This window comes from Entelurus aequoreus, linkage group LG12 (assembly GCF_033978785.1).
Source record: "Entelurus aequoreus isolate RoL-2023_Sb linkage group LG12, RoL_Eaeq_v1.1, whole genome shotgun sequence".
NCBI lineage: Eukaryota > Metazoa > Chordata > Actinopteri > Syngnathiformes > Syngnathidae > Entelurus > Entelurus aequoreus.
The window spans coordinates 35,823,696-35,959,572 of NC_084742.1; the positions used below are offsets into that span (position 1 = coordinate 35,823,696).

Here is a 135,877-nt window from a genome sequence, read left to right on the forward strand (position 1 = left end):
CAATTTTAATTTTAATTTTGTCATTTTTTTTATTTTATAAACCTCTATTTATAATATGAAGATTTACATAAAATCAAGAAATAGACAAAACAAGTACAAAAACAGTAAACAGCGCCAGGGGGTTGTAAACTGAATAAAGTAACTAAAATAGAATGCAATATATATATATATATATGTAACAAAGTGCTTAAAGCCATAGGCTCATACAAGTTCCATAAATAATCCACATTTGGCACGCAGCATCATAGTTTTCACAGCTTTTTGGTTGTTAGAGGTAGAGAGTGTTTTAACGTAGAGTTCTAATTCTTTTTTTTAATAAAGGCACAAAAAACAGGTCGGGTATTGAGAAACGTACATTTCTGAATATAAAACTTTGCCAATAGTATAATGAGGCTGCAAAGGTAAAATTCATTTTCAATTATTTTTTCATACAGTGTAAAACCAAATAGTACATCTTTAAAACAAAGCACCAATTGTTTAAGACACAATTTACATCCCAACTATAACAACATTATGACTTGAATACATGCTATACTATACTACAACCACAACTCAACTGGGCGGTGTTTGTTTTAAAACTCCCTAATCTTTGCATTTACTCACCAATATAATACGTTATTGAGCTATAGTATGATATATGTTTCTTTCTGTACAATAAACATGGAAATTATAAAGAAATTGACCATAAAATAATTTAGGCACCGCCCTTTATTCCAATCCCTATATGATGAATCAAACCAGAGGGTTGACAACTTCATATGCTCGTCACCCACACAGGACCAGTAGTAAGTATAAAGTTAGGCGGAAACATCACAAACGGTAAATACATCTTGTGATGTTACCTACAAAATAAAATGTTACCCATTTTGAACCAATGCATATTTAGGTGTGTGAAAGCCACTTATATATTGTGGATTGGAGTGGAAGATAATATAAATATACAAAAAAAAAGTCTAGCTGTACATCTGGGATTTATTAAAACAACAAAACATAATGTCGTAACCGGAAATGAAGCGCGCCCTCTTTGTGCTTGACAACAGTAGTAAACAGGGTGAGTTAAGGAAGGCTCTGCCGGAACTCTGCAGCAGCCGCATCGGCTCTGACAATTTCAACATTGGGGTTTGGTCCAACATGGCGGCGCACGGATGGAAATACTGATGACAGTCCGAAAGATCGCCTCGATTTGTACGATGGTGAGCCTGCATCTTCGCTAATTCCTCGCTGCTGGTCGTACGTGAGCTAACACGAATGAGCTAACTGCTGTGCTAGCTAGCTATCTCGCTAACCACACAAATACATGGTTATAACACCCAGTGAAAGGTTGTACAAAGTTGCGTGTTTTCAAAAGATTGATACATTGTATTGTGTAACAACAGGTGGAGTCGTTTACTTAAGCTCACTTTGTTTGACACTTTATTCATTGTGTACTGGTAGTTTGTTGATGCGAGAGCCTCAGTTAGCTACACTTGCTAACTGCTATATTGGGCTAAAGTTCTCTGATCAGAAAAGGAATGTTCTAGGCTTTGCTACTGACTGCATTGTTCACCACTAGCGAAATACACTTCTACACTAGCCTGGTGACATCATTAGCACTTCCTGTCAGTGTCATGGGATGTTGTCCTCCTGATGGAAGCCACTGTTTACACATGAAGGCTGGGATAGATGATTCCGAATATAGGTGATCAACATGTGTTTTTATGGAGATGTCAAGGTTCATGTGGCTCACATGCTTCTCTTCCTTCACGCAGGCTTGAAGATGAACTTTTTACACCCAATCATCACGTTGGAAATACTATGCAGCTACCACCGTTTTTATGTTGCTTCCACTTGGAATCACAATTTAGCTTGTGGAGATAATTGTCTTGTGAGTTAGTAGCCATTCACATTACACCAATAGACCATTTTAGAGCAGGTGTGTCCAAGCTTTTCCCACTGAGGGCCATCCATCCATCCATCCATCCATTTTCTACCGCTTGTCCCTTACGGGGTCACGGAGAGTGCTGGAGCCTATTGCAGCTGCATTCGGGCGGAGGGCCATTTTGATATTATTCATTTTCAAAACCAATAATATGTATTTAGACTTTTGTGTGTGTGTGTACGTGCATGCGTGCGTGTATATATACAGGTATATGTATACATATATATGTATGTATATATATATATATATATATATATATATATATATATATATATATATATATATATATATATATATATTAGGGCTACAACTAATATGATAATCGATTAATCTGTCGATTATTACTTCGATTAATCGATTATTAATCAGATAAAAGAGACAAACTACATTTCTATCCTTTCCAGTATTTTATTGGAAAAAAACAGCATACTGGCACCATACTTATTTTGATTATTGTTTCTCAGCTGTTTGTAAATGTTGCAGTTAAAGGTTTATAAAAAAATAAAAAAAATTACTAAAAAAATAATTTAAAAAATAGCCTCTGCGCATGCGCATAGCATAGATCCAACAAATCGATGACTAAATTAATCACCAACTATTTTTATAATCGATTTTAATCGATTAGTTGTTGCAGCCCTAATATATATATATATATATATATATATATATATATATATATATATATATATATATATATATATATATATATATACATACATACATACATACATACATACATACATACATACATACATACATACATGTGTGTGTGTATATATATATATATATATGTATATACGAATGTGTATATATGTGTGTGTATGTGTCTGTATATACATATGTGTATGTGTATATATGGGTATGTATATATATATATATATATATATATATATATATATATATATATATATATATATATATATATATATATATATATATATATATATATACACACACACACACACACACACACACACACACACACACACACACACACACACACACACACACACACACACAGTACAGGCCAAAAGTTTGGACACACCTTCTCATTTCAATGCGGTTTCTTTATTTTCATGACTATTTACATTGTAGATTGTCACTGAAGGCATCAAAACTATGACACCTGTGAAGTGAAAACCATTTCAGGTGACAAGCTCTTGAAGCTCATCTAGAGAATGCCAAGAGTGTGCAACACAGTAATCAGAGCAAAGGGTGGCTATTTTGAAAAAGCTAGAATATAAAGCATGTTTTCAGTTAGTTCACCTTTTTTGTGTTCATTCATAGTTTTCATGCCTTCAGTGACAATCTACACTGTAAATAGTCATGAAAATAAAGAACACGTATTGAATGAGAAGATGTGTCCAACATTTTGGCCTGTACTGTATACGTATATGCATGTGTCATGCCCTTTATCAACGAAAACCCTGTTTATTGGCAATAAAACAAAATGCAATTGTGGAATATTTTATGGGAAATTAGTGGAGCCTTAAATAGGTCAATAACACAATTGACTTTAATTCAATATTATTACACTTAAAAAAAATCCCATTTAAATTATTGAAATCCAAAAGGGCCCCCACTCAAAAAAGTGTTAAAAATAGGTAATACATTTTTTTTTAAACTTTCAACGCATTAGTCTCCAGATCAACCTCAGATCTATCCGTTGATTTTAAGTTTTTATTATTTGTTATGGTTTTTTGTTTTGTTGTATGCCCTTTTTATCAAAGAGAACTTTGTTTGTTATATGGCAAACACACAAAAAATATGCAATATTATCCCCCAAATGTTTCAAAGTAGAATATTTGATGTGACATCATTGGAGTCTTAAATTGGTCAATAATTCATACCGCCATTGATTTTGATTTATTATTATTTTTTGAGCAGTGACAGTTTTAAGGAAACGAACAGCATGCATGGCAGCTTTGTTATATCAGCGTCAACATAATAACTTTTTCTCATTACATTTGAATCGATCTGTTTTCTCTTTTATTTCACCTTTTTATGTTTTTTTGATAGGATTTTTTAGAATGTTACTACATAGGCCGTTAAAATTAGCTGTGGGTCGCACTTTGGACATCCCTGATTCAGTGCTATCTCGATTAGCACTAATATGCGATCTAATTTTTAAATAAGACCAAAGTCTAAATGCTTATGTAGTGGATTGTCCGAAGCTTAAACAGGCAACAAAAGTAGTTTAGTACAACAAATTTATTTACCCATTATCAGAAGTGCAGGTTGAATTAAGTTGTCCGTGCAAGCAGACACAATGTACTCCAGAGCACACAAGACACACACAAGCCAAAATCACCCCCGAGTTCCGGTCTTCTGCCATTCATTTATATGTCTGTTGTGCGTCATCGTTCCTTATCAAATGCGTCAATGTCTTGTTTTGCTTTTCCTATCTGTTCCATAACAACTCGAATTCTGTAGACAGGTTGGCACGACTCAATATTCACTTTTGTCCCACAACTGGTCCATTCAATGGCACAAAATACAAGAGTATTGAAAATGAGCGGACATTCTTAAAAGACAAGAAATATAGGTCAAAAGGTCAGAAATTCTACTACATACCCGCCTTCCAGGGTCTTAAGACCCTGGACCAAAACAATTTCTGATATAGACCACTAACTTAAATCTCTACCGCAGATAGAGGCAAAAACCTCAATGTTTTTATACGAGGCAAAAATTCCGTCTATGACCCTCCTTCAGAGCGATCGCTGTTACCAGCCTGCAGTAAAACCATCTCACAGAACACAATTAGTGGCCTACCCTTTGATTTAGTAAAGGAAAAACAAATACTTTGATCATGAACATCATTGAACATAAATAGATGAATGTATATAGACTTATGACTGTAAGACATTTTCAAAAATATTTTTCCCGGCATTTGCAATGAATGTAGTTACCAATATTGTTAATTATCAATTGATTTTGAACACACAACTGAATTTCGTATGAGTCCATGTTCGATTAGTGCTCGTATGGATGGCTCGGTGGTGCCTCAGGCTGGTGGCCTGCCGACACTTTTGGCTGCCCTGGTGAAGAAAGAGATCCACTCAAACAGTCTGTCTCTGTCTCTTCTTGGGGTGTGGTTCAGTCCATTGGGCAGACTGTTCAATGGCATGTGCGTGCTGGCCGAAATTGGGGAAAACTCAGGTAGAGTTGGAGCTGTGGGGGCTTTGGGGAAGGCTGGGGCAGAGTATGGGGCGTGGGGCTTTGGTCCAGGCCCTCGGCTTGCTTCAGGCCTCCTCGCTGCTTCGGCACTCCCGACACTTCTTTCCACAGCTGCTGGAGTCCCGGTGGACACATTGGCTGGCAACCTTAGTTGTTCTCGTCATCGCTGGCAAGGTGTTGTCTCTCCTCTCGGTTCCTTCCAGTCAGGTATCGGGTGTTGGTCCTGGATCGGCTTTGACCGTGCCCCTCTTAGCGAGTGTAAGGGAATCTGGAGTGGCTGCTTTCATCCTCAAATCTGCACAGAGGAACTGGCACACAAATTCTACATTTTGCAAACTTACCATTTTGGTCTCATGGTCTTTCCACCTTCCTAGGAAGCTGCTGGTCCTGAGAAGTGCTGATCTTGTGACTGAAGAAGATTAACCTGTTTTCTTAAAATAGGTGCCGTTGTTTGACCTAATCTTTTTAGGGAAACCATGTCGGGATATTAGATCATTCACAAAACATTTAATTACTGAATTGGCACCCTCCTTTGAGGTTGGGGTTGCTTTCGCCAACCACTGCAATTGTCAATCTAAATCATTACGTTCCTTTATCCTTGTACCGGATTGATCATATCGATTTAATAAAACCTCAACACGCTCAAACTTGACCCAATCCAAACTCACCTCCCCCCTCTGTCCCTCTCACAGGGACAGTGTTAGTCGTAGTAATAGTAATAGTAGTAGTAGTATTAGTAGTTTCAGAAACATCCAAGAAAAAGAAAAGACAGCTGATAGTCAAGTGCAGCAAGAACAGAGGCGGAGGACAGGTCATGTTTGAGGTCACTGTTCGCTTTTGCAATAGTACTTTGATATTTTACAACACCTAGTGAATTATTGTGGCCACAATAATTCACTAAATAGTTGTATTTAATTTAGTCTATCTATGATGGGACAATGCACAGAAACATTAAGTTCAGAAACAGATATGTTCTGTACCAGATTATATCTAAATAGCTACTTTCCATCTGTAGTCCCTGGCTACCTAAATTAAAGGGATCCACAAATCAAGCAATAAAATTATGACACTAATTAATCATAATAAATATATACATTCATAATAATCAATAATTAATCAAAAATAATCATACTGTAGCATGTAATCAGATTAAGAGAAATCCTAAAATGCCCCTTCATGGACACATACTTACCATACAATACAACCACACCTTATTGACATCATCACACAAAGACAATACATGCTCTTGTTCACATCTGTCATCATTCGTAAAAACAACCAAGATTTTAACAGCCATACCTCACAATTTACAACAAAAATGCTCTCATGGATAAATATAATACTCATTAAATTGATGTGTCAACATAATGCCCATCTTAGTGACCGTCTGAGCAGCCTTGATTGCTCCAAAGCCACTTTTTTTTTTTTTCAAATTTTCTATTCCTTTTGTTATAACGTGGAGAAGGCTAATTGGTCTGTACATGTTCTGGTCTTCTTTATTTCCTGCTTTATGGATTTAATTATAGTAGCAGTTTCTCGACGTGGTAGGGAAAGTGTTTTCCGTTATTGATTTATTTATCAATCGTTGTTATACGAGCAATAATACAATCCTTATATGTTTTTAGGAAGATAGTGTCCAACCCGTATATATATCTCTAGATCGTGAGTCTGATAATGCAGTGAAGATTTTGTTTAACTTTGTTTCATTTGTTACTTCTAAAATGAGTCCATCCTGAATAAATGACAATTATTTGCACTGATTTTGAGGGATTTTTATTCAGGGTTTGTACAGACTGGATGAAATGTTCATTAAAATTATTACTTATGTCCAGACTGTCTGCGATAGTAGCGCCATTGATATTTAATGTTATAGTGTTGTTTCTTGTTTGCTCTCTTCCCGTAAGTTTGTATCTGGTTTTCCATAACTTTCTAATGTTCCCTTTTGCAGCTTTGATTAATTCTAAATGAAAGTCAGCCTTAGACTTCCGCATAAACATTGTTACCTTGTTCTTCCAAACTTTTAAAACATACGATCTGTATTTAGACCTGTTTTAATTGCTCTTTTGAGAGCTGAGTCCCAATGTCTTTATTAGAATCCAAATTGTTTTATTAATCCAATGGTATTTTTATTTTAGCACTCTTCTTTCTGATTTTGTATTCGTGTATTTACAGATGTTCTCTTTAATTTTTGTCATCCAATTGTAATTCTAGTAGGGCTGCTTATCATTTGTATCATATAGAAGCCGTTTATAATATCCTTAAGTTTCTTTCTACGTGTTTTATTTAACCAGTCCAGATTAACGTCCCCCATGACGTTACTTCTTTCATACTATGCTGTTTGAGGATGTCTGAAAGTGAATCAAGAAAAATGTCTTTAGCTGTGGTCGGTCGGTATACTACAATTACCTTGAAATACATTTCTGAGGAACATGTGATTTTAATTTCAACATATTCAAATTGATCTACTTTTAATGTTTTCCCTTTCATAAATCATAATTCCTCCCCCCTTTGTCACTCGATCTGTCTTTTCTGTAATCTTGTCCCCCGGGACATTAATTAGAACGAAAGTTGTTGTGGGTTTTAACCATGTCTCTGATAGACTAGGTAATCCGGATTAGAGTCTGACAGTAACTGCTGTATTTGTTCAGTATGTTTCCTGTGGTAGAAAGTTTAATAATGCGGACACGTTTGTTACTGAATACTTTCTACAGACTTCTGTCTCTCTGCGACTTTGTGTATGTAATAAGCAACTATAATTTTTTGATATGCTTAAATTTTATTTTAGCTCAGCTGTTGTGTAGCTGCTAGCTCCTTGTAGCCTACAGCAGGAGTGTCCAAATTGCAACCAATAGCTATGTTTTTAACAGACAACCGAAATAATTGAAAATGTGGTATTAGCGTATCGGTTCAATCAGCGGCAGCTACGCCCTGTTTTATCATTTGACCTACATTTTTGGTTTCGTAGGCAGGACAGAGGGAACAATGTGGGTCATTATTTGTCCATCTTATACCATTCTAATTTTTGTAAGGATAGTTCACATGAGCGGCCATACCTTGAGTCCCACCATATATAAGAGTCAAAAGGCTCCTATTATGAGTCGTCCAATTGGTGATCATACACTTTGGCGGTTTGGGTGGCAGGACACACGGACGCACCTCAGTCAGCCAGTGCTAGGACAGTTGGAGCAGTCCCCGTCTTCCATTCGTTCCTGGGAGGCGTCCCTATTAGTTGTCCGCTGATGTCGTGCTGTCAGGCAACATCAGGAAGTTCCTTCTGTGCAGTATTGAATTGTCAGGGCACAGTTCGTAAGCAGGTCATTACAAGGTGTGTGCAGGTTGACCACAAAGGAATGCTTCAAAGATTGTGTTGAACATTGTCCGTTGACATTTATTTCCAGCAGGGGTCTGTTTGTATCCTGCTGTTCGTCCTGCTGTCACACCTGTATTTTTTGTGAGCATGTTCTGGCTACAACTTTGGAGCTTGTCTTGTTCAGAGAAGTTGGCAGTCCCCCGGCTGCACATCCTTTCCACCCTCGCTTGACCTAGCACAACCGTGGCTACCACCCAAGTCCGTCTGAATGGTTTTACGTTTTGTTGAGGTTTTTTCCTCCAGAATTTGGAACTCAAAACATGTACACCCATCGTTTTCATATCCTCTCGGTTAGTTCAATTTGCATATCACGTTTTAAAATTACAGTCTTAACTATCCCATTAATTGCTAATCAATAACCTTAATTCAAAGATTATACGTACTACTTCATGTGTATTTAAGTACCCTTTTAATTCACTTAAAGATTATGTATAAGTTAATTTAAACTATCATTTGTCTATCAGTAGGCGCGAGCAAGCTGTCATGCTTGCACTCTGACCTCCCACTGTGCGTGATACTCTCCAAAACAAAGGAATGTTTTTATTCACGTTTCTCCTTATCTTTCAGCTAAATCTTTTAATCTTTTAACTTTTAACGTCCGCACTGTGTTTATTTGTATTGTCTGCATTTTAATTTTGCTTTTATTTTCTTTCTTTTCTCTTTGTTGCATGAAAAACGCCGCACAAACATATCCTTGCCTTGCCCGTCTCCGACTGGTTATCCAACTTGGTCATAACAAACACACAAGGCCATGCTCTAAGCGCCATGCCTAATCACACTTCTCCTCTTTTTTATTTTTTATTTTTAACTTTACATATCGGCTCTTATTCTAATTATTAATGTAGGCTGTTTTTTGTAATTATTATTCAACACTATTCACAGCAAAACAGTTGTAAAGTTATAGTTATTCGCATTATACTCTCAAAATCTGTAGCTAACTGAAAGCTGTTGAGATTTGGTTTGCCTCCTTTATCTCAGTGGCCTAGTGGTTAGAGTGTCCGCCCTGAGATCGGCAGGTCGCAAGTTCAAAACCCCGGTCGAGTCACACCAAGGACTACAAAAAATTTGGGAGCCAAATCACCAAACATGATTCCCCCACCTCCCAGGGGCAATCACGGGGGATGGGCCAAATGCAGATGACAAATTCCACCACACCCAGTGTGTGTGTGACAATCACTGGCACCCCAACTTTAATTCTAACTTTATTCTGTCATGCCATTATCCTCTTCTAGCTCAACATCCAGAAGTATGGTGTACTGAAATGTGTAAATAAAAATATAAATTACTCCAAACTAAAATGTCAGACTGCACTTTAAAGTTACTTTTATTAAATTAATTTCCAAACTAACCACCACCACAACAGACATCTTCCTCAATCCTATCCCAATACTCCCATATATTAGAAAGGTGTTTCACAACAGTGGTTAAGTAGTTATTTTAAGTATTAGATCTCAATATGTAGAAATTAATAAGACTAAATTTGCCCTAGTGTGTGAATGTTATCTGTCTATCTATCTTTTTTTGTCGGCCCTGTGATGAGGTGGCGACCTGTCCAGGGTGCAAAGTCAAATTGTGAAACAAAAATTAAAGTTGAATCAAGTGGAAATTGACAGAGTATATGAACTACATTCTTGAGAATAATAATTGATCATTAATATGTTGGAAGCCACATATTGAACATATTAAAGAAAAATATCCAAATCCATTGCTATTCGGTATAAAGTAAAACACATGCTGAATAAGCAATGTCTGCACATGTTTTATTATTCATTTATTTTTCCATATGTAATATTGTTTTGAAGTTTGGGGAAATGTTTATAGAATAAATATAGACCCAATACTTAAACTTAAAAGGCTCATTTCAATATTACACAAAGCATTATTGTTATGATCATATCAATCCATTTTTTAAGTCATAATGTGTTAAATGTTCAGATAATTTAATTTTAAAACAATTGCAATTATGTTTCCGAGTAAAGAACAACAGCCTTCCAGTTTGTATTCTTAGCTTGTTTACATTATGAGGAGAAAACTATCATTTACGGGGGGTATCGATTTTTGAAATAGGTCAAGTAAAATAAAATAAAAACACAAATGTATTTCAGTTTTAGGAGTTAAATGATGTACCATCCTCAGTGATGAGCTGAACACATGTAGTTTTTTGTTATGGTTTAAGAGACCCTTGAAAAGTAAAGTTTTTTAACATTATAAAATATAGTAACAATTACTTTCATCTTTTAACGTTGATGTTCCAGGTAATTTAATGTTCAGTAATTGTATATCATAGGCCAATATAAGCTTTGGCTTCCGCCTATTCTTTTTTCGGTCATTCTTTTTTCTTTTCTTTTCTGTGTGTAAATGTGTATGATTGGTAATATGTATAATTTACTGTTAAACTGCTCACACAAATTGGTTGATGGTTGATTACATGACCAAAATAAACTTATTTCATCTATTCATTCATTATCTATCGCACTCATAGTTTTATTCCATTTTGCATGTAATTATTCCTATTGATTTCTTCCCCTTTCACTCAAACAACTAAACAAACAACTAAACAAACTTGCAGCTAACCACAATCAACAGCATACTATTTACGAATCCAAAATAATCAGTCTTATAAAATAATTTTAGCTTTAGATATGATTTAGGGCAGTGGTTTTTAACCTTTTTTTTTCCAGTAAATTAAAGAAATAAAATACAGCATAATGTCATTATTTTCTGATTTATTAAATTGTATAACAGTGCACCATATTGCTCATTTGTTGTGGTCTTACTTGACTTATTTGGACAAACAAAAAATAAGAATAACTAAAACGTTTTAAAAATTAAATAGTGATTAAATTATAATAAAGATTTCTATACATATAATCAATCATCAACCTTCTTTGGATATTGCAATAGAGATCCACCTGGGCTCGTGAACTTAATTCTAAATATTTATTTTGTTGAAGAATTATTCTTCTATAATTATATTTATAAAGGATTTTGAATTGTCGCTATTTTAAAATATTTAAAATCTCAGGTACCCCTTGGCATACCTTCAAGTACCTCCCTTTTTTGTCCGAGCGGAAACACCATACCCTCCTTTGAGAACTACTGGTTTAGCCTATAAAAAATCCTTTGTCTCATACATCATTACACTGTACAACTCCTCTTTGGGGGGCTAGGATGACAGGGAATGCAAAACAATAACAGTGCAATACTTTTTTATATCATGGTCGTTAATGCCTAGTTTCTCTTTTAATAGAATCTATTTTGTTTCCATTTATACCCTTATTAGTTACTGTTTACTTTTTAGTTCTTCTTCCAAAGGGAACTCTCCTGAAGGAATCAATAACGTTTTATCTGTCTATCTATCTATCTATTACTAACCTGAGCACAATTCATGACGTCATGCTCATCTTGCAGACAGTTATTTCCATTTAGTTTTATTCTCTATTTGTAATTCTACATGCACCAATGTCACATAAAAATTTGCTTTCTTTGTTATTTATTTACATTATTATTTCTGGTTTACTTGCTGTCTGTTTACTTAAGTTCTCATATTTTGGTCTGTCTTCCTCCTGATTAGAATTTGTTTAACGCTTCTCTACGTTTTGTTTTGACAATGGCGCTGAGTGGCTCTTATCTGTACTTCTTCAGACTCTATGTTTCACAGATGCCCTTAGATGTATTAGAATATAAATTTAACTTTTATTTTATTGTGTGTTTATTCCTAAAAAAAATTTAAAATGTCAATGTATAATCAATTTATCTTTCTCAAATTTAAATTCAATATTATTAATTTATTTGTTGTATAACTATTAATTCAAAGTTACAATGTGTCCTAATCTATGATGTTTGTGCGTGTGTGTTTGTCTCAACTTCCACACAGAAACTGGATGGATCAGATAAGCAACAAGGCTGTACCAAAAAAAAAGTATACTAGACATATAAATGAATGATGAATTAAACAATGTTTCAATGTCCCACAATCCGTATTTATTGATTGATATTTAAACGTGTAATTTTCCATATATCTATTATTTTACTGGACTTAGCAAGCACCTACTACTAGCACACTCTACAGACCGAGAATAACTGTTCAATCACACTTAGTAATGCCAAGCTAGATGCTAACTTAGCCTTACTATGCCTCAGTAAGCAAACTTTTGCTAACACAATGCTAACCTAGCTCAATGCTATCCTAGCTCAATGCTATGCTAACACAATGCTAACCTAGCTCAATGCTATCAGTGTCACTCCTCTTCGAACCAATGCCTCACGCAGCTGTCACTCACACAGCCTCGTCACACGCACACACTCTTATCTCAAAATGTCTACCAGCTGAGACTATATGCGTCACACAGTCACTCACACACAGAGAATTTACCAGCACAGTTAAAAGTAAATGCAATAGACAACTAATTTTCTCATCCAGAAGCACAGCTGTATCATATCAGAACCTTAATAATAAGAACAACATTTATCATTCACTCTTAGATGGACAAATAGTCAAGTTTAAGGAGGGTAATCTGGGCTTCCCTGCTTAGGCTGCTGCCCCCGCGATCCAACCTCCGAGAGCGGAATAAGATAATTAAATGGATAAATCATTCACTCATATGTTTTCTGTACATAAACTTTGTCTACTTTCTCACACGCACACACATTTTAGACAATTTCCAGACTTTTACAGATAGCGGGGCTGTGAAAAAAGCGTGAGGGGAGGTTGCAAGAGGGGGGGGAAAGGAAGGGGGGGATTAAACCAGACAAGAAACCAGGTGCTACACAAAAGTTATTAAAATACACAGATATATATATATATTAATTTAAAAAAAAAACAAACAACACACACATTTTTATCCCACAAACCACTCCCCCCTGGTCCGGACCAATATAAACAACTAATGCACGCGTGCTTTTGTGGAATCGGCCGTCTCATATCACAAACACAGGTCCCATCATTACTCATACAACGGCGATTAACCCGTTCCAGCGGAGCAGCTCCTGCTTTTACTCCCTGACCAATACACGGCAACAGCATAAAAGCACCATAGAGTCACTGATAATCACCCAATGCTCTACAGTCATCATGTTTTGGTCAGTTCCATACAGTTTCACCAAAGCTTCACCAAAGCTCCACCAAAGCTCTACCATATGCAGCCCGATCAATATCCATCTATACTGCAGCCAATTAAACAGAACGTCGTGACAAATACAGCTCAGTTGATCTCCTTTACCGGAGTCACCAAACGGTCACCCAAAATGAGGCTTTTCCAACGCTGCAGTTTCCACATAGAGAGATATGTCGCACATTCATAGACTTCATAAATTTGTATGGGCCAAATATGCCACCAGTTAGCAAAACCCTGCCTTAAATTTAGCTGTATCCAACTCTGGCTAATTCTGATGCACTTGCAGAAAGAAGCATCCTCTGCCAGCAACGACAGAGGATGAAGAGGTTAAGAGAAATTTTTCGTCTCACATAGTCTATGCTTCTACACTCCAAACCACCAAAATTCTATCAACAATCCCCTGATGTTAAAAACAAGAAATCACAAGTTTTCAACAAACACACAGACAAATGATCACATATAAAACAACTCAATCCAACCATAATTTACCCCAGTCCAGGTTGTTTTTGGAGAACCTGACTAAACCTATCTTTGATCAAAAATAGATTCAGCAATTAGTCTTATCGATCTGGCTCTCTCCAGGCAGAAAATGTTTACACTTTAAGCAAAACGCTTACCTTGTATTAGATGCGCGCGTGCAGCACACTGTCTGCCTGACAGAGAGAGCGAGAGCGGCTGTCGACCTGTAGCTTCTAAACCATCCTGTTCGTGACGCCAATTTGTGTAGTGGATTGTCCGAAGCTTAAACAGGCAACAAAAGTAGTTTAGTACAACAAATTTATTTACCCATTATCAGAAGTGCAGGTTGAATTAAGTTGTCCGTGCAAGCAGACACAATGTACTCCAGAGCACACAAGACACACACAAGCCAAAATCACCCCCGAGTTCCGGTCTTCTGCCATTCATTTATATGTCTGTTGTGCGTCATCGTTCCTTATCAAATGCGTCAATGTCTTGTTTTGCTTTTCCTATCTGTTCCATAACAACTCGAATTCTGTAGACAGGTTGGCACGACTCAATATTCACTTTTGTCCCACAACTGGTCCATTCAATGGCACAAAATACAAGAGTATTGAAAATGAGCGGACATTCTTAAAAGACAAGAAATATAGGTCAAAAGGTCAGAAATTCTACTACACTTATGTTGCTCAAGTACTCATGTTGCGCTGTGCTGGTCAGAGTCAGTTGGTTCTTGGGTATCTTTCAGCAACTTCTGGAAGAAGCGATCACAATAATTGTCTTTTTTTTTACTTCTCTTTGTTATGTGCATGCTTGTATTGTGGAATGAGCAAGTTAGCTTTTTTTAAAAAAAAGTATGGATATTATGTCTTTGTGTAAATTCCGATGAAATAAAAAGGCCGGTCAACTAACCATTTGGGACTTCCCATGAAGAACGTCAGACATCCCGACGGAAGTTTTTCTTTTATGCAGAACAAGTGAAGTGAATTATATTTATGTAAAGCTTTTCTCTAGTGACTCAAAGCGCTTTACATTGTGAAACCCAATATCTAAGTTACATTTTTAAACCAGTGTGGGTGGCACTGGGAGCAGGTGGGTAAAGTGTCTTGCCCAAGGACACAACGGCAGTGACTAGGATGGCAGAAGCGGGGATCAAACCTGGAACTCTCAAGTTGCTGGCACGGCCACTCTACCAACCGAGCAATACCGCCCCAAGACAATGAAGAGTCTAATAATAAAAATGATACCAGTATTACAAAAACTGTGCCAAACTATATCACATAATGACTTTGCAGGGTGTGTGTGTCCGTGTGTGTGAAAAAAAATCTCCCAGAGAATTGTCAACTCAATTCTTAGCAAGAAAGTCATTTACATTTTTTGCAGAATCATGCAGCACGACCACACACAAAAATGTTTCAACAGAGATTCGAATATCGGATTGTGCTAACCACTATTCTTTTGTGCAGCCAAGTGTAATTGTTTCTTAATCAAAATAATAAGTCTGGTGTTCCTGAGTGCTACTAGATGGAGGCCTCGTTCCACCAGTTTGAGAATAAGTGAAAGGGTTCGTTAAGAGACCACACAGGACGCATTCAGCGCTGGTTTGACAAAGCTAAATATTAGCTTGGCAAGTTTGTTCCCTTTGTTTGCCAGCCATTGCTCAGAATGACGACGTTTATGACGTGCAAATGTAAGCATGGCAGCACTTGTGTGTGACTCGGTAACAGCTGCTGACTTCAATCCACTATAATGAGCCATTTTAATGTGAACATTGGAATGCCATCCGTTTTCTACCGCTTGTCCATCTCGGATGCTTCTAAATAAATCGCACATCTCTTTCCATAGGGCGCCAATGCCTCTGCTTTGGAAAAGGAGATTGGACCGGAACAGTTTCCAGTTAACGAGCACTACTTTGGATTAGTCAATGTTAGTATCACTGGTGTTTTTTTATGAAGTGCCATGTCCTTTTTCTCCAAACATAACCACTTCTCTGTTTGTTTTGCAGTTTGGCAACACCTGCTACTGTAACTCGGTGCTGCAGGCGCTCTACTTTTGTCGCCCGTTCAGGGAGAAAGTGTTGGCCTACAAGGTAAGGGAAGAAAGTGGCGTACAGTAAGGCCGTCTTCTCTGACTCTTGCTACGTTTGCCGCAGGTGCAGCCCCGCCGCAAGGAGTCGCTCCTCACCTGCCTGGCCGACTTGTTCAACAGCATCGCCACGCAGAAGAAGAAAGTCGGAGTCATTCCTCCCAAGAAATTCATTTCACGACTGAGAAAGGAAAATGGTCGGCACCACACAGACAATTCGCTTACGCAGGCCAGGGGTGTCCTCTCAACATTTCTCACCTTCTCCATACAGAGCTGTTTGACAACTACATGCAGCAGGATGCCCACGAGTTCCTCAACTACCTCCTCAACACCATCGCCGACCTGCTCCAGGAGGAGAAGAGCCAGGAGCGACAGCAGAACGGAAAGCTGGTGCAGAACGGTGGAGGTGGTGGAAGCACCGGAGGGAGTGAGGTCGGAGGAGGCGAAGGCGAAGGCGGGAAGGAAACGCAGCAGACGTGGGTCCACGAGATCTTCCAGGGAACGCTGACCAATGAGACGCGCTGCCTCAATTGTGAAGCTGTGAGTTACCTAATTACTGATTTGTGCTTCTCCGGTAAGGTATTTAAAGGGGCAGAGCTAAACATACATTAGTGCGGTGGTTCTCAAGCTTTTTCCACCAAGTACCACCTCAGAAAACACTTGACTCTCCAAGTTCCACCACAATTACCAACATTAACATACAGTAGTGTAGTAGGCCCAAGTGTTCTTTAAAAACAAGGCAGAGGTTTTATTTCAATCAATCAATCAATCAATGTTTATTTATATAGCCCTAAATCACAAGTGTCTCAAAGGGCTGCACAAGCCACAACGACATCCTCGGTACAGAGCCCACATACGGGCAAGGAAAAACTCACCCCAGTGGGACGTCGGTGTGAATGACTATGACAAACCTTGGAGAGGACCGCATATGTGGGTAAACCCCCCCCCCCTCTAGTTTTTTTAGTTTTTTTATTTATTGTTCGATTAATTGACCATGCCGAGTCTCACATTCATTACTATCTGTTATTTGGACTTGGTAAGTCCCTCTTCTTCCGCTATATAGCGGGTACACACATTGTGAATGCACTCAAAATGCTGAATATAAGGAAATATGAAGGTGCGCAAATTAAAACTATAGTCTTCAAGCTGGGATGTGACGCCAACTGATGCATTGCAGGTGAGCAGTAAGGACGAGGACTTCCTGGACTTGTCGGTGGACGTGGAGCAGAACACCTCCATCACACACTGCCTCAGGTAGAGCCCGGGCGACGGCAAGTGTGCGCCGTCAGAACTGCCATCTTGTAACATGAGCGTTCTCTCTTGGACGTGGCAGGGGTTTCAGCAACACGGAGACTCTGTGCAGCGAGTACAAATACTACTGCGAGCAGTGTCGCAGCAAGCAGGAAGCCCAGAAAAGGTAAGCCACGTCTTTCTGTGCTTGAGGTTATTAGTTGGTAAATGTTGTCATGGGTCAGGATGAGGGTGAAGAAGTTGCCCATGATCCTGGCGCTTCACCTCAAGCGCTTCAAGTACATGGACCAGCTGCACCGCTACACCAAACTATCCTACCGCGTGGTCTTCCCGCTGGAGCTCCGCCTCTTCAACACGTCGGGCGACGCCACCAACCCGGACCGCATGTACGACCTGGTGGCCGTGGTCGTGCACTGTGGCAGGTAAGGCCTTCCTTCGTCACCGTGGTCTCTTCTGAGAGTCTCATGTTCTGCCGTGTTCCTGCAGCGGACCCAACCGGGGCCACTACATCACCATCGTCAAGAGCCACGGCTTCTGGCTGCTGTTCGACGACGACATTGTGGAGGTGTGTTGACCGAGACCTTCTGGATCATTCTGCTGAACGTGCAGAAACACTGCTTCATCACAGCCTCGCCCTCTCTGACAGTTCCCGTACAAGTCGTTAGTCTTTCAGCGCCGCAACAAAACACGTTCGTTTCACTCCAGCAGCAAATTAGAAGCAGTTGTCCAAATGCGTCATCATGGCCTCTCTGGTGGTCCGGGAGTTACAGCTCAGCAGGGCCCTCGTGGATAAAGCTGGATCTGAACTGTGGCCGGCGAAATTTCTCAATATTTTAGTCAAGTAAAATGAGTCAATTTAGTGGACCAGTGGATAAGGCATCTTTAAAGTTCAATGGAAAGCAACAAGGACTCAATTCATATAAAAAATAGACCTGCTTTGAACTAATAAGTTAATCAAATCACAGTAAACTTAGTGCTATATTATTTCACCTGAAATGTGTCAAATAATGTTGTATAAATAATATGGCACAGTACAACAATCAACAACGCATAACACAATAGTTGTCTTTAGTGCAACACTGCTCTTTCCTAGCAATAACACAGTAGTGAATGAAAACATTGATCACATTGTCACTTGCTCAGTGGCCTAGTGTTTAGATGTCCGCCCTGAGATTGGTATGTCGTGAGTTCAAACCCCGGCCGAGTCATACCAAAGACTATAAAAATGGGACCCATTGCCTCCCTGCTTGGCACTCAGCATCAAGGGTTGGAATTGGGGGTTAAATCACCAAAAATGATTCCCGAGCATGGCCACCGCTGCTGCTCACTGCTCCCCTCACCTCCCAGGGGGTGGAACAAGGGGATGGGTCAAATGCAGAGGATAATTTCACCACACCTAGTGTGTGTGTGACTATCGTTGGGACTTTAACTTTAACTTAAGTTGCCCTCTCACACGCAGCTAAATGAGCTGTGATTGGATATCTTCCTCACTTCTTCCACGTGTCTACAAAACCAAATGACTTCATTTCCGTCAGCATTTTCGTCACTTTCTTTAGCTGAGGAAACTGTGTTAGTTTGTGTCAATGTGCATTTATTTTAGGTCCCATCTCCGAGTTCAGTTATTAGCAGGCAAGGGAAAGAACGCTGGGTCACAACATGTGGATCTGCATTAAAAGGGTGAACTTTTTTTTGGTGTTTTTCTGCAGAAAATCGACGCGCAGGCCATCGAAGAGTTCTACGGTCTGACGTCGGACATTTCCAAGAACTCTGAGTCGGGATACATCCTCTTCTACCAGTCCAGAGACTGAAGTGGCCTAGTGTTCGATCCCCAACCGGGTCCACTGGACAGAGCAGTGGGGCCAGCATCCCAGCCTTCGTTTCCTTTTGACGGAGCTTTGCACTGGATCTCCACCCGTCACCGCGGCATCGAGAAAGACTAAGTCAACGCCGATTTGCGAGGTCGCCCTCAGCCACGTCTGCCGTGGTGCGCTTTTGAGGCCAACCGAACGCCTGATAAGACTTTTTTTGTGTGTGTGTGTGCTTATGAAATTGTTTTGACATTTGCTTGCAGGGTTCTATTTAGCAACACGCTAAACAAGTTAGCGGTCCAAAGTGTGTCCCGTGTAGTTGCCTTAGTTCACAGGTTTATTTCAACCCACATGCAGTCGCTCTGAATGTTTTCCTTGCTCAGCTTCTCATTTCTCGATGACACGTCCAAGCGCCGAGTGGCTGCAGCTGCAGCTCGTCGATGCTCAGCCTCCTCCTCCCGCTGGAGTCGTTATCTCCGCCTCTGCTTGATTTGTTTGTACCAAATTATGTTTACACGCGAAGCTAAGTATTCCAACTGAACAAAAAAAAAGCAGGCACAGTCTTGCATCATTCAAAAGCGCACATTCAATCAAGTTGCATCCATTGGTTGTAATTACAGTGTTTAAAAAAAAAAATTATATTATTTAAATATTGATATTGTTATGAATGTTTCACTTTTTTACTTAGATGTCACTTGTTTTGGACATTCTACTAATGCTACTACTTGCAATATTGTTGTGTAGGCAACTCTGAAATATGTGAGCCTATTTTTCATTTTTCTTTCATTTGGGGGAAGAGTGCGATGGGAGATGTTTGTGTGTACATAAATACAGATATTATTGGAATATAAAATAAATGCTTGCTTGAACTAATTAGCAGGATAGGATTGAGGGGATTAATTCATTTATGGTACAAATTGAATGACTAAGTTCACTGATAAGTTCTGCTCCCCACAAATTAGGAGGCTTATGCTCGCTAACGTGGTGAATGCTGCCCTCTGGTGGTAAAAAGTAGTACATAACACCAGCAGTTTGGGTTCCATTTGGCTGCTTTAAAGTCTTCCTCACAGTGGACACTTTATTGCAAATTCATTTTTCAACCGCTTGTCCCTCTCGGGGTGGCTGGAGCCTATCGCAGTTACACAAAAGCGGAAGGCGGGGTACACCCTGGACAAGTGGCCGCCTCATCGCAGATAGACAACATTCACACTCAAACCAAAAGTGAAACAAAATATCAAGGCTGCTACAATCAAGCTCTAAAATGTGTAAAAAGACATTATGTACACAGGATGCCTATGTAGTACATGGCCAATGCAATTTTACAGGTCAAACTTAAAAGCAGATTTTGAGCATAATTTGACCAATAACCTCTGACCCTTCCCCCCCTTCCATCCATCATACCACTGTCTCTGAACTCGACCCTTTCCCCGTGAAGAAGTCCCAGAAGCTGGCAGAGGGTGAGGCCTTGCCCTCCTCAGCAGGCGTCTGTCTCACCCAAATGTTGCTCTCCGTAGACCCACCGCTTCCTCCGCCGCCCAGCATGGATCCCCTGTGCTCGCCGCCTGTGAACGAGTCGTGCAGACTGGCGGCGGAGCAGAAGGAGGGATTCTGGACCAGGCTCAGCAGGTTGTGGTGGGAATGGAATTGACGCATGTGGCGGATGGATTTACCCGGCCGGATATCACCTGGAGTGGAAAGGAAGACGGGCGGAGTTTGGATCAGGTTTGGAAAACAATACATTTTCAGTGGACCAACGTTTTAAAGCACATAAAGAGGGAGATAAAGCTGCACGTATAGCACTTTAAATGCAGCTATTGCCATCCAGGAATCGGGGTGGGGGGGGGGGGGGCTGTATCAGGAGGTTGCCTACAGCCACATATGTTATTGGCTATATTGTTATAATCCGGTGACTATTATAACTAACAGTAGTAATAAACATTTTACTGCCCTGCTGGATGCTGACCACACAGAGTCATGATAGGGTACTTCAAACGTGTGGAGTTAAACTACAAAACCAGTAAAGTTGGCACGGTGTGTAAGTCGTAAACAGTGTTGGGTTAGTTACTGAAAACCAGTAACTAGTTACAGTTACTAGTTACTTTATTTCAAAAGTAACTCAGTTACTAACTCAGTTACTTACACCAAGAAGTAATGCGTTACTGTGAAAAGTAACTATTTAGTTACTTATTTCCCCCCCCCCTTTTTTTTAAGGCTCCCATTAATGCCCTTTAGCCTTCATGTCAGTACTGTTATTGCACTGGAGAATAATACAATGTGTTGATCAACTTGAAATGCATTTGCATCACTGACCTCTGCTAAGCAATGTGGTCTACATACAACACACAAAGACAAAGATATGTTTCAAAGGGCCAATTTATTTCAGCCCAGAACAAATTAAAACAACTATTTTAAATAGCTGCAAAATAATGGCACTTTAACTTTAACTTTAAGTACATAGGATCTTTGATCCAAGACACAACTTACATTTAACCAAAATGTTATTTTCTTTGTGCTCGACAAAAGAAAAGTATTGAGAATGTCTCCATGTTAAGAAACTCGACTTCTGGCTTCACCATGATGTCTTGTTAGTAGTTAGTTGTTATGAGAGTAGCGTATGTGTGTGTGTGTGGCCCTTTAAGATATGACCGCATGTGAGGTGAGTGACGTCAGTGAGTGAGTGGGCGAGAGAGGTGAGGGACCGGCGACAGTGAGTGCGTACAGGTGCTATAGCTTGGTGGATGCTGCGTCCAATAAAGTCACAAAGTTGCAACAAACCGCCGGCCTCGTCATTCACCCTCAGCTGTAAAGACCCACTTCCGGGTAAAGTGAAGGTTGTTAGCCCCGAAGTACATAAGCCCTGGAGGAACGTCTCCCTGCGCCCCTCAACTACGGTCTGGGAGCCCCCCCACCCACACAAAGCACGCCTCTTCTTTTCCTTGTGACACAGAAGGAAGACACCGCAGCGCTGCAATAAAACACACTCAGATCTTCTGTTTGTAGCCGATACTACATAAAAAATAACGTAAAATAACGCAGTAACGCATCATGTAGTAACGGTAACTGAGTTACTGAATATAAAAAATAACGTGTTAGATTACTAGTTACCGCCGAAACTAACGGCGTTACAGTAACTTGTAACGCGTTAGTCCCAACACTGATCGTAAATAAAAACAGAATACGATGATTTTCAAATCCTTTTCAACATATATTCAAGGACAAGATATTTAATGTTCGAACTGAGAAACGTAATTTTTTTTTGCAAGTAATCATTAACTTAGAATTTAATGGCTGCAACACATTGCAAAAAAGTTGGCACAGAGGCATTTTTACCACTGTGTTACATGGCCTTTCCTTTTAACAACACTCACCTGTTCCCAATGAGCCTAGCCTGTTCACCAGTGGGATGTTCCAAATAAGTGTTTTGTGAGCATTCCTCAACTTTCTCAATCTTTTTTGTCACGTGTGCCAGCTTTTTGAAACATGTTGCAGGCATCAAATTCCAAATGAGGTAATATTTGCAAAAAAATAACGTTTTCCAGTTCGAACGTTAAGTATCTTGTCTTTGCAGTCTATTCAATTGAATATAGATTGAAAAAGATTTGAATACAATGATATAAGGGAATAAGCGGTAGAAAATGGATGGATGGATGGATGGATGGATATAAATCATTGTATTCTGTTTTTATTTACGATTTACACAATGTGCCAACTTCACTGGTTTTGGGTTTTGTACATCAGGCAGTTTTCTACAGCCACAGATGTCCAAGTGCTAATTGAAAACCACCATAGGAGACATAGCCGTTTATTGGAGCATTTATGGTGTGTATTATTTTATATTGTATGAGATGTGCATTTGTATGCAAGTTAAATCCTGTTGAATCTGAATCTAAACCAGATTAAAAATATTTATTGAAAAGTCTAATCAACAAAAAACACCAAGTTATTTACTTAACATCACCACTTGGCTATGTTGTGAAATGCCGTGTTTATAAAACCATTAAAAAAGAAACATGGTTTGCTTCCTGATGTTTGGACTTTGTTTCTCTCTCAAAAAGAAAAAAAAAAGAAGAGGTGAAAGGTCAGAGTACCGTATCTGGCGTCATGTCGCTTCCTGCTTTGGTTCAGCTTGAGCACGTTGAGGAAGACCTCGCTGGTCAGGCTGCCCTCGCCGCCACTCCCGTCAGGGGGGAAGAGGGGCGAAGGGATCTCCAGCGGTGACAGACTCCCGCTGGAGGCGCCCACTGAGTCCAGAGAGGCTCCCGTGTCCCGGCGGCCCCCCGACTCGCTGCTAGTCTCCGTCACGTGACTGCCGCTGGAAGCACAGGAGTAGTGCAGCGGGGGCGTGCACAAGCAGCAAGATTTGTTTTATTTTTATTGGCTACCTGAGTTTGCGGCGAAGAAGATAGTCGATGATGTCGGGGTCGGTCTGGATAAGACTCATCAGGACTTCCTGTTGCAGCTCAGCCGAAACCTAAACGACACAAGCAGCAGCTCTTATTTTGAAAATCCTCAGAGCTGATCTGGATTGTGGTCACCAGTGAAGCGTGAGACGCACCATGAAGAGCCTCCTGTAGTTCTGGACCAGCACCAGCGTGACGTTGATGATGGCCGTGCTGTCCTCGATGTCCATGGCGTGCAGGCCCGCGTCTCCTCCTCTTTCCTTCTGCAGCAAGTTGGGCCCGAAGATGACGGCAAGGTTGGCGGCGGTCATCTTGTTGCCGGGGATCTGGGCGGGGGTAAGCGTAAGAGATGGAAGGATGGTGGAATCCCAAGCGATGGCCTACCTCCTCGTTGTTGGTGTCCACGCTGTCCTGCGCGAAGCTCTGCACGGTGTGCAGCAAGGTGAGGAGGCGCAGGAGCGTGTCGCAGTTGCATGGAGGCAGCAGGTAGAGGAGGTGCTGCAAGAACTGCAGCTGCTCTGCTCCTCGGAGAACTGAACCAAGACAAGCAGAACTTAAGTTCTGGTGCTGGGCTCCTTTTTAAAGGTTCTCTATCATGCAACTTTTTATTGATGTTCTAACTCTACAGTAAAACCTCAATTCACGAACCCTTCATTGTACAAACTTTTCGGCCATTGTGTGCCTGCAGCGCAGCCATTTTGTGCCTGGCAACACAAATCCCTTGTGGCCGGGCTAATCGCTCTATAGAGCAGTTATCAATTCTTATCAATCTTATCTTATCAATTCCAATTACTAACAGTAAGTGATTGTTTTATTATGTTCATAGTTTGTATATCTTGTTTAGCACTTAGCAATACTGCTACTCGCGGGGTCTAAAACTTGTAGATCATCCTCTGTATATTCAGGCTCAAAAATATAAGGTTCTGTATCTATCATTTGTCCCAAAGTAATTATTGTTGGCTCTCATGAAGTCTACCATAATTAGTAATATTTGTTTTTGTTGAAGAAAAAAGCAAACGTTTTGAAGCGTTTGTGAAATTAATGCGCCAACATATACTTAGAATGATCAACATATGTAAATATTAAATGTTATTATGAATGTGCCTGTTACTACATTACATTTATACTCACAGATTGTATACAAAACGCTGATGGAGGTTTTATTGGCGGAATAGATCCTCATTATCTCCATTGTTAGCTGACCTTTGTTTGCATTTCATTACGAGTTAGGATGCATAAAAAAAGAAAAACATGTGTGCTTGTCTCACATAAGAATTATGAATGAGAGGTAAAAAATCATTTAAAAAAGTGCAGCTCCTCTTGAAAGGAGTTCTGTGAATTAAAAAAGTGAGTGCACCGCAGGGCTAGTGACTGTGTGTGTGCATGTCGGCAGGGTGGCTAGATACAAGGGCAGCTCAGCTAGTTGGTGTTTTGACTTTATCTCATAAATTGAAACATAATCCATCACCCTTTATGTTTTTTGATATACAGCACTGGAAAATGCCTTATATTGTGTTGAAAGTGTACAAATGTTTACTAAAATATGGACTTTGATCAGCCTTTATCGAGGTTGCAACCCATTATTCATGTTTACATTGTTTCTTAGGGAGACATTTTCTTCAATGTACTGTTTTTTCCGGACTGTAAGCCGCTACTTTTTCCCCATGCTTTAAGCCCTGCGGCTTATACAAAGGTGCGGCTAATATATGGCATTTTCTTTGCAAACGCTTAAATTCTGGAAGGGATTAGGCAAAGAAATCAAACAATGTACTGAAATGATCCACTTTAAGAAACTGTTCAAACTAAAATTTTTTTTATAAAGTACAAATAAGAAGAATCCTTATTAAAAAGGAGAAAATTTCATTCAAGACATCAATGACTTTTCCGTTTTGTCTGATCAGCCGTTTTACTACCTTTTGGAAACAATTTAAGTATGTAAATAAACATTTACAAAATATTTCTGTATAAATATCTAATTTCTCAACATATATATATCTGCGGTTAATAGTCCGATGCGGCTAATATATGACAAAATATTTTTTTTTCCTGAATTTAGATGGTGCGGTTTATAGTCCAAAAAAATACGGTACACATTTTTATTTATTTACGAACCCTGTCCAAGAACAAATTAAGTTCGCAAATGGAGGTTCCACTGTAATATGAGTCCCCAGAGCCTGTTTATGAGACGTATTTTAAATGGTTGAAATAATTAATATAGGACCTTTAATGCACCCAAACCCAAAAAGGAGCCCTGTTATTATCGTGTGTGCATACGGTTAGCGTGCAGGAAGGCGGGGTACAGCTCTCTGCTGAGCAGAGGGTCCGGCATGTCCCTCAAGAATTCTTTGAGCAAGGCTGCCACGTCGTGCACGCTTTGCTCCTCCTCCAGCTGCACGTCCACGCCAACGTCAAAGTCCTCCCTCAACTGCAAAACAGGATCTCTCACATCATCGGGCGGAAGCTCTGCCAGGAAGCAGCTCTTGTAATACAACAGGAAGTGAGCTCACCTGCCGCACTCTTTTCTTGGAGCTGCCCACTCGGAAGATGCCCACCGTCTGGAGACCTGAGTGGACATTTGGAGTGTGGGTCAAGTGTGGGGTCAAGAGACTCTTAAGACGTACTCCCATCATGCTTGGCTTGTGCTCACATTCAGCATTTATCTCATGACTTTTACTGCAAACTCACTGACTTTTGCTCCTATTTTGAGCAAGGTTACTAATTTTTGTGCTGTCATTAATGACGTAAAAAGGACACAAACTAATTATTGGGTGAGCATAATGTAGTTTATGACTTTTTTAATTATTTGGAGTTTTAGTACAGTGGAACCTCGACTTACTAACACCTCCATTTGCGTCCAATATCCCTCTGTGTGAGAACCATGTCTCGGCGTATGAACGCTACATTCATTCATTCATTCATTTTGCATCTTACTTGAAGTCAAGCGGCACTTCTAATGTGTTTATTTCCTTCGATGTGTTTATTTCCACCATTGTTGTAGAAACACTTTAAATCAGGGGTCTCAAACTCAATTTACCTGGGGGCCACTGGATGCAGAAACTGGGTGAGGCTGGGCCGCAAGAAAATATTTCTTAAAAAAAATCTTAACATGCACTTTTTAATGAATTCACCTTCTTTGAATGGCTTTCCCGCCCTAGCATCCATCTCACTCACCATGTAGCTAGCTTTGACTGCTGCATCGCTCTTTTCGCTTGCTTTCTTGACGAAATCTTGTTGCGTCAGTAGAGTGGTTTTAAAATTTGCAACATGGTTCACTCTCTCATCTCCCTGGTATTTTGCATACTACTCAGCATGTCTAGTTGTATAATGACGTTTCAAATCGTATTCCTTATGCACCACAACTTTCTCTGTATCAACTACAGAAAAGAGCTATAAGGATTATTCATAAAGTAGATTACTTAGAACACACTAACATATTATTTATTCATTCTGGTTTATTGAAATTACAGGAGCTAGTAAAGTTACAGACATTATGTGTCATGTTTAAGGCTAAAAGTAAAACATTACCAGCAAATTTACAAAAAATGTTTGTCATCACTTCTGAGAACGAAGAGCATAGAAGAAAAGGTCATTTCCAACATCAGTATTCAAGGACAACTTTAAAACAAATGTGCATATCAGTGGTGGGGGTTAAACTATGGAATTCTCTTTACAATGAGATAAAAGATTGTAAAAATATATTCCAATTGAAAAAACTATATAAAGACAGAACAATAAGATCATATGGACAGCCATAAGTGTTTACATTTTGCTTTATATTTATTATTTTACTTATTTTTTGCCTGGTTTTGTATTTGTTTTGTATCATCCCGTAAGGTGTATATTACTTCTTTTGTTTTTTTTGTTCGGTTTGTACATCATGAAGTTTTGCACTTCTTGTGTTTTTTTGTTTGTTTTCGTTATATATTATATATGACATGTATGGCTGTTCCTCAAGTATGTCTTGCAATAACTTACATGTGACTGCAGGAGCCTCATACAACATGTGTCTGGGCAGGCACGCTGTTAGCATGGAGAAAAAGATGATGCGGTGACAGTTTCTAGAGGACACCATAGGCAGTGTCATAACGGCACGCCCTCGATATTGTCGAGACCATTTACCACACCGTGATTGGTAGATTCCCTCAGCTCCGCACACAACGCTGTCAAGCGCCATTCATTTAAAACTCGCGGGCCGCACTAACATTAAACTTTCATATTAAGGTGGGGGCCGCAAAATAACGTCTCGCGGGCCGCAATTGGCCCGCGGGCCGCGTGTTTGAGACCCCTGCTTTAAATGCTTCCAAACTCTCACAGTCTTGCTGGATAGCTTCGGGTTGCCAGACAACCACCAACTCAGATAGCAAAATATAACTGGACCGAATGTGCTTCAAAATCCAGTGTGGATCCGTTTTTTACCCATCTAGTGTCTTTTTGCACCTCGGCATTGATCTGATACGGACTCATTTGCCAGATCTGAAACAGCTTTGGGCCAAAATCTGGTCCAAAGCAGCAGGAAAAAAGGTCACATACGGCCCAAATACGTTACCCAAATATTACATTGGGACCAGCTTTGGACCAAATGTGGTCCAAAGTTATGACCAAAACTTTTTTTTAGCATTGATTTGCATCATATTTTAATGTGTCTACAAAGAAAATAAAGTTTTTCTAGTTAAAGTAATTACGACAATACTTTTAAAAAGAAAAAAGCTATTTATTGATGGTAACAAAATGCAGCATTACATTGCAAACAATTAGCAGCACATTGTTGTACAAAACATGTACCGTATTTTTCGGAGTATAAGTCGCTCCGGAGTATAAGGTGCTCCGGAGTATAAATCGCACCGGCCGAAAATGCATAATAAAGAAGGAAAAAAACATATATACGTCGCACTGGAGTATAAGTCGCATTTTTGGGGGAAATTTATTTGATAAAACCCAACACCAAGAATAGACATTTGAAAGGCAATTTAAAACAAATAAAGAATAGTGAACAACAGGCTGAATAAGTGTACGTTATATGAGGCATAAATAACCAACTGAGAACGTGCCTGGTATGTTAACGTAACATATTATGGTAAGAGTCATTCAAATAACTATAACATATAGAACATGCTATACGTTTACCAAACAATCTGTCACTCCTAATCGCTAAATCCCATAAAATCTTATACGTCTAGTCTCTTACGTGAATGAGCTAAATAATATTATTTGATATTCTACGGTAATGTGTTAATAATTTCACAAATAAGTCGCTCCTGAGTATAAGTCGCACCCCTGGCCAAACTATGAAAAAAACTGCGACTTATAGTCCGAAAAATACGGTAAACATCATATCTAACATGTAAACATCATATCTAATACAACACAAGACATCCATTAGAATTATTCAAGTTTAAACAGTAAACATCACTATTCAAGTAGTGTTTGTTTATATTTCTTTATATATTCAGTATAATTATGTTCTTCTGAACATGGTTTGGGAAATAGATTGCAAAAATAAACAGTCATCGAACAAAATCAAAATAAATAAATATGATAAATAAAAATCTACATAAAAAAATGACCTTCAACAATAAAATCACAGAACAATACACATGTCCCTTTGGAGCGTTTATTTAAGTATTTCATGAATTTATATTATCTGTAAAACTCAGCCTCAAAGTGAGTGGGCGGGTCCTAACACCTGATTGGTTACACTTGTCTGTGGAACTTTGACCAGAGAAGCGGAGGAGTACTGGTCCATGTCTTGGTCTGAAAATGCAGGAATTGACTCAACTCTTCAATAAATTCCTCTCCTCTCGATCAGCAGGTCTTTTTTCCTACATTTTGAACCCTGCGGCTTATAAAACGGAGCGGCCAATTCATGGATCCTTTTGTTTTGCTAATGTCCATAATGTTTTGTGTTCAATAGTTTGCATTAAACCCAAGCAGAGGCCTGAAATATTGTGTTATTAGTTTGTGCTACGACGCCATTTATTGTATGAGTTTGCTCCCTGCAGGTATCGCGGGTTGAAAATGTACTTCCTGTTTTGATGCCGTAAACTGGAAATAAGCGTCCATAGTTTTTGCTCAAAAGGATTCTTCATCTATCATTCTAAGCAACGTTTGTAAGTTTCACAGTTTAACTAAAACAATTCTTATTTTTTAAACAGTCCCATGCGTGATGTCTGTAAGAGTGTTTTCATACGCGCAGGTTAAAAATGTACTTTCGGTTTTCATGCTGTAAACTGGAAACAATTGTCCATATCATTTTTGCTCAAAAAGAATATCCTGCATTTATCAATCCAAGCCACGTTTGTAAGTTTCACAGTTTAACTAAAACAATTCATACTTAATAAACCGTCCCATGTGTGAAGTCTGTATGAGTGCTTTCATGCATATTTGTACATGGTATCGTAATGTAATGAAGCTTGCGTCGTTAGCATTAGCTAATGTGCTAACATGTTTACGAGTGTCTGTGTTAGTACTATTAACTTACAATGGCATTCTTTTTTTTCTTTTTTCAGTTTCACAAATTCGCCAAAATGTCACCGTGGCATTATTGAGTCTGATTAGCTGATTGGAAAACTAGCTTCCACAGCTAGTGGGTCCATCAGGATGACTTCTGTTTTGTTAGGCCAGCTGTTTTGCTGCCGTGATGTAAGGGGTTTACGATTAGATATGTCATTGGGGCCCGAAATCATGCTTCTGGCAGACCCAGGATAGCTGAGTGGTTAAAGCAGCTGGCTCCCAATGAAAGGGGACTGGGTTCAAATCCCAGTCAGATCAAGTTGTAACTAGGAGAACTCCAGCCAGAGGAGTTAGTGTTTCATATCATAGTTTAGTGTGACAGGTTCTCAATTAAATTTGTCATTGGGGCCCGAAATCTGGGCTCAAGAAGACCCAAGATGGCTGAGTGGTAAACACCAATGACTGTTAACCAAGGGGTACTGGGTACGAATCCTGGTCAGGTTACAACGCTCCTGTCAAAAGAGTCAGTGTTTTGTTTCACCTCCATTTTAGTTTACCGAGACAGGGCCACGATTAAATATGTCATTGGGGCCCGAAAACTAAATTCAGACAGACCAAGGATAGCTGAGTGGTTAAACAACTAGCTCCCAATCAAAGAGTACAGGGTTCAAATCCCAGTCAGGTCCATTGGTAACTATGAAATCTCCATCGGCAAGAGTAAATGTTTTATATCATAGTTTACTGAGACAGGTTCGCAATTAAATATGTCATTGGGGCCCGAAATCTGACCCCTAAGAAGACTAAGGATAGCTGAGTGGGTAAAGCATCTAGCGCCCAATCAAAGGGGACTGGGTTCAAATCCCAGTCAGGTTGTTCTGTAACTAGGAAAGCTCCAGCAGGAGGAGTTAAAGTTTTATATCATAGTTTACTGAGCCTCGTTCTCAATTAAATATGTCATTGGGGCCCGAAATCTTGTCTCAAGAAGACCTGAGAATAGCTGAATGGTTAAACAGCTAGTTCCCGATCAAAGGGTACTGGGTTCAATCCCAGTCAGGGTTGGTGGGCTTGCCAAGCCAAAGTATGCAGGAGTGGGCAGGCCGGACGATGGGGGTGTTTCACCTCCCCCACAAAGAGTAAAGCTAAGTGGTAGCTGTTAATTAACTTATAGTTAAAAAGGTAAGTATGGGTAATAATAACGAATAGTCTATAGTCCAAAAGTCAAGGGTAACCTCGGGGGTTAGCTCCTCCTGTGTGCCGAGGCTAAAGTTGGTAAGTGTACCATCAGTAATTCCTAGGCTGGGATGGGTGAGAATAGGAACATGAATATTAATCATTGTGAGTGTTGACCAATCAGCTCTCCTCGGTGTAGACTAATTGCAATTGGATAATTAAAAAAAAAAAGAAGATTTGAATTGGAAATAAAACCGAAAAAAATAATTGGTAAACATACACTCACGCAACATTGGAATTGTGAGATAATAAAAAAACATTTTTTTATTAACCTTTTTATTATCCTCTCGGGCCGTGCCGTAGCGGGGGAACTTGGCTGCAGTTCACTTGCTACTGACGAGCCACAAGCGAGCAGAAATGGACAAAGAAAGTCTAACTTATTGAAATATCAGGTTCAAAGCCATGGTTAGTTGTTCCCTCGACAAAAAAGGACTATTTTTCGCCGTGAGAAGAGGCGACATCCCTGCAGTAAACGCCTGCTGCGCATGTCGTTCAGAGGTGGGTGGTGCTTCCCTTCAGTGTTCAGATTACGGTTAAGGTGCAGTGATAACATAACATTTAGATTGTTAGTGTGACAGATTTTGTAAGTAAGATGACATAACAGCTCAACAGAAATGAAAGACAGTCGGCAGGATGTCGAAAGGAAATGTTGTTATTGCACAGTCGATCAGACATTAAAACATGTCAAGACACTTTCTCAAACCAATCACACACTTGCCTGGCTTGAAAATAAAAGCACTACACTATACTTCTGGTTTAACTACATTTAGGGTTTCTCCTTAATGTACAGCTTCATATTAGCCACCACACCTAGAAAAATAAAGTAATATAATGTATTGTAGCGTCCAGGAGAATACAAACAAAGACTGACGCTTTTTTTTTTTTTTTTTTTTAGCTTTTATGGTTAATCTTATGCTAACAACGGGCCCAATTCCAACAAGTATTTCCTCCGTGCACACACATCTGCCTCCGTGTGACGTCAAGCTCTTTGCAACTCGATTTTCGTCACGGACATGGCGCAACAGAATCTAAACAGAGTCTCTAAACACGAGTACAGTCTCCAATAACACCAAAAATAAATTGCCAATCGTTTTTAATACAGAAAAAGTGACTGAAAGGATTGCAGAAATCTCTTCAAATAAAAACAATTCTCAACAAAAGTACATTGTACAATAAGCAGCAACAATTTAAAAATAGAACTAAACAATATTATGTAAGAAAAATATCTATGTTAATAGTATACTTAACAGATTTGTTTTAAATGTATATTCATATTTGTTTTGCCTTTTTAAAGAATAATTGCATGATAGCAAATCATACGATAATGTATTGACCACGCCCCTAACCACCGCCACAGGTATTTGGGAAATTTAGGAGAAACCCTGACATTAACAAAATAAAAATGTCTTACATTACGATCGTGCTTTGTCAGCAATGTTTTGTCATGTTATTCTGTGATATTTGCACCTAAAGAATATGGTGGCGGGTGGATTTTTCTGCTTGGCTGAAATATTGTGTAAATTCTTTTATAACATGTTCTGGTCGAAACCTCAATTACAGAATGAATAGCAGGCTCAATATTAGAGGTGGGGGAAAATACATTTTTAGACATGGACATGGACGATTATAAAATCGATTAGTAAACCTCAACCTCAACAATCGATAATCGATTTATTTATTGTAAATAAAGTAATGCAGACAGTTCTAAAATTTGGTTGACTCCACTTCACCGAGAGATCCGACCAGCTCCTTTATTCTAGGGCACTTATGTTCCAGTTCTGCGGACATTTCTATTACTTTAATAAATTTAATGGGGGTTAATTTAACTGTTTCTTAATACAAATGCGCTGTTTTGAAAGTTTCATGCGATAAACTCTCATCTAGTGAAACGAAAAGAAATGTAAAACTGCATCAACATACATACAATAATCGATTTTTTATCGAATCGTAGCTCCTGATTCGCAATCGTAATCGAATCGTGAGTTGGCCAAAGATTCCCACCTCTACTCAATATTAAATTTTATTAATCAATAAAGAAGTTTGGGCTTCCCTACTTAGGCTGCTGCCCCCGAGAACCGACCTCGGATAAGCGGAAGAAGATGGATGGATGGATGGATGAATAGAGAAGGTTAAAATATTGTCATGCAGCAATATGAAGACAACTAACTTGTACAACATGTAATGTACAGAATATCAGAAGCATTTATTCAGGTAGAAATATCACAGATTACAGCTGGGATAGCGCCCCCCGAAAATGATCTGTCTACAGCAGCGGTCCCCAACCACAGGGCCGTGGCCCGGTACTGGTCTGTGGACCGATTGGTACCGGGCCGCACAAGAAAAAAAAAAAGAAAAAGAAAAAATAATGTTTTTACATTTTTTATTTATTTTATTAAATCAACATAAAAAACACAATATATACATTATATATCAATATAGATCAATACAGTCTGCAGGGATACAGTCCGTAAGCACACGATTGTATTTCTTTATGACAAAAAAAAACAAGAAAAAAACAGCTAAGCGGTCCGTGAGACAAATTTTCAAGCGTTGACCGGTCCGCAGCCACAAAAAGGTTGGGGACCACTGGTCTAGGGTACACTTATTAATGATGAAAAATTATACCTATCCTCGATCAATTTTGAGTTAACTATGAACAAAATGCAATTAATTGCGATTAAATATTTTAATTGTTTGACAGCCCTAATATACATACACACACACATATATATATATAGCTGAGGTTATAGTGGTTTATCCGTTCAACAGTGCTCAATACCGGAGTAGAGCGGAATATTCCTTAGGTCAGGGATGAATGGGGAACCCTGCTGCACTATACAAACCTTTTGGTTTGCGAACCACGTTCAAGAACCAATTGAGCTCGTAAATCGAGGTTTCACTGTAATCATTACAGTTGTTCTATGACTCTGCTTTTTTTCAACTATGCCGTGCCCTGACCAGTCAAACCAAAGGAGGGCACATGCACCAAACTTACTGGTCAGAATGTGGCGAGCTGCATGCCTTACCGTGGGCTTCGATGTGGCGACAACAGCGCTCCAGAACCCGCGGAACTTGCCGGTAGATGGGGTTGAGGCTCAGCTTGCTTTGGCTTCTCCCCTCGGATGAGCTGCCGCTCTTCTTCAGCTCCAGCTCGGCCGGATGGGAAAGCTGCAGTGCCTCCAGCAGGCGAGACTGACTGTCCACAAGGTCTGAGATGGAGTCCACAGACAGGCCGCCCTGCGTGGGAACAGAATGGTGGATATATTGTTCAGTGTTGCATTCTGGGATGCATCCCGTTGCAGGTTTTACCCGTCTCTGTCCTCGCCCGCTATTGTCCAAAAGTGGCTTATTCTGCTTTTCCTCAAATGGTGGCGCCGGGGCCACAGAGTTGGCAGGCGCAGGACCACCCGAAAGCGAGGACGAGCCGCCCAGCGTCTTGTTGCTGTTAAAGAACAGCCTCTTTTCGGCCCTGAAGCGCAGAATGCTAGATTCTAGCTCCAAGCAGTCCCGCCGGCTCTCCTTTAGGGCGTCCTGATGCCGCTTGAAGGCACGGTCGTTGGCGATGGCCTGCGAGAGGGGGATGCCAAACGCCTTGGGGGCGGACTCTGGTGGAAAAGAGGACAAAACAAGATTTACAGTTGTGAATGGTGACAAATTGCAAATAATGGAGGCACCTATTAAAAAAATCCCTACAATTATATTCCTGATACAATAAACTAGAGGTGTAAAACTCGAGTCCATGGGGCCAGATCTGGCACGCCACATAATTCTATTTGCAAAAGCCTGGAAATAATGTGCGTCAATAAAGTACTTAATCTTTCTTACAAAATGTATGTTTATTCAATTTTGACAGAAAAAAAACAGACTTCTCCCTTCACTATAATTCCTATTTTATATAATCCTGAGAACTAGCATTTTCTGCATTTGATTTTTGTCTACTTTGTCTGAGTTACTCAATTCAGAAAAAAATGACCATGTCCATACAACAAAAGCGCTCTTCTGTTTCTAAGGACCTATATCTAAGATCCTCTATACTGGTGGTTCTCCAACTTTTTTTCACCAAGCACCACCTCAGAAAACACTTGGCTCTCTGAGTACCGCCATAATGACCAACATTAAAATACAGTAGCGAAGTAGGCTTAAGTATTCATTAAAACCAAGGCAAAGGTTTTATTTAATATTTTTGGCCACTGTAACATTAAACAGTAACACTGTGTTTGAATAAATGAAAATAAAACACTTTACTTAATGATGAAATAAAATGAATTGCACATAATTAAGTGATTATTTGGTGTACCACTAGATGGAGTCTGTGTACCACATTTTGAGAATCACTGCTCTATATGACAAAGCTCTATTTTTTTTTTTTAAGAATCCACAGCAAATATGTTAGTCTTTTCCAAGTTTTTTTTAAACTGAACTTGGGGGCTGGTCTGGTGTCATTCCAGATTTGGCTCTTGGGCCACGAGTTGGAGCCTTTTTCAGCCACCAGAGTGCACTGACAGGCTTTGTTGTCATGCCACATAGAAAGATGTCATCCACTAATGTACTCGGCGGCCTCGTTATAAAGATCGCTAAGCTCCTCGCTGACGCACGCTGCCTGACTTTTGGACATGTTTTCTGGCATCTGATGACGGCGCTTTAGCATTTTAGCAGCTCATGTTCTTGGTGAGCCGCTTGTTTACATTGGTCTTTAACAACAGTGTTAAAAGCAATTCCTTTGTGGGGGACAACATGGTCCAACATGAAGATCAATGATATTGTGATGAGGCGAAGTAATAAAAAGACCTGTGGTGGAGACAAGTTGAAATTTGCAAGCGGCAAACTTTATCCTTTGTTAGCCTTTTTTTTTTTACTGGCTTTTTATTCATATTTTACTTAATTCTATATTATCTGTTATTTTGGTTTCTATTGTAAAAGACAAAGCAGGCAAGATAGATAGCAAAGATGAATATCGCCCTATAGTTCTGGCAAGTATTCAAGCTAAGGTGCTGCAAAAAGCATTTTTAATAGACTGGAGAAATTCAGTTTGGCTTCATATCTAAACTTGCCACAGATATGTGCATTTTGGCATTGCATGAGACATAATAAGGCAAAATACCACAGTTTCTATGAGTTTAATTGATGCCTCAAAAGCGTTCGCAATCATGTTAAAGTTATTTAATAAGTTGCACAATAGAGGAACTCCAAAATATAATAATTTTAATGTTCATATTAGCTGATAATATTTTTATTTTCTTGTCTATTTTTTATTTTTAGCTTGATTTCTATTTAATTTGTGTAGGCCACGTTGTTTGCAATCTATGCCCTTTGCTGCTGTAAGTTTCCCCATTGTGGGATGAATAAAGAATTATCTTATCTTATATGGATGATTTATCTAAGTTGTTAAAAAAAATGTAGGCAATAAAGTACTATCATAAACCACCTGATTTAGTTATCTTCTGCCTATACAGTGCTGGTCTGCAGAAGATGTTAAGGTTGTGCTCTCACTCTTAGTATTGATTTGACTTTTACATGAATTAACATGCAAAACAAGAGGAATGTCATGATTGCCAAGAGTACACAGGATACCCAACTAACCTTCCGTGACTTCATACTGTCAGGCAACATCCTCAATGTCTGTAATGAAATCAAATACCTGAGACACTACAAAACTGCGGAACTAGCAGATGATAGAAACATTTACAGGCAGGTGATACAGTATGGAATATGCACACACCAATATGCTTGCTCGTAAGTTATACATGTGCTTAGTATGTGTCAAACGGCACTTTTTAAAGCCTTTTGTACCCCTATGTACTCCGCCTACTTGTGGCAGAAATTTTAAAAAGCAGTATGCGTAAACGCCAGGTGGCATTCAATGATGGCATGAGGATGCTGTCTAAACTGTCCCGCTGGATTAGTGCCAGTCAGATGTTTGTCAACACTGCTGTCCTCCGTAAGTGTAACCTCTTGTACTCCTGTATAGGTGTAGGCCAGGGGTGTCAAACTTGTTTTTATTGAGGGCCACATCGCAATTATGGCTGCACACTTTAAATGATGTGGCAGACCACGTGGCGGACAGACCACATTAACCCTCGAGTTGACTTAATTCAAAACTATGTTAAGTAAGCGACGAAAAATGGCCGCGCTCAAAAAAGTGTTATAAGTAAGTCAAATATTATTTTTTTAAACTTTCAACGCTATAAATTCTTGACTAGCTTCAGACCTTTCCATAGATATTAAGTTTGTATATACAGTGCAGGCCAAAAGTTTGGACACACCTTCTCATTCAATGCGTTTTCTTTATTTTCATGACTATTTACATTGTAGATTGTCACTGAAGGCATCAAAACTATGAATGAACACTTCACAGGTGTGCTTGAAGCTCATCGGGAGAATGCCAAGAGGGTGCAAAAAAGTAATCAGTGCAAAGGGTGGCGATTTTGAAGAAACTAAAATACAAAACATGTTTTTAGTTATTTCACCTTTTTTTACATAACTCCACATGTGTTCATTGATAGTTTTGATGCATTCAGTGACAATCTACAATGTTAATAGTTATGAAAATAAAGAAAACGAATTGCATGAGAAGGTGTGTCCAAACTTTTGGCCTGAACTGTATTTGTAGTGTTTTTTTATGTTTTATGCTCTTTTCGTAAAAAACCCCAACATTTTTTATGATGGGGAAAAACACAAAATATGCATAATTTCCAAAAACAAGGTGCAAAATGGAATACTTTAGATGAGGTAGTTACAGCCTTTAATAAGTCAATAACTTACAACAAGATTTATTTTGATGCATTATTATTTTTGGAACTATGATATATATCAAAGGCTCCTATCTATGAAAAATGGTCACGCTCAAAAAAGTGTTATAAGTAAATCATATATTATTATTTTTTAAACTTTCAACACTTTAAATTCTTCAACAGCTTTAGACATATCCATATATTTAAAGTTTGTATATATTTGTAATTTTGTTTTATGTTTTATGCTCTTTTTGTAAAATAACCCCAACATTTTTTACGATGGGAAAAACACAAAACATGCATAATTTACAAAAACGAGGTGCAAAGTGGAATACTTTAGATGAGGTAGTTACAGCCTTGAATAAGTCAATAACTTACAACAAGATTTATTTTGATGCATTATTATTTTTGGAACTATGATATATATCAAAGGCTCCTATCTACGAAAAATGGTCACGCTCCAAAAAGTGTTATAAGTAAGTCATATATTATTATTTTTTAAACTTTCAACACTTTAAATTCTTCAACAGCTTTAGACATATCCATATATTTAAAGTTTGTATATATTTGTAAATTTGTTTTATGTTTTATGCTCTTTTTGTAAAATAACCCCAACATTTTTTACGATGGGAAAAACACAAAACATGCATAATTTACAAAAACGAGGTGCAAAGTGGAATACTTTAGATGAGGTAGTTACAGCCTTTAATAAGTCAATAATTTACAAAAAAGACTGATTTTGATGCATTATTATTTTTGGAACTATGACAGTTTATTTCCAAAAACTCACAGTATCCCTCCTTAGCCGAAAAACGGTCAAGCTCTAAAGTCATATATTATTTTTCTTAAACTTTCAATGCTTTAAATCTTTCAGCAGCCTTAGACTCATCCATAAATATCAATTTTTTTAAAATTAGTTTTGCATGTTTTTTAATGTTTTAGGACATTCTTGCCCTTGTTTGGGACATAAGACACCACTGTCTTGTTGCAGCCTCTTGTGTTGTGTAGCTTCTCTGCATGACGCCGACGACAATGAGCGGGCGGAAATTTTGGTAAATTTATCCCGCAAACTTCAAACATTCCCTTCCGATCCGGGGACCGATACCGGACCGTAAAGAAACATTAGACTACCGCATTTTGTTAATAAATGTATATTACATCTCCTATGTTATGGTACATGAGACGATGCACATTAATGGACATATAAAATGCTAATGTGCCAGAATGTAGCCAAAGGCTAATTTTTCATTTTTTTGCTGTTTTTATCTGCCACACGTAGAGAGCCGATCTGTGAAAATAATGCATACATTAAACCGGTCCCTGGTGGAAAAAAGAATGGGGAACCCTGGGCTAGATAATCTGTGTGAGGAAACATGCTTTTTTCACCTGCAGGGTCGTCCCTTTTGATGTATAAGATAAAAATGAGCTTGCAGACTTGCAAAACTTTAGTGAATTTTACCCTGACACACACAAAATACCTTTTTTCACTGAGGGGAAATAAATAATAGTGTCAGTATTTTTGGTGGTTTGTTTTAATGTAAATAACGTTCATTACCTGATGGTGTAGTGGTGCCATTGCACTCTTACACACTGACAATCGACGCAAATAGTTTTCTAAAACCACATTTACACACCTCTCTATAGCAATAACAACCCACCACGATCATTATTTATTGTATTTAGGTCGTTTATTGACAGGTGTTTCAATTTGAATGAACAAGTGCAAAAACAGGCTATATGAAATTAATTATCGCATCAACTAGTGGTTGAGATGTGTAATTACACCCCAAACCATTTTTCCTTGTATTTCCAAGGACAAGCTTAGATCCATTCAGTATTCATGGTAAAGGCATTGTAACATATCAGGTTTTCAGTATACTGAAAAATATGTGTTACAATGGGAGTCAATTAGCGACCAAAATGGGGAAAAAATTTCCATACGTAGTCTCACACCACACACCCTTTGGATTCGTCACACTCCATTTCCCTTGGTTTATATATATTACTTTCTATTATTTATATATTGTGTGTATATATATATACATATATAAATAAATACATAGAGCTATATTTCCCCCTTGTGGTCTGTGCCGTCTCTACTCCCTCCTGCAAACGTAACAAAAACTTTGGAAAAAGTGCCATTATTATGCCATTTTAAAGAATAACTTGTTCAAAACTATGTAGCCAAATTTCAGCCCTCTAACCTTTGAATTTAACTTATTTGTGGAAGATGGGGAAAAAAATGCAGAAAATGACCGTTTTCGGTTAAAAGGTAATTCAAGGGTTAAATGATGTGGCGGACTAATTTATATGTCGTGGTGGACCATTGTAAATGATGTGGCAGACCACATTAAATGAAGTGGCTTGATGACCTCTTTGTTTTTAACCTTGGGCCATGTTTGGGGTGCCCCAATCCAATATTGATATCGGTCTGATATCAGCAAAAAAAATTATATTGGCTTGCATCTGCAATCTCCATAAAAGGTCTGATACAAGAAGTCCTGCAGCGCATTTACTACATCTAAATAAATATTTTCTAATAAGTGAAGTCATTTACAAAAGGTATAACATGGTAGGCTACTTAGAGATAATTTGGTACAAAACAGCTAAGCACATAAGCTAGACATATGTATCCTTAAAGGCCTACTGAAATGATTTTTTTTTATTTAAACGGGCATAGCAGATCCATTCTATGTGTCATACTTGATCATTTCGCGATATTGCCATATTTTTGCTGAAAGGATTTAGTATAGAACAACGACGATAAAGTTTGCAACTTTTGGTCTCTGATAAAAAAAAGCCTTGCCCCTACCGGAAGTAGCGTGACGTCACAGGAGGAAGGACTGCTCACATTTTCCTATTGATTTCAATTCAGCGAGAGAGATTCGGACCGAGAAAGCGACGATCACCCCATTAATTTGAGCGAGGATGAAAAATTTGTGGATGAGGAACGTGAAAGTGAAGGACTAGCGTGCAGTGCAGGACGTATCTTTTTTCGCTCTGACTGTAACTTAGGTACAAGGGTTCATTGGATTCCACACTCTCTCCTTTTTCTATTGTGGATCACGGATTTGTATTTTAAACCACCTCGGATACTATATCCTCTTGAAAATGAGAGTCAAGAACGCTAAATGGACATTTAAAGTGACTTTTATCTCCACGACAATACATCGGTGAAGCTCTTTAGCTACGGAGCTAACGTGATAGCATCGTGCTTAAATGCAGATAGAAACAAAATAAATAGACCCCTGACTGGAAGGATAGACAGAAAATCAACAATACTATTAAACCATGGACATGTAAATACACGGTTAATGCTTTCCAGGCTGGCGAAGCTTAACAATGCTGTTGCTAACGACGCCATTGAAGCTAACTTAGCTACGGGACCTCACAGAGCTATGCTAAAAACATTAGCGCTCCACCTACGCCAGCCAGCCCTCATCTGCTCATCAACACCCGTGCTCACCTGTGTTCCAGCGATCGATGGAGCGACGAAAGACTTCACCCGATCATAGATGCGGTCGGCGGCCCGGAGACGGAGGAAGTCAAGGTGAGGTCGGCGGCTAGCGCATCTGCTATCCATCTCAAAGTCCTCCTGGTTGTGTTGCTGTAGTCCGCCGCTAATACACCGATCCCACCTACAACTTTCTTCTTTGCAGTCTTCATTGTTCATTAAACAAATTGCAAAAGATTCACCAACACAGATGTCCAGAATACTGTGGAATTTTGAGATGAAAACAGAGCTTTTTGCATTGGATTCAATGGGGCCGAATACTTCCGTTTCAACGATTGACGTCACGCGCATACGTCATCATACATAAACGTTTTCAACCGGAAGTTTAGCGGGAAATTTAAAATTGCACTTTATAAGTTAACCCGGCCGAATTGGCATGTGTTGCAATGTTAAGATTTCATCATTGATATATAAACTATCAGACTGCATGGTCGGTAGTAGTGGGTTTCAGTAGGCCTTTAATTAAACAATATTGCGGTCTAAAACAGCACAATAATTGTCAATATAAACAATTATTGAACAGTTATAGTTACATAATACTCAAACATACAAAATGTCAAAGGCAGAAGCGTATTAGAAAGTATGCGGCGACAAACGTGTCCACATCATGTCCTTAATGTAATGAAATAATGAGGCCACTAGGTGTCGCCAAAACACAAATTTACACTCCACTTGTTCTCTGAGTAATTTCACTTCCACCTGACAATTTGTGAAGACGCATAATAAAAATGTCTGTGTTTCTCGCAGCTATTTGTCATTTAAGGAGGTTAGACCTGCACTCTACTCGGCATCACTCTAGTTTTATATATATTGCTTTTTTTCAATCATGTCGAGATGTCCCGTTTGCTGACATGTTGTCTGACACTTGATTGGACATCCTGAGGCAGGTAAGGTGGGAAAACAGTTCCTTTTTACTCCTGCTAAACGTAGATAATTAGCTTCAACTGGGCAATCACGGTGGTCCCTGTCTAGCGCAGGATGTCATCACTTTGTAACACCAAAATTAGACATTTTCATTTTTACTTTGGTGTGACCTCTCTTGGATCGCCGATGGATCCATACCAAGCTAATTCACAAGTCGCCATGGCGTCTGCTGGAGGCCAGCGGGAGCGTGGCCAGGTCCCGATGTTCTGTGTTTTTGATTATCTGTCTGCTAAGTCTGCGTGGCCTGGATTTAAAGACCTGCACCGACACACTGTGCTAATCAGCTGAGCGTCTGAGGGAAGACTATGAAGAAAATAAGACTGTAACGGAGGGGGGAAACATGCTGCTGCTGTTGTTATTTATATACCTTATCACACAGCTCTCCCCGTGTTGCAGCTGTATGAAAATAACAACAAATAAGGCACATTTAGAAGAGAAAGCAGGCAATAGACTATAAAATCCAATAAAAAGCGAGCCAACAGAACAACTAAAGACTGAGACACTCAGCAAAACAAAAGCTGCGTTTCAAATTTCACAGGACCGTACACCATGCACACTTTAATAAGTATACTATGTGTTCACACTGTGTTCTACTTCCTGAGGGCACACATTTTGACAAAAAAATGCTATCCCAAATCCATACCGGACGATCACAAAATTTACCCGCTTGTTCTTGTAAATGTGTATTACAACCAACCGAGTTAATCCTTCCTTTTAAACTTCATACGGTGATGATCGAGGGGAGTTAGGATCCATGACTCACCATCTGGTATGTGTTCAGTGCAACACACTGCATGTTGCCGCTGAGACACGGCCATGAAGCTAAATAGAGCGGCGGCATTGCCAGATCTACGATAATTATCCTACATTTGCGCGATAATTTCACCCCCTGCAAGATGACTAGTTAAAAAAATGCCACATCGTACGATATTTTGACCCTTTTAATACATGGATAAGGTATACAGGGTACATCCTGCATTGTATGTTGTACCATGTCTCGCGCAATGAGACATACAGTCGAGGTCAAAAGTTTACATACACTTGTGAAGAACATAATGTCATGGCTGTCTTGAGTTTCCAATCATTTCTACAACTCTTATTTTTTTGTGATAGAGTGATTGGAGCACATACAGGTACTTGTTTGTCACAAAAAACATTCATGAAGCTTGGTTCTTTTATGAATTTATTATGGGTCAACTGAAAATGTGACCAAGTCAATGAATCGTTTTTTCAGATCTGAGCTCAGTTCTTTTGACTTTCCCATTGTCGCGTTTGTAACCGAGTCTAATGACTGCATCACATGAGTCCTATTTAAATGGGCTCAGCGAAGTCAACAGGTGTCGTCAATCATAATCACTCACATGAAGTTAAGAGGCCATGCCATGAAGCTAATTTTGGAACCAAAATTGATCATGTACGTATGTCGCTGAACTTTTGACCCAGCATATTTGGTCACATTTTCAGTAGACCCATAATAAATTCATAAAATAATCACACTTTATAAATGTTTTTTGTGACAAACAAGTATGTGCTCCAATCACTCTATAACAAAAAAATAAGAGTTGTAGAAATTATTGGAAACTCAACACAGCCATGACATTATGTTCTTTACAAGTGTATGTAAACTTTTGACCCCGACTGTGGGTGATGTCTGCATACACGCACTTTACGAACGTACACAGTAGACAATGGTACCTCAGCTTTTGAGTGCCACAGCTCACAAGTTGTTTGGGATAAGAGCTGTCTCTCGACTAATTGTTATGCTTTCAAATTCAGGTTGTGAGCCTCCCCATCGTTGCGGTGAATCCCCTAAGATCCTCTCATGACATCCAGTGTCTTACTCGCTAGCATTAGCTAATTGCTTGTATTACGACATGTGACTTCTTCCCAGAAGGGAAAAACTGTGGTGGTCAACAAAGCCAAGATGGCTGTGTGAACTACATGAGTATGCAATGGGTCTAGATCTTCCTGCAAAAAGAAGATGTGAGCAAAAAATCTAACAATGCAATGGAATAGATCATACTTGATCAAAAAAGATTTATTGAGTGATATCAAGGATTTTCCGTCGGTCGCGTTCCCAGACATATCGAACTATTGTGCTCCGTACGTCATTCTACACAACAAAACAGATGAAAACTTGGAAAAGCATGGAGGTCTACAACTTCTTTGTGTGTGGATGGGTCAGGGACATTTGTATCAAGACTCTCCCGGATAAATATGCATCGTTTTTGCTCGGGTAAGGTTGCATTTCATGATTTAACTTTGCGTCTACTGATGTTTGTTGTTGTTGCACACGCTGTTTCCGAGTTGCGTGTTTTAACAAAATATAACTATAGATGTCAACATTGTGATGTGCTGAAAGCTTCATTTATGATTAAGGTTGACAATGCCAACAAAGGGGAATTAAAATATATAAACCAGGCATGTCCAACTCATATTAGCTCAAAGGGCCGCATGGAGGAAAATCTATTCCCACGTGGGCCGGATGAGTAAAATCATGGCATAATAGCTTAAAAATACAACTATGACAACTTCAGATTGTTTTCTTTGTTTTACTATGGTCTAAATTGGAGTCAACATGTGCATAGTCATGTACATAGTGTATATACCCCCCCATTTTTTGTATATATTGTTTTTCAAATCAACAGACATGTATACTGTGTATATGTACATAATTTATAAAATAATTGTTATATACATGTTACAGGTTATATATCTTTTATTATTGAATGTATCAAATCTGATGAATATTTAATGGACCACAATGGAAACAAGCCTTTTGGCTTTTTGTGCCATCCATTTGCCTTTTTAAAGCATTACATGGATTCAGATCTTTAAGATGTCAAACTTCTCAATCAATCAATCAATCTCTCAAATAGAACAAGCACATTCTGAAAATGTCCATATCCCAAATAATCCTCTTAACACAACACTTCGAGTTAGTTGAAAATTCTGAGGAAAAAATTTGGTGAAGTTTCAAAAACACCATGAAGAACACAATGAATTTAGACTTAATCTCAGTGTGTCTACATAGCAATTCAACTTTAAGTCACAGCCCATCTTGGATTCAACAAAAAATGAATTAAAGCATAAATAAAAACTATATGTATCAACTACCTCATGTGTCAATTCCACTGTTCACTTTCTTTAAATTTGCACAGAAGACCATCATTTTCACAGAACTACGTTTGTATATCAATGTCTCATGCAGTACTTTAAGTGGGGTTACCAATTGTTTATTTTACTTCTGTTTGTTTTACGTTGGGTCGAGGGGGAGCAGTCGCATCCCGGCTGTATCGCGTACTTTTTGTTTGGTATAAACTGATTGCTTGCTTAACAGAATTGCTATTCCGACATCTAGTGGACATATTTAGAACAGCAGTTTCTTTAATTTAAAAATGCAGATACATTTTACACTTAGCAAATTAATCTCGCAGGCCGGATTGAACCTGTTTGCGGGCCTGAGTCGGCTAGCGGGCTGCATGTTTAACATTCCTGATATAAACGATCATCCATGAAAATATAAAGAAGCTGCTGATGCTGTGTTCGACGGAGAAGCAGCATGAAGGAGATATAGTCGAAGTCCACTCTAAGTTAAATAGTACTGCACATTATTATTACAGTACTTCATAAAACTACTGTAGTCGTTTGTAGTACATTCTATTGTGTTGTTTTTGTACAATATTTCTTATCGAGAAGTTTTTTCTTACTTAAAAGCATGTTAGGTGTTAAAATGGTGGTGTTTTGAGGGGGAACGTGGGCACAGAATGTATTATTGGATTTCATTTCATTTTAATGGGTAACAATGATTTGAGATAAAGTAGTATTTATAGTACTTAAGCCATTAAATAAAAAATAAAAAAGATGATTTATTTTTATTTTTTTAATTCAAGGAACCCCATTCCCACACAATTTCTAAAACCATCAGAATCTTAATCTTTACAACATTTATACTGATTGTTTTGTACTCCATGTCAACTCACCACGCTCCTTTTTTTCTTTGGAAAAAGAGTCAAACTTCCTCCGCAGGGATTTTCTCTGTTTGCGTACTTCTGTGGTTAAAAAGACAAGAAAACAAAACAAAAACAGTTGTTATCAAAGTCCGCATTGGTCCCACTTTCTTTGATCTCACATCATCACCCGTCTGTGTGTGTGTGTGTGTGTGTGTGTGTGTGTGTGTGTGTGTGTGTGTGTGTGTGTGTGTGTGTGTGCACAAAAACAACAACAAAAACAACATGCAAGAAGCACAAGTTTATGGATCGATTACAGCATTTTAAAATGTGTGGCTTTCTATTTCTTACTGATTTTGAATTTTTTTTTTCCATTCAACTGATGTTTGGAGTGTGTGTGCAATAATATTCCTTTTTTAGTTTAATATGTGTGACGTACAGGCAGCTATCTAGAACATTATACTCAAATTTGTAAGTAGACAATGCATAGTATTTTATTCACATATTTTAAAAGTTATTGTCATCATTATTGTAATTATAAATATAAATATATTTTTTTATTTGAATCTATTTTATTTTTAATTTACCATGATAACATCCTTCATCTACCAAACCAAACAAATAATTTTGTTTCTTGAACTTAAATCAGGGGTGTCTAAAGTGTTTCCACGGTGGGCCCATAGAAAAAAAATCCAGGATATGAGGGGGGATTATAATACATTTTGCACATTAAAGATGCTCACACCAACGTAAAGTAGGTCAATGTACTGTATTAAAGCGATATACAGTATGCTTGTATCGGTGACAAGGCGAACCAGTGCAATATCAGATAATATATCTCATTGATAATTATTTAAAACATGTTTTAGAATATACTGCGGGCCAAAAAAACAATAACTGCAGGTTTAAAATGGCCCCCTTGGATGCACTTAAACCAACAAAACCATTTTTAATAAAGCTTCACATGCAGGCAATAAAACATAACAAAGAGTGACAATCGGGTTAGTTGAACAAGGATTCATGTTTTCAATAATAAATATGTTATTACTTTTAACCCACTTGAAAGAAGATGATTTTTTTGTTATGTTCATTTTTAACAAGAATGGAAAGGGGTTGTTTTATCTGATTAAGTGAATGTTGTCATTCATCAACATAGTCCTAGTTATTATTACTTTTGGGCAGACTCAAGGCTAAAGAGGAAGGGATTATTCTTATCAAGCAGGGGGGGAAAAAACCCAGGGAAAAGGAAAAATGGTCAAGACGGGAGCATGAGAACTCTTGCTAGCGAAGCAAATACGAGCAAACGTGTCCCTGGAGTGGTGTGACACGTTTCACAAAGAATCCCAGGGATGCTCGCCAGCGTGAAGGTGGGCGTGCTCATAAAAACGTCTGCACAAACACACTCCACTAGGGTTATGGATGAAAGACGTGCACTTTATAAACAGAAAAGTGTCAACCATATTTGGTGTTTTAGGTGGGTGTTCATCATGTACCTCAACAGTAGGTGGAACCATGGGACTTTTCCCGGCACAAGAAAAACAAAGGAAATTATGACATGAATCAAAACTTTCGTAATCTATCTCTCACTGAGCGAAAAATCGGTACAGTATATGCAATTATGATGTCATATCACTGTAGAAAAATACAATAAAATTTTCATTATTAAGAAAATAATACAAATTAAAATAAAAATCAGCTTATTGGCTGAATAGAGTGTGAGCTGATGGTTTGCAATATTTAACTTTTTGACAGTTGAAGAATGATATACTGAAGTTGTTTTTTTATTAGCCATAGGTTATAGATAGATAGATAGGTGGATCATCAAATGTGTGAAGGAATTAATAAATATTCATCCATCCATCTATTATAGGTTATGAAGTTTCACTTTTTGAAGGGAACTGCTGAAATTAACAACTTTTTTTTTCTTCTCATTTATTGAAAATATAATACCTACTCCAACCTAATGTCGCATCCTACAGTATAAAGGTTTTCAACATTTATTTTAAAACTTTGCAAAATCGAGCTGTTTAATGGAATATAATTTGTCACAATAAGCCACATCCATGTGGTAGAAATTCCCCATAAAGACTGACACCATAATAAACTCTCATTGGGGCGGTATAGCTCGGTTGGTAGAGTGGCCGTGCCAGCAACTTGAGGGTTCCAGGTTCGATCCCCGCTTCCGTCATCCTAGTCACTGCCGTTGTGTCCTTGGGCAAGACACTTTACCCACCTGCTCCCAGTGCCACCCATACTGGTTTAAATGTAACTTAGATATTGGGTTTCACTATGTAAAGCGCTTTGAGTCACTGGAGAAAAAGCGCTATATAAATGTAATTCACTTCACTTCACTTCATTTAGTCCCAATGCAAATGAAAACTGAAATCTGGAATAATAACAAAAGAAGAAAAAAATGTTTTGCTTTACCTGAGTCATCCTATTTGAGGTTAAAAAAAAGTTGTGAGCTTTCAACGTTAAAGACGACAACGCAAGACCAGGTCAAAGTTGAACCGGTCAGAGGTTAATTGTCCTGAGAAAACCAGCAAGGCCGAGGCTGAGAAAAGCAGCTTAGATGTAGCCTCTGGTAGTCTTGTAGGACACACACACACACACACACACACACACACACACACACACACACACACACACACACACACACACACACACACACACACACACAGACATGCACACGCACACACAAACTCCAATGGACAGTGTTGGTCTCTCCCTTGACATTTTGAAATGACACCGAGGACGTCAGCAGAGGCGAGTCATCCGGGAATTTACTCTCAACTTCCTAACGCCCCCTTCCCATTGGATGTCCTAAAGTGTTTGCTTCTACTCAGGAACTGCAGCACACGAAAAGGTAATAAATTAAAAAAATTGTAAAACATTCCTCTACTGTTTTAACTACAAGTGTACTACATAAAATAATTTAAATCTATGAATAATACAATTTTTGACAGCCATGTAAAGGAGTGATTTCTCCATAAAACACACCATTGTCACATTGATTTGTACTGGTTGACAGGGCGGTCTTGACTGCCGTAAGATGGCGGCCACACTGACGTAGCGATGTCTATGGTCTTAGCAAACTTGCGCATAATTGTGCCTAAGCCTCATGATGACAACAGTTTGAGTACGTCTGCACTAGTGTTGTCCCGATACCAACATTTTGGTACCGGTACCAAAATGTATTTCGATACTTTGATACTTTTCTAAATAAAGGGCACCACAAAAAAATAGCATTATTGGCTTTATTTTAACAAAAAATCTTAGGCTACATTAAACATATGTTTCTTATTGCAATTGTGTCCTTAAATAAAATAGTGAACATACAAGACAACTTGTTTTTTACTAGTAAGTAAGCAAACAAAGGCTTCTAATTTAGCTGCTGATGTATGCAGCTATATTGTGTCATTTTCCATTCTATTATTTTGTCAAAATTATTAAGGACAAGTGGTAGGAAATTAATTATTAATCTAGTTGTTCATTTACTGTTAATATCTGCTTACTTTCTCTTTTAACATGTTCTACCTACACTTCTGTTAAAATGTAATAATCACTTATTCTTCTGTTGTTTGATACTTTACATTAGTTTTGGATGATACCACAAATTTGGGTATCAATCCGATACCAAGTAGTTACAGGATCATACATTGGTCATATTCAAAGTCCTCATGTGTCCAGAGACATTTCCTGAGTTTATATATCTACTATGAATTTGAAAAACACGAAAAAAGATTTTGTGATGCTAAAAAATATCGATAGTAGTATAGACTACATACGCTCTTGTACTTGGTATCTGTCACATTCTTGTCTTGGGTTTTGTCTTGTGAATTTCATGTTTTAGTTTGAAAAATAACTCTCCTCTCGTTTCAGGTCACTTGCCCTTCCTCTTGTCTGACGTCATCCCTGATCCCTGATTGTTTCCACCTGCTCCCCATTAACCCCATGTGTCTTATAGTCCGTGTCTCCCTTTGTTCTGTGCCAGAATGTCTCGTTGTTTCGTGCATCTCCAGCATCATGCCCAAGCCTTGTCTCGTCTTGCTTTGAGTATCCTGCTTCTGAATTTCCTTGTTTGTATTTTTAGTTTCCTTTTCTTCTCTTAAACAGAGTGATTTTTGTTTTTTTAAGTTTTCAAGTCGAAGTGGTGAGTTCAGTTTATTCTTACAGTTCCTTCTCTTTCTCTTTTTGAGTGAATTTTTGTTAACTATTTTTCTAGACCAGAAACAGTGTAGAAGTTCTATAGCCCATTGTTTCTCCCTCCTTTTGGAGCGTTTTTTTGTGGTTAAATGTCATAGTTATATTCCTCGCTAAGTATTGTTAGAGATTGACATTTTTTGTTTCCTTATTTCGGAGTGATTTTCGGTTTGTTCACCTTTTGTTCACCTTTTCGCCTAGTTGTCAGTTTATAGCCATTGTTATATTGCCCTGACTCAGGAGGTGAAAGGTAAACATTCAAAATAAAAGCCTGTCGGATTGTTCTCCACTCTGCATCTGAGTTCGATTTTTGATCAAGTCCTGACAGTATCATTACAGTGGATGTCAGGTGTAGATCCACCAATGGCGTTTGTTTACATTCAGGTACGGCGTCATGAGCTGTGACGCCGGTGAACTACGGTGTGTAGTGAAACATGTTCAGCTATTCCTCGTCCTGCAGGGAATATATTTGTAAGAAACATACTTTATTTGTCGCCATGGAGGCGAGGATTAGTGATTTAGAAGTAGCTAAAACACTGCAGACTGGGGCTGGATGTTAGCCGCAAGCTACCTAGCCATGTCTTAAAGCAGTGGTCCGCAACTACCGGTCCAGGGACCGGTACCGGTCCAGGGACCGGTACCGGTCCAGGGACCGGTACCGGTCTGTGACGCATTTGCTACCGGGCCGCAGGGAAACATTAAATCATTTATAAACGACTGCATTTTCCCCAACTTAACGTCCGCCTGTCCCACTAGACACACCAATAAGCTTGTTTATAGATGTACAATATAAGTTCTGATAAGAAGTTGCCATTTGTTATATTTGTTATAACTTTGTGACATGATACAATGCACATCAATGAATATATAAAATATACGTGACGAATTGTAGCCAAAGGCTGATTTCCATCTGCATTCCATTGCAAAGAAACAAGCCCAGGGCTCCCACTAATTCAGCGTTATAGTGAGTTGTATTTTTCATGTACATATTTTTGCTGTATTTATCTGGCACACGTGGAAAGCCGGTCCCTGAAAATAATGCCTACACTAAACCGGTCCCTGGTGCAAAAAAGGTTGGGGACCACTGTCTTAAAGCACCTCTTCCTGAGGGTGTTTCAGTGTTATAACTTCACCTGTATCGTTAGTTTTCAAGCCAACATGCGTCCGTTCTCCCTTTTCTGTCTCCACACTGTGTCTGCTTGTAAGTATTCCGTGATTGTGCGCTACCGAACATGCCGCTCTGCTCGTAAACCAGCAATGTCACGACGTGACGACGACGGGGGGGTTCCTTGTTCAAACCCCACCTTCTACCAACCTCGTCACGTCCGTTGTGTCCTTGAGCAAGACACTTCACCCTTGCTCCTGATGGGTCGTGGATAGGGTCTTGCATGGCAGCTCCCGCCATCAGTGTGTGAATGTGTGTGTGAATGGATGAATGTGGAAATAGTGTCAACGCGCTTTGAGTACCTTGAAGGTAGAAAATAAAAAATATTCTTATATCTCACAGCAATTAACTGGTATTTTGCAGTAAATTACTGTAAATGTTAAATGTAATTATTAGCCAGCAATTTGCTGCGTTTGACACTACATTTTCCAGTGTGTATTGCATGCATGCTAGTGAGGCATTTTGACTACAACCTACAAGGGCACTACACATGTCTTGTAAAAAGATAGTGACACCCTAAACCTGTTGTCGGTCACTTGTTTTTGGGAACAATAACATCTTCATCTCTTTTCAGAACTTTGACTCTCTTGGGATGAAAAAAAAAAAGTCACCGAGATGAACCACAGAGTCCCATGAGCAAGAAACAAATCACAGGACGCCCTTTGACCTTCTGATTGTCTGCACATGATGGGAATGTTTGCTTTGGCTTCTTCAACTTCATGCTGTAGAACAGCTGGAACAGTTCCTCATCAGTGACCATCCTGTCTGTCTCGATGCCTGCAAAAGTGAGCTGCTACCTCATCCCTCAGTTTCAGCCGCAAAGCAAGGAATCAAGTGTGCTTAGGCCGCTCTGCTACCTCCGTCCCTCCGGCCATGCGAGCACTCGTAAATCACATGGCGTGCGCGTTCAACAACCACAAGCCGTTCTCCGCCACACATGTAAACCATTTCCAGGCTTGTAGAACTGTAACAGGACCCCAACAAAAGAGTCAACAATGAGTCCTACCTCTGGGAATGCTGATCTTAAAGTCCAGGCCCTTCTGGTCCAGGTGGTACAAGGCCACTTGCTGGAGTCTGGCTCGTTCCACTTCAGACAGGTTCTGGATGGCCACTGGCTGCAGACGCACGCTTTGACCCAACATGGTCGCCCACGTTGTACCCTCCTGACCACAGCAGAAAAAATAAAATAAAAAGGTCACACTTTTATTGACTTCGGGGTGTCTAAAGCAGGGGTCTCAAACTCAATTTACCTCGGGGCCACTGGATGCAGAAACCGGGTGAGGCTGGGCCGCAAGAAAAGATTTCCTAAAAAAAATCTAACATGCACTTTTTAATGAATTCACCTTCTTTGAATGGCTTTCCCGCCCTAGCAACCATCTCACTCACCATGTAGCTAGCTTTGACTGCTGCATCGCTCTTTTCGCTTGCATTCTTGACGAAATCTTGTTGCCTCAGTAGACTGGTTTTAAAATTTGCAACCCGGTTCACTCTCTCATCTCCCTGGTATTTTGCATATTACTCAGCATGTCTAGTTGTATAATGACGTTTCAAATTGTATTCATTCTGCACCACAACTTTCTCTGTATCAACTACAGAAAAGAGCTATAAGGATTATTCATAAAGTAGATTACTTAGAACACACTAGCATATTATTTATTCATTCGGGTTTATTGAAATTACAGGAGCTAGTAAAGTTACAGACATTGTCAAGTCAAAGTACAGAGCAGCACAAACACCACTTAGTTGTAGAGCACACTCCAGGCCTGAAGGGGCAACAGTGAGAGCTGAGGGCTGAACATCTCCACCTGCTCAGAGCACATGGTCAAAATGTTTGCTCTTCAGTCAGTCACCCCTTTGACATGCTGCTGAGAGGAAGGAAGACAGCTCCTGTTTGGACTGAGAAGACGCAACTGGTGAGGAAACCAAGGGAAATAAGTGCTTGTTTGCTTGTTTTGTACTGAGGAGAAAGTTTAAAAAAGATAATTTCACTGAGGTTTACAAAATTGTTTAAGTTGACTGAAAGTAAATTTAAAAAGTATCAGTTATGTTTAAGTTTATTCGTATAATTAGGATGGATTGTTTAAATCTAATTTAATTCATATTGTTGGAAATGTTTAAGTTTATTCTTAAACCTAGGCCCTGTCAGTGGAAATGAATTTGGTTGGATTCATTTAAAAGAAAAGCAAAGCATGTATTATGTTGTATGTTTATGAAACACTAATGTGTTTTTTTTTTTTTTCTGTTTGATTAAGGTTATCAACCTATCTACTATTCAACCCCAACTATTCCCCTATCTACTATTCAACCCCAACTATTCTCCTATCTACTATTCAGCTATCTACTATCCACTATTCAACTATTCTACTATTCTACTAATAAATCACAAGGAAAAAGGATCGAGTTGTCCCTTTGAGTCCTTCTTGAGTCCAACTGGCCCTTTCAAGTTTGGGCACAGCTGTGAAAAAGCCGGAAGAACTTGACAGACATTATGTGTCATGTTTAAGGCTAAAAGTAAAACATTACCAGCAAATTTACAAAAAATGTTTGTCATCACTTCTGAGAATGAAGAGCATAGAAGAAAAGGTCATTTCCAACATCAGTATTCAAGGACAACTTTAAAACAAATGTGTATATCAGTGGTGGGGGTTAAACTATGGAATTCTCTTTACAATGAGATAAAAGATTGTAAAAATATATTCCAATTGAAAAAATATATAAAGACAGAACAAAAAGATCATATGGACAGCCATAAGTGTTTATATTTTGCTTTATATTTATTATTTTACTTATTTTTTGCCTGGTTTTGTATTTTGTATCATCCCGTGAGGTGTATATTACTTCTTTTGGTTTTTTTTGTTCGGTTTGTACTTCATGAAGTTTTGCACTTCTTGTGTTTTTGTGTGTGTTTTTTTGTCTGTTTTCGTTATATTTGGATGTAATTGTTTGTTTATATGATATCATTAAGTAAGACTACGTATTATGTTGAAGGGGGCAGGAAAATATAAGATTTTTCTTCATCCTGCTCCTTCTCAGGCATCGGTGTGTAAATGTATAATTGAATATTTGAGGTATAATTGTCTATCGATCAAAGATGCACATCAATGAAGGAGATAAATAAAAATGAAATGAAATAAGACACGTCGGGGTGCCCCTGTGCTCAACAAAGAAATATTGCATCAAAAATCGTCTCTGTCTGGTGCCAACGGGAGGGTGGGGGGTGGGGCCTCGCCGTGGAGTTTACAGTCACGGTAGCACAATTAGCCCCGAACGGGCTAACATCACCACTATTGTGTTACACGTCTGATTCGCCCAGCGACTCTCTGTCGGAGTATCAGCGCTGGGGTCCAGTGCACCACACTTTTGTATTGTCGCTCGCTCCTTCGGCGGAGTGCTTTGGAAGCTACTGGACCGCTCGTCTTCCCCGCCCGGACTGTTTACAACGGGGGCGGGAGCGAGCAGGCGGGCAAGCGAGGGAGGCAGGGAGGGAGGTAGGAAGAGCGTGTTCAGGTGTCGTGGAAAAGCGGCAAAATGTTTCTCTGCTTGCATCACGCAAGTGACGTCAATGGATACTTGCCAACCTTGAGACCTCCGAATTCGGGAGATGGGGGGGGTTTGTAGCCCGGAAGAGTTAGGGCTGTAAAGGATTCTGGATATTTGTTCTGTTGTGTTTATGTTGTGTTTAGGTGCGGATGTTCTCCCGAAATGTGTTTGTCATTCTTGTTTGGTGTGGGTTCACAGTGTGGCGCATATTTGTAACCGTGTTAAAAATATATAAAATAAAATATGACCACCCTCAGTGTGACATGTATGGCTGTTCCTCAAGTATGTCTTGCAACAACTTGCGTGTGTCTGCAGAAGCCTCATACAACATGTACATGGGCCGGCACGCTGTTAGTAAGGAGAAAAAGAAGATGCGGTGACAGTTTCTAGAGGACACTAAAGGCAGTGCCATCACGGCACACCCTCTATATTGTGAGAGCCTTATACCACGCTGTCAAGCGCCATTCATTTAAAACTTGCGGGCCGCACTAACATTAAACTTTCATATTAGGGTGAGGGCCGCAAAATAACGTCTCGCGGGCCGCAATTGGCCCGCGGGCCGCGTGTTTGAGACCCCTGGTCTAAAGTGAGGCCCAGTGAACTTTTGTGGCCTGCAGCACATTATAGAACTAAAATCTAACAAATAACCTGGTAAAATTAAAGCAAAAAGGTGAAATGTTGACACAAATAATCAATAAATGAGCAGTGGCATGTAACTAACTGTAGTTTATTGTGTGAATGCTCCAAAGCATTCACACATATGGTTTTTTCAACTTCAACTTCTTCTTCTTCTCCTCCAGATTTTGGCGCGCTCTGCCTTCCACATTTTTCATCCAATTGAAACTGTTCCTACTTCAAACTCTTCCACCTATTCGGAAATCACGGGCTTTCCCTTGACAAATTCCAAAAATTCCCAGATTTCCCAGAATTCCAGGTTTTCCGAGACATTTTTCCCATTCAAAATGAATTGGCCATTTTTCAAACTTCCACCATTTCCACATTTTTCAACGGATTCAAACCATTCTACCTTCAACACATTCCACCATTCTGGAAATTTAAACTATAATTTTTCCAAGTTCCAAAAAATCCCAGGAATTTCCATAATTCCTGCTTTTCCAAAGCTCTATTTCCACCCTTTTTTCTGGCGACTACTCCTTCCACATTTTTCAACGCATTTCAACCGTTCCACCGTCAAAACATTTTTCTTAATCAGGACAAAAAACAAAGTTGTTTTTTGAACTGGAAAAATTCCCAGTTTTCCCGAATGTCCAGGAATTCCGTAATACCATTTCTCAATTCAACATGTTACTACTTCAACATTTCTCGACCGATTTGAAAAATTCTAACACCAACCATTTCAACTCATTCAGACCGTTGAAGTTTTTTTTTTTACCATTTTCTAAAAAAGTCCTGCTTTTACCGAAATTTCCAAATTTTTGGGGAAATTCCCATTGAAATCAATGGGACAATCTTCAAAGTTCCACAACTCCCACATTTTTCATCTGATTCAAACTGTTCCAACTTCAAAATATTCAGCCTCTTTGGGTGTGCTCTACTTCGACAATTCTAAAAAAATTCCAGGATTTCAGTTCAACTTCAGCATTGGAGCATTCACACGCATTTCCTTCAGGAATTGCCTCCTCTAGTGGAGATAAAAGCTTTCCTTTGGCTGATTTTAGGCTTAAGGTTGCGAGCAAAATTTCAGGTAACGAGTCTCCCCACCTTTAGTTGGCATAGCAAATGTCACAGTGAACCCCGTAAGATCCTCCCGAAACATCTGGTCATACTCCCGAGCATTAGCTAGTAGCTAGAGATGGACATAACTTGGTTTTCCAACCATGGTAAGGAATAAAGTGAGTGTGAAGGACAGTGCTGAAAAGAAGTTAAAGTTAAAGTACCAATGATTGTCACACACACACTAGGTGTGGCGAAATTATTCTCTGCATTTGACCCATCACCCTTGATCATCCCCTGGGAGGTGAGGGGAGCAGTGGGCAGCAGCGGTGGCCACGCCCGGGAATCATTTTTGGGGATTTAATTCCAACCTTTGATGCTGAGTGCCAAGCAGGGAGGTAATGGGTCCCATTTTTATAGTCTTTGGTAGGACTCGGTTGGGGTTTGACCTCACAACCTACCGATCTCAGGTAAAGGATGACGTTCATTGAATTAAGGAAATAAATCACCAAAAACATGACTCAGCGTGCAACCAACTTGGTGAAGCAGTTGGAGTCTGCACCACACTAAAGCAGAATGAGTCGATAACTCCAGCCAAAGATGTTTTAGTAATATCTAAATGCCTGATATTTACCCATGAAAATATGGACAAGCTGCTGATGGTGTGTTTGATGGAGAAGCAGCTGGAAGGAGATATTCTCCAATGCTGTACATTATTATTACATTACTTCATGAAACTACTGTACTGTAGTTGTTTGTAGTACATTTTATTGTATTGTTTTTCAAATAGTTCATATAGGCATGTTGCATGTCAAAATTGTGTTTGGGGGGTAAAGAACGGAATAAAGGGATTCATTCATTTCAGTGGACGACGCTGTTTTTTCGAGGTACACGCTGTGTCAAAGAACCAATTAAACTTAAGTATCACTGTACAATAACAGTTTGTTATTTGCCATTTTCTTAATCACCTGGCCCTCAGTGGAAAACGTTGGAACGTTAATCATTCTGCGATATTCCATCATCTGGGAATATTTAGGAAAATAGAAGAGACTGCTGAGCAACCAACCATCAAGTTCTTGAGACTTTAATCTATGGCATATTGTTCAATTGCAACAAGGTACAATGCCTAGTAACACAATTAAATTAAAACTAAAAAGTTACAATGCTTTCTAATTTTTAAGCTTTTTTTTTTTAGTTGTTACATTAAGGAGATTGTACTTCTCCCTCTGGCGATCAAACTATTGATCTGATGGAATTGAACACTTTCAGGCATTGTGGTCACTAGAGTTTCTCCTATATGGATGAGTCGGAATTTGAAAGTTGCACATCAATCGCATCGGTGGGTGCGATCATGTCAGCGATTTGAAGTACAGAAAAACTCAACAAAAAGAAGATGGCCAAAGTGCAACAGAGGCAGAGATGAAATTTTGATTTCACAGGTTGAGGGTACTCAACTAATCAATAATTACCAAACAACGCATGTTGTCCATCCTAGTGGTAGTAGTGTTACCAACTCGTTAGGAACTCCCAAACTGTCATGATTTTTCATGACCGTCTTGGACTTTTATTTATTGTTTCCTTAGTTTCAACTCTATTTCTTATTCAGCGCTCTTATTTTTGTTTCCACTTCCTGTTTGCCTCCATTTGCCACCACTTCTCCACGCTCTCTCCCTTGTCCTCGATTGGCAATCAGGATATACACGTCTACAAGCAGAAAACAATGATCCAGCGCCGTGCTGCAGAAGAACTACAGACTTAGGACGCTATCTAATTTGGCAATCTGAAGACACACCAAATGGAGGCAAACAGGAAGCGGAAACAAAAATAAGAGCGCTGGATAGGAAATAGTACTGAAACTAAGGAAAGTCCAAGACAGTCATGAGGGATCATGACATAAACACCCGAAACACATGAATTAACCAAAACTGAAAAGACACAAACACCATTAAACAAATGCAACAGGAAATTGTTGCAATTAGATGAACGCTGCAGCATCAAAGAAACATTCTGCAAATGCCAAAATTACACACAAACCTCCAAAACAAGTGCGTGTGAGAAATGCTGCAACGTTCTGGAACAAAACAGACATTAACAAAGAGGTTACCAGGGAGTGAGCCATACAGAGGGATGTCTGCGTGAAAAAAGTGGCTCTATATTGTAAAGTACCATGGCTCATACAGATATTTTTGGAGTTTGTGTGTGTTTTTGAAATTTGCAGCATTTACTGTATTTGATTGCAGAATTTCTATGGTCTTTATGTATTTTGGGCGTTTTTGTAGTTTTGACGTTTGCCCCTGTAAGCCACTGGTTAAAGAGGAATACAAACATTGCGGACAAACATTTGGAGCAGTGGTTCTTAACCTGGGTTCGATGAGTCGGCCTCAGGGGTTCGGCGGATGTCAAAACACACCCGACTCATTGTGTAAATACAAAATTCTCCCTATCGGCGTATTACGGATACGGCAACAGCTGACTGGTTTGCAGGTGTGTAATTTGTTGTGAGTTTATGCACTGTGTTGGTTTTGTTGTTTGAACAAGGTGATGTTCATGCACGGTTCATTTTATGCACCAGTAAAAAAACATGGTAACACTTAAGTATGGGGAACATATTCACCATTAATTAGTTGCTTATTAACATGCAAATTAGTAACATATTGGCTCTTAACTAGTTATTATTAAGTACTTATTAATGCCTTATTCAGCATGGCCTTATTAAAACCCTAACCCTCTAACCCTAACCCTAACCAAATAACTCTAAATTAAGTCTGTATTACTTAGAATATGTTCCCCTAGTGTCCAAATAACTCTAAATTAAGTATTTGTTACTTAGAATATGTTCCCCATACTAAAGTGTTACCAAAAACATATAACTTGGTCTTGAATTTGAAAAAAAAAACATTTTATTTTTCACTAAAGAAGGGTTCGGTGAATGCGCATATGAAACTAGTGGGGTTCGGTACCTCCAACAAGGTTAAGAACCACTGATTTGGAGGTATCAGAAAGGTTGAAGCGCTTCACCCCAGCATTTAACACTTGAAATCTACATTTCAAGCAGTCAGTGGGTGAATCACCTCGATTTATTTATGTTTAATCCAGACGTCACGTTTCTATTTGTCGACTGCGGCCGTCATCACTTCATTTACTCAGCTTCTGCTTTGGAACAAACAAAAAAAACAGCAGTAAAAAGATGTTTGTAGACTATTTTGTAGCTGCATGCCAAATAGTAACATAACAGTAAAAATGCATAACTTGTGTTGTTATGCAACCACGAAAAGCCCAAAGAGGGAGTCAATTTTAGAAGGGGAATTGCTTATTAAGCTGTTAATTACTATTTGCGTACACCCCGAGAGGGACAAGCACTAGAAAATGGATGGATGTGCTTATTTCTTGGATAAACATGACCTTGAGTCCACACTGCCCCGCAGGCTTTGCTGACCCATGTGGGGAGCACAATGTGATCCAGCCTCACTTCAAACTAAAAAGTAGCAAATCCATCAAGGAAATCGAGGTTTGGACTTCATGTGGTCTTGTGTACATTTGGAGGCCATTGCAGAGCATAAAGAAGACGAATTGACACTTCTTTTAGCAGGGAACTGAAATGGAAACAAAGCCGGAGCACCGCTCGCCCCAAAAATTTGGAGGAATCTCTCGTTTACTAAAATGACTTCATCTTCACATTCTTCTTCTTATCATTTGCTTCCAATTAGATCTAGATAAGCATCTCTCATTAGTAGGCTGGCAGGAACAGAGTCATTAGCATGCACTAGTAAACGCTCTTGATTAGGCCCCTTGGTGGCGCTAAAGATGACTCCCTGCTGTCCCCTTGTCAACACAGAGGCCCCATTGTGTCACACCTGACACATACACACACAATGTCCAACAGTGTGGAAAGTAGCTCATCCAAGCATTTTTTCTGCCAAAATGACGAGAATGTCAAAGGTGATGCCACACAATGATGGAATGACACACGCACACACACACATACACACACACACACACCCACACACACTGCTGCTTCCCACACACACAGAGCCTGTAGTGTAAGTCATCATGTCACAAGACAACCAACAAAGGTGATTTTGAGAAAACAACAATTGTCTATGGTAGATAAGTCATGGTGTGTTCAAGCGTCTTTGCCCAAGTGCGTAGTTCACACTTTTCAAACTGCTTTCATCCGGAAAAAGCTTTTACATCAAGTTCAAGATGAAGAACAAGAATATGTTCTATAGTCCTATAGTGTGTTTTATTTCGTCTCTGAAGAAAAGGGGAAAAAAACATGTTAATAAACAAATCAACAAATGGAAGTTATCTGTACCCTGTTTATTCTATACACATGCAAGTAATAGTAATAAGATATTCAAAAGGGTTTCTATTCTTGTAATGCATAACATGTCATCTGTCAGTTATTATTATTGTGACGGTTCCAAAATAAACCAGTGGAGCCATAACACACACAAACACACACACACACACACACACACACACACACACACACACACACACACACACACACACACACACACACACACACACACACACACACACACACACTCACACACTCGCGCGTACAAACTATACCTGGATTCTGGATGTACTTTCCTTGCAAAAATAAAATCCCTCAACACAATACTATCCTGACCCCATGGAGCCGAATGAGAAGTTGGAGTGAGTGTGGAAAGCATGAGGAATGAGCGCGACAGGGAAAAAGGCAGGAGGGAGGTGCTGTGGAATGAGTTGGATTACAAGAAGGAGGAGTGCATGTTGAGACTTCTCGGAGCTGGAGAACATCAACACAAGGGAGGAGGAGGAGAGGCTGTAGTGGCAGACATGATGGAGCTACAGGAATTATACACACTAAAATTGTATATGAATGGAAAAGGGGCATCTGAGGAGAAGAAGGAGGGATGAAGGGGATTAAAAGACTGGCTAAACGCGCTATAAAAAGGACGCCGAGAGCGCGCAAGAGAGTTGAAGATGAGCATGTCTCGACCTTATGGATGCAATAACACAACACATAGACAGTATCAATTAATGCACGTGTGTATGGAAAACATGCATAGAAAGCTTTTTTTTATATAGGTCTCAAGATCACCTATAGTGCAAAAGTTACTTTTTAATAAAGTTCAACAGAGTAATGTGTCCCTTGAGCCTGTTTATGAGCACGAAATGGGAAAAAAAAAAATTATCTGCAGCTTTTAAACCAGGGGTGTCAAACTAATTTTAGATCGGGGACCACATGGAAAAAAATCTACTCCCAAGTGGGCCGGACTGGTAAAATCACGGCACGATAATTTAAAAATAAAGACAACTTCAGATTGTTTTCTTTGTTTAAAAATAGAACAAGCACATTCTGAAAATTTACAAATCATAATGTTGTTGTTGTTGTTTTTTTTACACTTACATGTCGGGGTTAATAGTATTCTATCTTTATTTGTTATTTATACTTTCTGAATAAATTATGTGATAATGTTCATCAGTCAACTCATTGGTGTTAATTTTCAATTTATCAAGATAAAAAAATAATATCAAAATCAAATTACAGGATGTTATTTATTAGGGGTGTGGGAAAAAATCGATTCGAATTCGAATCGCGATTCTCACGTTGTGCGATTCAGAATCGATTCTCATTATTAAAAAATAGTTGTTTTTTTGGGTTTTTTATTTATTTATATTCTTTATTTTTTTTTACTAATCAATCCAACAAAACAATACACTGCAATACCATAACAATGCAATCCAATTCCAAAACCAAACCCGACCCAGCAAAACTCAGAACTGCAATAAACAGAGCAATTGAGAGGAGACACAAACACGACACAGAACAAACCAAAAGTAGTGAAACAAAAATGAATATTATCAACAAAAGTATCAATATTAGTTACAATTTCAACATAACAGTGATTAAAAATCCCTCATTGACATTATCATTAGACATTTATAAATAAAAAAAAAGAACAATAGTGTCACAGTGGCTTACACTTGCATCGCATCTCACAAGCTTGACAACACACTGTGTCCAATATTTTCACAAAGATCAAATAAGTCATATTTTTGGTTCATTTAATAGTAAAACAAATTTACATTATTGCAATCAGTTGATAAAACATTGTCCTTTACAATTATAAAAGCTTTTTACAAAAATCTACTACTCTGCTTGCATGTCAGCAGACTGGGGTAGATCCTGCTGAAATCCTATGTATTGAATGAATAGAGAATCCTTTTGAATCGGGAAAATATCGTTTTGAATCGAGAATTGTGTTGAATTGAAAAAAATCGATTTTGAGTCGAATCGTGACCCCAAGAATCGATATTGAATCGAATCGTGTGACACCCAAAGATTCACAGCCCTATTATTAATGTAAATTGCTCATTTTCCTCGACTGGTGCAATAACATCATGTGTTTGTTTTTTGTTTTTTTACATATGTAGCATATTCTACAAAGATACAAAAAATTGCTATTGGGACATCTAGTGGACACATGTAGAACAGCATTTTTTTTCATTTTAAATGTCGGCAAATTTTTATACTCTGCGGGCCGAATACAACCTATTCGCAGGCCTGATCCGTATGTTTGACACCCCTGTTTTAAACTAATGAAGGAAAAACCTCTTTCCTCATGACAAGCTCCGCCCCTAACAAGATGAGCCTACCACTTTGTTAAAAAAAAAGGCAGGCTTCGCTACATGTTTTAAAATAAAGCTCGGCAGTCAGCTCTAGACGTGGGAGCTGTCAGTTTGATCATTTAGTTTTTCGAATAGGCTAACCAAGCCTGATGTTGCTGTTAAAACGTGAGTGCGACGCTCACAGTCGCTAACACCGCTACGCTAGTGTTGCTAACGTTCGTGTCCTCCACAATAGTGCTTCTTGGTGCCTGCTAGCATTAAAGCAACCGACTCACAAAATGGTGTGTTCCTAGTCTTACTAAAAGCAGTTTAAAACTGGCGAAAAATACTGCAATTGGAGACATTTGAGCGAGTAGCAAACAGAAGACAACAAGCTTCACATGCTTGTTAGCATGTATGCTAATGAGCGTTAACAGAATGTGCTATTCTGATTGACAATCAGAATATTACAACTAAAATGAAAGGGTGTTGCATAACAACCAAATGTGCTTATAACAGGAAAAATCTTGACTTTTTGACCTCACACTCCTCTTTTCCATTAACCCCATGGTACTTGCGTGCGTGCGTGTGTGTGTGTGTGTGTGTGTGTGTGTGTGTGTGTGTGTGTGTGTGTGTGTGTGTGTGTGTGTGGGTGGGTTTGTGTGTGTGTGTGTCATCCTCTTCCAGGTTTTTTCTTGTCATCCTTGACCGCAGGACGCCGCCATACATTTCCGTCACAAAAGGTGAAATAATCGCATATTTACTCTGCGCGTGTGTGCTGACTCGGCCTGTCTGCTTAAAAAACAGGATGGATGACACACTCACACACACACACACACACACACACACACACACACACACACACACACACACACACACACACACACACACACACACACACACACACACACACACACACACACACACACAAAACACACACACACAGACACACCCCATAATACAGAAGAACGTGTGCTGCCTTTGTGTACTTGGTGAGACAACACTGTACTCTGGTGGCCAACGTGAGTACTGCAACATGGGCCAATCATGTCAAGACATGGACTTTTCTGAGCATCTCCATGCGTGGAATATGTGCTTATGTCATCAGAGAGGCTGGTGAGGCGTTCAGGAACACGACATGTGTTGGTTTGACTTGTGAGCGGTTAAATGTCATTCGATTGCATGTTTAAGGTACCTCACTAAGGTAAGTACACCCCTCACTTTTTGTGCAAGCAATTTCACTATACTACAGTATACCTTGTCAAGGCATAACACTATAAAAAGAAAACATGAATATACTTAAGAGTAGTCAGTGTACAGCTTGTATAGCAGTATAGATTTACAGTACTATTCACTGAAAATAAGTCAACACACATCCAATATTGTCTTAATATAGTGAATAGCAAGATAATTATGTCTTATCTACACATTGTGGTGATATTGTTATAAGGCCCTTTTCCACCGCAGGTAAATAAAGTTTGTTTGTTTCCACCAAAAATTACCCGGGGTAGCAGTGGTCTGCCGTCAGGGCCAGCAAGGCCTTCTCTGCTGGCCTAACATAACCAGAAACCCATCCATCCATCCATCCATCTATTTTCTACGGCTTGTCCCTTTCAGGGTCGTGGGGGGTGCTGGAGCCTATCTCAGCTGCATTCGGGCGGAAGGCGGGGTACACCCTGGACAAGTTGCCACCTCATCGCAGGGCCAACAGAGATAGACAGACAACATTCACACACTAGGGCCAATTTAGTGTTGCCAATCAACCTATCCCCAGGTGCAATGTTTTTGGAGGTGGGAAGAAGCTGGAGTACCCGGAGGGAACCCACGCAGTCACTGGGAGAACATGCAAACTCCACCCAGAAGATCCCAAGCCCGGGATTGAACTCAGGACCTTCGTATTGTGAGGCACATACACTAACCCCTCTTACACCGTGCTGCCCTAACCAGAAATCATAATCATAATTAAAGGTAAAAGTAATTTTTAATTAAACTTCCCTAAATATCTAAAATTATTCATTTTCTCTTCATGTCATATTATGCTCTTTCCAGTGCTGTTGTTTTTAGTTTTAGTTTGTATCCAATCAGAATTCAGCTAGCTTATGTTGCCATGCTGTACGAAATCTGCCCGTGGCCTTCAGAATCAACTTTGCGGGCGTCTGTGCACTGTAAGTGAACGGGGACATAGACATGATAAACACTTGCGATAGCCAATCAGATAACGAGTTGTTGTCAGTAAGGCCTTCTAGATGGCCTCACGCTGTGATTCTGGTAGTCCCAAGTGAGCATCCAATCACAAGTTGCGACAACAGGAAGTGGCACCGGAGCCATACGAGTGATAGAAAGCCACAGAAAACTCACCGGTACTCACAAAGAAGGAGAGGAAAATGTTGATTAGGTGACTTTCACACGAATCAACCGACCACGACCAACTACGAGCGGTACCACTGGCTTATACGGCGTCGAATGGGTGCTACAAATTGTGAGATTAAATATTTAATTTCTTAATTTTATCATGTTTCATTTGTTTTATACAATTCTTTTAATTTTGACAGTACCACATAAGATATGTTTTAATTGCTGAAGTGGGGTTGACATTGTTGAGACCTCATTGTAAATGCGCCGAAAAATAGACACTGTTTATGTTTAATTACACTGTAATATGATTGTTCATGTTTTTCAGTCAGTACAGATTGGTGTTTTATCGCATTGTGTTGTGCATTACAAACTCAAACGTGTTTTGTGCTGACGTAGAAGCTAGCTTATCTCTTGCCGTAGTTAGCATCCACGGCTAATTCCTTAGCACATCGATGTGTTACTCCGCTAGAAAAAGAGTTCCTCAGAGTTCATTCTTACAATAACAATGATGCTACAGTTTGGTTATTATACAGGTTACGGGACGTAAATAAAGTATTGTTGACCGTGTTAGAATTGATTGCTCACATTAGCTGCATAGCTAGCCACCAAGAACGAGATGATTTTTAACGGCTAGAAAGCGAAAAAAAACAAAAACCTTTTGTCTTCTTGTCTCTCATAATGATTGTGAACGATAGGTAAAATTCCCCCCAAAAAGTAATTAATTGAGTTCAGGTCTTCCTCAGCCAGATGCTTGATTATCTTGGAGGTGTGTTTGGTCTCCTTTTCAAGTCAGAAAACTGCCACGCGGCCCAGTTTCTGTTTCACAATACTACAGTACATTTTGATTTCATGTTTTTTCCTCAATGAAAAGTGGCTATTCCGGTATATTTACAGCTAAAAAAAAGTTGTTCTGTAGTAATATTCTTGACAATATAAACTGAAATAAAAATGCTAGCTGACATGCGAGGGGTGGACTCTAGGGGTGTGGGAAAAAATCGATTCGAATTCGAATCGCGATTCTCACGTTGTGCAATTGAAAACCGATTCTCATTTTTTAAAAATCGATTTTTTATTTTATTTTTTTATTTTTTTAAATGTTTATTAATAAATCCAACAAAACAATACACAACAATATCATAACAATGCAATCCAATTCCACAAACACGACACAAAACAAAACAAAAGTAGTGAAACAAAATTGAATATTATCAACAACAGTATCAATATTAGTTACAATTTCAACATAGCAGTGATTAAAAATCCCTCATTGACATTATCATTAGACATTCATAAAAAAAAAAAAAAAAGAACAATAGTGTCACAGTGGCTTACACTTGCATCGCATCTCATAAGCTTGACAACACACTGTGTCCAATATTTTCACAAAGATAAAATAAGTCATATTTTTGGTTAATTTAATAGTTAAAACAAATTTACATTATTGCAATCAGTTGATAAAACATTGTCCTTTACAATTATAAAAGCTTTTTACAAAAATCTACTACTCTGCTTGCATGTCAGCAAACTGGGGTAGATCCTGCTGAAATCCTACGTATTTAATTAATAGAGAATTGTTTTGAATTGGAAAAAATATGATTTTTGAATCGAGAATCGTATTGAATTGAAAAAAAAAAATCGATTTTGAATCGAATCGTGACCCCAAGAATTGATATTGAATTGAATCGTGGGACACCCAAAGATTCACAGCCCTAGTGGACTCCCTGATAGGACTTATGGCTCTTTGAAAGGAGCCTGATCTTGAGGAGCTGTTCCTTTCAAATAGCTGTTAAAGAGACTGTCTCGTTATTACCGTTCTATTTTTCAATTCAGTTCTTTGGAGCAGAAGAGCATTTTAACAATACAGAACAAAATGTGAGGAACTCGCATGGCTGCAGTTCTGACCCCAAGATGCAGGAACCAGGAGAACGAAGGGCAGGTAAGATAGTTTTAATGTATTTAAACAGAGAAGGAAGCAGTCGTGCATGTATGGTTCTCAAAACATAAATCAATGCTCAAGCACTGAGGAGCAGGCGAGGCAGGCATAAATAGAAGCCTGCTGATTAGCACCAGGTGTGGCCAGGCTGCCAATCAACAGCAGGTGAGGGGAAAACAGCGCTCAGGGAGACATGCAGGAAATGTAACAAAAATGAGAGCGCTGACAGGAAATAAACATTAGACAAGGAACCACAAACAGAAATGACATGACAGACCGTCACACAAAATACACAAATAATAAGCAAAAACAAAATGTACTGTTATATACTGTATGTTTATAAAAACTCTAAATACAACTAGAATTCAAATCCTGACATGATAAAAATGTGAATACAAAAATTGTACTACCCACCCAGGTGTGTGTACGCTTGAAATACTTTACATATCCACATCAGAACAATGAACCGGAAAAGTGAATCTGAATCCTGCAAAGTTTCCTGTGACTCTGACTCATTTTTGTAGCTCAGTGACCAGTCATGTCGCACATGCGTATGCAGCGTGGGCAATTGCATAAAGAAATGTCTCCCAAATAAACAGCTCCCAACTGTCAAACGGCTCTCAATGTTCACCTAAAAGACCCGTTAAAAAGACTGGATTTGTTCGCGAACGTCACATCTCTAGATAGTAGGATGTTTGTAATGTCAAAATACATGTAGGAACTGATGTTTTCCTTCTCCAAACTACAGCTCACCCAGTTCCAGCAGAACTTGTGCAGCCCCAGACCATGATGCTACCAGCCCCATCCACCACCATGATTGACTGGAGGCTAGACATCTTCTTACTCACATAGGTTGCCAACTATTGGATCAAATCTGCCATCATTAGACCCTCCTCATACTAGCATCGCTTTGTTACTTTTCTGCACAGCTCATAGAGGACTTGTGCGTGTGTGTGTGTGTGTGTGTGTGTGTGTGTGTGTGTGTGTGTGTGTGTGTGTGTGTGTGTGTGTGTGTGTGTGTGTGTGTGTGTGTGTGTGTGTGTGTGTGTGTGTGTGTGTGTGTGTGTGTGTGTATGTACGTGTGTGCGTGTGTCGGGGTGGGCTGGCCAAAGGAGGAAATGCCAATGCTGAAAATAAGATTGCAGCGGGGATATCGGTAGTCTCTACCTCGACTTCTCTAAACAGGACGTTCACACCCAAAGCCACCGTCGCCACCATCACCAGCAGACCTTCTCTACCCAAACAGCTAAAGCCACCATATTGCGCCGTAAGAATTCCAAGCACAGACAATTGTAAGAAGACTACTTATGGATGTGCTTTGACTCGTTCCTTCTGACAGTGACATTTGATCATGTGGCTTTAATGTAGACTATTTGTCTATAAGCACAAACTGCTGTACAGTATGTGCTGTGTTATGCAATGGTTTTCCCACATCACAAGCTTCATTCCGTTAAACTAATAACATGTGTGTGACTATGCTGTGGACTCATGAACACAACAACTACAATCTATAGTAAACATCTCCACATAATCATCCTAATGAACGGACAAAACGAGGTCTGAAGAATTGTCATGGCCGACAGGTGCTCACACAGCCAACTTCGGCCATCCTGGGATAAAAGCAGTGCTGGAATGCGGGTACCCCTTTTGGGGGCAAGAGGGGATTCGTCCACAGGGAGCAGAGAGGAAGCGGAAAATGCCACATGAGATGCTTTGATGGGGGCACCCGCATCCTCTGACGTCAAGTTGACATGCAACACCATCCGAAGGGAGGGAGGACAACAGCAGGTTCTTTGCATAGACTGGATGGAGGGCCTTTTGTTCCATCTTGGGACAGGAGACATAACCCTCTTAGATGGACTTCACTTATTTAGAAGTTATCTTGGAGAAGATTCAAATTTCATCGAATCTCTGCAACTCTTGGAACCTTGAGAGTCTTCATAGTCACATAAAAACCTTTACTCCTGTCCCAACATCATTCCAAAAGTAACACTCTCTTTTCTGGAATTTGTGGGGTATTGTAAGACACAACATGCGGACAAGAGTGGAGGGACGTTTGACCTTCAGTCACAGGAGACTGCAAGGACAGGCTCGTCTCACAAGTGGACAGTCTGAAGTATCGATCATGGAAAGGAGTTCCCATCTAAAATGTCAAAACTGTTATGTATCTATCATGAGAGGCATTCTATGAAGCCAGCAATTGTCAGCACGCTAAAGTTAGCATTCAGCTCAGAGTCCATTCATCCATCCATTTTCTACCAATTGTCCCTTTCGGGGTCAAGGGGTGCTGCAGCCTATCTCAGCTGCATTCGGGCGGTAGGCGGGGTACACCCTGGACAAGTCGCCACCTCATCACAGGGCCAACACAGATAGACAGACAACATTCACACTCACATTCACATACTAGGGTCAATTTAGTGTTGCCAATCGACCTATCCCCAGGTGCATGTCTTTGGAGGTGGGAGGAATCCACGCAGTCACGGGGAGAACGGGCAAACTCCACAAAGAAAGACTCCGAGCCCGGAGATCGTACCCAAGACCTTCGTATTGTGAGGCACATCTACTAACCCATGTATTTAAAAAAAAAAAAAAACGTTTTAAACATTTCCAAATCCAAGTGTCTTACCTTTAGTTTTGATGAACGAACAAAAGCTTTGCCTTTTAGCGGTGTTGTGTTTTAAAGTTTCTGAGCAGCTTTAGCTTTTCCACCTGAAACCTCACGAAACCCGATACAGGTGCAAGGCGACACCAGATAATAGACTGCCATGAGATACTATCCCATGTGCCCATGGTCCAACACACTATCGATTCTTCTAGACATGTTTTTGTCATGTTATCAGGTATTCTCAGAACACAATCCTTGGCTACCATGCAGGTATGCCCCCCTAGTGGCTGTGACGTGAAGCTACAGTAGACGTGCAAAACTTGTGGCATCGTATTCAAAAAGACTTGAGGCTGTAATTTCTGCCAGAGGTGCATCAACAAAGTGTTGCGCAAAAGTACAGTACAGTACATATGATTTCTTAGTTTTTTATTATTAATGAATTTGCAAAAATAAAAACTTTCACACTGTCATTATGGGTATTGTGTGTAGAATTTTGAGGACAAAAATGAATGTATTCCATTTTGGAAAAAAGCTGAAACATAACAAAATGTGGAAAAAGTGAATAAAAAGTGACATGACGGTGTGCGACTGGCAGTCAGAGACAAAGCTCTTCAATGTTGAAAATGTTTTTTTGTTTGTTTTAGCTGCGCATATGCTGACATTAGCCCTGCTTAACATCATAAGTGACTGTAAAAATGTGCATTTTTCCGGTACAGAACAAACAGTAGGCAAGGCAAGGCAAGGCAAGGCAACTTTATTTGTATAGCGCTTTTCATACACAAGGCAGACTCAAAGTGCTTCACAGACAACAAAGTGAAATGAAAGAAAATAAAAGCAAAATTAAAATGCAGACAATAAAAATAAAAACAGTGCGGACGTTAAAAGTTAAAAGATTAAAATATTTAGCTGAAAGCTAAGGTGAACATAAAAGTCTTCAGTCTAGTTTTAAAAGTAGTCAGAGTTGGGGAAAGTCTGACATCTTCAGGAAGTTTATTCCAGCTATTTGTTGCATAGTGACTGAATGATGCTCTCCCTTGATTTGAGTTTACTCTTGGAACCGCTAACAGATTGGTCTCAGAAGATCTTAGTGATCTAGAGGGCGTATATAGTGGGAGCATATCAGTAGCAGAATATCTCTCATTTTCAACCTACTAAATAAATCAGATGTTACTCATCAGTTACTCACTATTTGAGTATTTTGTTTCAGTGAATACTTACTCAGGTATTTATTTGGATGACTACTTTTTACAGTTATTTGAGTTATATTACTCTCAGTAACGGTAGTCTTGCATTTTTAAAGATGATTCTAATCTTCATTCAACACACTTCCTTGTTGTCGAGATAATATGTATTGCATATGCTTTGGTGTAAATCTTGCATAAATGCTGCTCCACAATCAAATGTTTAACCCCCTTTCTGAGTATGACTTTAAACCTTTAGATTGTAAATAAAACCCTCCACGCACCATAAAAGCAACCAAATGTATATTTTGAAAATGAACACTGTTTTAAAATATATATCTTGAAGACAAACATCGCCGCTATTTTTTTCCCCAGATAGGTGGAAAATAATCTTAATAAATAATATATACATTCACCAGTCACAATAAGTACATCTGCCCACTTTCTGATAGATACAGAGCAGCATAAAAAAAGCTACACTTACCAGCATTTATCTCACTGCATGTCACACCTTGGTGATATTGTGTGCATGTCACAATTTGACCAAAATAATACTTTATCCTACCTTGTTTTTTTTATTCCATCCATCCATCCATTTCCTACCGCTTGTCCCTTTCGGGGTCCTCAAACCGAATAATGTCGCAAATTTGTATTAACTGGTCATTGACAGTTACATGTAAAAGGTTGTGGACAAATAAAGACGTGGGTATTTATTTTATAGACATTGCAGCAGGCAGGAGAGCATGAAATGAGAAGGAACAAGTGCAAAAGCAGAGGGGGAGGAGGCAGGCCAAACAGCAGATATAGATAGGATATCAACAAAGTACATCTGTCAATCTGTGATGTAACACTCACTATGTTTCCATTCACTATGGGGCTTATTTCATTTTAGCGCGGATAAACGTATTGCTTTTACGGTTGGCCTGTGACAGCGGTCAGCAACCCAAAATGTTGAAAGAGCCATATCGGACCAAAAATACAAAAAAAGTAATCTGTCTGGAGCCGCAAAAAATTAAAATACTTATATAAGTGTTAAAATGATGGCAACACATGATGTAAGTGGCTAATTAGCTACATTAGCCTACTATCAAAATGACAATGTGTCGCAGGCTGACGCAAATCTTTGCTGACAGAAATGTTCAAATGTAATATTTATTCTACATGTTTTTACAACATTGGAAAACATTAGTAAAACTTCTCAGAGGGCGAGACAACTCCTGGAAATGACTTAATGTCTTAGAATGGCCAAAGGTATTCTGTCTTCTCAAATGGATTTTTTACAATCTTTTGTTTGCTGGCTAACGTTCGCTGTGGTCTGGAACAACATGGCACACTAACAACTATCAGCCAATATTACATACAGATAATGTGTCATGAAACATGGACAAATAAACTAAATACACAGAGGACATAAGCAACGTTCCCTCAAAGGTGCACGCCTGTGCAATTGCGCACTGCTCAAGCGTCCTCTGCGCACGGCAAATCTATGCCACGCACAAAATCAAATAAAAAAATAAGCGCATAACAATTTTCGACACACGGACACGACGGAGAAAAAAGTTTTCGTCATCATTGTTCAAATATTGTAACGTCTGTCGAGACGCTTTGAGGACATGAATTCCATCCGTCACTTGTTATATCAACAGCAGCCGCTCGCTCTTTCTCACTTGCACCAACACATGCACATATGGCACTTAGCCAGTGATGCGTTTACAGCCACACAAAAAGTCGGACAACTCCAACACCACACATAAAGTGTCATTCCAGGTCGTTACACTATGATTTACCAATCAAATGTGTGCTTATTCTAGTGTCATTTATTAGGAATCTTAATTTATAAATATTAATCATGAAATGCTGTTAGTATATTAAACAAATACTAATAAAAATATATTTTTTACAAACAGGAAGTTGCAGGAATGTACACATGATCCCCTGCTTACATCTCATTGTGCAACATGTGAATGTTTTAATGGGAACTAAATGCAATGTCTGAAAGGGGTACAAATTATTTCCAAAGCAGGACCTCCACCCAGACAAACAATACAAGTACACAGTTCATGAAAAACAATATTTGTTGTTATTGTCATTGTAAGTGGGCCTAAACACTTATATTAGAAAATCATCTCATGGAAATGACTGCTGTAATTTGATTATAATAATAAGAGAATGTTGTCTGTCTATCTGTGTTGGCCCTGCGATGAGGTGGGAACTTGTCCAGGGTGTACGCTGCCTTCCGCCCGAATGCAGCTGAGATAGGCTCCAGCACCCCCCGCGACCCCGAAAGGGACAAGCGGTAGAAAATGGATGGATGGATGGAGATTGAACTTGTTATTTAGTCAGGTTTGGGACAGGTGTGCTGCTGGTGTAGCCACAGTGTGCACGTCTGATGTTGCTCACATGGGCTCCACTGAATGCTCAGGGAGTTTTTGCGTTTGCTCACACACACGAAAAATTAGAGGGAACATTGGACATAAGTAAAGGAAATTGAATGAGCTCAAATATACCTACAAACGAGGCATAATGATGCAACATGTTAGCATCGACTAACTCGCAGTCATGCAATGACCAAATATGCCTGTTTAGCACTCCATTACAAGTCAATAACATCAACAAAGCTCAACTTTGTGCATTCACACACAGTATAAAACGTTTGGTGGACAAAATGAGACAAAGAAGGAGTGGCATAAAACACGTCTTTCTGTGGCAGCGTCGGAGAAAGTTATACCTGTAAACAAACTGTTGAGTCACAGTCCACACAACGGTGAGTTCAAGGGCCGCTGAAATTAGTAGGACAAAACGGCCCTCGCCAAATACTCATCAGTGAAGCATAAACACAAACATATTAAACAGTGGGCTTTCTACAAATTAGGAAGGTTTGTGTCGTGTTTGTCCTTCTACAGAAACCATATTACAATAAAAAATATATTTTTCACCCCATTTTTTTCCATTGCCATACATTTTTGAAAAAGCTCCATGGAGCCACCAAGGCGCCTCTCAAGAGCCGCATGTGGCTCTAGAGCTGCGGGTTGCTGACCCCCGGCCTATGACGTCACACTAGGCATCTGCGGCTCCTTTCAAGTTAACAGTTTAGCTCTTTTGTACCTGATGTCCGCTGGTACATTGTCACAGATAATAGAATAAAATATTACGTCTCTAATAGCTATACTGATGTTAAATAGCAGACAGCATCAAGACATGATCTTAGTTTGCGCTACGAACATGACGCTACGATTAAGAATGCATCGGAACAAGATGCAGGTCCAAAGCAAAGAAAGGCCGGCAGAAGAGAGTTGTTTTGAACAAATTTTTGGATGGAGAATCATGGAAACAAAACTTTCCAATGTCTCAGTTCATTCATAAGGCTGGATTGATGGAAGGAGTTTTAAACTCGACGCATAAGACCGTTCGTGTCCCGGCCAATACTGTTCCAGATAAAGGTTGCTATTGTTCTGGACTATCTTGCCAGTTGTGTGGAATACAGAGTTATTGCTAATCACTTTGGAGTGCACAAAAGCAGCGTGAAGAGGTTTGTGTATGCTTTATTCTTTGCCTTTAATATACCTGCTTTCATCTCATTTGTATTTCGAGTCCGAATTAAAGTTTAAAAGTTAAAGTACCACTGATGGTCACACACACACTAGGTGTGGTGAAATTACTCTCTGCATTTGACCCATTCCCTTGTTCCACCTCCTGGAAGGTGGGGGGAGCAGTGAGCAGCAGCGGTGGCCGCGCTCGGGAATCATTTTGGTGATTTAACCCCCAAATCCAACCCTTGATGCTGAGTGTGGGAGGTAATGGGTCCCATTTTTATAGTCTCTGGTATGACTCGGCCGGGATTTGAACTCATGACCTACCGATCTCAGGGCGGACATCTAACCACAGGGCCACTGAGCAGGCTGGCATTCTCCATTTCCTTGGCTACCTTCTTAAAAGAGCCATATGTAATAATTCATATCAAGTCATCATTAAATGGCCCTGATATGTCAAAAGGCATTAATAAATCATGTTCTTTTTGAATACCTTTACAACTTATAACGATAGTTCACCCGGTAAATGCTCATTTCAAAATTAGATTTACAGCCCCGAAATCTTGTTATTGTTTTCATTTCGATGCCCCGCCCTCTACTGTTTTACCCATTAGAAAGTTTGTGAGTGTGTCATATCCAGGTTGCCAGTTACGCACCGCCATGTTCGTCTAGCTATTGCCACTGGTAAAGTTACTAAACATGTCAGACTTTAGTAAAATCTAAAATGCGTTGTTACGATTCTCAACTTATTCATGACAAAGCCAGGAACAAAACGAAGATTTGTATCGGGGGTGCCTTTGAAAGATGGAGACGATTGAAGGCGGAGAAGATTTTTTCATCAGACACCAAACTTGCTAATTTCCTCCTTGATAGGTTAGTCAGGCATTTACGTTTTCTTATTACTTGTAATAAATGGAAATGGACATTTCGTATTTAAACTATATTGTCCAATACAGTCTATAATCTTGTTTATCAAGGCTAGTATGTTCGTGCAAGGAATGCTTAGTGTGATGGTGCGTAGCTCCTAGTGTAATGCCTAGCATGCTAGCCCGGTCAATGACACATCGACATATAGGCCAATGGGGAAATATATGCCGTTAGCCTGTATGTCGATGTGTAATCGAACTGACAGGGCAAAATATATTTTCGACAAATAAAACCTATGTGGATATGGGTAGTGTCAATGCCTATTTCGTTCTAAATATGCTGATACACTGAGGAAATGGGTTCCAACATTAGCACGGTTGTCGTGGCAATCTGATATGTTTGAAACAGTAGTCTATAGGCATACCTTGGTAAAATGTCTCCTCTTTAGTTTTGGAGCGTACATTAGGCTGCTAAGCATTCTCTACTTATTTTCACCAGTATAACAATTGCTAGCGTTGGTTGTAGTTCGTTTTTCTGATAGGACTAACAATAACCATATGATTGCCATTTGTTGTGAAATTGTACGCAGGCATGATGTACTTCTTCCTGAAAATAGCCTAATTTCTGTGTAAAATGTGTTGGTTAGAGATTTGTTATTGACTAAACACTTGTCAATTAAGCTATTACAGTCCCAGCACCTCAACCCCTAGTAAGAGGCAGTGGAAGTTTGAAGTTCTTTGGAGTAGCCCAGTCGATCGAGCTGGATTTGGCTGTGTATCTGGCAACCTAAGTCAGGGAGCTGAGGAGGGGCCTACAGAATTTTGACCGTGATTGCAGTACCATTTCTGGCCAGACTTTAACATATGGCTTCTTTAAATAAATCTCTGTTACTTTCTTTATATCATCCATGCACTTCAAAATGTTCCAAATAAACAGTCCCCTAAGTTGATTCTAATGTTTTTATTGAATGGTATCTGCTTTAGGGGTTGTATCCCGCGCATTAAGACTGGCACATGCGCGATACGAAGGGTCCAGGTGTGTTAGTCTGACTTTTCAAAAACCAAACACGATCAGATGAAGGTGTTTCCATGAGGTGTAGGATGCTTATCTAGAGCCGAACTATTTGAGAAAAAGGACTCATTTAGTTCATGGACGCGTACTGAGTGTATCCGCAGGTAAAAAAAAGAATGAAAAACACAGCATCCAGAGGCATACAAAACTAAACCCTAATGTATGAACCTTTTGATTCGATTTTTTGTTATTGTTTAACACGAGTATCCAACATTATAACAACATTTATAAGTCTCGTTAAAGTGCAATTATTGTCTACTCTAGCCATGGTGCCACTCCTGTATATTATTCCATATGTGACTGTTTTACATATTTCCTAGAAATACCATGAACCTCAAATAGGCCACACAAATATTTTCTGTAGTACAGCAAAAAAAATTGTTATCTATAATTTTGAGTGAAAGCCTCTTCTATAGGACATATAATTTAATAAACTAAATCAGGGGTGTCAAACTTATTTTAGATTTGGGGCCACGTTGAGAAAAATCTACTCCCAAGTGGGACGGACTGGTAAATAACTTAAAGATAAAGACAAATTCAGATTGTTTTCTTTGTTTAAAAATAGAACAAGCACATTCTGAAATTGTACAAATCATAATGTTCTTGTTGGGTTTTTTTTTACAATTACCTGTTGCGGTTTTAATACTATAAATACTTTATTTGTTATTATTTATATTTTCTGAATACATTATGTGATAATGTTCATGAGTCAACTCATTGGTGTTCATTTTTGATCTATCAACATAAAAAAAAAATATCAAAATCAAATTACATTATGTTATTTATTAGAGATGTCTGATAATATCGGCCTGCCGATATTATCGGCCGATAAATGCTTTAGAATGTAATATCGGAAATGATCGGTATCGTTTTATTTTTTTTAAAATACTTTTTTTTATTAAATCAACATAAAAAACACAATATACACTTACAATTAGTACACCAACCCAAAAAACCTCCCTCCCCCATTTACACTCATTCACACAAAAGGATTGTTTCTTTCTGTTATTAATATTCTGGTTCCTACATTATATATCAATATATATCAATACAGTCTGCAAGGGATACAGTCTGTAAGTACACATGATTGTGCGTGCTGCTGGTCCACTAATAGTACTAACCTTTAACCGTTAATTTTACTCATTTTCATTAATTACTAGTTTCTATGTAACTGTTTTTATATTGTTTTACTTTCTTTTTTATTCAAGAAAATGTTTTTAATTTATTTATCTTATTTTATTATTTATTTATTTTTTAAAAAGGACCTTATCTTCACCATACCTGGTTGTCCAAATTAGGCATAATAATGTGTTAATTCCACGACTGTATATATTGGTATCGGTTGATATCGTTATCGGTTGATATCGGTATCAGTAATTAAGGGTTTGATCAATATCGGAATATCGGATATCGGCAAAAAGCCATTATCGGACATCCCTATTATTTATGTAGTTTGATCATTTTCCTCGACTGATGTACTAACATTATGTGGTTTATTTTGTACATATTAAGTTAAAGTTAAAGTGCCAATGATTGTCACACACCCATATGTAGCATCATCTACAAAGATACAAAGAATTGCTATTGCGACATCTAGTGGACACATTTAGAACAGCTGTTTCTTTCATTCAAAAATGTCCTGTTAAAAACCTGTTCGCGGGCCTGATCCAGCCCTCGGGCCGTATGTTTGACACCCCTGAACTAAATCAACAGCTTATAACTTTTGTAAGTACACAACTAAAAGTCATGGCTAGTGTCACTTTCAAAGTGTTGAAAATAGTAAATACTGTAAAATGGAAGGAATTTGTTGTTAATTGTAATGTTTGGGAAGTGTGTTTTAGTCTTTAATTATCAACTTATCATGAATTTATCTGAATTGCAGATAATTGCAATTAACCTCCTGTAATTGGTAACACCAATTCAACATCATGTAGAGTGAAGCCAATTCCATTGAAATTCTAATAATTTAAATGAATTAAAATGTAATTCCACATTGGGATTGCTGTCTATATGCTTTTGTCACTTTGGACCTTTCTTGCAAATAAAACAATCAATTGAACACTTTTGAGCTGTAAACACTAAATTGCCGACGCCTTGTGCGACACTAACAAGGTGCGTGACCCACCTGGTGGTAGAAGTGCATGTCTGGAGGCGAGGACACGAGTAATGCGTGGGTCCATCCGGCAGAACATGAGTCCACACGCCGCATCTGATGGTGGTCAGGAGGAGAGTGATCGAAGTTCTTCATCTCGTTCTGCTCTTGTGGCGCTTACTTGTCCTTCATCACGTGACTTAGGCCCCGCCCCCTTTTCCTCTTTCAATACTTTCATCAGCTTCCAGTTGCACCAACATTTCATCCTGCTTCTTTTTCCATTAATCCTATTTTCTGCAAGAAGTAACGCATCATCAATGCAACACCGGGCCACCACTCTTCCTGTTTGTGTGTGTGTGTGTGTGTGTGTGTGTGTGTGTGTGTGTGTGTGTGTGTGTGTGTGTGTGTGTGTGTGTGTGTGTGTGTGTGTGTGTGCGTGTGTGTGTGTGTGTGTGTGTGTGCGTGCGTGCGTGCGTGCGTGTGTGTGTGTGTGCGTGTGTGTGTGTGTGTGTGCGTGTGTGTGTGTGTGTGTGTGTGTGTGCGTGTGTGTCCTTGTATTTCTACCCTTCTTCTTGAGACATCAACAAGGAAAAGTACCTTCCATATGAGGAGGTGTGAACAAGTAAGGACATAAATCATGGTCCCAATACGGAAAACCATTGCATCTTAATAGAGAATGTCTCACTTGCACCCCTGGTGGTGAAATCTATGAAGATGAGGGTGGTCCCAAAAAGGAGGGATGTTTCAAATTGACTGTGTGTCGGTTTTAAAAGTGATCCCCCTCTGGTCAACATATGAAATAACAAGTGTGTGTATACATTTTAAAGTGTTACCCCTCTGGCCAACATATGTAATAACAAGTGTGTGTAAGAAATTGAAATGCCCTTTGGCCCCCCAAAAATTAAATAAATATGTATATAGAGACATACTGTAATAAGTTGAAGTATATAATGAAGATTAAAAACCAACTACAAACAAAACATTTAAAATAAATGAACTAAAATAAGTATTTTTCTCACAATGTGTCAACTTTTTTCTCATAAAATTGGGAACAATTTCTCATATTATTTGTTTCTGTGACATTGCAATATTTTCTTGTAAAATTATAAAACATTTTATGTAAAATTATTACTTTTTAATGCAAAATGGTGATATTTGTCATATAAAAAATCAGACTTTTATCACTATATTGCACATTTTTGTAAAATACTGACAAATGACTTTTGTCATATTTTTGCCAAGTAAAATTCTGATTATTATTATAACATTGCCAAAATTTTAAAGTTCTCTTATAAAATTGTGACTTTTGTCACGTAAAATTACGACTTTTTTCATAAAGTTGCCAAAACGTTCAGCTTTTCTTGTAAAATTGTGACTGTTATTGAGTAAAATTCAAACTTTTATCATACAATGTTTGACTTGCGTTGAGTAAAATGACGACTTTTATTATAATACTGCCAAAATTCTAAGTTTTTCTTGTGAAATTGCGACCTTTTTATTGTGAAATTCCAACTTATTTTTCAGAAAAAAGCTTATTTATATTTGCATAGTATGTATCTATATATATTATGGTCTCAAGGAGGTAACAAATACAAGAGCGTGTGTGTGTGTGAATGTGTGTGTGCGTGGGTGTGGGACAGACACAAGCTATACAATTAACTCAGTCATTTTATCAAGAGGCACTAATGACATTGTCCAACACACACGCACACACACGCCCACGCACACACACACACACGTTCTTGTATGTTTTACCTTCTTGAGACCATAATATATATATACACACTATGCAAATTGGCAATGTTGTGATAAAAGTCTGAATTTTATATAACAAATGTCATAATTTTGCATTAAAAACTAATAATTTTACATAAAAAAGTAATAATATATAATAATATCACATTGTGAGAGAAAGACTGCTTTTAGTTAATTTTTTTTGAATTTTTTTGTTTGTAATTGGTTTTTAATTTTCATTATTTACTTCAATTTATTACAGTATGTTTCTTTATACATATTTATTTACTTTTTGAAATCAATTTTGGCCAAAGGGGGCGCATTTCAAATTCTTACACACACTTATTACATACTGTATGTTGGCCAAAGGGTGAGGACTTTTAAACTTTGAAAAATCTCTCCTTTTTGGGACCACCCTCATTTTTCGGAATGTGCTTAAGGTCGATGACAAACGAGTCACGGACCACAGATGGCCCCTGTGCCGCACTTTGGGCAACCCAGCCGTAGAAGCTAACTGTTAATGGCCACTATAGTGTTAGTACCATAGTGTGTTTGTTCATCCTATGGCATACTTGCCAACCTTGAGACCTCCAATATCGGGAGGGGGGGGGGGGGGGGGGCGTGGTTGGGGGCATGGTTATTTACAGCTAGAATTCACCAACTCGAGTATTTCATATATATATATATATATATATATATATATATATATATATATATATATATATATATATATATATATATATATATATATATATATATATATATATATATATATATAAATATATGTGTGTATGAAATACTTGACTTTCAGTGAATTCTAGCTATATATATATATTTTTTATTTTATTTTATTTACATAGAAAAAAAAAATACTTGAATTTCAGTGTTCCAGTGGCTATCCATTAGATGGCAGTATTGTCCTGTTTAACTTCTCCGTTCATGATGAGTATATCATTTCGGCCGCCATGTCTGTAATTTCCTCGTTCTTCTGCTTTGTCTCCTTGTTGTGCGCGCAGTTGTGCACTCTATAAAAGCCCTAGATGTTATGACGTCTTTGAGCAGGCAAGCCGTTTATTTTGTGGGAAAGCGGACGTGAGAACAGGCTGTCCCCACTCAGTCTCAGGTCCGCATTGAGCTGGAGGGGCGTGGCCTCCAGCTCCGGCTGAATACCGGGAGTTTGTCGGGAGAAAATCTCTGCCGGGAGGTTGTCGGGAGAGGCGCTGAATATCGGGATTCTCCCGCTAAAAACGGGAGGGTTGGCAAGTATGTCCTATGGTCACATATGGGACGCGGGTTGTCTTACATCAGCACCGGAAGTCGTAAAATCAGCTGTTCACCTGGCGGGTTTTTTCGGGGATGAATAGGAAGTCCTTCTTTAGCTGCCGTCTTGTTTTATCATATATTGCTGCCTTTGCACCTGTCAATGTTTACTTTTGTATGCACATTAAATCAACAAAAAATCCAGACTTTGGAGCAATGTTCACGGACTCTAGTATTTTCCTCTCTATTAGTGTGATGGTTTTCCATATTGGAACCATGATTTGGGTTCTAACTTGTTCACCGATCCTCATATGGAAGGCACTTTTCCTTGTTGATGTCTCAAGAAGGGTAGAAACACACACACACACACACACAGCATTAAAAACACTGCAACTGGATATTTCCTTGTTATTCCAATCTTGCTGCACTGATACAAACACCCGCTAGGTGTCACTGCAACACAACGACAACAAAACAATTAAAGGAACACGCTGGAAAAGAATGCAGTATTTTGATTGGAAAATATTGAAGATACAACAAACGACCCGTGCTTTTACACAAGAAAAATAATTTATTTATGATGGAATACTTTGCGGAGAGAAGAGCCGGCCGGGGAAGCGGCGCTCGCCTGGGCACCTAAATACCCAACCACTGCATTTGGAGGATGGGGGCAGGGTGAGTCAATACATTTATGGAATAATAATTTAAATAGGTCTTTCTTCCATAAGGAATAACAAAAATAGAATAATTATCCAATAATTATTTGTCTCTGTTGCTCTAAGCCAGCCCCAATTTGACAGTGGGGTCAGGGGCCACATACACTCTTTGGCCTCTGGTGTGCTGTAAGATTATCTGATGCAACACACGTGTGTCCTTTTCATGAACGAAAGCTCACACAGGACCAACCTAAACAGTACAACCCCTTCAAATGGTTCAAATTATTTGATGAATCCATTCTATTCATCCTTTGAAGGACGCCACTTGTGAGCCACTCACCAAGGAGAGGAGGTGAGGATTACACGTTCTCCAACCTCCTGACTTTCCCCCTCCCTTTCTCTCCCAAAGAGGGAATCATGTGCTAAAATTCAACTTATCCCTGCTGCTCCCATTGTAGGCGTGTCACTTCCAATGCTGCCTTGCAGGGAGGGATTATAAATTATGTCCAAGGCCATTTTTTTCCAAATATCATCCATATTAATACATATTACTTCAGTCCCTTTAAAAAGGGAAGCTTCATGTTGGAACTGTCCTCTTCTTCTTTTTGCTAACCTTAGGAATCATTATCACTGCTGAAGTCAGCGTAGGAACTGGTGAAGAAGAGTGCAAGTAAAAACAAACAAACAAGAAAATCAACTACGTAAAAGAAAACGCAGAAGAAAATCTTAGTGTACAAGGCAAAACAAACACTCAATTCACTAATTAGTCTAAAAGCAAAAAAAAAAAAAAAGCACCACTTGACAAGTCATCATAAATAGTGATGTATTCTTTTTTTTTTTCGTACTGAAGATGGCATGTACCTGAAGGACTATCTTAGGGGTGTCCTAATGTGGCGCTCTGCAGTACATCCTCCACCCACTAGGGAGAGCTCTAACACAGTGGTGGCCCAAAAGAGTGAACTCCTTCACCCATCCCTACAAAAGCATGTTTTCTCATTGAAATTCACCCGTCGTCTGCCAGCTGGGATGCAAAGATCCAATAGGTAGTGGAAAGAGGAGGGATAGGTGTGGTGGTGTGGGTTAGGAGATGCTACATGAAAGTGTGGAAGTGCATGGAGGAGTTGGTGAAATGTGACGAGAACCGCTCATTCTGGAGATGACCTGGTGGTGGATGATACACGAGTCAAACACACACAAGCACATGCGAGCGAGCATGCACACTCTCACACTCCAACACACACTCAGGTCCCCTCTGGTCTTGGTTTGTGGTAGTTCTTCGCTTCCGTCACTGGAGACCCCCCAAAAAAACAAAAAAAAAACCCTGTTTGATCCCCTGAGCCTGCTTCATGCTCTCCATGCAGAAACTCCGCAGGCGTGATGACGATTTGTGCGCAGTCACACGCTTGTGCAGACAGTTCTGTTCTTTGTGTGTGTGTGTGTGTGGTCCGTCACACAGGCAGTGTCTGCAAATGTTCTCTGAACGATCCTTAATCATGTGTATGTCCTAAAAAAAACACTTACGTGGGAAAAACAAATGTAACATTATTCCGGAGTGTACCTGGAGGGAATGAATCATGTAAACGGCCTCTCGACAACAAACATTTAAGAAAAGTGCTTTATGATTGAGTGGAATCTGGAAAGATTTTGTCTTTTGCATGCTAGGAAGCAAAGCCTGCACTTCAATGTACTTCTTGGTTATGAAGAAGTCTTACAGTACATGGACTCCGGACTGATGCCGTGGCGCAGGTCAACACTCACCGTCAGGAGAAAAGATATCCAATGCTTATGTTCCTGGTATCCGCACATCCATCTTTCCCTCCCCGCTAAGTGCGTTGCTCACAACTTACTCCGCTACGTCAGGAAATAAAACGGCTCCAACCACACGAGGGACCATTTTGTCCAAAAGGTGTGCTGCTCCGATGGGATTGGACGGTGCAAATGGTCAGCCAGTGGTTGGAGCGAAGCGGCTGCTTGCGAGCTGATCCAGTTGGGATAATGCTCCTTGGTTTACTGATCGTTTGGTTTGCCTTGACCGCCGGACTCCACCTCTGCCCCCTCGCCAGCGCCGCCCGAGAACTCGGTGACCCGCCGCGCCAGAGGGTTTGTGCTTTTGAGGAGTTCGGCGGCAGACACCCTGGCCCCGCCGCTGGAAGACTTGCTGCCCTTCTTCTGAAGCAGGGCCATGAAGTTGTCGTTGCGCGAGCTGGACCTTAGGCTGCTGCCCATGGTGAGGTTCCGCAGCTCCGGGCTCTGCTTGACCGGGGACATGAGGTTCTGGCGGCTTCCGAAGGAGTCTGAAGGCTCCTTGCGACCCAGGACCTTTCGCTTAGACCTGATGGAGAAGGCAAAGCTTCAGTACACTCAAGAACACATCAACATGATTAAAACATTAAAAGTTAAAGTACCAATGATTGTCACACACATAGGTGTGGTAAAATTATCCTCTGCATTTGACCCATCACCCTTGATCACCCACTGGGAGGTGAGGGGAGCAGTGAGCAGCAGCTGCGCCCGGGAATCATTTTGGTGATTTAACCCCCAATTCCAACCCTTGATACTGAGTGTCAAGCAGGGAGGTAATGAGTCACATTTTTATAGTCTTTGGTATGACTCGGCTGGGATTTGAACTCAGAACCTACCGATCTCAGGGCGGACACTCTAACCACAAGGCCACTGAGCAGGGGTGTCAAACGTACAGCAGTTTTTTTCCGGCCCGCATGATGAGTTTGCCAAGTATAAAAATTAGCTGTTTTGTTTTTTTTGTACGTAATAAACTGCTGTTCTAAATGTGTACACTGGATGTCACAATATCCAACCTGTTAGGCAAGCAAACGGTTTATACCGGGGCCAAGCAAGAGGCACACAGTAACGGGTGACTGTGGCAAGAGGCACACAGTAACGGGTGACTGTGGCTCCTCCTCCTCGACCTACATTAAACTTAAAACCTGCCGTTTAATGTCTGCTGCTTTGAACATGTCGTCATTTGGCACCCTCGTTGCCCCAAAATGTCTCTGTCCAACACGAGAAAAGTGAACCTAACCCTTTTGAATTGTTTTTACCTCTGTTTCTTACGGCTTGTTGAGTTAGCACTGGATTCAATCCCAGAAAGACTGTGATTTAAAGTTTAATCCTGGTTTTGTAGATACTCTGAGACAAAGTCTAAACTCATTGTGTTTTTGAAGCTGCACCAATTTCCTCAGAATTTTCAACAAACTTGAAGTGTTTTGTCCAGAGGATTATTTGTGATTTCTACGTTTTCATAATGTGCTTGTTCTATTTTTGGCCAAAGTAAAACAAAGAAAGCAACCTGGAGTTGTCTTTATTTTTAAGTTATCATGCCATGATTTTACCATTACGGCCCACTTGGGAATAGATTTTCCTCCATGCGGCCCCTAATGAGTTTGGCACCCTTGATTTAACCCAAGACAACGGTAAAGATTGTGGTCAGATTCAGGGCCGCCCCATGTAGGTCAAATTTGGGCCCTAAGCAGAATTTTATTTTGAGGGACCTCACCACATTACACATTTTCCCCACTCTTTTACACTTTTTGAAATCCAACTTGAATTCAACTTCATGCATGTTTTGTGCTGAAACCACTTTTTCATAATCCATGTTTTTTGTGCAAATTAACAAATGTCAAATTATCAGCCCAGCACTCACAATGTGTTCCATTTTTTGGATAAATTTGCCATTATGTTCTTATAAATGACAAAGCGGGAAGGGTGCAAGGATTACATTTACAGTAAAATGTCATAGTGTCATTGATTGTCACTTAATGTGCGCTTCTTTACACAAAACAGTCGTGAGGCCCTATGCACAGCGTATGTTATGCCTGTAGGGAGGGGCGTCCCATGATTAGAGATGGGTATGAATTCAGCACTTTTTTTAGGTACTCATCGAATTCCATGCAGACTTGGCACTGGCTCAAGCACATGGTGGGTACTTGGCATATTTGTAGAAATCTACCTTGAGGTAATGTTCCAATTTTCCATGCCAACAAAGCAAGCATGCCGGATAGAAAGCGCTCGAAAGTACAGTAAGTCTCAATATTTCAAGCTAGCTCGATGTTCATTTACATTGGATATTCTATATACAGGCTACTGATTAGCATTAGCGATTTAACATGGCGAGTTCAACACTACCAAATCAAATAAAAAGTATATCTAAGATGACAGTTAATCAAACAGCTGTAAAAAGTCGGTTCTTTCCAGGAATTTGCGATGTTGCGTTTGAGCCGATTCACACAAATCTAACCAATCCCCGCGCATAATTTGGCCAATTAGCTTCATTTTTCATCTTGAATTTGTCTCTGATTGGCACTCAAACGGGCACGTCAACTTTCTAATCAAAAAGTATTTTTGTTTCCTGGAACAGCAACACCAAGTACCCCAAAGCTGCCACAAATGATTGGAGGATGCGGGAAGAACTGTGGACACTCTTGTGATTTGGATAACATCGGACTGTCTGCCCCGCAGGATGAATTTTGAGGATCAATCATAGACAATTTAGAGTGAAAAGCAAATTTTTATTTTCACTCGCATACAAAACAGTCTAACTTGGATTGTTTCCCTGGCTTCGAGACTCTCCCGAAGAACAGTGTGGCAAAGACACAACAAACACCTTTCTTGTCTATCATGGACACACCTGTTGTTGACTTTGGACAAGCGACTGCACGACATCAAGGCCGCGGAACAGAGACATGCGGCAGGCTTACACACACACATGCATCCACGAAAATATACGCCACACACACATACCCCACCCCCCATCCAATGCCCTTGACGCGATTCCCTTAGGGGTGATGGGCAGATGGGCAGCGCCTGAAGAGCTGCAGCCTGCCTCTGTAGCCCCCACTCCCTCCCCTCTGTTGGCAAGTCTCGAGATGGATGTTGTAATGTGTATATGTGCTTTGCTATGGAGGTTTTTTTCCCACTCCAGACTGGGCCCCTAGGTTGTATTTTTTTACTCATCCTCCCCCAGTGTTTACCTTTTTCCCATCTTTTACGGGGCGCCTTGTGGCGACCCATCAGAGTTCCTGTTCTGTAACCCTGTACACTGTCTAATCTTGAACGGGTTTGTGCTGAAAACAAAGTTCCGTTGTACTTGTGCAATGACAATAAAGACCAACCTACCAACATGTTAAAATATATAAACTCTTTCTTGCTCAAACGGCACAATTGTCGTCCTCCCGCGTAGCTCAGACATTCTTCCTGTTCCTGTCTAGAGCGCTAAGCCTACTGGCTAATGTAGTAAGTACAGTACACATTTAGCAACACATCCTCACTTCCTAGTTTGCTTGTATTTATACGTTTGATTAACCTTTTGTTACATCTAGGGTAAGACAATTAAAAAATGATGTGGCATTTGCATGACAGAGGTTGAAGTGTGATGATAATATCGCATCCTTTCCAATTTACAAACAGAAATTACTGCCAGAGATCGCTCTCAACAGTTCACAAATGCTCTTGATGTGTGGGTGTAACTGTGTCGGAACATAAGTATTTGTCCTTTTCATGCATAACATAAACATGGAGAATGACTACAGATTATAATTACAAAAATGAACATCACCCAAAGTGTGGGTAGCGTTTCTTTCTGTAAGTATAAATAATTAGTAGTTATAATTAATTAAACTGTACAGTAATTTTGACAATGAGCTACTTCAATGTCTGTGTGGTATAAACGTGTAAAACATCAAAACAGTATTTGTTTTCCAAGTCTTGTTGGAATAATGGGCCTTTGGAAGGAACACTTAAAACATCGCTATCAAATTTATGTTGACACTTTCTGAAAAAGCGGCAGGGACTTTAGCCCACAACAACCACAAAAAAAGCTCTCGAAATCCTGGAGGGATCGAAGGGTACAACACTTACAGGTTTGTAGGGCTCAACAAAGGACAAAACGTGCACGTTCACCTTAATGCCAATAGACTACTTCCTGGCTACGGCAACTCAACTAGGACAAACTGAAATGAATGCATACTTGCAAATGAGTCAGAAGTGGGGATGTAAGAATATTAAGATTTCATATCACAATTTTGTGACCAAATTGACCACGGTTATCATTTAACACTGTATAGTTAAATGTGCTCAAAAAGTACTTAGAAACACTGAAATCTTTAGAACTAGTTATTTTAAAAAAACAACTAAAATAGACACACTGTTAGAAAACCCCACTATTTTGCATGTTTTGTGTTTCTTATGCTTCACTGATAGTGTTGTAGTCTTAGTTTTGATGGCTAAGCTTTTATTGATTTACATATTGGTCTGTACTGTAGCACTTTATTATTTTTTCAAATGAAAAGTGCAGACCAAATATAATCTTTGATTATTATTTATTATTTCTGATTGGAGTACATTCCCATGTTCAGGGATGAATATGAATTCCATGCAGACTTGGCAGACCAAATAAAATCTATGACTATCATCTATTATTTCTGGTGGCCGCTGTGTCCTACTCTGTTCAGCGATCCTTGAAGGCACCGTAAAAACACTGCAGTCTGGTAATCCTCAATCACTCTAAGAAAGCACAGCTTGTAGGTTCTGTGTGCACAATTGAAAAGCTCAGTTGCTCAGCCAGCAATGTGTTTATAAAGTTTGGGGTATGTCGTTTTTTAATGGGGGAAAGACATTAATGCCTTTGGTTTTCATGTTAGCATTTCGGCTAGCAAGCGGGCGCCAGTCAGTCTGTGAGTTTATTAAAGTGCTGTTATCAATCACAGGTTTTCTATTTTTTTATTTATTTAAAAAGGTAGTACTAACTGTCAGTTGTTTTACAGCGGTTATCATTGATACAGTTTATCGTTACATCACTACTCAAAAGTGTAAGTGTAAGAAAACCAAATACAACAACTTACCAGTACCAATATTAAATGTTGAATAAAATAGATTTTCCTGTGTAATAAACAAATTAACATTTATTACCACATGAACACACGCAAAAGTACTGAAAATTTGTACCGTGGATGACAGATATTGTACCGGGAATTAGTACCAAATCGGTTCAAATGTGAAAGGTGCTGTTATGACCTATTGCCCGGATCATAGTTTGTTTAGGTTTATTAAGGTTTTGATTCACTTGTGATTTAAGTTCTGTTTCAGCACCCCTGTTTTGTGTTTATTGGTTGTCATGGGTGTTGATTGTTTTCTCCTATTCTGGGACACTAATCAGAGGCAGGTGAAAACAATCAGCACCCATGACAACCAAGAACCAAGAAACGCAAAACAGGGGTGCTGAAACAGAACAAGTGAATCAAAACTTAAATAAACGTAAACAAACTATGATCCGGGCAACGGATCATAGCAGGTGCCTACTCACAACACAATGCCTAATCCAGAATGGACCTTACACCGACAAAATAATAGTCTCCTACTCCTCAAGCTTCCTAACGGCGTTCCGAGCTATTTTCAGCACGACAGACAGTAAAATAACCTGTTGCTTAGTGACAAGCATCTTATGCGCATGGGTTTGAATCGATATTACTGTGAGAAAACACGAGCCAGTGGTCGCTGCTGTAGCCGTTGCTAGGTAACCTCACTTCCTGCGCCCGCCTTGTCATAACTTCCCACTGAACCCAAAGCCTCTTTTGTCACATGTTCTGAGTGGTAATGAGCTCGTCCGTGCAGTAGTGCAGACTCGAACCTGTGTATAATGGTGAACAGATCTTCGGTGGTGTGTGCTGCAGGCGCGTTGGCTGGGAAGTCCTCATCCGTTTCCTCCACAATGTGAAGCACCGTCCTGTCGCAGGACACGCTGTCATCTGAAAAGGACGTACGTGTCTTGTTAGAGATGATGCATGTTTGTGACATTCAGTGAGCAACATGGATAATTAATCATCTATGAATTCATTGGCTGCTAAGAATTAAGCTGTGTGTGCAGAGTTTGACTGCCCTAACATACATAGTCCAACTAGCTTGCTAACAAACAAAAGAAAAACGAGCTCAGTGTCAATACTTTCAAATTCACGCAACTTCTAAAAAGTGGAAACAGTCTATCTTGACTTCTATCGGACGGACTGAATAAGCGATCGTCGACATAAGCAGTTGTTGACGTAACCGGTTGTCGACATAACCCAAATTCTTTCGATAGAGACGTCAGGAGAGAGGGGGAGAATCTTGTTGTTATCTCGCAGTGTCACCGTGGGAATGTCGTTGTCCGTCTGTGTCAACTACAATGACAACAAAGCTTTCGTACATTCGCAAATGTAAAACCCCCAAAATATGACATAACAGGTGCATTTCGTTAGTTGCTGTGGTAGAATCCCGGTTAATTATTTTGGAATTCTGCCAATTATTTACAATCCTTATGTGAGACAAGAACACACATGTCTTTCCCTGTTCTGTGCATTCTAAATATTTAAAAAACTGCTAGTAAGAGGCAGTTAACAATGCAAGTTATGGGGATACTATCTATTTCGCCTATTAAGCCCTCTTAAAAACATACAAACAACTCCAACACCGTTCATTATACATGCTGTAAGTGGCTGGTTTAAAGGCCTACTGAAACCCACTACTACCGACCACGCAGTCTGATAGTTTATATATCAATGATGAAATCTTAACATTGCAACACATGCCAATACGGCCGGGTTAACTTATAAAGTGCAATTTTAAATTTCCCGCGACACTTCCGGTTGAAAACGTCTATGTATGATGACGTATGCGCGTGACGTCACGGAGAGAACGGAAGTATTCGGACCCCATTGGATCCAATACAAAAAAGCTCTGTTTTCATTCCAAAATTCCACAGTATTCTGGACATCTGTGTTGGTGAATCTTTTGCAATTTGTTTAATGAACAATGGAGACTGCAAAGAAGAAAGTTGTAGGTGTGATCGGTGTATTAGCGGCGGACTACAGCAACACAACCAGGAGGACTTTGACTTGGATAGCAGACGCGCTATCCGACGCTAGCTGCCGACCGCATCGGTGATCGGGTGAAGTCCTTTGTCGCTCCGTCGATCGCTGGAACGCAGGTGAGCACGGGCGTTGATGAGCAGATGAGGGCTGACTGGCGTAGGTGAAGAGCTAATGTTTTTAGCATAGCTCTGTGAGGTCCCGTTGCTAAGTTAGCTTCAATGGCGCCGTTAGCAACAGCATTGTTAAGCTTCGACAGGCTGGAAAGCATTAACCATGTAGTTACATGTCCATGGTTGAATAGTATTGTTGATCTTCTGTCTATCCTTCCAGTCAGGGGTTTATTTATTTTGTTTCTATCTGCATTTGAGCCCGATGCTATCACGTTAGCTCCGTAGCTAAAGTGTTTCTCCGATGTATTGTCGTGGAGATAAAAGTCACTGTGAATGTCCATTTCGCGTTCTCGACTCTCATTTTCAAGAGGATATAGTATCCGTGGTGGTTTAAAATACAAATCCGTGATCCACAATAGAAAAAGGAGAAAGTGTGGAATCCAATGAGCCCTTGTACCTAAGTTACGGTCAGAGCGAAAAAAGATACGTCCTGCACTGCACTCTAGTCCTTCACTCTCACGTTCCTCATCCACAAATCTTTCATCCTCGCTCAAATTAATGGGGTAATCGTCGCTTTCTCGGTCCGAATCTCTCTTGCTGCATTGTAAACAATGAGAAAATGTGAGCAGCCCTTCCTCCTGTGACGTCACGCTACTTCCGGTATAGGCAAGGCTTTTTTTTATCAGCGACCAAAAGTTGCGAACTTTATCGTCGTCGTTCTATACTAAATCCTTTCAGCAAAAATATGGCAATATCGTGAAATGATCAAGTATGACACATAGAATGGATCTGCTATCCCCGTTTAAGTAAAAAAATGTAATTTCAGTAGGCCTTTAAGCCCTCTTAAAAACATACAAACAACTCCAACACCGTTCATTATACATGCTGTAAGTGGCTGATTTAATAACGTGCATATTCATGATAACATGTAATACACTACCGTTCAAAAGTTTGGGGTCACCCAAACAATTTTGTGGAATGGCCTTCATTTTTAAAAACAAGAATAGACTGTCGAGTTTCAGATGAAAGTTCTCTTTTTCTGGCCATTTTGAGCGTTTAATTGACCCCACAAATGTGATGCTCCAGAAACTCAATCTGCTCAAAGGAAGGTCAGTTTTGTAGCTTCTGTAACGAGCTAAACTGTTTTCAGATGTGTGAACATGATTGCACAAGGGTTTTCTAATCATCAATTAGCCTTCTGAGCCAATGAGCAAACACATTGTACCATTAGAACACTGGAGTGATAGTTGCTGGAAATGGGCCTCTATACACCTATGTAGATATTGCACCAAAAACCAGACATTTGCAGCTAGAATAGTCATTTACCACATTAGCAATGTATAGAGTGTATTTCTTTAAAGTTAAGACTAGTTTAAAGTTATCTTCATTGAAAAGTACATTGCTTTTCCTTCAAAAATAAGGACATTTCAATGTGACCCCAAACTTTTGAACGGTAGTGTATGTACAGTATTTTACTCATTTTGTGCATTATTGAAACTACTTATTTGGGCGCATTGATTTCACAGAGCGCATAGCAACGGATATGCGCTAAACACTTCACTTAAGATAAAATAGCGACTTACTGGGATGTATCCTTCTTGAAATACCATCCATCCATCCATGTTCTATCGCTTGTCCCTCTCAGGGTCGCGGGGGTGCTGGAGCCTATCCCAGCTGCATTCAGGCGGAAGGCAGTGTACATTCCGGACAAGTTGCCACATGCAAACTCCACACAGAAAGACCCTAAGCCCAGAGATTGAACCCAGGACCTTCGTAATGTGAGGCACACGCACTACCGTATGCCCTGTTCCACCATTTTTCGAGAGCCATATACTGTAGTTTTAAGCTGGTAGCGTGGGGATATTTAAAGTTGACCAACATCCCGGCTTGGTGCCACAATCTTCTACTACACAGTACAGGAGGTGAGATGCGTTATTTATATTGTAGCATTACCTTTTCCCAACCTATAAATACCTTAAATACTTTATTTAAAGTGGGTCGCAACCTACGTTAACAGCTCAAGCTAGCTAGTAGCGGTCATGACGCCAGAAAAGTAATTCCTCTGTGTTAGCTCCTACAATAACAATGTAGCTATAACTGGGCTACTCACGGCATGTAAATTGAGCATTGTTGGCGGTTTTTGGATGTTTATTTAGAGCGCTTTATAGGCGGAATAGATTCATCCCATTACCTATATTGTTAACTGTTCTTGTCTCACATAAGGGTTGTGGATGATGTCAAAATGTCAAAAAAGTGCCGTTCCCTTTTGACCAGTATTTTACCACATTGCATTGACCAGGAAATGACCGTCTACACAGTTTTACTACTGTGCAACTAGACAGTAGTCATGTTGTCATTTCCCGCTGCTTAGTGATGAAGTTAACAATAATATGCCGACAATAACAGACCAATTTTTTATATACGTATATACATTTTATTAGACCATGTATGTCGATATTTTTCGTAATAAGTACTTGATGAGTTGTTCCACTGTATGTCTTTAATAGAGCAACACTTGTTTCTAAAAACATACCTGCCCCAATCCCAGTGGCGACCATATTCCCTTCCAGCTCGGCGAAGGAGGAATCCATCAGGGATGAGTGAAGTAAAGATTCCTTCAAAACATCCAATCCCAAGTAATTCTCATCCTGTGTTGACATTTCAGGCGCTCGTGGACTTATTGGGATATTTTCTGGTGGGAAAGGTGCTCCAGGAGACGAGGGACCCACCGGACTGTCGGTTTGTGGCGTCTGGCGGTCTGTGCCGCCGTTTGTGGAGGGGGTTACGGATGAAGGAAGAAGCAGGACGCAAGGTTTCTTGGGAACTGGGGGTGGAACCTGCAGGGGGGAAACGTTTTGTTTAAAAAACAATGAGCGATAACACTTTCTAAAATATATTTCTGGGTATTTTCTACCTTGGGCTTTTTTTTGTCAGAGAGCTCTGCCAAACAGGAGATGGTCATTCTTGACGGAAGCGTCTTGCTTTTGTCTTGGAGCTCTGGTGCTTCTTGGTTACTGCAGGGAGAAGGTAAAGAGCCCCCATCTTCTGGCCCCAGTTGAAAGCCAGCGTCGTATTCGGGCTCCAACACAGGATCCTCCAGGAGAGGTTGGGGTTCCGGAAGGGGAGGAAGGTCAAAGAGGCACTGATCGTAGAAGGTATGTGTGGTGGACATGGAATTAATGTCTGGGATCACTGATGGACTCGCAGGACTTTTAGGTGGCGTTTTTTTGGGTTTGGGTTTCTTCATCACTTTGTAAATGTTGCCCAGAGGCACGGGCCGCTCCACAGGCGACGCTGGGGGTGAGTCCAAGCTAAGGGGGGGCGTCGAAGGAGACTTCAGAATCAGGTTGAGGGGCCGCTTTGGCAGAGGGGGTTTGACTGCAACAGGTGGCTTAGGTTTCGGTAGAGTGGGAGGCGGACTGGTGTCGTCTCCAAAGTCTCTGCACTGTTGTTCTTCCTCGATGGTGTCGGACGCTCCATCGGGGAAGTCCTCCAAGTCGCCTCGTGAGACAGATCGAAGCCGAATTGTTTTCAGCTCATTCTGGGTGACTACAGGGAGCACCTGGGAAGAGCTGGGGCTGATTTTTCCAGGTTTTGCCGCTGTGGATGTGTCCGAATGCCGCCTGCTGGCCTTTTGCTTTGGCTTAATGGATGACAGCTCAAGGTGGGCATTCCCTGGCATTTCAAAGGATAATCTGGACCTGGCAGCAGGATCCTTTGGTGAAGGTAGTGAGGATTTCCTTTCAGGAATCTTAGGGCGCATCTTACACCCTGTTATCCCCAATGATCCAACTCCTCCCGGACCTGCTGCATGACTGAGCGGCACAGTAGGAGTTGGCGTTTCCGACTGGCTGGAATATCCACTTGACGGGGACATGAGTCCTGGGGGTTTGAAAGGCGAGGAGGGTTTAACGTCTGTTTCCGTGGTGAGCTGCGAGGGTGACGTGGCTCTGGAAGTGGAAGGGGATTCTAACAACGACTCTGAGCTACCTCTGACTTTCATACATTCAACCACCGTGGTACCCGTAGCTGTACTGGAGCCTGATAAGGACCTGGAATAAAGAAAAGAAAAGGTATGAAGAATTAGAGCAACTAAAAGGCAAATAAGAGTCCTACCTGTAGGGGTCATTGCTCTTCCACTCCCCGAGCTGCCAGTGAGTGGGGAAAGTTAGTTCCGCCTCCTTCTCTGGTGGATGCACCTCCAGATTTGGAGGTCGATCGTAGCCTCCCTGGCCCAGTTCCCCTCGATGAGTGTCTGATTTGGAGGAGTAAGACGAGCTGGGCAAAAGGAAGTCGGGCTGGAAGTCCGGAAAGTGGTCTCTGGGAATATGCAGGCTCTTTGGCCGGCCATCCCTATGCAATTTGCCTCCACGGTGGATCCTTCCCTCAGCCTCTCCAAGGTTCTTCATGAGAGAAACACTCCTCACAGGAGGTGGCGGCTTGCGTTTTGACTTTTTGAGCGAGATAGATCGTGAGCGCAAGCGCAAACGTCCTTCAACGCCGTAGTCAGAAGTTGTGACAGAGATGTTGTCAGTGGTACTGGCACTGTCCTCAGAGCTTCCTCTGGGATAGAGGAGAGCGTAGTTCTCACCCAAACCTAAGAAGGCATGATGCTGCCGTTGGTGTTCTGCAGCGGTGTAGACGTTCCCATTCCCTGTGGAGGCCAGGGTCCCGTCTGGTTGGTCTGTGCCAAACTCAGTGAAGCAGAAGGAGCCCGAGTCTGTGGGTGTGGAAAGGGAACGTTCCCGGAACTTGAATGCATTCGCCGCCGCTATGGAGCGTGCCGACTTCTCCCTTCCCCTTCCCACCTCTCCACCACCGTCCTCTCCTCCCCCACCCCTCCCTCCATCCGCAGTGGCCCCCTCTGTTTCACTCCGCCTCCCCATCATGACAGCTGCCAGTGACATCCCTGGCGTATTGTTCCCTCGTCTCCCAGAAGTGTCCGACATTGTCGAGAAGGACTGTGAGCTGGCCAAGTGTCCCGAGCTTACTAACATCACGCCTTCCTGAATCCCGCTCCCTGTGTGACCGATGATGCTGTGCTGTTTGGGTGGGACTGCCGGCCCTTTCTTAACGGTGTAGTTGTAAGGTTCGTTCCACGCAGCGGGGGAGAAGGTGGAGCCTTTGGGTCCATTCCAGGTGGTGGAGGGCGTTTTGGAGCAAATCAGTCCAGAATGGTCCATGCTTCCTGGCCGCTCCAGGATGTTCTCTGATGGAGTGAAGGAGGAACATTCACGTAACTTAACTCATTAAGACATGCTAAGAGGTGTGTTTCTCCATCATGCATACCTGTAGGCGTGGTTGTGTCGACGTCAGAGTGTATCTTTCTCAAGGCAAGGCTCTGGTGAGGGGTGTCCGTGACGGGCTCCAGTGAGCGGGGTTGATGGAAGTGCTCCCCGAGAGAGGGAGATGGGGACACAGAGTGCTGCAGGAGGTCCACACCATGGAATTTCCCACTTCCCCCTTCACCTGGAAACAAGATTCACGAGTGATCTTGCTGCTATCGTCACTTGTGCTTTGTTGATGTCCTTTAACAAAATGACTCAAATCAATGAGGCAAGTTAATCTGAGGGGGCTAAACTAATGGAAAAGTGAGCTGATGGAGCGGTGAGAATTATGTAATCAGAGGCGAAGTATGGTTTGTGCAAGTGCTGACGTTGATGCTTCTCAGTAGGAACACAAAGAAAAACACAAGAGACGCAGATTTGCTGCCCGGTGAATCGCACATTGTACTGCCAAACTCAATAACCTGCTTATTTCATGGAATGTAAACAAAGATAGTATGACGTGTCTTTGTCTTGCAGAGAAAGCCAGTATACTTGATCTGTAACAGAAAGATGATTCAGAACTACAAGGACACTCTTCCCAGTTGTCTTCACGGCTCTTTTTTGACTAATCTAAAATCATGGCTCTGGGGTTTGTTGGACGGGAAGTTTTACACAGTTTTAAGTCATGCAGTGGGTTCAGGTATCAGTTTGAGGCCGCCATCAGAAGAGTCAGGACGAGGGCAGCAAAGGCTCTGCAGACCACTTGGTGAATTCACATTGACATTTCCTGTCTTAGAGCTGCCTCGTCATCGAAAAGTACACTAAATAAATTAAAGTTAAAGTCCCAACGATTGTCACACCTACACACTAGGTGTGGTGAAATGTGTCCTCTGCATTTGACCCATCCCCATGTTCACCCCTGGGAGGTGAGGGGAGCAGTGAGCAGCAGTGCGCGCCGCACTCGGGAATCATTTGGTGATTTAACCCCCAATTTTAACCCTTGGTGCAGAGTGCCAAGCAGGGAGGCAATGGGTCCCATTTTTTGTAGTCTTTGGTATGACTCGGCCGGGGTTTGAACTCACAACCTCCCAGTCTTAGGGTGGACACTCTAACCACAAGGCCACTGAGCTGGTCCTTGCAATCCCTGCCTGCCTGCTTTCCCAAAGCACACCTGTCATCAGCTGAGAAGATGAGGCGAGATCAGTGATCATTCTTTTATTAGCCTACGTTCACTCTTCTTTCATCCTTCTTTCTTCGCTTTTTGCTGCTTGCTCACTTCCTGTCATCCTTCCGTCGGTGCTTTGTTTATACAGTTCGCTTTCTTTTTTTTGTGAGAAGAGAGGAAGAGTGGCGAGTTACCATGGCAACAGCAAGCCAACTGCCAGCTACCTGTTTGCTTGTGTAGAGACTGGGCGTCACGACAACGAGATGGCGTATTTAGTAAATGTATGCAAAAAAAATAATACAAAATGCCCAGCTGAGGGAAGGGCAGCAGCATCATTATATTTTACCTTTGAGTCCAAAAAACGTCCATTTGGATATGGATGTGCTTCATGAGACACATTGACATGCACACAAAGTAAACATGGCGAGGGGAAGCAGGGGTGTCAGAGCGAGGATGACCACGGCATGCTAACACCTCTAACACAAGAGGACAGGATCGGAATGTTTGCATGACATTGTTTTCATGCAAACCTGAGGTGCAGACTTAAAGGGGAACTGCACTTTTTGGGGAATTTCGCCTATCGTTCACAATCATTATGAGAGACAAGAACACAAGTCTTTTTTTATTATTAAAGATGATAAAAAACGCTTGGAAGATGCGGCCAGTGGGAGTCACCGTTTTAGCCTTCAAAGCCCTCTAAAACTTCAAAACCCTCCAACGTTTTATATACACGCTGCAAGTATATATATAATGTAGTAACAGACATGATCATAATATGTAATATGTTCAATATTTACCGTATTTTCATCATTTAAATCAATTCCGGGGCTGACTTCTTGTGCGCATTGAGTTCCGTTTCCATAGCAGCGTACGTCCGACTTCTGGCAACAAATGTGTGTTCCTACTTCCGTATACAAAACGCTCGAGTGTGTTCTAATCATGGCAGACTTGGTAGCAAACCACAAAGACAAGTATTTTTGGACAAATGAGGATTCACAACCTTATTTTTTTTTACCCTAAATGAACGGAGGACGACCTGCTGGTTATGGAAGCGAGCACGAAGAAGAGGGTGAGACGTTGGAGCAGACAGAAGCCAATAGAGTGAGGCGAAAGCCACTCGAAGCTTCAAATGTGGAATTTGGAGACAAATTATTTTGATATAAATGGTGTGCTTATCCCAAATAAACCAGGAAAACATCCCTGGGCAGCTGGACCGAAGAGATTATCCATCGAGTGAGTCACATTTTATATTGATCACGATACACGCAGCACGTCATGCGTGTTATTGCAACTACAGTACATACGTAGTCTGGCTAGCTGTGTACAAACAAAACATGAAATGTGGGTTAATACTTTACAGACACTGTAATGTGATGGTTAATGTTTTTCAGTCAGTACAGATTGGTGTCTCATCGCAGTGTTGTGCATTACAAACTCAAACGTGTTTCGTGCTGACGTAGAAGCTTGCTCATCTCTTGTTAGCTTTTACGGCTAATACCGAAGCACGCTGATCTGTACTACGCTAGAAAAATAGTTCCTCTGTGTTCGCTCTTACAATAACAATGTCGCTACAACTTGGTTATTATACAGGTTACGGAACGTAACTGCAGTATTGTTGACAGCTTTTCAATGCATTTTTAAAGTGATTTAGAGGTGGAATAGATTTCTCCCATTAGCTGCATTGCTAGCTACCTAGAACAAGCCTATTTGTACATGTTAGAATGCAAAACAAAAAAAACTTTTTGTCCTATTGTCTCTCATAATGATTGTGAACGCTAGGCAAAATTCCCCCAAAAAAGTGCAGTTCCCCTTTAACAAGTAATGTGTCCCAATCAAAAAGAACAGATTCAAGGCTGTGACTTGAGGAATGCATGCGTATTTCAAAGACTTGCTGTGAATAATCTGACTAATTTGACAACGTTCTTTACTCACACTTGAACATCGAAACGAGCCAAACTCTTGATTTATGACCCATGTGACAACACTGTTTGCACTCATTTGTGTCCACTACCACTAAATCACAAGGTCGTGTTAACCTGTGCGTCTGCCAAGGTGCCAGCGGGGTTTCTCTGCCACGGGTGGTCCGCCGCTCCAGCCCAGCGGGGGGCAGTCTGACTCGCAGGGGGACGCCGATGGCGAGGGGGATGGGTTAGCCAGGGACCTCAGTCCGAAGACGGAGGTGCCGGTCTCGTCCTCGTAGAGCTGCTTGGATGCCGGCTGGAAGAAAAGAAGTTCAGCTGAGATGAGAAGACGTCCGAGCGGTTTTTGGTTTCTAACCCAGTAGGACACAAACTTGAAATTCTATGAAGGCGTACAGGCAGAGGTCAACTTTGGAATGCTTCAAAACAAAGAAAATGTCCTCTATTTGCTCTTGAGATGTAGCATCACAGCCGGTTATAGAGGACAGGGGCCAAACAGCCCTCGTGCCCATTAGAGCGTACGGATAAATAGTCAACAAATGGAACACAAAACCTAATTGTGGCATCTGCCTTGAAGGTTGGCAAGGACAAATGCTGTGTTACGTTCTGGACAGAAGTAATGGGACATGTGCTCATTCTAATGAGAAGACTGATGTTGGGCCTGAGAGAGGGTTTGAAGAGTCTCCACTGTTATGATCTGTTGGCCAGATCATGTTTTGTTCTGTTAGTTTGACTACCTCAGTTCTGTTTTCAGCACCCCTCTGTTTGTGTTTTGGTTTCCATGGGTGCTGATTAGTTTCATCTGCCTCTGATTAGGGTTCTGCTCCTGGGCACTAATCAGAGAGCTACATATTCCTGTCTTTCGCCACACTGTCTGGCTGTCTTATTTGCTTCTATGCAACAAGTTACGTCATCTACTTATTTAATTCCTTATGCTAAGCTTTCGCGCTAGCGCTTTGCCTCCCGTGCAATCGGCACGCGATTGTTATTTATTTTGTATCCTGTATGATTTTTGCGAATAAATCATTGTCTCACCTGCACCTTGCCTCCGGAGTTCCTGCTGCATCTTGGGAGATCGACCCGCGCATAACCATGCGACCGCGACGTACATGCACCTTCTTTCTTTTTCATCAATCATTTCATTTCTTAATTGTCTGTGTCAATATTTCTACCATATTGTTTTGTATCTCTCAGTGTTCTGTCCTGTTAGTTTTCTTAGAAGCTTCTAAAGAAGAATTCCTGTTCTGTAAAGACAAAGGTTCCTCGCCGAAAGCATATTCCTCAATTTTTTGGTTCTAAGTTAAGCATTTTCAGGAATACAAATGGCTAAATTACATATAAATATCAATACTACAATAGTATTGGCCACTGGAGGAGCCAAAAACCAATAAGACCATGCTGTTCAGTATCGAGGCCACTGATTGGCTCAGCCTCATACAGCATTACCATACTGGATTAAAAGAGTTTCAAGGTGATTAAAGGGTGTTGTTTCATGTCTAGCGGGCACTCATAATGTTGTAAAAGGTATTTAAAAGGTAGTAAACAATTATTTTACGCTCTAGCTATGATTCCTGGGCAGCACTGTGGTACAGGGGTTAGTGCATGTGCCTCACAATACGAAGGTCCTGGGTTCGATCCCCAGGCTCAGGGTCTTTCTGTGTGGAGTTTGCATGTTCTCCCCGTGACTGCGTGGGTTCCCTCCGGGTACTCCGGCTTCTTCCCACCTCCAAAGACATGCACCTGGGGATAGGTTGATTGGCCTTAGTGAATGAATGTGAGTGTGAATGTTGTCTATCTGTGTTGGCCCTGTGATGAGGTGGCAACTTGTCCAGGGTGTACCCCGCCGACCGCCCGAATGCAGCTTAGATAATACCGCAACCCCAAAATGGATTCCTGCTTTGAGAAAATTCCTTTGTCGTGGTCGTTTCTGGACCAATTAACTGTGATATTCTATTTGTTTCTATTATAGTCTAGCTCGAAGGTGTTATGTGTTTACAGGGTCAGGACATATTCAAGAGCGTCTTCCTTGGGGTCAACAAACGGAAATGCTGTCACAGGAAATTCCGATCCAAGTTGTCTCCAGGGACTCTTAATTGAAATCAGCCCCTTAACAGAGCAATTTAAGGGGCTTCTGGAGGGACGGCGTGCCGGTGAAATCACCTCAAGGAGTCCATCAGGCCGCCTCGGGGACAAATAGTCAGCGACTGTCGTTCCCAAAAATCCCGCCCTGGCAGGAAGAACACGCGTCACTCATGCCTTTTTGTGCTATAAATTCCTAATAGAGTTGTCACATTTCCATCTGGGAGACGCTAAATCATTTAGCCTGCTGAGAGTGTGAATGTGATGACAAACCTGAGCAGAGGCAGTGTAGCGTGCAGTGTTTTTGTTTTTTTTGGGGGGCGGGGGGGATTACTCAAGATGCAACAATAACTCAAACTCATCACACCTATCACACTACAGTCATGTGATCAGGTGGTACTAACCATTGGGCGGGTCCATACGGGTGAGGTGTAGTAAATTGCAACTGACTTGGGGCGAGAAGAGTGCTACACCTTGGACTTGTGACCATATAGAGCAGGGGTCGGAATCTTTTTGGCTGAGAGAGCCATGAAAGCCAAATATTTAAAAATATATTTCCGTGAGAGCCATATAATATTTTAAATAAGTGCATTTTTAAGTAAGACCAACATTTTTAGAATATAATAAGTCTCTTACTCTTCAATAACAATGTTATTCTGAAGCTAACCAATAATAAATAAAATACTTGTTACCATTAATGCGACTTCTTGAACAGGTGCGGTAGAAAACGGATGGATGGATTAAAATGCATGAGAATGTTTTATATTTTGAACGTTATTTTTAACACTGTGATTACCAGCGGAATTATTAATTACTTATCGTGGTTAAGCAATGTCAGCTAAGATTTATCTGAGAGCCAAATGCAGTCATCAAAAGAGCCACATTTGGCTCGAGAGCCATAGGTTCCCTACCCCTGATATAGACTAACAACCATTCTGCACAATTTAAAGTCTGCAATCATCCCTTGAAGGCCTACTGAAACCCACTACTACCGACCACGCAGTCTGATAGTTTATATATCAATGATGAAATCTTAACATTGCAACACATGCCAATACGGCCGGGTTAACTTATAAAGTGCAATTTTAGATTTCCCGCGAAACTTCCGGTTGAAAACGTCTATGTATGATGCTTATGCGCGTGACGTCAATCGTTGAAACGGAAGTATTCGGACACATTGTATCCAATACAAAAAGCTCGGTTTTCATCGCAAAATTCCACAGTATTCTGGACATCTGTGTTGGTGAATCTTTTGCAATTTGTTTAATGAACAATGAAGACTGCAAAGAAGAAAGCTGTAGGTGGGATTGGTGTATTAGCTGCTGGCTGCAGCAACACAACCAGGAGGACTTTGACTTGGATAGCAGACGCGCTATCCGACGCTATCCGACGCTAGCCGCCGACCGCATTGATGATCGGGTGAAGTCCTTCGTCGCTCCGTCGATCGCTGGAACGCAGGTGAGCACGGGTGTTGATGAGCAGATGAGGGCTGGCTGGCGTAGGTGGATAGCTAATGTTTTTATCATAGCTCTGTGAGGTCCCGTTGCTAAGTTAGCTTCAATGGCGTCGTTAGCAACAGCATTGTTAACCTTCGCCAGGCTGGAAAGCATTAACCGTGTAGTTACAGGTCCATGGTTTAATAGTATTGTTGATTTTCTGTCTATCCTTCCAGTCAGGGGTTTATTTCTTTTGTTTCTATCTGCAGTTAAGCCCGATGCTATCACGTTAGCTCCGTAGCTAAAGTGCTTCGCCGATGTATTGTCGTGGAGATAAAAGTCACTGTGAATGTCCATTTCGCGTTCTCGACTCTCATTTTTAAGAGGATATAGTATCCGAGGTGGTTTAAAATACACATCCGTGATCCACAATAGAAAAAGGAGAGAGTGTGGAATCCAATGAGCCAGCTTGTACCTAAGTTACGGTCAGAGCGAAAAAAGGTGCGTCCTGCACTGCACTATAGTCCTTCACTCTCACGTGCCTCATCCACGAATCTTTCCTCCTGGCTCAAATTAATGGGGTAATCGTCGCTTTCTCTGTCCGAATCGCTCTCGCTGCTGGTGTAAACAATGGGGAAATGTGAGGAGCCTTTCAACCTGTGACGTCACGCTACTTCCGGTCTAGGCAAGGCTTTTTTATCAGGGACCAAAAGTTGCGAACTTTATCTTCAATGTTCTCTACTAAATCCTTTCAGCAAAAATATGGCAATATCGCGAAATGATCAAGTATGACACATAGAATGGATCTGCTATCCCCGTTTGAATAAAAAAAATAATTTCAGTAGGCCTTTAATGCATGTTTACATAACATGCAAAAAGAGATGATAGGGGAAGTCTAACCTGTGCGAGCCAATCACTGCTGGAAACTGTGATTACATCACGTTGTATGTATGTTGGAAACAAACTTAAAACATCAACCAATGTCACAATCATTCTCTTAACTCTGTGGCATCAAAACGATGTTAGAGCAATGATCTCCTTGTGTCTGCATGAGGACGGTTTATGGACTTTATCTCCCCCGCCCCACGCAGCCCAGCCAACAGTCGGACACAATCAGATCCAACAGCATTCGAAAGAGCGACTCTGTTTACCAGGAAGATGAAGTCGGACCGCTTGTCGCCGAGGGAGGCGGGCGAGTTGCAGGCGGACGCGTTGATGGAGCTCTGCAAGGGCGGATGGCGGAACGTCTGACCGGTCAGCTTGGCGTCACAGAGCTGCTCCTCAAAGTCTGTGCACATGGAAAACGACACGGTGCACGTTAGCGTCGGATGCTTGCATTCCTGAACACAACAAACTAAACACACACACACACACACACACACACACACACACACACACACACACACACACACACACACACACACACACACACACACACACACACACACTTTTCTGCTCTGCATCAGTTTACCTCACCACAAGACTCCCTTAGTGTCTTCTAGCTCTCACTTTCCCCCTCGATAGCACCGCTTCCCTTAACTCTTGCAGCTTTGACGACTCCCCCTCAGGCCATTGTAAACAGATTCCTAACCCCCGCCCCCTTCTCCTCTTTCCCTACAACACGCACACACACACACACACACATGCACACACATACACACACTCCCCCTCACAATCCGCCAACCAATCCTTTACCCCCAAAACACACTCATGACCCAGTCTCCACTCATCCCTAAAGCCCACTTGGGTCGACTTATATGGATTCCATAGTGGCGTTGGTGGGGGTTGCCAAGCGACACAAGCAGAGAGGGAGATAACTTTTTGCTGCTGATGCATGATAGCAAGTTGAAAACAAACATATTGTGTGTCCACCCCAAGAGTGGAAGACCCATGCCTCTGGTAGCCATGCACCATGCAGCTGGTGGGAAAATAAGGGAGGAAGAGGTGACGAGGGGGGGTGCAAAGGTATGCCGGCCACTCCCCCAACACACACACTTAAAAAGTACCCCGCCTCCTCCCCTTCATCCAGACAAGCACTCAGGCGTACCTAAAGTGCACATTGTTTGTTAGCATCTCAGTTGTTTTTTTACTTAAACATGCGAAGCAACTTCATTCACCGATGAACCCAAACATCCTTGACAATTAGCGCCTGGATGCTGTCAAATGTGGGTCACTCTTTCTTCCACAAACCGCCGCGAACAATACTCCTCTTTCATGTTTTCCTGCGTACTGTCTGTGTGTCAAGGCACACAATTGGCCTAATGGGCTGATGGCACTGCGGTCGTGACCCGGAATGGCGTGCATCGCGAAAAGGAAGGTTTGATCGCGTCCATTTTCTTTCCCCTCCTAAGGCCATGTCTACACTAAGTCGTTTAACCCCTTAAACGAATAATTATTTAGCCTAAGCCTCGTTTCAGCCACACTAAACCCACGTTTAAGGTCCCCATCCTCGGACAAATTTTTACACGGCTAAGAGCCGTGTATTTATTGAATCCCCGGCCCTTAGCTTTGTATGGAGTCATCAATCGCTTACAAACTGAGTTCGGAGAGGAAGTGACACCAGAAAGACGGCGCCCCACACAGGAAGTGACGTCAGAAAGAACGCACCACAGCCAGCTTCATAATAAAGCAGTTTCGGAACTCGGAGATAACCATTGGAAATATGGAGGCGAGTCATCCAGACATGCTGTGTTTCTCCTTCTTCTACATGTACAGACGCTTGTGGAAATCCCACATGAATACCTTAAGAGAAAGCGATTGCAGCTATTTGGGATACAACACTTCTCCGACGGCAAGAGAACTTTCAAATGTCCGGCCGGGTCAGCTGTGAATAGACTTAGCGAAAAACTTCGTCCATTTACCGAAGGAGAGACAACGAGAATGCGAGCTCCCGAGGATGTGATAAAAATGGTAGCATGTGTTTTGTATTGCCTGGCCGTCGAGGAAAACAGCGAATGCATTTGGACTGGCAAAGCAGACTGTATCAGATATTGTCCAGATGTCGCAGACTCAACGCCTAGGTCCAGAGTATATAAAGTCACCAAAAACGAATGGCCAATGAAGGTGAAGGCAAAAGAGTGAGGAGTGTCCTGACCAGATATCTAGATCCCTAGTTTGATTGATGTAAAATGTTCTTTATCACATTGTTTACGTGTCTAATAAAGATGTGGTTAATTAATGATGGCTCAGGTGTGATTCACTACAATAAGGCCCCACAGCACACTGGATTCCAGTTAATTGAAATACCACAACACTGGATATTGTTCAGATAAGTTCAATGTAAGAACTTGCACACAAAGCAACACGGGAGGTGACTATGACGTGCGCATTTCCTGCACATGCGTACTAGGTCGTGTTGCGCCGGCGGACGGAGGGGTGCGGAGGTCTTAAACGGTGGCATTGTTGTGTGTGGACACGGATAAGTTTAGGTGTAATCTACCCTGGACAGTGTAAACGGTGCTTTAGAAAATATAATCTTTCCAAAGGCCGTTTCCAAGCTCCCACGTGGGAATCTGAATGAAAGCAGCCCCCTTCTCAGACTGCAAGACCTCGGGAGACCCAGGGCAACATCTGCAAAGTACATGCAGCTGCAAAACAACAACTGGTCCTCTTCTCGCAACTCAAAATGCCTCAACTGTTCTTCCCCCCCCCCCCCATCCCCTCGTAAGGCTTGTTGTTGTGTCGATCGTTCCGCGCCAACACAGCCACATAGGTAGTGCGGAATTAACGGAGCCAGGCGGGTGGGTTGGGTGTCATGACAAGACGGCGCTGCGGATCCGTCTGACAGTCAGCTTCATAAATATGGAGCGGTGCAAGAGTCGGAGGAGAGAAAGAGGATGAATATTTCACAGAGGCAGAGGGCGAGGACGGCCAAAGAGGGAGCGCTTTGGTGTTATATAAGACCCACAACCCCCATGCGAGCACATCACACTTAATTCAGTTAGACCCAAACATATACAATTATCCTACGAACACAAATGATTCAACAAATGCAATAAGTCACAAATATGCTAACGTTGTAACTGAGTTTGACAGTTTTCACTTCCTGTCATTGCTCTCCTCAGCTCCTTACATGCCCTTCTTCCACCTAATAGTCTCAAACCCTGTACTCATCCCCAGAGCATCACAGTTATACGTATATGTGCGTCTAGCCTTTTATTTAGTCGACACCACAACATGTGCCTCATTAGGAGCTCGACGAGCAACAAGTAGTTAATCATTTATTCATCCTCCCCATTCAGACTCACTCGCTCATTCATCCAAAGGCCGGTTTGGTGGCTGTAGGAGGGTGAGAGAGCATGAGTCACACTGAAAATGAAAGAGAGAGACGGCGACACTCTCAGCAGTCTACAAAGCAGATTTCCATCAGAAAAATAACCGAAATAAGCCCGGGTGACGGCCACTGACAAGCCGCTTCAATGTAAGCGGGGCTGTTTTAAACGCACGCACACACACACACACACACACACACACACACACACACACACACACACACACACACACACACACACACACACACACACACACACACACACCCACACACACACACCCTGTCAAAAGCTGAAATAACAACGTTGCATCAGCTGCAGAGCTGCTCAGCCAACACGCACCAATATGGTAAGGAAAGCACACAAACACACACACACGCAGCAGCACCATCCCAGTAGCATCCATCCACCCACCCAAACACATACACCTTCCATCCGCCTCTCTCCTCCTCCATCCATGCCTACCTTGCAGCAGGCTCTGGAGGTTAAGCTGCGCCTGCTGGTGCAGCTCTTCGACACACTCGGGCCTGCTCCACGAGCCAAACACGTTCACGCTCTGTTGCCATGGAGACCTGAAGTGGGCTGCACCGTTGCTGCCGCCGCCGCTGCCACCGCCACCGCCACCGCTGCTGTGGTTGGCATCGCTGCCGCGGCTGCCGCTCGTGCCTCCGCGCCTGCCGCCCTCCGCCTCGAGTCCGCTAGTGGCTGCAGGAGGCGGGAGCGATGGAGGTGATGGATGCAGAGAGAGAGAGAGAGAGAGGGGCGAGAAAGAGGGTGGGAAATAATATTATTACGGTTGAGGATGGTGAATGGCAGGATGAGGGTTAAAGAGGACGGGAGGAGTAAATAAAATGGTATGAATTTCCATAACTAATAGTTGGGGATTACATAACGGCTTGTGTTGTCAGGGAGAACAAGGAACCAGGGAAGGAGGGAGGGAACGGGGAGGAAACGAGGGAGGGGAAGCGATTCTGAGGGAACATTCTAAGGGACTGGAGGAGGATCACGGGCGGACGACACACTCGCACACCTGACACAAGCAAAAACAAAATCACGCCGTGCAGGAGCTGGAACATGTGGGCAATAAAGAGACATCAAGTGCTGTCCAGTTAGCCAGTGGTTTAAAGTGAGACGCTTGATGGATCATGTGACCCTAAGGCAGTGGTTCTTAACCTTGTTGGAGGTACCGAACCCCACCAGTTTCATATGGGCATTCACCGAACCCTTCTTTAGTGAAAAATAAAATGCTGTTTTTTTTCAAATTCAAGACAAAGTTATATGTTTTTGGTAACACTTTAGTATGGGGAACATATTCTAAGTAACAAAGACTTAATTTAGAGTTATTTGGTTAGGGTTAGGGTTAGGGCCAGGGTTAGAGGGTTAGGGTTATAATAAGGCCATACCGAATAAGGCATTAATAAGTACTTAATAATGACTAGTGAAGAGCCAATATGTTACTAATTTGCATGTTAATAAGCAACTAATTAATGGTGAATATGTTCCCCATACTAAAGTGTTACCATGTTTTATTACTGGTGCACAAAATGAACCGTGCATGAACATCACCTTGTTTAAAGAACAAAACCAACACAGTGCATAAACTCACAACAAATTACACACCTGCAAATCAGTCTGACTTCTGCTGTTGCCATATCCGTAATACGCCGATAGGCAGAAGTTTTTATTTACACGATGAGTCGGGTCTGTTTTGACCTCCGCCGAACCCCTGAGCCCGACTCACCGAACCCCTAGGGTTCGATCGAACCCAGGTTAAGAACCACTGCCCTAAGGGAACCACGTGCTGTGCACAGTAAAGGTGTTCAAAGTGCGGCACAGGGGCGATTTGTGCGAAAATAAAATTAAACAAAAAAAGTAAAATATACCTACAATGGTGCCTCAACTTAGGAGTGCCATAATTATACTTGCCAACCCTCCCGTTTTTAGCGGGAGAATCCCGGTATTCAGCGCCTCTCCCGACAACCTCCCGGCAGAGATTTTCTCCCGACAAACTCCCGGTATTCAGCCGGAACTGGAGGCCACGCCCCCTCCAGCTCAATGCGGACCTGAGACTGAGTGGGGACAGCCTGTTCTCACGTCCGCTTTCCCACAATATAAACAGCTTGCCTGCCCAAGGACTTCATAACATCTAGGGCTTTTAGAGAGTAGAGTGCACAACTGCGCACACAACAAGGAGACGTTCGAAGGGGAAGGTGTATGTTGCCTGTAAATATGTAGAACAGACTTCTCCATTGAACACGGTGGCCGAAATGATATACCCATCATGAACGGAGAAGTTAAACAGGACAATACTGCCATCTAATGGATAGCCACCGGAACACTGAAATTCAAGTATTTCTTTTATGTAAATAAAATAAATAAATATATATATATAGCTAGAATTCACTGAAAGTCAAGTATTTCATATATATATATATATATATATATATATATATATATATATATATATATATATATATATATATATATGAAATATGTATGAAATACTCGAGTTGGTGAATTTTAGCTTTCTCGGTCCGAATCGCTCTAGCTGCGTTGAAAACAATAGGAAAATATGAGGAAGTGAACAACTGACTACGTCACGCTACTGCCGGTAGGGGCAAGGCTTTTTTTAATCAGAGACCAAAAGTTACAAACTTTATCGTCGTTGTTCTATACTAAATCCTTTCAGCAAAAATATGGCAATATCGCGAAATGATCAAGTATGACACATAGAATGGATCTGCTATGCCCGTTTAAATAAAAAAAAATAATTTCAGTAGGCCTTTAAACACACTGGGCCAATAAATGTGATTCTGAGTCTAAAAATGCCAGCAACAAGCATCCCTGCCATTAGTTGGTGTAGCAAATGTCACACAGTGAACCCCACAAGATCCGCCCAAAACACCTGAACGTACTCGCTTAGCATTAGCCTAAAGCTACTTTATTAAATAAAGAACAAGTTCATCAAACACATGACAGACGGTGGAGCTAACTTGGCCAAGCAATTTGAGCGCATCACTGCTTGCCTGCACCATACTGAAGCAGGAGGAGTGTAATGCCAGCCATGAATGTTGAAACAGCAGACATTTATCCATGAAAATATGGACAAGCTGCTGATGGTGTGTTTGATGGCTCAAAAGAGATGCTGAAGAATTCCACTACATTATTACTATTAGGGATGTCCGATAATATCGGACTGCCGATATTATCTGCTGATGAATGCTTTAAAATGTAATATCGGAAATTATCGGTATCTGTTTCAAAAAGTCAAATTTATGACCAATTAAAACGCCGCTGTGTACACGGACATAGGAAGAAGTACAGAGCGCCAATAAACATTAAAGGCACCGCCTTTGCGTGCCAGCCCAGTCACATAATATCTACGGCTTTTGACACACACACAAGTGAATGCAAGGCATACTTGATCAACAGCCATACAGGTCACACTGAGGGTAGCCGTATAAACAACTTTAACACCGTTACAAATATGCACCACACTGTGAACCCACACCAAGCACATTTCGGGAGAACATCTGCACCGTAACACAACATAAACACAACAGAACAAATACCCAGAACCCCTTGCAGCACTAACTCTTCCGGGACACTACAATATACACACCCCCCCCCAACCCCGCCCATTTCAACCTCCTAATGCTCTCTCAGCGAGAGCATGTCCCAAATTCCAAGCTGCTGTTTTGAGGCATGTTAAAAAAAAATAATGCACTTTGTGACTTCAATAATAAATATGGCAGTGCCATGTTGGCATTTTTTTCCATAACTTGAGTTGATTTATTTTGGAAAACCTTGTTACATTGTTTAATGCATCCAGCGGGGCATCACAACAAAATTAAGCATAATAATGTGTTAATTCCACGACTGTATATATCGTATCGGTTGATATCGGTATCGGTAATTAAGAGTTGGACAATATCGGAATATCGGCAAAAAAGCCATTATCGGACATCTCTAATTACTATAGTACCTTATATATCTATTGTAGTTGATTGTATATTCCATTGTATACAATATTTCTTAAAAGTTTGGTTCATTTTTAAATGGCATGTCACATGTTAAAATTGTGGTATTTGACATACAAGATCGTAAGTTTATGAAATACTGAATGGGCAAACAGTGTTTCTCAAATTGTGGGTAGGGACCCCCTGGGCTGGTGAGGTGCAGGGGGATCGCAAGCGACAAGGGAGGTTTTCAATATTTGTCTCTAAACTCTAGTATTCATGTTTGAATGGCACACAAGTCTTATCAACAGTTCTACCCAGTGGAAATGGTACACAAAAACAAATGTCTACGGAGTTAATGGAGGTGTAGAGCTGGAGAAGTTTTTGACGGTAATAAAAAGAAAATAATTTTAAAAAAAAAAGCTAGACAAGTGACGATAACCAGAATAAAAAGACTTTAAAGCCTTTGAATTCACCGTAACTACGGTGGGAAATGAGGACGTGTGTGTTTTTATGTCATTCTACTATCCTTTGCAACATTCTATCACTGTTAGATGTTTCTTCTTCTGTTGCTGCGATACAAAACCAAGTACAGATCCCATCTTTAACATTGAGCAAGACTTAGGAGTAGCAAAATCAATTGTGAAGCCCAGATTTGAAAAGAGGTGCAGTGCAAAAAGGGCTCAATATCACCACTATACGAGTATAATTATCTTTTCTGTTCTTTAAATTTTCTGTGCGTTTGGGAAAAATACTGGAAAATTGTATTGAACATAACAGACAAATGCTGTGAAATTAGCATGGGAGAATTAGTAAAGGTTGTGTGTGTTTCATTAAAAAAAATGCTCAAATGGATGTACAGTTTGAAATATTTCAGGGTTCAAGGTTTTTTGTTTTTTTTAATTGTCTTCTGGATAGATTATATAGGAAGGTAAATTCAAATATAAGCAATATTGTTGCAAATTTTGCACAAAGTAAGCAAAGACATAAATAAAGTGAGCAATGTTTACAGAACTAAAACATTTTCAACGTTATTGTGCAAATGTCATCATTTGCACTTTTCTGTGTATTAATAATTATACCGACTGAGCTGTGTTAGATAAATGTTACAAATTGACTTAATAACATAAATGGTTTTAAGTTGTTACATATGTTATCTCAGCTACATGTATTCATCTACTTTGATACTAAGTTGATGAAATAAAAAAGTAAGTCACACGGTGTGTTTTACAGTAATTAAATATTATCAAGTTTTCAATAGGTTCAAGAGGAGGTCGCATGGATTTCTGTTCTGTTTTGCCTTTTTACAAAATGTCATCCTTTGATTTTTCAGTATATGCAGGTGAGACACTTCTGCCTTAGAGAATATCATACAATCGGAGCCTCTTCTCTTTCCCGGGGAAAAAAAAAAGATTTTCAAGAAGGATACAGTCATTTATGAAGTATTCTCCTCGCCTAAGATTGTGTTTACTTGCTCACAAGAGCAATTCAAAATTAGAAACATTTGAATTTCTTTATTTTTTCAAGCTGCTGCACCCCTCCCCTTAAGTCTTCTGGCAGGTAACCACTGTAGCGGACAGTGGTTACCTGAATCTGGAAAAATCACTACACATAAGCGATGATATTACGGACATTTTAATCCCTCAGGCGGTACTGCATCAAAAAGCGACATCAGTGTGTAAAGGATATCACCACATGGGCTCAGGAACACCTCAGAAAACCACTGTCAGTAACTACAGTTTGTTGCTACATCTGTAAATGCAAGTTAAAACTCTACTATGCAAAGCGAAAGCCATTTATCAACAACACCCAGAAACGCTGCTGGCTTCGCTGGGTCCCGAGTTCATCTAAAATGGACTGAAACAAAGTGTAAAGTGTTCTGTGGTCTGACGAGTCCACATTTCAAATAGTTTTTGGAAACTGTGGACGTCGTGTCCTCCGGAACAAAGGGGAAAAGAACCATCCGGATTGTTATAGGCGCAAAGTTCAAAAGCCAGCATCTGTGATGGTATGGGGGTGTATTAGTGCCCAATGCATGGGTAACTTACACATCTGTGAAGGCACCATTAATGCTGAAAGGTACATACAGGTTTTGGAGCAACATATGTTGCCATCCAAGCAAGGTTATCATGGACGCCCCTGCTTATTTCAGCAAGACAATGCCAAGCCACGTGTTACAACAGCGTGTGAATATGCTGATATGATTGATGTACTATAAAGCGTTATTATCCCACATCTGCACATTATCTGTGTATTGCACATGCACTCTGCAAAATGACAATACAGTTAAAGGGAAACTGCACTTTTTGGGGGATATTGCCTATAATTCATGATCCAAGTTATGAGAGAGAAGAACACATGTTTTTTGAATGCATTCTAACTTATTAATAAAAGTCAGCTTACAATGGAGCCAATGGGAAGCATGATGTCATTGCGTCTATTCTTACCACAAAACCCAATAAATAACCATCTAAAAACTGCCAACAATAATCCATTTACATAACGTGACCTGAATATTAACCAAGTATTAGTGATATTGTTATTGTAAGCGCTAACTTTACGGACCTACATATAGCAGTGCATTGATCAGAGAGAGGCAACTTAATGCTCTGTTTGTTTACGTACACGTGGCATGGTGATGCCGGAGGTCGTCTTTCCAAGATGCGGAGGAACGTCAGGTAGCAAGTTGCAGGTAAGAAGAATGATTTATTCTTCATGAAACATGCAAAAATACAAAATAAACAAAACAAGCATGCCTATAGCATGGGGAGCTAACAGAATAGCTAACAAGAAAAGCATAAGGCAAAGCTTAGCTCAGGGATCCAAAGGGTAAACAACGTAACTTGTTGCATGTCAGCAAATAAAAGCACCAGTGAGGCGAGGGGACGGAATAAATAGCTCTCTGATTAGCGCCCGAGAGCAGGTGAGCGTCCCGGACACCAATCAGAGTCAGCTGAGACAAATGAATAACCATGGCAACCAAGGAGACACAAAACAGGGGTGCTGAAATAGAACTGAAACAACAAGTGAATCAAAACGTAAACAAACTATGATACAGGTAACGGATCATCACACTGTTGACATCATCAGCTGGTGAGCTGCTTTCTCGCCTCTGAGCTTGTGAAAGTTAATTCTAGATTATAAATCGTGCCTCTCACCTGGATAGTAACATTTTGTGGACATAAACTGAGAAGTTGGTACACTTTGACAGCCAACTTTGACCCGAAAATGGCGAAAAAGACCCGAAAATAAGTTTTTGTTCTTCCCACCCCCCTTTTTTATTTTTTTTACTATAGCTAGAATGCACTGAAAAAAAAGAAAAACATGTGTGTGCTTGTCTTACATAAACTCAGTTCAGTTCTGTTTCAGTTTATTTCAAACATGCATACGATACAATGTAAATGCATCACACATTTCCAGTTGTTTCATAACAGCACGTCCGAAAAGGAGTAGGAAGAAGCTGAGCTTATTTAATCCTACCCCTTTTCATACCATAGCAATTTTATTAAATTCCCTTGTTCTCTGTAACAGAACAGTGAGCATATACATAATAAATAAATAATATACCATAGTAAGCATACACATATTAAATACATAAATAGTCTTTGTCTCAATAAAAAAAAAAAAGGGTTCAAGATGATCATCATAATTCTTGTTCTGTGAACTTTGTGAACACCTGTAGTTTGAACAGTCTCTTAAAGTGAATCATATTGATGCTTTGTTGGATTTCTTTGGTTAATCCGTTCCAAAATTTAATTCCACATACTGATGTACTAAATGTTTTAAGTGTTGTACGAGCATACAAATGTTTTAAATTAGATTTTCCTCTAAGGTTATATTTCTCCTCTTTTGTTGAGAAGAATTGTTGTACATTCTTGGGTAGCAGGTTATAGTTTGCTTTATATGTAATTTTAGTTGTTTGCAAATGCACCAAATTGTTGAATTTCAATAATTGTGATTTAATAAATAAAGGGTTTGTATGTTCTCTATATCCAACATTATCTATTATTCTAATTGATCTTTTTTGTAACACCGTTAGTGAATGAAGCGCGCATTTGTAATTATTTCCCCATATTTCTGCACAATAACTCAGATATGGTAACACTAGCGAGCAGTAGAGAATATGAAGTGATATTTGGTCTACAACATGTTTTGCTTTATTCATTATTAATGTGTTTATTGTATATTTTTTACATTAAATTTCCAATTCATTTTATCATCTATTATTACACCCAAAAATGCGTTTTCTTTTACCCTTTCAATATGTACAAAGGATTGTGAATGATGGGCAAAAATCCCCCAAAAAGTTCTCTAAATCAATCTCAAACAAAGCGAGTGAGTTCTCATTACATACATTTTGGTTGTGACAAAGTGACTGATTGGACATATTCTACAAGAAAGAATGTGTCGCTCTAACATGTAATGATTACTATTAAATGTGTGTGCATCAGGGAGGCCTAGGACACTTTGTTGAGGAAGGTGTGTGCAGGCAGTTTTAGAATATAAACCGTTTCCAAAGACTCTGCTCCATGTTCCCGTGATAAAGAAAAGTGCATGTGCTGCACATCTGATGGAGAACCGGGCGTGCAGGCGTGAACATGCAGTTCAGACTGCAGCAGCCATCCTGTCGGTCAGACTGTGGCTCAGCGCTGCCCCCTGATGCAGAGACAGGTGTACTGTCACTATGGAAACCACTGAGTGTCCTCGAACGCCTCAATCGGACCCTTACACTCACTACAAAATGAATCACCATCTTCAACATAAGTGGGGGGCATATAACCAGGTTGAAGCAATATGGCCGCCGAAAAAAGCATATGTGTGTGTGTGTGTGTGTGTGTGTGTGTGTGTGTGTGTGTGTGTGTGTGTGTGTGTGTGTGTGTGTGTGTGTGTGTGTGTGTGTGGTGTGTGTGTGTGAAACCAAACAACAAAGACAGATGGCACAGAAAACACACAAACAGTTTTCCTTAAACTGCAAATATGGAAATTCCCCCCTTTGGTATTTTTTCAAACAGTAAAAATCATGCACAAAGCCAACAGTAACCTTGTCCCTGATGATGTACAACATAATTTTCAACAAGCGAGAAGTACGACTTCATGGGAAGATTACACCTGTTTCCGGCACAATATGCATATTAAAAGAGTGAGTAGAGTAATGTGCTGACACTGTAAAGGCCAGTTTAAGAAACAAGTAGCATATCAGTAAGGGGAGAGCAGAGTAATAGTAATACAAGTCAGTTTATAACACAGTCGTGTGTCAATGAGTGGACTACAATTATGGAAAACAAAGTATAAGCCAGCTAAGTAACAGTCGTGTGAAGTACAAACCCCAAAACCAGTGAAGTTGGCACGTTGTGTAAATCGTAAATAAAAACAGAATACAATGATTTGCTAATCCTTTTCAACCTATATTCAATTGAATAGACTGCAAAGACAAGATACTTAACGTCCGAACTGGAAAACTTTGTTATTTTTTTGCAAATATTAGCTAATTTGGAATTTGATGCCTGCAACATGTTTCAAAAAAGCTGGCACAAGTGGCAAAAAAGACTGAGAAAGTTGAGGAATGCTCATCAAACACTCATTTGGAACATCCCACAGGTGAACAGGCTCATTGGGAACAGGTGGGTGCCATGATTGGGTATAAAAGCAGCTTCCATGAAATGCTCAGTCATTCACAAACAAGGATGGAGCGAGGGTCAGCACTTTGTGAACAAATGCGTGAGCAAATTGTCAAACAGTTTAAGAACAACATTTCTCAACGAGCTATTGCAAGGAATTTAGGGATTTCACCATCTACGGTCCGTAATACCATCAAAAGGTTCAGAGAATCGATACTATTACGGACCTTTGATCCCTCAGGCAGTACTGCAGCAAAAAGCGACATCAGTGTGTAAAGGATATCACCACATGGGCTCAGGAACACTTCAGAAAACCACTGTAAGTAACTACAGTTCGTCGCTACATCTGTAAATCCAAATTAAAACTACTATGCAAAGCGAAAGCCATTTATCAACAACACCCAGAAACGCTGCCGGCTTTGCTGGGCCCGAGCTCATCTAAGATGGACTGATGCAAAGTGGAAAAGTGTTCTGTGGTCTGACGAGTCCGTGTCCTCTGGACCAAAGAGTAAAAGAACCATCCGGATTGTTATAGGCGCAAAGTTCAAAAGCCAGCATCTGTGATGGTATGGGTGTGTATTAGTGCCCAAAGCATGGGTAACTTACACATCTGTGAAGGCACCATTAATGCTGAAAGTTACATACAGGTTTTGGAGCAACATATATTGCTATCCAAGCAAAGTTATCATGGACGCCCCTGCTTATTTCAGCAAGACAATGCCAAGCCACGTGGCTTCGTAGCAAAAGAGTGCAGGTACTAATCTGGCCTGCTTGTAGTTCAGACCTGTCTCCCATTGAAAATGTGTGGCGCATTATGAAGCGTAAAATACGACAACGGAGACCCCGGACTGTTAAACAACTTAAGCTGTACATCAAGCAAGAATGGGACAGAATTCCACCTGAAAACTTCAAAAATTGGTCTCCTCACTTCCCAAATGTTAACTGAGTGTTGTTAAAAGGAAAGGCCATGTAACACAGTGGTAAAATTGCCCCCGTGCCAACTTTTTGGCAATGTGTTACTGCCATTAAATTCTAAGTTAATGATTATTTGCAAAAAAAAATTAAGTTTCTCAGTTCGAACATTAAATATCTTGTCTTTGCAGTCTATTCAATTGAATATAAGTTGAAAAGGATTTGCACATCATTGTATTATGTTTACACTTAAGAATTACAAACCCAAAACCCACATGGTTTTGTATTTATACATTCATTATTGTATATACCTGTATGTTGGAATGTATTGTACTCCATGCATTCATTTATTGATGGTATTTACTCATCTATTGTCATTTCTTGCTTTTTTGTTTATAGTGGTAAGTGTAAACATGTTAAATTAAGGACGCAAACTGATCACTAATTGCTTAGACATTAAGAAGAGCTGGTATTGAATAAGATCTGCTTCTCCCTTCTCCTTTTCCAGCATGATGCACTGTACAAGTGAAACTACAGTATATCAAGCATGTTTGGAAAAAAAAACGACGATTATTAACTAGTTCTAATGTAAAGCACCCGTTTGCCCACAACTGCTGCATCATATCTGTGTGTATGCACGTGCAGTTATTAAAATGATCTAATTTGCGCCCACAGGCGTGCATGCTGCTAACAGGAACAAAGGTCCAATTTCACGGCCATTAGTGATGCTGAGCTTTGCGTCGCTTTGATTGTGACGGTCAGCCGGACAAGGAGGGCCCGCCTTGAGTCACACAGACACACATCCACGTCCTGTGTTTGCTTATGACAATCACGTGTTGTCATGGATACAAGAAAAAAAATCTGAAAACGGCTAGAAAAAAAGTGCAAATGAGATACACATGGGATGACCGTTTACACCCATGCACACGCGCACACACACACACACACACACACACACACACACACACACACACACACGCACACAAACCATTTGTCGTTAATAGTGTCATTACTGGAAAGCGATATTTGTTTTTAGGTGCGAAAGTTTAGTGGCTAGTAATAAGCAACAATATATCTTATATAATAAATTAATTAACAATATTTTATGCACTTCAAACTTTTGTCTTTGGGTGCACTTTTTTGATGTAATGCAAAACAGAATGTTTATCTTTTTATCAACTTGCAATGTGGTCCTCCATTACAGTTACATGTATGCCATACATGAGTTCGGGGTGTTCAAAGTGCGGCCCAAGGGCCATTCTGGGCCTGTAGCCCGTTTTTTATTGGACCTCAACATGTTCTGGAAATTAAATGAGTTTATTATTAATGAGGTATCGTAATTTCTGGACCGTAGGGGCACCGGATTATAAGGCGCACTGCCGATGAGCGGGTCTATTCAGGTCTTTTTTCATACAAAAGGCGCAAAGAATTATAAGGCGCATTAAAGGCCTACTGAAGCCCACTACTACCGACCACGCAGTCTGATAGTTTATATATCAATGATGAAATCTTAACATTGCAACACATGCCAATACGGTCGGGTTAACTTATAAAGTGCAGTTTTAAATTTCCCGCGAAACTTCCGGTTGAAAACGTCTATGTATGATGACATATGCGCGTGACGTCAATCGTTGAAACGGAAGTATTCGGACACATTGTATCCAATACAAAAAGCTCTGTTTTCATCGCAAAATTCCACAGTATTCTGGACATCTGTGTTGGAGAATCTTTTGCAATTTGTTTAATGAAAAATGAAGACTGCAAAGAAGAAAGCTGTAGGTGGGATCGGTGTTTTAGCAGCTGGCTGCAGCAACACAACCAGGAGGACTTTGACTTGGATAGCAGACGCGCTATCCGACGCTAGCCACCGACCGCATCGATGATCGGGTGAAGTCCTTCGTCGCTCCGTCGATAGCTGGAACGCAGGTGAGCACGGGTGTTGATGAGCAGATGAGGGCTGGCTGGCGTAGGTGGAGAGATAATGTTTTTAGCATAGCTCTGTGAGGTCCCGTAGCTAAGTTAGCTTCAATGGCGTCGTTAGCAACAGCATTGTTAAGCTTCGCCAGGCTGGAAAGCATTAACCGTGTAGTTACAGGTCCATGGTTTAATAGTATTGTTGATTTTCTGTCTATCCTTCCAGTCAGGGGTTTATTTCTTTTGTTTCTATCTGCAGTTAAGCCCGATGCTATCACGTTAGCTCTGTAGCTAAAGTGCTTCGCCGATGTATTGTCGTGGAGATAAAAGTCACTGTGAATGTCCATTTCGCGTTCTCGACTCTCAAGAGGATATAGTATCCGAGGTGGTTTAAAATACAAATCCGTGATCCACAATAGAAAAAGGAGAAAGTGTGGGATCCAATGAGCCCTTGTACCTAAGTTACGGTCAGAGCGAAAAAAGATACGTCCTGCACTGCACTCTAATCCTTCACTCTCACGTTCCTCACCCACAAATCTTTCATCCTCGCTCAAATTAATGGGGTAATCGTCGCTTGCTCGGTCCGAATCGCTCTCGCTGCTGGTGTAAACAATGGGGAAATGTGAGGAGCCTTTCAACCTGCGACGTCACGCTACAGGCAAGGCTTTTTTTATCAGCGACCAAAAGTTGCGAACTTTATCGTCGATGTTCTCTACTAAATCCTTTCAGCAAAAATATGGCAATATCACGAAATGATCAAGTATAACACAGAATGGATCTGCTATCTCCGTTTAAATTTAAAAAATTCATTTCAGTAGGCCTTTAAAGGGGTCATAATATGATTTTTTTCTCAATGTAAAACACTTGCTTGTGGTCTACATAACATGTAATGGTGGTTCTTGGGTCAAAATGTTGCATAGATTATGTTTTACAGATCATCTTCAAGCCGCTTTCTGACAGTCACTTCAGGATGCACCGTTTTGTGGGCGCTCTTATTTACGTGGCTCACCTTCGACAGCGTCTTCTCCCCGTCATCTTTGTTGTCGCGGTGTAGCGTGCAAGGATGGGAGTGGAAGAAGTGTCAAAAGATGGAGCTAGCTGTTTTAATGACATTCAGACTTTACTTAAATCAATAACGGAGCAGCATCTCCTCATCCGTGGCTCACTAGTGCAACAACGCCAGAAATGTGTCCTGTGAAAAACCGTCCGACCGGAACTCTCTCATTACTAAAGTTCCTTGGGTGATTAATGTAAACCCACTACACCGGTAGTTTTTAGCAAGATATAAGTTAGAACTTTACGCTACTTTATATCAGAAATGGCAATAGCGGAGGATTAATGTCCCATAACAAGAAGATAGAGAAAAAGAAGAAGCTTATCGACTACGGCATAACCACGGACTACAGTGGCGGACGTGCGCAAATTTTCAGAACTTATGCAGATCTCAAATACACATCAGCAGGTATCAGAAGGTAAGAAAAGTTGGTTTTGCATAATATTGTTAAACAAAACGACAGATAATATGTCTGCCATTTTGCGGTCCTTATACACACACCATAGTAATACTTGTATCTCTGACTACTGTAGCCGTAATGGGCCGACAATCCATCAAGCGGTGCGGCTTCAAAATTATACTAAAACATTTTGACAGATTTTTGAGTGCCCGGTGTAATGTTCTTTATTTTCAACGGAACATTTAAAGTGTTGGTGTTGTTTACTGGTGACATATTGCAGTCTACACGTATCTCTTATGTGTGACTACCATCTACAGGTCACACTTATCATTACACCATGTACCAAATAAAATTGCTTCGAGGTCGGTAAGCACAACCAGAATTATTACGTACATTAGGCGCACCGGGTTATAAGGTGCACTGTGGATTTTTGAGAAAATTAAAGGATTTTAAGTGCACCTTATAGTCCGAAAAATACGGTATGTTCAATATAACACTAACAACAATTTGCTTTGTCACCTATGTATAACATAAAAGGTAAGATAACAATGTTGTTTTTCAAATATCTTAGCACAGTGATTCTTAAACTGTGGTACTGTGAGCTCCATCTAGTGGTACACCAAAAAGTCTCTCAATTCAAGGATCCCACGGCCCCCCAGTGGCTACTATGCGGCCCGCGGAACATCCCAAGATAACATTAATATTGTATCACTACAAAGGTGCTGCTGTCTATATTGTTTGCTATTGACCATGAGCTATACGTTAATGATACAGTGCATAGCATCAATATATAACTATTCATTCAGAAAAAACTTTCCCACCCATGGTCCAACTAATCAAAAAACAACACAGAAAGTTAATATACAGTACAGGCCAAAAGTTTGGACACACCTTCTCATCATTCAATGCATTTTCTTTATTTTCATAACTATTTACATTGTAGATTGTCACTGAAGGCATCACAACTATGAATGAACACATGTGGAGTTATTTACTTAACAAAAAAAGGTGAAATAACTGAAAACATGTTTTATATTCTAGTTTCTTCAAAATAGCCACCCTTTGCTCTGATTACTGCTTTTCACACTCTTGGCATTCTCTCGATGAGCTTCAAGCACACATGTGAAGTGAAAACCATTTCAGGTGACTACCTCTTGAAGCTCATCAAGAGAATGCCAAGAGTGAGCGAAAAAGTAATCAGAGTAAAGGGTGGCTATTTTGAAGAAACTAAAATATAAAACATGTTTTCAGTTAGGCCCTGCGATGAGGTGGCGACTTGTCCAGGGTGTACCCCGCCTTCCGCCCGAATGCAGCTGAGATAGGCTCCAGCGACCCCCCGCGACCCCAAAAGGGACAAGCGGTAGAAAATGGATGGATGGATCGATGTTTTCAGTTATTTCACCTTTTTTTGTCAAGTACATAACTCCACATGTGTTCATTCATAGTTTTGATGCCTTCAGTGACAATCTACAATGTAAATAGTCATTAAAATAAAGAAAACACTGTGAATGAGAAGGTGTGTCTAAACTTTTGGCCTGTACTGTATATTGTACAAAAAACACACAACTTGCTCACTGAACTATGTGGACGGTAGCCCCATACACAATCCAAAATTACACACATTTAAGTGCACAACAAAGCCTGATGGGTATAATGAAAAATTATCCACACTTTGACATTTTTGACACATTTTAGCTGCTTGATGTTTCTGATGGATTGCAAAACTTAAAGCTTGTCGTCAGGGAAGTAAACAAGATAGGAGTAGTTCCCATTGGAGACCGTCACTTAATTAAATATTCAACCACAGTGTTACTGTTCGAACTGTGTGTAATGTCACAGTGGTCAAAAATATACTTGTTAAATAAGACCTCCGACTTGTTTTTAATGAAGATTATGACCTTCTACACTACTGAATTGTAATTTTGGTCATTATGGTGGCAATTTTGAGGTGGTACTTGGTGGTTTGTGAACCACTGGCTTGGCATACACTGTACATTGAAATGTTTTTAGCACCTTTAATGTACAAAATGCATCTAAGTAGCCATCCATTCATCCATTTTCTACCGCTTGTCCCTTTTGGGGTTTGCGGGGGGTGCTGGACCCTATATCAGCTGCATTCGGGCGGAAGGCGGAGTAACACCCTGGACAAGTCGCCTCCTTCTCGCAGGGCCAACACCGATAGACAGACAACATTCACACTCACTTTCACACACTAGGGCCCATTTAGTGTTGCCAATCAACCTATCCCCAGGTGCATGTCTTTGGAGGTGGGCAAAAGCCGGAGTACCCGCGCAGTCGCGGGGAGAACATGCAAATTCCACACAGAAAGATCCCGAGCCCAGGATCGAACCCAGGACTTTCGTATTGTGAGGCGCACGTACTGACCCCTGTCCACCGTGCTTCCCCATCTAAGTAGCCACCCGCATTATTTCATTATTCATTAAGTGGAAAAAGTTTGGACAACCCTGCCCTAGTTTGCTCTAAAAGCATCATTTTTTTACTAAATGGGGTCAAAAGCTCACAGCTGTGTATGGCCATGCTGCTATTAATGAGCCTCAGGCAGAAGAAATGCACTCAGCAGACTTGTGTTTGTGTTTGGCCGCATGCGTCGTGACAACATAGACAGACTGTGACAGCAAACAAAGCCAGATTGCACTAAACGTGTTGACGTGGAGCATCTGACACCCACACTGATGTCACAACGATGCCCCGCTGCCTAAGAAATGAGTCACTGGACACAAAAAAACCACGTCTGTCTTAAATGCTGACAAATCCATTCTGCACCCAAATGAGGGCTTTATCCTAATTTAGTCCTTTGGGGTCTCTCTAAGACGCGCCATCGGTGAGACGGAAATGGGCAAGAAACGACCAAAAGGTGCCCAGAAATCACCTGCAAAGTGTGCTTCTTCCTCAAAGCTGTGACAAGAATACTTAATATGAACTGCAACTAATGACGAACCGTGGCTTCACACACACACTTACACACACAGCCATTGATTCCCTATCAGCGTGACTGATGGCGCGCAGACGGCGCATCGGGCTGACTCAGCAACTTCTGCAGGAGGTTAGCAAGTTTGCAGAGTTGTACAATGGACGACTCTCAGGAAGAGGAAATGACGTCACCAAACAAGGGTGGACAGGTGGACGGAGATGATTATTTACGAGGACAGACACACACACACACACATGCACACGTACGTTATTTCCTGCCCCTGCTCATCCAAGGTCAGGGTCTCCACCCCTCCCAGTGCACTCTGGGTACCCCCATTGCCTTTTGACAGTGTGTCAGTGTATCCTGCCCACACATTCTTCATCCCTTTCGCACTCACACGCTAAACCGTGCAAAAAGACTGTTTGTACATAAATATTTAACACATCACAAAGCCAGTGTGATGACTTTCTTCCCACTGGGATTGTTTCTTCTGAAAGCAACACGAGGAAGCGGCAAAAAGCTTGGAGCGACCACAGCACACCGTGTCGCCTTAACATTGGATGCACCGCCGATAAGTGAAGCAACTCCAGCTCAGTTTGATTGGAGTCAGATAGCTAAACCAGTGTTTTTCCACCTCTGTGAGATACAGTCTGGTGTGCCCTGGGAGATTATCTAATTTCACCTATTTGGGTTAAAAATATTTTTTGCAAACCAGTAATTATAGTCTGCAAATGATGTGTTGTTGTTGAGTGTCGGTGCTGTCTAGACCTCGGCAGAGTAACCGTGTAATACTCTTCCATATCAGTAGGTGGCAGCCGGTAGCCAATTGCTTTGTAGATGTCGGAAACAGCGAAGGCAGCGTGCAAGTAAAAAGGTATCTAAGGCTTAAACCAAAAATAAACAAAAGGTGAGTGCCCCTAAGAAAAGGCATGGACGCTTAGGGATGGCTGTGCAGAACGAAACTAGGACTGAACAGGCTACAAAGTCAAAAAAAACAGAATGCTGGACGACAGCAAAGACTTACTGTGGAGCAAAGACGGCGTCCACAATGTACATCCGTACATGACATGACAATCAACAATGTCCCCACAAAGAAGGATAAAAACAACTGAAATATCCTTGATTGCTAAAACAAAGTAGATGCTGAAAATATCACTCAAAGGAAGACATGAAACTGCTAAAGGAAAATACCAAAAAAATAGAAAAAGTCACCAAAATAGAAACGCAAGACAAGAACTAAAACACTACACACAGGAAAACAGCAAAAAACTCCAAATAAGTCACAACGTTATGTGACAGGTGGTAACAGTACACCTACTTTGAGACAAAAGCTATATTGATGCATGCTTGGTTATGGTTTAAAGTCATATCCAACAATTGCGACAACGACTTTTTACTGTCAACCAAGTTTCGTTTTTTAATGATTTCTGCTGGTGGTGTGCCTCCGCATTTTTTCAACGCAAAAAATGTGCCTTGGCTCAAAAAAAGTCGAAAAACACAGAGCAAAACCTATGGCGCTCGACTGTGGGCAAATGTGTCCAAACGCTCCAAACACAGAAATAATGCAAAACAAACACACACTAATCTGCAAATAAAATGTAAAAATCCACAACTGCTCCTCCTGGGAAGAAGTAGTGTCTGACCTTGCTGAAGTCCACCACCATCGCTTTCATCTTTTTTACATTGACGCAAAGATTGTTGCAGTGCTGAGGGGGTTGGAAGATTATTTGTCTATGTTTATAATCCTCGCAAAGAAAAAGCAGTGGTACCAAGCGTCTTTTCGTGTAGTTTTTTGCCATTTCTGGGTCTAAAATGGCTGTCAAAGTGTACCAAGTTTTCGAATTACATCCTCATCCTTCTACTATCCAGGTGAGAGGCATGATTTATGATCTAGAATAAACTTCCACGAGCATGGAAGCGAGAAAGCAGCTCACCAGTTGATATTGTCAACATAGGCACACAAGCTTGTGACCACGTCGTCGCTATAAATGGTTTGCCTGTGTTAGCGCTTATAATAACAATATCACTAATACTTGGTTAATATGCAAGTCACGAGATGTAAATGGAGTATTGTTGGCTGTTTGTAGATGTTTTTTATTGGGTTTTATCAGCGGAATAGAAGACCTCCCATAACATATTTACGAGTAAGAATTGCATAAAAAAAGAAAAACATACAAGTGCCTGTCTTACATAACGATTGTGAATGATAGGCAAAATAAAGAAATAAAAAAGTGCAGTTCCCCTTTAAGTCTTTGATGACAGTCATCCCTCAGGTGTGGCATCCCTGGTCGCCTGGTTGACTTATGTTTTGATTTGTGAAGTAGCAACATGTTTCTTATGCAGTTGCTTTTGGGGGTCTGTGTGTGTTTTTGGCCTTTGCAGGATTTTTTGAGTTTTGATCCTACAATGTTGATGCATAATTTTGCCTTTGAATTTGTTACATGGTGTTTATGTGTTTTTGGTTTTGGATTATTCTGGGTGTTTGGAGGTTTTGGATGTTGCAGTGTGTTTGCCCCCGTATAAACGCTGAACAAATGGAGCCATGATTATACTATAACGCAGAAGCCTGCAGGATGCAGCTTATCCAGCAGATCCTGTCCTGACTGGTTCAAATACCCAGCTTCCATGGCGCCATATTTTACCTGGCACTGCTTCCTGTCACCGGTGGCTCAAACCAACAAATTACACCTGATTGTCGTTACCTTATCGTGCCTCCTCTCGGTCGCTTGATGTTCCGCAGAACTCCACAATGGCTGGTTGGATTGTCTGTCAGGGAGGCTGACAGGAAACAGCACTGGATTTATTTCTTGCTTTCTTCCTGGAGATAAACACTAACAACACATGGCAGAACATGGCTTTAAGTTATTTCATGGAAACAAGAACCAGTGCAGACCTCCTCTAAGGTCTTGAGTCCTTCCAGTCCTTTAGGAGGTAGTAAAAGCACTTCACACACTGCCGACACAGCAGTTCTATCTCCCTTGGCCCCAGTGCAAGCGGACTGGAACAGTTTAATTGAACAATAATTACTTAGTACTTCTAAGCGTCGACTTGAGCCTTAAAGGGGCCCCATTATGCAAAATCAACTTTTACTACCTGTTGGTACTTGTTCCTGTGTATTTGGGATCCCCATAAGTCCAGCAAAGTAAACTCACACCATGGCATGGCAGAGATGTTTATAAAACAATCTTGCCTTCTTCCAAACTTGCTCCAAACAAAATGTAGACTTTAGTGACGTACAGCAGCGGATATTAATATATATGGTCAAGGTTTATCCGAAGAGCTTTGCACAAGTCTGCCATTTTTATCTAGTGATAATCCAAAGTTGTAGTCAATAAACTCCTTATTTTTCTCTACCCTCTTGTTGTGGGGCAGACTGGCTCGTACATGAACATGCATGCTAAAATCCTCCGCTGTTGCCAATTCTAATTAAAAGTAGTATATAGTGCTTTTGTCTGTCAGTAGACTCGATATGAAAGCGCTAGAAACTAAAAAATGGCCGGCCTATAAGAGGACTTCAGCATTTAAGTAAGACCGCCCACAAAACGGTACTTTCTGAAAAGATGGTCAGAAAGCGGCTTAAAGATGGTCTGTAAAATATAATCTATGCAAGAAATTTGACCAAAGAACCACCATTACATGTTATGTAGACCACAGAAAGTGTTTTAAATGTAGAAAAAAAATCATAATATGATCACTTCTAAGCTTGAGCCTTCCGGCTGACTTAGGTCAGCTGATCAGCTGCTCCTCAATGTGCCAAAAACAAAGCACAAGCTCAGAGATGACTGAGGCATTTTCTGTTGTGGCTTCAAAACGTTGGAATGAGTTGCCTTTGAATTTGAGACTGTCTGTTTTTAAAACCTCTTCTTGAAAAACATATCTTTCCTTTGGCACTTTTTAAGTTGTTGATGGTTTTCCCATGAACCCCAACTGGTGCAGTCCTTGCTTCCTTTCCGCCCGAGAATTGGACCTGGGTCCTCCAGAATGAGAGTGCCAGTTTAAAGGCCAAGTTGGTCGTCCCCCATTATGCAAAACCAACTTTCCTGACCTATTGGCAGTGATTGGCAAGCTACTTGGAAAATGTAGTAAGCTAAGCTGCAAGTTACTCTCGAGTAAATGTAGCTAAGCTACAGTTGAAGCTATCCCCGGCGAATTGCAGCAAGCTACACTGCAAGCTACATGGCAAAAGTGGCTTGCTACATCAAAGCTCCTAAAGCTCCTAAAATGTATATACCTTGACAAAAAACAACAACAATGACTTGCGTGTTGTTTGGGAACAGTTGGTAATAGTTATGTGCATTAACTCAACTCGCCTTAATGTGTGTTCCAAAATTTTTGTTGGACATCCTAGATGAAGAGAGCAGTTACGATTTTGGTTTACAAGGTAAACAACTAAACACTAAAGTTTTGGGCATTGTTTTCTCTAAAGGCATACATTTCAGTCTTGCCTCTGGTGAGGGCGGTCGCATTTTTCTCCGCTCCCTCCTTCCCTGCTTGCTCTCTTTGTTTTTGTCTTGTCTGAACTATTTTGAAGCCTCTTTTCTTGAGCTGTCCTCAAATCTAAACATCAAAATGAATTTGATCAACTGGACTCTCGACGCAATTGACACAGTCTTTTCGACAAGGAAAAGAGGTTCGGGGGAGCCTGGCTGCCCTGATGGAACCATTGCTGCGGGGTACGTGAGAGATTCCTGGAATACTTGGAGAATCATGTGCCTCTCAGTCCTTTCCATCGAGGACGTGGAAGACATCTACCTATTTGGAGCTGTGATCGCAGGGCATTTGCTGATTGGGCTGGGCATTGCTCTGGTGTATCGTCAAATTCGGAAGACGATGGCAGCCACTCAAGGGGCCAACAGGCTGTTCAACGCAATGGAAGGATTGGGTCGTGCTGTGGGATCACAGACTGGAGCGATTGCTGATTTGAATCGCAAGGTAGATTCCATCTTGATGAAGTTATAGAAAGAATAAATTGGAATTGTCAGAGCCAGCATACAGAGCAGGAATGTCATTGTTTTGACTGCTCGAAGAAAAAACAACATCTTAATCTACGATTTGACTCCCTCGAATGGCCTTGAGGAACAGGCTGTTTGAAAACACTCCCCTGAGGACTCCTCAAAGATGGACGCTTTTGACCTTCCCTTTTTTTTTCAAAAGCACCTGAGTCAGACTCTTGAACTCTTGAACTCTTGGGGCCGGCCTCGGCCCATAAAGACAATTCCAACATCTCACCCAAGTTAATTGGGCATACATGCACGCACACACCCCTCCCCAAATCAACGCCTTCACCACTGCTTAATTCCTCCGGGGTTGTGGGGGCTGAGCAGCGCTCAACAGCAGCTGCCGGCCTCCAAAGCCCTGTTGGATGACTCTGTTGCGAGTTGTTGTGATTACATGTACCATGTTTATGTGTGCCATGCTATGTGAGGTTTTTTTTCCTCGGACTCAGTCTGGACCATTCCTGAGGGTCCAGCCTCAGACTGATATTTTTTTTTACTTCCCCCCTTCCCCAATGTCACCTTTTTCCCACCTTTTTAAGGAGCGCCTAAGTGAGGCTGATCCGTTGGCGGTCCCGTCTTGTCTCCCTGTAACGTATGTCTGCTCTTAGCGGGATTGTGCCGAAAATGTAATTTCAGTTCTTATGTGTCTTGTACATGTAAGAATGGACAAATAAAGCTGATTGATTGATTGATTGATTTGTCTAAATATGGCTAAAAACATGCATTATTGTGGGTTTCCTGGAAGACTTCTTCATCACTATAGGAAAAATCTAATCTGTGGGAGAGAATTCCTCTGCCATTTTCAAGTATATATATATATATATATATATATTTTTTTTTTTTGAGTTGTCAGCTTGAAGCGTCCTTCTGTCTCCGACTCTCTCGTCGTCATGTGACATAATTTTGCTTCCTGGTTTTGATGACCTGCCTTATTTTTCCTCTGACTGACCAGTCTGTAATGTGTTTCGCCTTAACCTTAGCCAATTGTGAGTCATACAAACACCAACCAATCATCTTGGATTGTCTCCGTATGTATGGATGTTCTCATTCATCCAGGTCATTGTATTTTCTCCATATTTTTTGGGGGCCTGGATTCGCAGTCTCTTTCCTCTTTTTGGAGCTTGAAGCTTTGATGTAAGCTACCTAAGCTACATGGGTCTAAAAGTCGCTAAACTACAGGAATCGTTACTCGTTCAAAAAGTAGCTAAGCTACCGCCAAGCTACTGGGAAATTTAGTTAAGCTACGAAGCTTCGCTACATGTAACTTGTTACTGCCCATCACTGCCTATTGGTACCTGTTGTTGTGTATTTGGGATCTGCCTAAGTCCTGGAAATTTAGGCATGGCAGAAATATTTATAAAATAATCTTGCCTTCCTTCATACTTCCGCTAAACGATCCGTTTGGAATTTGCCCCATTCATGATGTTGTTCCCATCGGTGACGTCAGCAGATTATCCATATATGGTAAAGTTTTAACCAAAGTGCTTTGCGCCAGTCCGCCAATGTAGTCCGACGCTGTAGTCAAAGATCTTCTTCTACTGGTTACTTGCTGTTTCAGCTGATGAACAGAGGATTCAAACCTTCATAATTATAATACGTTTTTAAGATTTTTTTTCGTTTTTAGCACCATTGGAGATAAACCAAAATGTTAACTCGACTAAAACCCATTTAAAATCTACTAAGTACTACACAATTCCGGACAAAAATAAAGACAATTAAATACTATTTGACTTCTGTCTGAAGCTCTTTGGCATCACTCCTCCAGCCACCACCTTGTCACAAAGCGCCGGGACGACCCCATCTGACGGACACATGCCACTGCCGAATTTAGCAACTCATCTGCATATCAATTGAATTTGCCAAACTGATTCCTCTCACTATGCTAATCTGCATGGTATGGAAGTGTGTGAAATTCTGCATGGGTGTGTTGGCCGCATACTGTGTGTGTGTGTGTGTGTGTGTGTGTGTGTGTGTGTGTGTGTGTGTGTGTGTGTGTGTGTGTGTGTGTGTGTGTGTGTGTGTGTTCTTGTATGTCTACCCTTCTTGAGACATCAACAAGGAAAAGTACCTTCCATATGAGGACCGGTGAACAAGTTAGGACATAAATAATGGTCCCAATACGGAAAACCATTGCATCTAATAGAGAATGTCTCATTTGCATCCCTGGTGGTGAAATCTATCAAAATTAGGGCGGTCCCAAAAAGGAGGGGTTTTTCAACTTGACTGTGTGTCGGTTTTAAAGTGCTCCCCCTCTGGTCAACATATGAAATAACAAGTGTTTGTAAAAATTTGAAGTGCTCCCCCTCTGGCCAACATATGTAAAAAAACAATTACAAACAAAAAATTCATTAAAAAAATTATTTTTCTCACAATGTGTCGACTTTTTCCTTATAAAATTGGGTACAATTTCTTATATTCTTTTTGTTTCTGTAATATTGCAATATTTTCTCGTAAAATGTATTACTTTTTTATGTAAAATTATTACTTTTTAATGCAAAATGGTGACATTTGTCATATACAATTTAGACTTGTATCCCAATGTTGCCGATTTTTTGTTGTTCTTGTAAAATAGTGACATTTTTTGAGTAAAATTATGACTTTTGTAAGTAAAACTCCAATTATTATTATAACATTGCCAAAATTTGAAAGTTCTCTTATGAAATGGTGACTTTTGTCGAGTAAAATGACAACTCTTTTTATAAAATTGCCAACATTTTAAGCTTTTCTTGTAAAATTGCGACTGCTATTGAGTAAAATTCCAACCTCTATCATAATATTGGACAAATGTGCAGTTTTTCTTGTATAATGTTGACTTACGTTGAGTAAAATTCCGACATTTATTATAACACAACCAAAATTCTAAGTTTTTCTTGTGAAATTGTGACCTTTTTCTTGTGAAATTCCAACTAATTTTTTACGACAAGCTTTTTTATATATGTATAGTATGTATATATTATTAATGTTGTAAACACAAATCTTTATATATCTAGAAAGGGTGGTCCTAAATAGGGAGGCATTTTTCAGAAGTCTCAAGAAGGTAACAAATACAAGAGAGAGAGAGAGTGTGTGTGTGTGTGTGTGTGTGTGTGTGTGTGTGTGTGTGTGTGTGTGTGTGTGTGTGTGTGTGTGTGTGTGTGTGTGTGTGTGTGTGTGTGTGTGTGTGTGTATGTGTGTGTGTGTGTGTGTGTGTGTGTGTGTGTGTGTGTGTGTGTGTGTGTGTGTGTGTGAGGGTTCATTTTTCCATCCTAGATGTGAAAAGGACAAAAAATTGTGTTTTGGCTGTTGGTTTGTGTTGGATGCAAGGAATATTGCGGTGTCAAAAACGTTGTAACCACAACACAAAGTCGCAGTCTGATTTATGGCACACACACACACACAGACACACACAACCTGAGCTGACTTTGTGTTGCTCCTTGCGACATACAACAGTTTGCACGCTGCCATTTCGGACACCCTCATATTTCATGTGGTTTCACATTCCATTGATTTGTGCTGCAAAATGGCAAAAAATCAATTCCGCCCACAAAATGTTCCAAATCGACAATCAAAACTAAAAAGGAGTCCAAACAAATCCCATTTCCATCCCAAACTCAAACTATCGTGACTCTACAGCAAAGTCGACTAATACACATAATATGTCATACTAATGAGTACATATGACTGTTAGCAATGTTAGTATGACATCATTAGGAGTCACATGGTGTCATGGCGCTCCTGCATAATCAAAACAAGCTCAGAGAAAGTTGTTGACCTCCATCATCACGATCATGGCTACACGATGCAATCCATCTGGCTGTCACTTTCTTACCCAGTCTGGCCCAGAAGAGCTCCATGTCCGATTCCCGAGAAGTAGCACAGGCACACTAACTTGCGAGGGAGCACAGGAGAAGGGAGGTGGCCGCGAGGAGGAGGGCAAACTCTACTGGAGATAGGGAGTGGGGGCGGGGGGGTGGTTAAGTGAAAGGACAGGAGGGAAAGAAATAAAATAAAAAACAAGGAAGGATGTTGTGCCTCCCCCTTTGCCTTCTGTTCTTCTCTTCCTACTCCTGCTGCAACACTTCCCTTGCTGCTTGCTCTCCGTTCACCTCAAAGGCCTTTAATGAGATTGGCCTTAACAACAGCGCAACTATACAACAAAACCCCAATAAATGCCAAGAAATACCCCTGAAATACCCCTGAAATTGAGTCAAACTGGAAAAAAAGAAAGAAATTGTCCTATCATACAACTCTAAATATAAGTGACCTGCTTTTTTGGAAAAACGTTCATATAAGACAAAATGAATGCTTGTTTGTTGCAATCAGGATAGTCATACTTCTTAAAGTTAGCATCGTAACGCATCAAGTCTCTAATCTACTAATATCCAAATAACACACACTATAAAAGTGTGTGTGCTATTAGTGGGCTTGTTGCGTGTGATCTGCTAAGACTGCGTGTGCAATTGACAACTGGTGCAGACCGCCCTAATTAATTGAGGTTTTTGCGTGTAATACATAGCGGTCACCATGGAGACACTCATTTACTGCACAATCATGTTATTTTGTGCCTGCCTATGGCGTTTTGCTATGATTTCAAGCATGCAACAGACATGTACATACCACTTTTTATGAGCATTTTAGAAGTGCATCAACAACAGAACTCACTTTTTAGCATGCTGAATGTGCACTCATAGAAGATGCTAGCACTAACTGCGAGTGTGCTCTGGAATGTACCATCCATCCATTTTCTACTGCTTGTCCCTTTGGGGGTTGCCGGGGGGTGCTGGAGCCTATCCCAGCTGCATTCGGGCAGAAGGCGGGGTACACCCTGGAAAGTCGCCACCTCATCGCAGGGCCAACACAGATAGACAGACAACATTCACACACTAGGGACCATTTAGTGTTGCCAATCAGCCTATCCCCAGGTGCATGTCTTTGGAGGTGGGAGGAAGCCGGAGTACCCGGAGGGAACCCACGCAGTCACGGGGAGAACATGCAAACTCCACACAGAAAGACCCTGAGTCTGAGGATCGAACCCAGGACCTTCGTATTGTGAGGCACGTGTACTAACCCCAGTGTCTTCTATATATTATAATATAAATATAAAGTCATAATAAATGCATGAATAGATTTTTTTAATCAGCCCCTTAAATAAGCCAAAATTACAAAATTATATTTCTGAATAGACAATATGCCTAATAGTTGTTTTTTTGACAGCTCATATATGTTGACAAGCATACGTAAGACTGAGCTGCAGCGCAATCACATCATTTCTCACAGCTATTTCTGCGCAACTGCCAGTCTGCCCACCTTTTCCAGACACAATAAATAAAGACCCAAAACAGTGACTGCACAACAATTTCAGCCTTGCTAAATCACAATATGTGTACCGATTAATTAAATTTGCATTTTCTCCTTTTAGTATTCTGATGATTCTGATTCTGATGATCCGCTAATATTCCACATATTCATGAAGACACACACAATAAATGGATTGCGCTCCTCCGTGCACAAGTTTAGTAGATCAGCTTTGCATGTGCAATTGATTTTGCACGTGTTTTACTACATGCAAAACTTTAGTAGATCAGGCCCATATTGTTGCTTGCTAAAGCTGCACTTTGGTTTAGATCAGTGGTCCCCAAACTACGGCCCGCGGGTCGGATCCGGCCCGCCAGCGTCCAAAATCCGGCCCGCGGGAAGTCCCAAGTAAAAAAAAAAAAAATGTTTTATTTGTTATTTTTTAAAATCTGTCCTTTCTAATCCATTTTCTACCGCTTGTTACTGTCTGTGTCTCCAAGCTGCTCAGGCAAATCATATTGTCTAAAAATGCATTTTCCCATCGATAACGTGACATCATCACGCTCGGAATATATATATTTATATACAGACCCGTTTTTAACCCAATGTGGCCCTGGAGTCAAAAAGTTTGGGGGCCCCTGGTTTAGACCAAAAAAAAGAAAAAAACGTATGTAAAGACATGATTGGGCAGCCTCTATTTGTCATAATTTGTGACAAAACTCACATTTTCCAAAACAAAACATTCTTTATAAGTTTTATCATGTAGCACTTCTCAAAGAGAAAGCTCACAAAGTGTTTCACAAGGTTATTTAGCTTAGCCATTTTGCGTGTCCTATCAAAGTTATATGAAAAATATAACTGA

At 40.5% G+C, this 135,877-nt stretch overlaps 3 protein-coding genes across 6 annotated transcripts in view; 1 reads left to right on the forward strand and 2 right to left on the reverse strand.

The window, feature by feature from the left end:
* The first annotated feature begins 1,026 nt into the window (after window positions 1-1,026).
* On the forward strand, window positions 1,027-20,062 carry usp12b (ubiquitin specific peptidase 12b). The gene is made up of 10 exons (XM_062065876.1): window positions 1,027-1,193; window positions 15,887-15,967; window positions 16,047-16,130; window positions 16,194-16,323; window positions 16,398-16,666; window positions 17,304-17,380; window positions 17,460-17,543; window positions 17,602-17,799; window positions 17,864-17,942; window positions 19,084-20,062. Exons 1-10 carry the CDS (start codon window positions 1,146-1,148, stop codon window positions 19,183-19,185), a joined length of 1,152 nt encoding a protein of 383 aa, XP_061921860.1. The 5' UTR covers window positions 1,027-1,145; the 3' UTR covers window positions 19,186-20,062.
* A 31-nt stretch (window positions 20,063-20,093) lies between these two features.
* Window positions 20,094-79,349, reverse strand: arhgap36 (Rho GTPase activating protein 36). Of its 2 annotated transcripts, none has more exons than XM_062065874.1 (12): window positions 79,237-79,349; window positions 52,759-52,915; window positions 46,418-46,486; window positions 34,575-34,870; window positions 34,292-34,502; window positions 26,093-26,148; window positions 25,860-26,010; window positions 23,970-24,118; window positions 23,741-23,911; window positions 23,568-23,656; window positions 23,274-23,497; window positions 20,094-20,870 (listed from the first exon to the last, which is right to left on the reverse strand). In XM_062065874.1, the coding sequence occupies exons 1-12, from the start codon at window positions 79,318-79,320 to the stop codon at window positions 20,581-20,583; spliced, it is 1,947 nt and encodes a 648-aa protein (XP_061921858.1). In that variant the 5' UTR covers window positions 79,321-79,349; the 3' UTR covers window positions 20,094-20,580. The 2 variants fall into 2 exon arrangements, with proteins under 2 accessions (XP_061921858.1, XP_061921859.1); XM_062065875.1 differs by lacking the exon at window positions 79,237-79,349 and adding an exon at window positions 61,545-61,676 and having other exon boundaries at window positions 20,095-20,870.
* A 3,405-nt stretch (window positions 79,350-82,754) lies between these two features.
* Window positions 82,755-135,877, reverse strand: part of nhsl2 (NHS-like 2) — a 93,844-nt gene continuing 40,721 nt past the window's right edge. For 2 of the 3 annotated variants that reach the window (XM_062065877.1, XM_062065879.1), the window contains exons 2-10: window positions 108,421-108,660; window positions 104,839-104,975; window positions 100,290-100,470; window positions 97,111-97,290; window positions 95,938-97,030; window positions 94,736-95,873; window positions 94,355-94,658; window positions 90,496-90,613; window positions 82,755-85,185 (exon numbers count right to left, since the gene is read on the reverse strand). In XM_062065877.1, the coding sequence (XP_061921861.1) occupies window positions 84,861-85,185; window positions 90,496-90,613; window positions 94,355-94,658; window positions 94,736-95,873; window positions 95,938-97,030; window positions 97,111-97,290; window positions 100,290-100,470; window positions 104,839-104,975; window positions 108,421-108,660 (3,716 nt within the window). In that variant the 3' untranslated portion in view covers window positions 82,755-84,860. Of the gene's footprint in view, window positions 85,186-90,495; window positions 90,614-94,354; window positions 94,659-94,735; window positions 95,874-95,937; window positions 97,031-97,110; window positions 97,291-100,289; window positions 100,471-104,838; window positions 104,976-108,420; window positions 108,661-133,549; window positions 133,590-135,877 lie in introns of those variants that run through there. The other variant, XM_062065880.1, reaches the window with a different exon arrangement.

Coding starts and splice junctions, on each gene's coding strand:
- arhgap36 (XM_062065874.1), bottom strand. CDS start 79,320: ATGCGGCGTGTGGACTCATGTTCTGCCGGATGGACCCACGCATTACTC. Junction 26,149..34,291: donor TCGCCACATCGAAGCCCACG/GTAAGGCATGCA, acceptor ATGTCCACTCAG/GTCTCCAGACGGTGGGCATC. Junction 24,119..25,859: donor CGCCTTCCTGCACGCTAACC/GTATGCACACAC, acceptor GTCTTGGTTCAG/TTCTCCGAGGAGCAGAGCAG.
- usp12b (XM_062065876.1), top strand. CDS start 1,146: ATGGAAATACTGATGACAGTCCGAAAGATCGCCTCGATTTGTACGATG. Junction 16,131..16,193: donor AGAAAGTGTTGGCCTACAAG/GTAAGGGAAGAA, acceptor CGTTTGCCGCAG/GTGCAGCCCCGCCGCAAGGA. Junction 17,381..17,459: donor TCCATCACACACTGCCTCAG/GTAGAGCCCGGG, acceptor TGGACGTGGCAG/GGGTTTCAGCAACACGGAGA.